The sequence below is a fragment of the Ixodes scapularis genome, unplaced genomic scaffold (genome assembly GCF_016920785.2).
Source record: "Ixodes scapularis isolate PalLabHiFi unplaced genomic scaffold, ASM1692078v2 PGA_scaffold0__279_contigs__length_252992795, whole genome shotgun sequence".
NCBI lineage: Eukaryota > Metazoa > Arthropoda > Arachnida > Ixodida > Ixodidae > Ixodes > Ixodes scapularis.
The window spans coordinates 68,791,572-68,935,750 of NW_024609835.1; the positions used below are offsets into that span (position 1 = coordinate 68,791,572).

The window sequence follows — 144,179 nt, forward strand, 5'->3', positions numbered from 1 at the left end:
AAAACAACACTGCGAGACATTGTGGACATTAGGGATTACAAAAACAAATAGTTCATATCTCTAATTAGTGAAAATAAATATATGCTTTCCATTAGGAAGTTACTGAGCATCTTAAGAAATAAAACAATAAACCAACTCATTATATGAAGATGTAGTCTAAGGCACGTACAGCATTTTACGGCGTTTCGTAAAAAAAAAAAAACAACTAAATTTAAGCTCGTTTTCAGGTTAGGGTTTTTTGTAATAAGGCACCCTTGCGCCAACAATACTGGTACCCATAATCGTCGCCGAGGCGCGTATGGGAACGCACGTACGCCGCCACACTTTCTTCCAACCTAAGTTGCAGGCAAGGCGACAGCTGCGTGCCTGGGCCAAGCGGGGGAGGGGGGGGGGGGGGGGGGCAACGATTGGCCGATAGGAGGCCGACAGCTTGAAACGCGTTAAAATTTAGAGTTTTTTTTTTCCTTTTCTTTGGAATGCGGTAAAATGCTACGCTTGTCTTATATCCTTCAAAAATGAGTTGATGTAGTGGTTTTCGATGATGCTTACTGAGTCTGGTACAGGAACCTATGTTTATTTCACTAAGTAAAAATTTAGGTACTTACTTTTTGTTAATTATATAGCTAATTAGCGTGTTTTTGCAATCCCTGACGTCCGCCATGGGTAGTAGTTCGTTCCTGTAGAAAAGTTCATTTTTTCCACAACCAATCTATTTTTAGGGATCTTTGGAAGTCTTCGCTGAAACACCCAGCGTAAGAGTGATGTTGAAATAGTACTAATGGGACCGAGTGGAAAGTAGGAAAGTATCTGTAGTATGTATACATCTCAATTCAATGCTGATGTATACATCATTTCATTATGGCTTATGATAAACATGTATTACTGAAATATTACACACCAGGTGAAATGAGGGAAAGGCCTAGGTATTTTTGTAGTTTGCAGCTCTCGAGGAATCCCTGTGATGGAAAAGAGTCTAAATGTATTAAACTTGTCTAACCCTTAGGAAGATTTTTTTTCCTAACATACTCACAAGCCGCACAGGCCTATGTACAATTTCTTTTGTATGCCAAATCTGTGACTAAATAAAATTGATTGAATAATTGATAAAAATCTATACACTACCACATATCTCTCCAAAGAAATGTAAGCTTTTGTCTGCCATCAGCTGATTCCTACTACTCGCTTTTACAATCCAAGCGATCAGCTCAAGGACCGACTCCCCGGCTAGCTGGAGACTTGCATCGACAGGCTGACGAGCACTCAATGGAACGCGCAGAGCTACGCGATTGAATGAAAGCGCATACTGCGATTGTTGATTGGGCAGTGTACATTGAGTATTAACGACCTCGGTATCAAAAAGTGGATGACATCGCTTTTTACAGCCAAAGCTGTAGTGAGCGAGTGTTGTGTTGCCAAAAAAGAACAGAGCATGCACGCTTATCGCGGTTGCTTTGGTGCCGTGAGTGGGAGGGTACAGCATTGATACCATCGCTCTTTCGCGGATGTTACCAGCTCCTTCGATGGAGCTGGTAGTATTCTTAAATAATATAATCATAATATCATTCCCCGTTGAGGCGCATCGCGTTCAGCCAATTGGCCGTTGCGCTCAGGGTCATGCGATCACGCTTCTCGCCGCCAGCTCTTTCTCGCCTTTGGTTGCCCGTTTCCTCGGCAGTCTAAGCCTTTTAACGCACGAATGGGGCGGCCGAAGCATACGCCCGAGGAAGCAGTGGCTGCTCGGTGGTGAAAACGCGCCCGTGAGAAAAATCGTCGTCGATGTGTAGGAGCCGACAGTCTCACCTTGCGTGTTTAGGCCGGTTCTCACATACAGCGAAGCGCTGATGTAGCGCTCCTTTCGTGTCGTCAGCTACTTATCCTCTGCTATGAGCAAAAGTTTTGACGGTGCGATACAAAGCTGGTGAACGCTGCCGTCAGCACGCGCTAAGCTTGTAGCGCTCCGCTGTATGTGTGAACAGGCCTTTAGTGTTAGGATGAAACGCAATTGACGGAAAGATCATGTTGCGCGTGAACGTGAAGCGGTGTGCGCGAGCCCACTCGGCCACTCGCCACTCGCCACAACCAAACATCATGGAGTGTGTGGAGGACGAGCTGGAGGGCGATATCCGCGATGTTGGACAGTGGAAGCGCGTGGTTGGGGTACTTTTCTCCGTGAGAGCCCAACGCCTTTCAGATGAGATGCAGCTCGACCTGGATTCCGACGCACAGGCAAGAATTTCAAGTGACATCGATCAGCAGCTGCAGGCCAATGCCTTCACCATAGCCGTTCTCATGACCGACAACCTACCCGTGATCAGTCGAGAACGGTGGACTTTCCAGAGGAACGAACGGTGGTTCGAAGACACCTTGCCCCATTTGGGCCAGTTTCATTTTAAGCAAGCCTTTCCAGAGCCGTTTGAGCCTTTTGCGTCTCTCCTGCCATCTTCCGATTCCTGGTGGAGTCTTGCAGGTGCCTCCTGGCCGTCGCTGGCCTTCGCGCAGGGGCCAAGGCTGGAAACTAGATTTGTCGCTTGTTTTTCTACAATACACTACTTTCCTGCCAACAGAAAACAAGTGCGCATCTAATATTATTCCTATCAAAATAATACTAACTTTACGCAGCGTTAATTTCTTCTATTATTTTTACTCCTTGAACACTGCTGTCGAGGTTACACACTCGGTCGACCGGAGCGAGCGTAGTGTGCTCCCCGAACTTACTTAGTTGGAAATGTGTTCTTCGGGCAGGGCTGGGGATTGAGCTCAGGATCACTGGGTTCTCTAGCGCGAGCTTTCTCTCCACGTACTCCGATCTGGTGGGCGCTAGCCCACTCGGCCACCGATACCCCTTACTAAAGACACGTGAAAAAAATTATACGTTTACAATTCTTTGTAATGCCGAATTGGAGCTTAGCTCTTGAGGAGGAGGGAGGAAGGGTACGAAGGGGAAAGTAAGCCAGCTGCTCCCCTCCGTACCCTCCCATCCTCCTCTCCTGTTCCCATCCCACTTAGCGTAAACATTTCGCTAAATTTCCCGCTAAATTTAGCCGACAAATTTTCCCGCTGAATTGACGTGTGATGTCACATGACACGTCATCTGAAATTTTAAGTGTGACGTCACGTGACGTCACACGGGTAAAATTTTCATCTAAATATAGCGGAAAAATTTTCTGCCAAACTTAGCAAAAACTTTTACAGCGAAGATTAGCGGCAAATTTTACCCTCGTGACGTCACACATGATGACAGAAGTGACGTCACGTGGGACGTCATTTTGGGAAACGGCCCTTAATGCAACGCGCGGTTACGCCGACGCCGCTCAACTCAGAAACGGGTGCCTAGGAGCTGTGCTCTAAAACAACATTACATTAATGAACGATTTTTACGCCAATTGGATGATTCTGATCAAACATCGCAAGCCAAGATAAAGAACGAAGCATATCCAACTTTGGCGTTCCGAAATAAAAACAGCGCCACCTCCAAACATTACCGCTTCGTTCCACGGAAGTCTACGAGGAGGCCCTGAAACTGCCTAATCAGATCATAATTATCGTGTTGTCTCGAATAGTTACATGTTGAAACAAAAGTAGGCTCTATCATTCTCTGCTTACGAAGATAGCCATGAATTACTGACTTTGTCGTCGTCTTTTATCAATTCACCGCTGCGCTAATCTTGATTCAGATCAGCCTAAACTCCAAGTCCAACCCACTATTTGTTTGCAATGCCACTCTTTTACATGTCGTCTCTTTCACGAATTTCTTTTTCTTTATAAAATAAAACTTACGCCACGCTTTTGGTTTCCGTGTTGTTATGTTTTACTGTTGAAACACTCCTATTGATGCCACGCATTCGATCGACCGAAGTGAGTTTGTGAAACTCACTCCAAGCCAAGTGTGATCCTCTGGAAGGAGCCGTGCGGCACACTACGGAAATGACACTGAGGGCGAAGTGCACTCGCTTGTAGTGACACTAAACTAGCCCGTCTGACAGGGGTACTAGTTGACTGGTATATTGCAATACGTCTCCAAAATTAAAAAAACAAATTACCGCATCTCCATGTGGTGAATGATGTTGATTGGGGTGAAGCTCGGGTGGTGCTGATGATACTGATTTTGGTCATAGGTAGACCTGATGGTGCCGTTTTCATTCATGTCAGTAGGAGAATGTGAAATTTTTTTTTTTTTTTTTTTTTTTTAAGAAGACAGATGGGATGGTAACTCAGATCCCCCTAGGGGGATCGGTGGCCGAGTGGTCTAGCGCACACCAGCTCGGAGCACGTGGAGCGAAAGCTCGCGCTGCAGAACCCAGGGATCCTGGGTTCGAGCCCCACCCCTGCCCGTTTCGATCTGGATGAGCATCGTACCGGCGTGCGGTCGTGTATCACTACTGCGTGACGCACGTTAAAGACCCCAGGCTAGCGGTTTGTACCGCACTGGCTAAATTTCTCATCTACAGCTGGGAGACTCGTCGCCCCTGTGAGGCAGACCAAGTTCTAGGCTGTATAAACACACACACAACCCAATTTTTTTTTTCAGATCCCCCTACTCTTTTTTTTCTTTTTCTTGATACTGATTTTGGTCATAGGTAGTGCTGATGGTGCCGTTTTCATTCATGTCAGTAGAAGTGAGTGAGAATACGTTTATTTCAGAAAGGGGACACCGGATGCCTTGACGAAAGTCATCTTTTCTGGTGGTTGATGTAGAGGGTAGGGGTTGGGATGTTGGGAAAAAGGGAAGTGGTTATATATACTGGGGCAGGTCCGTCTTCTTGACGAAGTCAGGAAGGGTGTCGAGGATTAGCTTCCTGTATGGAGGACCTCTGTTGGGGGTAACCCAATCTTCGTAGTTTTGTGATGCGAGTTCGGCGGCAAGTCTTGAGATCGATTCCTGACGTTTTCTTGCTGTCGCTTGACAGTCCCAGATAAGGTGTCTGCAGGTAGCCGGTACATGGCATTCTGTGCAGTTAGGGTCAGGGCCCAGGTCGTCTTCTGGTGTTGGTTTGTAAAAACGCTTTCGTAGAACTGGTGTAATGGCCGTGTTGGTAGCGAGGCGCCGGAGGCACACCCGCTCCCACCGTGAGTATTTTGATGGGAGCGGGTGTTCCTCCGTTGGCAGTAGAGCAGTCGACCTTGCTTTCCCCTCTTGTCTTGCGAGTGTCTTTATTTCATCGGGATCGGGGTCCTCGGTGGGTATTCTGGCGGAGCAGTCCAGGAGGCCTTGTGCGGAGCAGGTTGCTTGTAGCATGCTCCGCGCGGCCTCATGGGCTTCTTCGTTTCCCGGGATTCCTTGGTGTCCCGGAATCCATAAAATTTTGAGGGTGATTGCTTTAGTTCGAAGATAGCGCGCTGCGGCTTTGATGTCATTCAGTCTTGTTACGGCTACTGGCTTTCCTGCATTCTCTAACAGCCTCTTGGGAGTCAGTGTAGATGAAGATTTCTGTGGGGTGCTCATCCTCTTGGGCATTTTCTAGTGTCCAAAAGATTGCTTGGAGTTCAGCGGTTTTGGCACTGGGGGTATAAGGGAGGATTTTTGCGCTTGTTTCGCCGGAGCGGAAGGAGTACCAAGCAATGGCTGTCCTGCCGTCCTCGTTTAGCGACGCGTCTGTGTAAATGACTTTATTGGTCTTTGTCATGGTCGTTGCCGGACAGAGAGTGAAGAGAAAAAAAAGGACGGAAGGGAAGAAAAAAGAGGACGAGGGGCTCGTGAGAGAGAGCGGCACGCAGGGCTCGGGACAGTCGAAGTCGAATCGCAGACCATCCGGGACGAGCACCATCGACCTCCGTCGGGGTTCCCAGGCTCCGAGAGGCGAAACATCGGCCGAGACTCGAGCACACAGCACCGACCTCCGTCGGGGTGCCCAGACCCCGAGAGATACGATTGCGCTGCTTCCAAGCGCTCGAGGCGCCGGCCCGTACGGGGTCGACTCAGCAGCGCGGAAAGCAACCGGCGACAACAATCTGAACCTTCAAGCCCCGGACTCCGTCCGACTCGCTGACCACCCGGCTACCCAAGTGACTGACTGCTCGACCCAAACGACTGACCGACTGCTTTCCGACACTCTGACCACCCGACCACTTCGCTGACTGCCCGACTGCCCTACTGCCTGCTCCCTCAACCAATCAACGACGTGCGCGTTAAGTAAAACATTTGTGCACTAATAACTCTAACGTAATTAGCATTGTACATATTCTTTTTATTCAATCTCCTTTTGTTGCCGAGTGAAAGCTTATATAACGCATCCAAATTGTCTCCGTGTGATTACTTAACACCTCTCAATCACAACCGACATGACAGTCTTCCGAAGGAGATGTTCTCTTTTATGTGCCTTTTAGCAACATTTTTTCTTCTATTGCAGTGCTCTTTGTTCTGATTTTGGGGTATAGGCTTGATCTCTGTTATGCATTCGTCTTCCCATGGAGGAGGAGAAATGGCTATAGCTGGAATTTCAAAGTCCGTTACTCCGAGGTGCTTCAGGATGATTCTTCCCGGTTCGGTTCTTTTGAGGCGGTCTCTCGGACTGTTTAGTGCTTCTTTTGCTAGTTCTTTGATTGTGTTTATTTGAGCCGCTTTGTGTAGGTCGGGAATGCGGGTAATCTTGGGCAAACCCGTGATAACTCTCATAGCTGCCTTGTTAAGGCGAGACACTGGTTCTAAAATGGACTATTTTATTTTTGCAGCTATACTAATGAAAATCACTGTGCATATGTGTTCCTTCTTCCTCAATTCAAATATGAAATCAGTTTCAAAATATCTCAATTAGTTTTCAAGTTATAAAAAATAGTGTTGCCTAATTTGGTTAATTTCTTACGGGTCGTTAAGGCCATTTCGAACAAAAATATTTTTTTATTCATGTAGATGCATAGCTAAAGGTCTGCCATGCATTATAAAGCTATTTATATTTTCACAAAATTACATTATAATACAAAAATTCTACTAATTATGCTAATTATGACACTAATGAGGTCGCATTATTTATCATAAAATTTTCGTTGTCATTATAAACTGCAAAAAAATAGCTTTACTCCACAGTCCAGTCCTTTCTGAATAAAACGGTATAAAAAGTTTCAAAATGCTACGATAAAAACCTCATGAAAATCCCCGTAAGGCTAAGCACGTTGACAAAAAACATGAAGATGAGAAAATCAAAGTTAAAGTTTTGACATTGAACATAGAAAATTGTGTGAACAATGATAAATAATAATTGCCACCAAGGTGTAGTGTAAGTCTTCATGAACAACTTGACATAAAAGATGATGTAATCCATTTATGGGAACATTAGGAAAAAAATATGAAAGAAGTAAAGAACGAGTGAAATGTTGATAAAATCACATTTTCCTGTTTCGACGCTGACTACAATAAATTATGTGAAAACCCTTATGCAATAATAGTTATCAAGATGTAGTGTACTGCATTCTGAACAAATAATTTTAAAAATTGCAATAATTTGTTTTTGAGAAGATTGCAAAAATGGTGAAGAATTACTGATATAGGCTAAAAATTGCTTCTAAAGTGATGAGCCGACAACTTTGGACAACGGGAGAGGCGAGCAAGAGTTTCAAGCTCCAAACGTAATTTTGTTTGGCCCTGAAAAGGGCCTTTGTTCCACATGGCACTGGAAAAAGCCATTACAGCTGTCCTGGGCTGTAATCTCGTGATGCTCCTGCCTGGTGTCGCTTGGAGAACCTTTCCTTCACGCTACTGCTGCTCTGGTGCACCGCGTTTGCTTTACGTAAACGGAGACTGTCCTTTTCGATGCTTCGGCGGACAAGGCAGTCACCGGTGGCGTAGCCCAGGCCTGCAGCAATGGACTCGTTGGTCGCTCTCCTTCCCTGGTTGTAGACAGCAACAGCTTCAGCCGCAGCCCTCTTCACGCTGTCCAGGGAGGCATTCGCATTCTTTGAAGTCTGCGTCCAGATCACCGAATGCAGGCTCTCACTGGCATTCTGCGTCTTTCGCTCACTACACCGTGCCAACAGGTCTTCATTGCTGAGCCTTTCAAACACTGGCTCCAGTGCAGCCCGAACACAATCCGGAAGAGGATTCTTGTGCGGCGGCGGGGGCTCACTGTTTGCCAAGGCCCTGTTGTACTTGCACCAGGACTCCGCTCCCTTGGGGCACTTGCTGTGGTCTGGGGCGCCGTCTGTGGAGTTCATGTGCAGGAGTGTGGCTTCCACCGCCCTCTTCATCCCTGGAACGTCATGGCTGTTGCTCCTGAGAGCATAGCCGTAATAGTTAGTGATCTTCTTGATCTTTTCCTGTGTCAGCTTTCCTCTCCCACCAAGTGACTCGCCTTGTGCCTTCTTCTTCTCAACAACGTTGCGCAAGGCAGCTCCCATCCGCTTGTGGACGTGGTTCACGCAGTCCTTCTTCTCTATCTTGATGAAGCCGTAATCCTTCGCTTCAGACAAGGCATGGAATGTCCGGCTGTCCCCATCCGAAAGGACGGTGGTGTAGCGGAGACCATGCTTGGTCAGAGACCTCTGGAACATTGTGAGCGCAGCCTCCACCTCCATACGGCCAGCATTGCAGTGAATGTTCCTCTGGCAGTCGTGGGTTGCGTACCAGTCGCTGTAGCCATCGTCCTCGGGCTCCGGTCCCAAGGCACATCCAAGGCAGAAGTTGGAGTACACAACATGGTCGATGACGAGGCCAGAGTACAACTCCACAATGCAGCCTACACCAATGTGGGAGCTGCGTCCTCGGGTCATCCATAATCCGTCGAAGATGACATCGATGTTGCCAATGGGATTCATAAAGCCTGTGTAGAGCCCCTTGACGACAGCAACACTGGCGGCTTCACTGTCGGTTGCTTCATTCTCACATGCCCGCACAAGCGTTTTCAGGTGTCCCTGGTACGTCTTGTGGTGCAGGCCCCGATGAGAAATGTTCATGGAGGCACAGAAGTCTGCCAAGGCTGTCACTCCTTTGCCAATGGATTGGATCCCCTTCATGGCCCTCATGTTCACTTCAAAGGGAGTGATCTTTGCTGTTCCAGCAACCCTGGGAGAGGAGAACTGCTTCTTCTGGAAGTCGCAAGTGCTGCAGACGAGCACAAGCTTGACGGCCAAGCCGTACTCCTTGTCCGCGGCCTTGCTGAGCGTGAGAGATCCCACACCGCAGCTTCCACGCCTCGCGTGCGCGAAGAGGTCGTTGAGGACTTTCATGTTGACGATGACAAACTGGGTCCCGGCATCGCTTGTTTGGCATGATCCGTTGACTTCAAGCAGATCGAACTTCCGCTGGGTCGCCGACTTCTCCGATAAAACGCGCTTGCTTTCCTCCGATCGCTCGGCGCGCTGCGCTTGCTCGGCCGTAGAGTAGTAGGTAGAGTCGACGCGAGTGGTGCCGGCAAAACTTGAGCCATCCGGACCAGAGCTTGAGGCCGCAGCATCGTCAACGGGAAGGCTAGCCGATGGTCCCGGCAGATCCAATGCGTCCGGCAGTGGCGCAGATCGTAGCGGCGCACTTGCAGGTGATGTCTTCCGCTTGTTCCACGCACGTCGCATCTTCCTCCCGAACGTCCGCCGCGTACTCTCTTTCAATCGAGAGTCCCCCGGCATCTCGATCGCTCGAAATAAAACTCCCGCAACTTCGTAGCGAGAAACCAACGATGTCCGACGCGAACGCGCGAACGTAAACGATTTCGAAACAACGTGCACTCAGCCGCGGAACGAACAAAGCGACGGGCCAAAACGAAGCAGACGACGCTTCTCCACGCTCCCCTTGCGCTGCTGGAGCCGCGCGCGCCAAGAGGAGGAAAGGAGCAAAAGTGGAAAGGGGCGCGTCTTGGCCTATGACAGGCGCGCGCGGCACGACGTACCCGTGACGTACGCGCGCGGGCCAATGAGCAATCGTTATTCCGGTCGTGAAAACCCGCGGAATGCGGACGCGCTCCAAGGTTGTCGCGATAGTGAGTTGGATGAGGACGTAGGGAAGAGAACCAGCTCCCCAACAAGACCAAGATGGCCGCGATCCGACGATCGGTCGTGAAGCGACGCGGGCGCGCAGTTTGACTATCTTTTTGCGTTGGATTCGCGATTTGAGCGTCGCGGAGGCATCGTATTTATCGTTTTTTTTTTTTTTATACTTAGACGTCGAATAGGACATTGAAACTTCGCAGGCAGGTACTTCAGACTATATTCTATCCAAACATGTGATTTTTGAAAAACCCCAAATTTCGCGATTTTTTACCATTTTAAGACCCGCGTCTCGCCTTAAGGGTTTCAACTTGATCTTGCCGGGTCTTGGTGAGACGAAGGTAGTTATAACCGTAAATGGCTTTGGAGACGAGCAATGATCGTACCAATAGTTTTAAAGGTTTTTCTTCTGCCCCCCAAGCTTTGGTTGTTGTTCTCTTGATAAGGTTAAGGCCGCGTCTCCATTATACCTTAATCTGGTTCAGCCAGCTCCGTGCTCCTCCATTCTCGTCGATTGTGAGACCGAGGATCTTTACACTTGGTTGTCTTTAAAGTTTGGTGCCATCAACGTACAAATTAATGGTGTCTCAGATGTTTTTCTTTCTAGCCCTCTTTGAGGCGACGACTGCGTAGGTGGTCTTTTCGGCTGAGATTATCATATTTGTTTTATGCATAAAGTTCATGGTAACATCCAGGGCTTCTTGAAGTCGCGTTTCTTGAATGTTGGGTGTGCCTTTGTTGATCCATAAGGTGACGTCGTCAGCGTATATTGTGTAACGTACGTCTCGAATCGCCTCCAGGTGGAATGCTAGGTCAGCCATGGCCATGTTAAATAGTACTGGGGAGATGACCGCTCCTTGGGGAACTCCTACCGTGTTTCTTGTGAGGGGGCTCGTGGTGCCTCCAATGTGAACTTGAAATTTACGTCGATGAAGGAAGGATTTGATGAAGTTTAGTATTGTCCACGTAGGCCTCGATTTTTTGCACCTCGAATGACTGTTTCACGTGGGATGGAGTCGAAAGCTTGTTTGATGTCGATCGCCACTATTGTACGAAGCTGTACTGTAGGTTGAAATTTGGTTATGTCATTGTGAATCATGGCTAGAGTGTCTTGTGTGGACAGGTGTGGACGGAATCCAGTTTGCATGGGGTGTAGCCTGATGTGTGACGCTAGGATCCAAGTTATTCTGGCCAGGACCATACGTTCCATTACTTTACATAAGTTAGAGGTTAGCGAGATGGGTCGGAGGTTCTGGATGTCATTTTTGGGTTTGCCCGATTTCGGAATGGGAATTACGGTGGATATCTTCCAGTCATCGGGAAGTTGACCGGATTCCTATATCTCGTTGTATTTGTATAGGAGCTCACGCATTTCTTCATCCGGAAGGTTTCGGAGTGCTATGATGGTAATGTGGTCCGGGCCTGGAGCTGTGTTGCTTTTTGCTTTTGCTAGAGCGTCCAAGAGCTCACCCATGGTGAAGGGGGAGTCTTCTGGCATTAATGCGTTTATGGGTTCCGGCGCATAGCAAGTATCCGGTGGTTCCTTGGCTGGTTGAGGGAAGAAACTCTCTCCGCTGCTTTTGCTAGCTCTTCTTCTGTTATGTTTAGCCGTAATGCGAGGTTGGAACCGGTGTTTTTGCTTTTGGTTTTGCAGTTCATTCCTCGATATGTGTTCCATACCTTTTTTAGTCCAGTCTTTTCACCGAAGGAGCTGCAGTGTGCCCACCATCTGTTTCGTCTAAGTTCGAGAGTGTATCTTTTGGCCCTTGCTGTGGCTAAGTTAAGTTTGGTCCGAAGTGCTCGATTTTGTTTATTGTTTCGGTATCTCTGGAGCGCTTCGAGTCGACTAGCCGAGAGATTGAGGAGATGAAGGTCGGATATAGGTGAATCTTCTTTAATCTGGTATATTGTCTTTGCGACCTTAAGGGCCCGCTGGATACGGGTGGCAAGGTGTCCTTCCTTGCTTGCGGCTATGGCGGTGGGGAAGACATCCTATTTAATGAATTTTGCCTGATGTTTTGCGGGAGTGGTTGTTTTAAGTCGAATTACTATGGGCAGATGGTCGCTGCTCATCGGATCTGGCAACGTATGCCAGGAGGCTTTGAAGTTCTTCGTGGCCCAGGTGAGGTCCAGGGTTGTGTCGTTGTGCCTGGTGCTTGTTGCGATCCTTGTAGGGTGTCGGGCTTGGTCGGGCTCGTTAAGAAGGACCAGCCTCAGTTGTTTGCATTTGCTGGTTATATTCCGTCCTCGTTTGTTAGCTTTTTTGTACCCCCACTGTTGGTGTGGGGCGTTCATATCCCCAGCGATGAGTGTGGGTGTGGTGCCTTGCACTGTGGCATCGAACCAGTCTGCGTCGTCTCCTTCTTTCTGTCCCGGTCTAATGTAGACGTTGTAGATCTGGAATTGTTGATTGCCTATGGGTAACTTAACTCCCACAACCTCTCTGGTGTCAGTAAAAGAATGTGTGGTTTTCTTCTTTTTCTTTTTTTAAGAAGACAGATAGAATGGCATCTCAGAGCCCCCTATTTTTTCCTCTTTTCCTTTTTTTTATTTTTTTTCATCTTTTTTATTTTTTTATTTTTTGCTCTCGCTACTGAACTCACGAGCTCGTGAGCTCACGAGCAGGGGCACGCCGGACGGCGGACGGCCATACGGAGATGGCTAGCCCCTAAGGAGCTTCGCCCCTAAAGGGGTATTCACACGAGGGAGAAATCCCGGGGATTTGTCCCCGGCACGCGCATCCCACGACGAAAACGTCAGGCTTTGCTTTTGCAAAAGCCTCGCGTTTTCATCTCGTGATGCGCGCGTGCCGGGGAGAAATCCCCGGGATTTCTCCCTCGTGTGAATACCCCTTTAAAAGGGCCTTCCGCACAAACGGTCGTCCGCGCTCGGCGACCATCCCTTTCGATCGACGGATATTATCCACCTTCGCCGCCTTTCAGAGTCCGCCGGAAACTTGTGGAAACTCACTCCGCTACAATGGCTTACATTCCGGTGCAATTAACGGCTACACAGCTTCGCAGCACGCTGAAATGCTATGACGCCCATGCAAAACATGCGCCCTTCTGCCCACACCACCCGGCTTCGGCGCGATCGCAGCACCACCGCAGCTCCGTGACGTCAAGCCCGCGTGTGGGTCTGTACAGGTGGAAAGCCTGCGAGATCAGCGCCGGAACCGGCCGCCCGATCTGGGAATCGGGTTTTATTACCATGGAGGCAGGTAAAAAACTGAGCGCCGCGGCGCTGCAGGTGAACAGTGGACGACACATGCACTAAAAGTCTGACGTCGTCCTCTGCTTACCTGCTGACTTTGGGATTGTATTGTGTCTAATACTTACCAGCTCGTTTTGCGCCCTGACTTCCGGTTCACCGACAAACTCAATGCTATCGAACGGAATAAACCGATCTCACCAAGCATTCGGTGCATGCGTGGCGCGGCCATAACTTTAGTTCACAGGAGGCAAACGGCAATGCACGAGAGGGCTCGCGCTGTCTCGTGCTCCACACGCGCAGAGCTCCAGCGAGGTTGTCGCACGTGCAGAAAGGCTAAAGTTCCCTGGACGCACCGCGGCAGAAGTGGCGCAGTCAAACAGGCTGGTGAGATCGGTCTATTGTAAAATAACAGTCGAAGCTTGCCGTCAGTATGCGCTCAGCAGCTGCGGAGTAAGATGTGGCCGCCTGTCTGTGACGTCACGACCACGGTTATCGAGACAATTTCGATGGCGTCTGGAAAAGGAACGCTGGCAGCTTGAAGTCACCGCGTACTCAAACCAACACCGTCAAAACTGACAGTCTGAAATTGCTCTTGTTTCCAATAATAAATGTAGTTTTCATCATTTTCAAAATCTATGGCCATCTACGGAAGGCCACTCATAGCGACGTTTTCGGCCGCGCATGTCGCCAAGGGCTAGGTATAGCCAGAGCCGTGTATTGGGAGAGTTTGGCCAATTGGCGGAGCAGAGGCCTCCGCCAGCGCCGAATATTCCCCCCACGCTTAAGCGTTAACTAAATTTGTGGCACAGCTTCGACCAATTAGGAGACCACGACGTCACAATGTTGCAAACGAAATTTAAAGCGTGAAATAGAAGCGTTTAATCTCGGCCTCTCTACTCTCTACTCCATCTCTCAAATGTTGGAAGTGAAAACTAGAGCCACTAAATTAGCTGCACTTAGAGTATCGGCACTCCGTTCCCCGACATTGTTGTGGGCGCTGCCATTTTGGCTCGTATGCAGAGCAGACGCAACTGCCGACCGTCATGATTCAAAAGTGTGAGTTCCTCAGCGTTAGATTCGGTGTTAGGAAGGTCATGTAATATTGCTTTGCTCTGTCGCGAACTGTTTAAGCATTTGTGGAGGATGGAAAAGCGTTTCCTGTGATTTCAGATAAAGCTTCAGATAACTCGCAACCATGACTTTAAGACACAATATGGCCAAGTGTCGTTACTCTGAAGCGTAGCTTATTTAGTGGCACTAGTGAAAACAAAGGCACAGGCGCATAAGCCTAGCTCAGCAATACGCTTTTGTTTGTACGAGAACTCGTGCATAGGAGGCATTTTCCAAAGCACGCGCTCGTGCCCATGCCATTGTCGGCACTGCTGATGTTTGTTCGCTCTGGGCCGGCTTGCTAGAACAGCGTCCTGAGACTGGCTGAAAGAAAACAGTGCAAAGGGTGGGGCGAGCGGGCGTCTTGGAACGCGGAGTCCCGCTCGGCTCGTGCGCTGGCTTTGGCAGTGCTTTCTTTCCCCGTCTCAGCTGAGACGCTTTTTCTAGCAAGTCGGCCCTGGTTTGCAGCACACGTTCGTTTATTCTACACTTGAATATTGGCGCGACTAAAACCTCACATGCACGAAGTTTTCTGTCACCGAGATCTAAACGTTTTCACTCTAGCGACGGTAAAACAGCTCAAATTAGTCGTGACCCATATTTAGAGCACACGACCACCGCTTGGGGCTGTTTCGCGGCCTGTGGTTGGCCCCGAGATGCTCGTCTATTCAAACCAATGTATGGCCAAACTCTCTCTATTCTGATTCCATGGCGCGCCTTAGAGCGACCACTCCTCAGATAGCGAACGACTGGATGTCATAGAAAAACTGTACTTTTATATCCATAACAACCACCGTAAAAGACGGTGCTTCGTAGTAGCGCGTTACATGGTGATCCCAGATCGAACGAGTCCAAAACAAAAAAGGAAGAAAAACACACACGGCACAGACTGATGCCAACGCGATGCGACTAACCCTAGCAAGTCCAAACTCAACTAGATTGCAGTAACACCACACTCCCCGTCTGGTATCACGAGATACCACTATGACACCATAACGCAAAGTTTACGAACTGGACATGCACTGAAGTTTTGGATCAGTCTTCTTTTGAGATGAGAAGGACAGTCTCAGTGACTGGCCGTCGGAAAGTTTTTAGTTCTCCTCTGGTCGCCGTCTTGATCTCGACTTTCCGTACTTTTCCGTCCGCACTCGGGAAAGTGTTCACAATCACACCCATAGGCCACTCGTTGCGGTGAACCTGTTTGTCCCTTAGGAGCACAATGTCACCTTCCTTGAGGTCTCGACGGCTATCCTGCCACTTGCGACGGCTCTGAAGCGTTGTCAGGAACTCACGTCGCCAACGGTGCCAAAAGGAGTCTGCCAACCACTGCACTTGACGCCACTGACTTCTGTAGAGATCCTTGACGTTGAACTCGCCGGGTGGTAACGTGTCTCCACCAAACTTCTGAGTAAGGAGTGTAGATGGAGACAAGATGTCCCAGCATTCCGGATCCATCGAAACAGGAACAAGAGGTCTAGCATTTATGATTGCTGAAACTTCTGCCAAAAATGTCACCAGAACTTCATGGCTGAGACGGCTCGGTCCGTGTTCTAACAACATGGAGTACAAAATACGACGTGCGATTCCGATCATCCGCTCCCAAGCTCCTCCAAAGTGGGAAGAATGAGGAGGGTTGAACACCCAACTGCAATTTTGGCTTGAAAGGAATGCTTGTACTTTGTCGTTGTCGAGACCACTAGTTCTCAGGTTGAGCTCTCAACATGCTCCGACGAAATTGGTTCCACAGTCGGATCGCAGCTGTTTCGCAGGTCCTCTGAGTGCGAAAAATCTCCTGAGAGCGTTAATAAAACTTGAAGCATCCATGGACTCTATGACTTCAATGTGGACCGCCCGAATGCTCATGCACGTAAACAGCACAGCCCAGCGTTTGCTGCTGGCTTCTCCATCTCTAGTTCGACGTGCAGTCACGTTCCATGGTCCAAAAACGTCAACCCCCACATATGTGAATGCGGGTTCTGTACTGAGTCGATCAACTGGCAAGTCTGCCATCTTCTGGTCCAGCTGTCTTCCTCGCAGTCTGCAGCACATGACGCACCCGCGTATGTACGACGCTATGCAGCGTTTTGCTCCGATGATCCAGAAACCTGCGGATCTGATTGCTCCCTCAGTAATGTGTCGACCTTGGTGCTTGATCTGCTCATGGTAGTACCTTACAAGCAGCAAGGCGACGTGGTGTTTACCAGGTATGATTAGAGGTCTCCGCTCCTCTTGACTCAGCTGTGCGTTGTTGAGGCGACCACCGACTCTCAGCAAGCCCTTGTCATCAATACGAGGATCCAGTTTCCAAAGTGGACTTGATTTCTGGACTCCTTTCCCCTGTGACAAACACTCGAGCTCATTTGCATATGCTTCTAGTTGGACGGAGCGAATGACGAGATTCTTTGCAAGAGACAAATGCTCGACAGATAGCTGTCCTGATTGAAGGCAGCCACTTGGCAGGTCAGCTTCGTCGGCTCGAGAAGGGCACCGAAAGTTGCCAGCACCACGTATGAGGTATGCCACTGCACGCATCAGTCTAGGCCAGCTTGAAAAACGACTGAAACGATTAGTCCCGAGTCCATTTGTGGTCACACTGGTGGCTGAGACGCTTGCTTCGGGCCGGATTTCGGCATCAGTGTTTGGGTCCATCAGCTCAAACTCGTTCTGCAAGACGCATGAAGACTCTTCTTGACGATTTAAGAACTCTGGACCAGTCAGCCAAGCCGTCTCCTGTAGCCGGGCTGCGGGCACGAATCTTGTAGCAAGATCTGCAGGATTTGCATCGGTCCGAACGTAATGCCATTTTTCTGGTTGTGTAGATTTTCTGATGCGTTCGACCCTGTTGCCGACATACACGTAAAATCTTCTTGTTTGGTTGTGTATGTAGCCCAAAACCACCTTGCTGTCGGTGTAGAAATGCACCACATCTAGTTGTGTGTCTATTTCTTTCTGAATGAGCTCTGCCAGCTCCACAGCCAGCACCGCACCGCACAGTTCGAGCCTTGGAATGGTGTGTTGTGGACGTGGTGCTAGCTTAGCCTTGCCCATTATAAAGCCGACATGACACGCACCATCCGAGTCTGTGGCTCTTAGATACGCCACAGCTGCTACAGCCTTGGTCGAGGTGTCTGAGAAGATGTGCACTTCCTTCTGCTGAGCCGTGCTAAGTGAAACGGCCGCATAAGTGCGAGGCACTTCTAGCTGCTCGAAAGTCTGAAGGGAATCCTTCCAGTTCTCCCACTCTTTCCTCTTGTTTTCAGGAAGTGGGGAATCCCACTCGCAGGTTTCTGTGACGAGTTCTCGTAGGAGAGACTTCCCTTGTATGGTAACTGGAGCCACGAATCCAAATGGGTCGTACACGCTGTTCACCATTGACAAGACACCACGCCGGGTGAATGGTGTGTCCTGAACTGGAACGCTGAAGGTGAAGACGTCCTTCTTTACGTCCCAGCAAATTCCAAGACTGCGTTGGATCGGTGGAATGTCGTGACTCAGGTCGAGTTCCCTTAGATCTTTTGTGTGGTCCTCCTTGGGGAAAGCTTCCATCACTCTACTGCTGTTTGATACCATCTTGTGAAGCCTTAGGTTACAAACTGCCAACATTTGTTGCGTGCGTTTCAGCAGGTCGATGACACCATCTGCCGTAGGGAGAGACTTCAACCCGTCGTCTACGTAGAAGTCCTTTTCGACGAACTCCCTGGTGTCTTTGCCGAATTCTTCCTCTCCTTCCTGTGCTGTCTTCCGGAGTCCATATGTAGCCACTGCTGGTGATGGACTGTTACCAAAGACATGCACTCTCATCCGATATTCCACCACTTTGTTGTGGATGTCATTGTTGCGAAACCACAAGAACCTCAGGTAGTTTCGGTGGTCTTCTCGTACCAGGAAGCAGTAGAACATCTGCTGAATGTCCACTGTGACAGCGAAGAGGTCTTTCCTAAAACGAATCAGGACGCCCAGCAGGCTGTTGGTCAAGTCTGGTCCTGTGAGAAGAACATTGTTCAGAGAAGTTCCCCTGAACTGAGCACTTGAGTCGAACACGACCCTGGTTTCGCCTGGTTTGCGTGGGTGATACACACCAAAGATTGGAAGATACCAGCATTCCTCTTCTTCTCCTAGCGGTGGGGCTTCTTCTGCGTGGCCATTCCTGAACATCTTGTTCATGAATGTCGCAAAATGCTCCTTCATCTCTGGTCGCTTCTGCAGTGTGCGTCGCAGTCATGCAAAACGAGACTGTGCAAGCTCCTTATTATTAGGAAGCCGAGGTCTTGGCACGCGGAAAGGAAGAGGGGCTACCTAGGGTGCCTTCATGTGCGCTTTGCTTAGGGTGGAGACATCTCGCCATTTTGTCCCACACTTTTATTTTTATTTTTTGTTCAGAAGCGCGTGAAGGAGCGTGTCCCTGCACGCGCTCGTGGCGCTGACTGTGCTACGGCGACATTTTGTTTTCGTCGATTTCTTTGTATTTTATCCGTGAGCGCGTGCTGTCGGCATCGGGTAGTACAAAGGGTGGCATCACCCTTAACAGAAGGACATTGAGGCACCCTAGGGCTACCCAACTGCATGACTCATCTTTGAAGACTTCATTGTCCATGATGTTTAGGAATTTTCTGTCCTCCACCGATGGAGCTGGTTGGTCATCGTCCTTTGTCGTCTGGAACAACGTGTCTGTCGTTTCTTCGACGGAGTAGTCTTTGATGGGTACACCTTGGGTAGGTGGTACATGCTGGGTTGGATTGACGGGACCAGTGAATTTCTCCTTGACGAGAAAATGGTTGCGGCATGGTTCAAAAAGGGAGGGTCGTCCATTTTCGAGCACATTTGTCTTGAAGTTGGTGACACAGTCCGGCTTGCGTGTGCGACCTACGCAGACGTCTCCTATGATCACCCATCCTAGGTCTAGTCGTTGAGCGAAGGGCGCATCAGGAGGCCCATTGCGCTGCTGACGCACCTTGTGGACTCTCAGGATGTCTCTTCCCAGTAGAAGCAGAATCTGAGCTTCCGTATCCAATGGCGGTATGAGGCTCTCTATAGCCTTTAGATGTGGGTGATGACGTGCAGCGTCTGGTGTCGGAATCTCGTTCCTGTTGTTGATCATCTGATTGCATTCAATTAGGGTTGGGAGAGATAGTTTCACGCTGCCATCAATATTTGCAACCAGAAACCCAGAGGCTCTCCTTCCTGTCGTTTCTGCTGTTCCAGCACATGTCTTGAGGGTATATGGCGAACTCTCTCCCTGGATATCAAAGAGGTTGAAGAATTCTGTCCTTGCCAGTGACCTATTGCTTTGGTCGTCCAAGATGGCATACATTCTCACAGCCTTTTGAGGTGTGCTTGAGTGACACACACTCACCAAACAAATCTTGGAACAGGTCCTTCCACCGTAACCTTCCCCACACACCTCGGTGCACTTGGAAGATACGTCAGGTGATAGTCCGTGATGAATGGTGTCGTCTTCGGGATCCTGTCCGAGGCTCGAAGACAAAGGTTTGGAACTGTCCGGGTGAAGCACTCTGGTATGTTCAGTGCTGTCACAGTCGTCACACCTGATCACAACTTTACAGTCCCTTGCGAGGTGGTTTGTAGAGGAGCAACACCTGAAGCAGATCCCAAATTGTTTCAGCAGAGACTGGCGTTCTTGCAGTGGTTTCTCTCTGAACACACGGCACTTTCGTAGAGGGTGAGGTTTCTTGTGAAGCGGGCACTGTCTGTTAGGGTCCTCCATCCTCTCGGCTGTGGCTGGCGAATAATGGTCGACAGCTCCTGGAGTAACGTCGGTCGCATGGACTGAAACGGGCGTGTTTCTGAAGCCTTCTCTTGCCGTGACCTTCTCATTCTTTGGGAACCTCGGAAAGGTGCTTCCCGTTGTGCCAAAAGCAAAGCTCGGGTCGTTCCGCATCCTGGCCTGGTCTCGGACAAACTTCGAGAAGAACGAGAAAGGGGGAAAAGAGACGTGATAATCTTCTTTGTACCTTGAGCCTTTCGAGATCCACATCTCTTGGAGACGGTGTGGCAACTTCTCCGCGATGGGGTTCACCCCTCTTGCCGTATCCAAATAGCTGAGTCCTGTCAAGTGGGGATCAGCTTTTGCGGCTTCCAGTTCCAGAAGCAGATCTCCCAGTTCCCGTAGTTTGTGAGTGTCTTTGTCGGAGAATTTAGGAAAGCTTCCGATCCTCTTGAAGAGCGCATCTTCTATTACTTCGGGTCGCCCGTAGCAGTCCTCCAGTCTTTCCCAGACTATCTCCAACCCCGCCGCGGGGTTGTCGACATGTACTGAACGCAGCCTCTTTGCATAGACCGAAGACTCACGGCCCAGCCAGTTCACGAGAAGATCTAACTCTTCATTTGCCGTAACTTCCAGAGTTTGCACCATACTTTTGAATGTGGCTTTCCATACTCTGTAATTCTCGGGGTGATCATCAAACTTGACGAGTCCTGTGCTGACCAAATCTCGACGGACCAGGTATTTCAGCACACCACTCAATTCTGGAGCAACCTGCTGAGCAGGCAGTTCGTTTGAGCCATCGTGGACGGCAGCCTGGTTGTGCACATAGTCTACAGTGCGCTGAGCACGGACTTCTGATACATCTGAGATGGTTCGGTCAGAGCGATGCTCCCCGCCGTGCTGTTCTGCAGCCGCTTGCAGGATTTCTGCTTGAACTTCCATAGCAGCCGCTTCCCTTTCCAGCTGTAGGATCTGTAACTCAGCGTCTAGTTCTGCTTTTCTGCGCTCGTTAGCCGCAGCCGCACTCTTCTTCTTTTCTTCGAGCCTTGCTCTTTCGAGTTTCATGGCCACTTCCTTTCTGGTGAAAGAAGCACGAGTGCGCGCCGCTGCAGCCTCGGCGCGTGCCCTCGTTGCAGCCGTGCTTGTCGTGGTCGCAATCGAGTGTTCCGAACGCGTCGATCCTCCAGAACGTCTCGAGCCGTGAAGTCGTGGCCCGGCAGACTTCGACGAGTGCTCCGAGTTAGCGTGTTCCGAGTCCCGATACTTCGTGGCGCGGTCGGGCGTCTTTCCGGTGTCCATCAAGGCTTTCTGAACCGCGCGAGCTCTGTCGCGATCCGTTGTCTTCTGAAGGGCTAGCTCTAGCTGGCTTTGTTCCGCGTTGATCCCCGACAAGTAGGCCACGTAGCGTTCCGACAGCGCTTGGTAACGACCGTACTCTTTTCGGATACGGCCCGTCACCGCTTGCTGCGTTTCGGCGTTTGTAGCCTGTTCAACTTCCCGAAGATCGTTTGCGATGCGCTCCCAGACGCAGTCGAGCTTTTGACGTTGCTCGTCCCGGTTCGCTTCGTAGTTAAGCAAGGCCTTCTGCGACAACGTTTTTTTTCTTCGCGGTCTCGAGTCTTGTGGCGGTTGATCCTTTATGGCGTTCTCACTCACGTGACCAGCCGCCGAGTCCCCGTCCGAAGGGTCCATCTCGTCCAAGCTTGCGTGGCGGCGTCCCGCGTTCGAGTTCGAGCTGAACCAAGGTGGCGAGGCCTAACGTTCCGACGCGCTCACTTGGCGTTCACCGTCTTTTACTATTCTGATTCCATGGCGCGCCTTAGAGCGACCACTCCTCAGATAGCGAACGACTGGATGTCATAGAAAAACTGTACTTTTATATCCATAACAACCACCGTAAAAGACGGTGCTTCGTAGTAGCGCGTTACATGGTGATCCCAGATCGAACGAGTCCAAAACAAAAAAGGAAGAAAAACACACACGGCACAGACTGATGCCAACGCGATACGGCTAACCCTAGCAAGTCCAAACTCAACTAGATTGCAGTAACACCACATTCTCTGGGTATAGCCAGAGCCGTGTAGCCAGAGTAACTGTATATAGACCTTTTCTTTAACGGCGCCGCCATCTTGAGAATTGCGGCGCCGACGCCGCCGTCTAGCGGCTTAGAAAAAGAAATACCGGCTAGTTCTGGCAGCACAGCTATCTGGGTAGGCAACGGTGTGGGTAGTGCCACTAAATAAGCTACGCTTCAGAGTAACGACACTTGACCATATTGTGGCTTAAAATCATGGTTGCCAGTTATCTGGAGGTTTATCTGAAATCACAGGAAATGTTTTTCCGCCCTCCACAAATGTTTAAACCGTTCGCGACAGAGCAAAGCAATATTACATGAGCTCTCTAACACCGAATCTAATGATCAGGAAGTCGCACTTTTGAATCATGACGATCGGCAGTTGCGTCTGCTCTGCATACGAGCCAAAATGGCGGCGCCCACAACAATGTCAGGGAACGGAGTGCCGATACTCTAAGCGCAGCTTATTTAGTGGCTCTAGGTGTGGGTATGGGGGGAACTTGACTAGACTTGGCTATGGTGAGCTGCAATAACTTGGTTGGAGCTTGTCCGGTTGAATCCAGCTGGCTACTCACAGGCCATCACTAGCCATCACCTTGCCTCCTCGAGAGAACGAGGACGAAGACGGTGGGGTGTTTTGATTGAGTTTCCACAGCGAAGAATATATGAGCAGTTTAATGTAGTCTATGCAGGTAAGCTCTCGACATCTGATAGCTCCATCTTGAGTGGTGGCATGTAGACTTTTTCATACCTTTCACATACCATGGGGCTTGCAGTGATAACCTAATTGGACCACCTGCACAGCGAATTAAAATCGGTCCTCTTGTCGTAGACGAAGAGGTCGTGAGCTTAAACGTGACGTTGAGTCTGATACGAATCTCTCGCGATTCAAGCTCGCAATCGACAGACTTTATAAATAAGGATTCTTGGGGAAAATGCGAAGCACGATAACATTGCAGCCACACTCGCGCTGCAGCTTCTTGTGCTCAAGGCACACTTGCTGCTATTGTTCTTATGCTTTTTAAAATTATTTATCCATCGACCACGCAATGGTTTCCAGACAACCGTAGATTTTTGGAAATTGCAGCACGGTAAAAAGGAGCACTCGGAACTAACTCATGCACGACGTCCGTTTTTAAGCCTTTTCGTCCATACCCTTGGTGGTTGCACACCCTGTGTCAGCGGGTAATCCAAAAATGCACCAGATCGAGGGTACGTCAGTTACTGGCTGGCTTGAGGTTATGCGGGAAAGGTCTATACTTCACCGTGCGGAGTAGAATACCGCAATAGACCCTTTCCGAAATTCAGTCTGGCCACTTTGATCACTATCATCATCTGTGGAACGGCATCTGTGCCATACGAATGGCGGCCTTCTAGTGACTGATAAAGGAAGACGTTGAAGATGCTCCTAAGCGGATATTGCGAGGACTGTACGTTCGGGGGTCAGTACGAAGCGAAGTAGGGCTGGAACACAAGAGCTACGTAAGCGTTTATTTCTAATTGCTCAGATTCAGTCAATCTGTCGTGGCACACAATCGGCTTTAAAGCACTTTGGTGTATAGAATTTTCTCGAGGCATCTCAGTGGGTTGGAGCTTTGTTCTGAATGCACGTTCTTGGTCACCATCGACCTGAAAGTGACCGAGAAAGAACTCACACTGAACAATTCCTCGCGTGCCGTCGACTTGCGAAAGTGACGGTGCCGATACAAGCTCATTTCCGCCATTGATAGGGCAAAACCTAAACTGCTTTACGAACCACCAGATGGCACTGAATTTCTGAAAGGGTCTATAATGCTTCCAGGGCGGCCATGTTGGATCCAAGGTCGCACTACGAGAAGCAAGCGTCACTTCTGCAAGAGTCTTGGATGCGCGAGCTACGTGATCGTCCTTCGTGTCGTCTTCCCAGACTCTAAAGAACATGTTTTAAAACATCGCTCGCGCTGTAAAACGTGATTATACTTTACCCAGTGGCTACACATAATGTTGAATGGTCATGGAACCTTTCAGCTCGTTTTGGTTTAGTGGAGGATGTATACTTCGCACACGCAAAGAGAGAAACATAATCCGCCCAAAACTCGGCGCCTGCACGGTCGCTTTCCCTCACGAATTTCGGATCTAGCTCGGTGCACATGACCGCTTCTCCGCTAATACGAAGTTGGCGGCGAAAAGAAAGAGAACACCATACTCCGACTCTGCAAGCAGAGCCTATACAGTTAATCTAAGGCTGCTTAAAGCGCCGGATGGATTTTATGAACAATTAAGTACCAGCCACATTGGTGCGTTCTGGGACGCACTTAAGCCAAAAATAGCGGAGCATCGACGCCAATCTAGTTTGTCGTGGCGGCGCGGCACCGTCATGTACAGTAGACTAATAGGAGCGTTCTCGCAAACGGCGGTGCTTCACCGGCAGCTAAAGCAGACCAACAGGAGCGTGCGCGTTTGGATATGGGACGCGCCATTAGCCAAACACGACAACACGTCTCCGGCATCCAACAGGAGCGCCCCTGGCACGATAAAACGATGGCGGTGCTTGGATAAGTCAGGATATTCAGCGCTTTAAAGCTATACTCGGGCGCGCGCCAAGAGAACTATCTGGTCGATAGCGTGGCATGCAGCGTTCACCGCGCTGACCCCCCTCAACTAAAGAAATATATACATGTATATCTTACAACGGGGTTCATTTTCGGAGCTAGTGCCGAGAAAGCGCCTTGATGTGTTCGATAAACTTCTACGAATCTTTGACAAGTGAGGACGCAGTTAAATTGAGAACAAAATTACGGCGTGTTGTAATTGAAACGCTGGGCTCCTCCCCATTACCGCGACGTAAGTACCACCGAAAATGGTGGACGGTCGCCTGTACTAGTGGCAATAGCCTGTACTAATGCTGATGTTGGTAGCAACCGCAGGAAGGATTAATTGATGCTACATCACTCCGTGCTACTCCTATTGTATAAAAAAAAGGAAACCACACAACCTTCTTTGCAAAGAATGTTTCATATGTTTTATTCACGTGGGTTTATAGTGTTAACCTGGAACGTAAGTGCAATCAAAATTAAATGACACAACTTAGTATGTATTTTGAATGTAATTACATAAAACAAAAAAAAAAAAAAAAAACTCAGAGAATATTTTTGATTTTTTTCCAATATATTTTAGGAGAGGGAGAGGTCCGAGCTCCTAATTGGTCACCCTCAAAAAAACCTGCATTTATGGGTCGGGTTCATCGAGGAACCCAGCGGGCACTCAAAGGTTTCCGCGAACGGTCTAAAATGTTTCAATACCACGTTGCATCTCTCCCCAATTCCTTTCGCATCGAGAATGCACATAACGTGGCAAAATGCGAGGAAGAACATCTTCTTGTCCTCTACGCTCGGGTGGTCCTCGGACGACCTTTGAGAGCTTCGACTCGCGTCCTGAAACGCTCGGAAGGTCACCTCCAGTCCCGGAATTTCTGGAAAAATATTCGGCTGAAAATCTTCTACGCCGCATGTCGCTTTTTGCATGAACGTGGCCTTGGAGTCCTTGGACAGCCACGAGTGCAAAGTACCGTTGGGAAGGTGGTTGATGCCCTGCGGGTCGAAGGACATCACCACTTTTCGGGCGAAAACGGAGCCCAGAGCTCCGTAATTAAACGCTGCGCTACCTCGACGGTCGTAGAACGGGTCTTCAAGGGCCAGCATCGGCAGCGACACGTTGTTGAGAAGGTAGTCGTACTCGAACGTTTCGTCTCTGAAATTGTGCGCCATGCGATTCTTCTCGTAATAAATTGCTGCTCCTATCTCCGATGCGCTCAGCTCGTGATCACGAATCCAGTACCTCACGTAGGATTTCTGCTTTTGTCGCTCTGCAGAGGGAGGAAAAAATTCGGCATAGATGTCCTCTCGAGGCCAGAGATTTATGAAAATTTCTCTTAGCTTATCGACTGCAGCCTTCCTGCTTCTGTTGTCCATCCAGTCACACTCGCCTATTTTTGTGATAGCCGCCATGATCACACTTTCCAAGAGAACATTGATGGCGGTCCGATCGCTGGAATTATAGTTTGATGAGACGTGATCGACGAGTAGAGGAAGAGTGTAGGCTTCTTCCACCTCAATTTCGCAAAACAGTGGCTTCATAGCGTTCGCACTCGCTTTTCCTCCGTACTTTACGACGAAGGCGTCGTCCGAAGCTACGACGGCGTAGGCCTGGACGAACCACCAGGCGAGTTGGTTCAAGACGTGTGCCCAACCATGGGTGCGCAAAAGTCGTTTTAAAACTTCCAGAATTTCGGTGTCGCTCACTAGGATTATGTCGCGGCCGCTGAATGGTGGAGTCGGTCTGAAGTTCTTGTTGAGGAGGCCCGTCCAGTTGTTTCCCTTGCCGGCGGGGAGAAGGCCCTCCAAATCATGGAACGAAAGGATTGCAGGCCTTTTTTGCTTGCGGAACGACGTGTTGTAAATAGACCCTATTATATCAGCGGCCACTCTGAAATTTGCCTCGGAGTAGTTTGCGTTCGCTACGTTGTGGTAGAGAAAGATACGGCGGAAATCTTCCAAAAGCTTTCGGTACTTCCATTCGTCGGTAAATTCACTGTACGTTGATTTCCAAAAGGTGTCTCTGCTGGGCGAGAAATAAATTCTTCGCCGTTTGGACGACGTCTCTGTTAAGAGTTGCACATCGAACCAGAAGGGAATCTGCCAACGAATGGAAAGATCTAGCGCCACATCCAATGGACTCACTTCGTTGAGGTCGTCCGGCCTCCGAAGAACTCGCTTGTTGAGAAACGACGTAAACTCGGCTAAGGTCTCGCTTTGGTTTTCGCCCGTTCGGTCGATGCAGGACTTATAGACTTGTGCGACATACTTCATCCATTCAGTGGAAAAGGATTTGCCCGATAGATATTTGGCCTTATTTTTCATCCATTTATACTTTGGGAAATGACCGATAGTCCGGGCTATATCCTGAAGAGTCGGTTTCCAGGCTGAACAGACGTAGCCGCTGAAATCGTCACATGGATCCACGCTTTGGTTGAGATTCGATGTCAACCAGATTGGATGAAGGCATATGTCATCCTTGCATAGATTTATTCTGTTATGTTGTCCTCCGCGCTGTGGTTTCGTTAAACTGAAGATGGCAGACGCTACGACCATGACAACGACAAGAATTAGGACGGCGACACTTAAGGAATTCCTGTCGCAGTCGTTTTTGGTGCGGTGTTGGGCTTGGACTGGGGAACCTTGAGACAGCACCTGAAAATGGCACGTACAGGTTTGAATGCGCATTTCAAGCAGGTTATTGTTTAACATACTGTAAAACCGTTAATATTCGCGAGCCCTCAATTTTCGCGAATTTCACGAATTGAAGAATTCGCGAAATTCAAGGGCGCGCGAAAATTTCTGTCCTTAAGATTTTCAATGCAGGCGTCTGGAATTCGCGAAATTTGGTGGTCGCGATTATGCCGTCTGTGACCGATTCGCGAAAAATGGGGGCCGCGAAAATAAAGGGTTTTACAGTATATAAGCCGTGAAACTCAACTTGTGGGGTGCAGTGAAAAGTAAGACTATATTCAGTTTTCCCACATCGGAAAGTATAAGGAGTGCAGTGGGTACAATGAAAGTACCCGGCTAGGACTAACGTCCAGCTGGCTAAAATCTCTGTTTTTCTGTCATCAACGTCAATCAAAGGGTCCGACGTTCAAGCCCTAAAAGCATGAGACTGCGCGAAAGCTCTTGCGGAGAAAGCAGCTTGTACGGCTCAAATATTGTCACGAATGACAGGAGCAGGAGCGGCGAAAATCCAGTTTCAAACTGAAAGTTTCATGGGGCGAACATGTGCCAAACAAAATAAAGAACGAGCGTCGAGACAGCCAAAAAGCGGGCGGCTATTTGGCGGCGTAACATCGAGTGAGAGTGAGACTGTCTCGAAAAGGTCACGCGGCATCTCGATAATTCGGCCCAGAGGAGACCGGAGCATTTTTCTTGGTTCCAGACATGCCGGATATTGTGCCTGCGTGTGCACCATGATTGTATCTTTGAGCCCACTTTCAATAACCCTGTGGGGTACCGGTGAACCACAATTGAAATTTGGTCACTTTGAGCCTTGCACGTATTTTGTTTGCCAAACGTTCGCTTCAATTACTTCATTGAGCAAAAAACAAGCCGCATTCTCACACCGTATCTCGTGTCTCACAGTTGAGCCCAATGTTGGCGCGTGAAGTTTAAAAAAAAAAAAAAACGCAATAAATTCGCACTTGCTATACTGCGCAAAAGTTACTATGAAGTCCTCCTCGTGTCACCATGTATCTCTCACTCAAATTTTATCCCGATTCGAGGTAAGTTTTCGCAAACGCCGAGATCGGCTAGCAACGACAGTGTCCCTAACAAGCGTCCCCTACTCCTCGCGAAGCCTTTTTGGATGAGCCTTTACCGACGCCCACGATCTGTGTCTGAACGGTGGTTCTGAAATTATCTCGGCTTAGTCAGGAAGAAAGCAAACATATGACAAATCTTATGGCCATTAGCAACCGCCAAATACGCTTTAAATTCTTTAATTCATTTGGCGCACCGCATAGGGGTTCACGGCGTATACGTGCTGTCCGCCGAACTGTGCGACATTTTTTCACGCAAGTGCTGGACTGTTGCTTTCTTAAAAACGGCTTGTACGTGTGAATGATAACTTCATGCGATATTGAGTTAGTAAAATCCAAGCATGTAGGGACATCCAGCTTGTGCAGTACTTCGGGTAAGTAAAGCTATAAAGGGATAAGGAGTGTTCCATTTTTGCTTTTCAACGGCATCTCCAAGTTTTACCTCGCGCACTCGGGCGTATAAGAAAAAACAGTAATTGAAAAAAAGGTAGTTTCGTCAATGGACGCATAAAACAAGTTACAAACTTGCTGACCAGCAACACTAATGTAAAGTTGCGAGCTCGGTTTACGCGAACTTATTGGTTGTTACAGCGTGTTGACTCGTACACAAGCAAGGTCCCTGAGCTTTGCAGCGTCGAGATTCTCAGCACCGGCTCGTTCGCATACCTCGAAACGCCAAGATTGTCAAGACAAGATTTACGTATGGTTCGGCCTTGTGGTGAAGCTTCGAAGTCTGGCCATTTAGGTTAGTTTAGAGGCCCAAGACGATGCTCTCTGGACCAGAAAATATGAAATAACGGTTGTTTATTATCCACGCTCTGTGTAGGATCTCTTCTTCACGTATCGATCGAAACCTAAACCATGCCTCTCTCCTCCCTGGCCAACTAGTTCCCAGTGTGCAACGCGCACAGTGTTGCTCGCAGGTATTTATGGAAGTCTATTGAAATATTCGTCGACGGTTCGATTGTTGACGAGCGCATGCGTCCGAGTGGCGCCGTGCTCGTGTCCTAAGCGGGCTCCCTTGCTCGGCTGGGAGAACTTCCGTTTCTGGTGGAAAGGCAAGCTTTACTTCACGGCCACGTGATTTCACATGGCCGTGACATAAAGAAATGGTGCCACTTCTTTGTTCCTTAATATTGTAAAAGAAATTTATTGCGAATATTATGTTTTTTTTTTTTTAATCCTTGCTCTTGACTGTTGTTTTTGGCCTGCTTTGTACAGTTCCCTGCAATATTAAACACCCAATGGGAACGCGTGGCCAAGGCGGCGGCTGGAGGGGGCACTGCGAGCGCTCCGGGCAATTCCATTCTGCTTCGAAGGGAGGACGCTCACTCGGGGCTCAGCTAAAGCGTAACTTATCAGTTTGTGCTGAGCCTTGAGTAAGCGTCCTCCCGTCGAAGCAGAATGAAATTGCCCGTAGCGCTCGCAGCGCCCCCGACAGCCACCGCCTCGGCCACGTGCTGCCAGTGGGTCTTTCACATTGCAAAGGACTGTACCTGAGTGTCTGCTTCATATATATCTTCCTCAATTATTTTTTTTTTCACTGGCTGTAGATTTTTTTTTTTTTTCTTCTTTTTCGACATTGAGTTCTTTGGTGCGTTTATATTTGTTCTATCTCATTTTCTTATTTCGAGCATACATTCGTTCTATTTGTTTGTCTGCATCGAGTATGGATTCGTTGTATTTACTTGTTTACACCAAGCTCATTCGTACATCTAATTTTGTATTTTTGAGCGTAGCAAAGCAGCGTCCTGCTTTGCTAAGCTGTCTCGACAAGGTACGATGACTCCAAGCCGGCGCCGCCTGTGCATAACAAAGCAGGTCGAGCAGAAAAACGGACGCGAGTTTACTTCTTTTTTTTTTTTTTTTTTGCAAAACCAGTTTTGGGTAGTGTCGCGATACTGTAATTCATTACTTTTGTTTGGTAATTTTTAACTCTAACTCGATAATTGTTCTGCAGTAACTGTAACGAAAACCTAAATAGTTTTTTTTAAATGTAACTAAATAGTATCTGCAAAGATACAGATTATTTTTGCGAGAAAGAATTGACCTTATTTAGTGAACACTCTAGCGGGTTCGACAATGTGCAGAGGTTGGGACCCTCATTAGGCACCACAAAATAAAACAAGAACTCAAAACATTTTGTTTATCAGGGCAACGTGCCGGAGCAGAGGGCATATGTTTGTGTACATTTGTTTCTCTTTTGTAATCGCGTGGAAAAGCGCATTTAACATTTGATTTATTAAAACACTCTTGTGCCTTTTCGGACTCACCGAAAAATCCCGCCTCTCTAGCCAAGCGACACAGCCAACTCGCGGATACGCACACAATCGCAGAAGCGCATGGGAAAGCTTCAGGAGGAGTAGACCGGAGCGCCATATCTCAATTTACGCATGAACCGCCTCCGGAAGCGGGCGTGGTGAGCCCACTACGCCATTCTATACCTCTGCATCCAGTGTGTCCTGAAGGTTATGTGACCTTTCTTTTTGTGATCAAAAGGTTCAAGAAACCGAAGCACCAACGCCACCGATACCAAACGCAAGATACGCTATGCGCGCGAGCTCTTCACTTTGGAAGCCGCTTCGACCTTATATAAGCTAAGTTCCAAATTCGGCATATTTCATTGCTTTGACACTATATTATTTGCGTAGATTCCACTCCCCGCTTTGTACATTTTACTCTATACCATATAAAGTATTTTATACTTCATAGTCATCTCCTTCAAGACGGTGAATAGAATTGGAAGTTTAGTTGTCTTCTTATAAAATTCGTCGACATATATATGTGCTTACCATCATGCTTAAAGTCCCAAATCTATATTAAAAAAAAAAAAAACACTCTGAACTTTTTGTGGTACATCACATACCTTCATCACATTTATCAGTATACTTTAACAAGCTAATCGCCTTTTCGCGTTAGTTCACGCACTTACTAACCCCCAACATGTTTCAGGATTTCGCATATTACAAAACATTTGAACCCAATTTAATTCATATCCTCACTTCCATCTTGCTCCCTATTTTCCAAAACGGATGAATATACAATTCCCTTTGTCATTCTCGTTTCGTAGAGAAGACAGTTGTTTTTTTTACTTCTGTAAAACTGTAAACCTAATAAAACCATATATCCACCGTGACCACGTCTCGGCGACCCAAAACCTACAGAAACACACTTGCTATGAAATCTGTGCCAGCAAATAGCGTCTTCACTGCTTGTCTTTTCCAAGGTGAGCATTTGATTCGCTCTATTAAGTGCCGTAACGCGTGCTGTATCAAAACAAATAAAAAGTAGACGGTAAAGTGACATCAAGACAGGTATTTTTCTTATGATCGCACCGATTGGCGTTAGATGGCGTTCATTTTGGAGAAGCACGACAAACGATTGGGCGATGCACAATACATACTTTTACACGCTTGAAATTGTATATAACATTTTTAAGCTGAACGCCGTGTTAAAATGTAATCGCTGTTCATCCTAGTCATTTCCTCTAGAAATATGTTGCGACTTCCAGGTGCCGCGATCCATGCGTCCACAGATAATTTGGAAGAAACAAAAATAACTGCATACTTGCGCAAAAGCAGCAATAACTACATACCTCTGAAGATACAACAAACTTGTATTTCTACCCGGTTGATTGCTCCATCGCCTTATATGCTCGACAACTAGAGAGGTCGTCAGTCGTCAATGACAACCTCGTTGATTGATAAGGTTACAAGTAATTTGTCTTTTTTAGGTGTGTCTAAATATATATATATATATATTTTTTTTTTTTAAGTTCAAGGAATTTAGTTTGTTGTAAAATGTACTGGTACAACTAATACTTATTTGAAATATTCGCTAAAATGACCTTCACTGAAGTTGCTTCAAATTTATGCGTTTACTTCGCCGCAGTGTACCGCAGCATGCCTTCCCACACTTCGTTTTACAGCATTCAATACCGTGGGATGTTCCAAGCAACAGCACCTATAACGTACAATTATAAAGAGTGTACGAGTTGTAGTTAGAACGAGGGTGGATAAAATGTGTAGCAATAGGTTTAGGCCTCTGGAACACCGTTTTTACACGAATAAGGGTGCAAACTATTTTAGTGTGCCGTATGGTCTAGTTGTCATCACTAGAGAACGACATGACGGCATGAAGAAATGTAAGCTGAAATCGTGGGAGTTTACATGTAGCCTAATTGCACCTACGCTAAAAGTACGCGTAGGTGCAACGCGAGCACAAAAGACCCTTTCCGAAATTCGGTGCCATCTACTGACTCTAACACCGCCTACTATTTTGCGTGCTAATGGTCGCAAAACTATATTATTTGAACAGGCACCACCTATTTCGTGCGACGAACCGGGTTGGGTCATCGCTGACCACACTAATTTGCTTCGTTTCGCTTCAAATGGTGACAAAGAAACTATCGCCTTCTACAAAGCGCTATGGTACTTGGCTGACAGCACAAAGTTTTCTTCGTTTGACCTCAGACGGTGAGAAATTAATTATTTTACAAAGCGCTAACCTAAGTACAGCCCTTGATAGAACTAACCCTATCAAGGGGCTTGTTGGCAGAGTGTGAGCCTGAAATGAACGCAATTCGAGCATCGCATGGGGCTAAAGTTTAGAAATCGCATGTTTTATGTTATTCACTTCGCTGCATGTATCCAGCTTCTTCCTCTATCGGGCACCAGAGGAACGCCATTAGCATGCGGCAGGTGCCATGTACCAAAGGCTGCACACCATGAAAGAAAGATTCGCGACTACAGTGACCCATAGAGGTCAACAACTTCAACAAACCTGGCAACGGAAAACAGATCGTGCCGTGCTACGTGCCAGCTCAACGCACCACACTCAGGGTTAAGCAGGCGAGCATCGATTTCAAAATCGTTTGCCCCAATGTTAGCACACTTTCTGTTCAAGAAACTCTGAAACGGTTCAATGGCATAGCCAAGCCTTTACAGGCTTGAATTTCTTTGGGGAAGTGATGAAAGGACTACAGCTACTGTCGTACCGCGCCGATGAACGTTGATAAACGAACGTCTGCCTCACGCAGCTGCGTAGGTTGCGTTCAGAGCGACCTAAACAACACGCTGGTACGACAGTAGAGATGGAGACACAAAAGTAGAGGTCACACTGCTCTGCATACAGATTTGAATGCGAGTCACCGCGTGATCCGTGCTTCGATTGCCACATGGCAATGAGTTCAAGGAGAAAACTTATATTGCAGCGACTCGAGTTTAGAGATGGTATTTTGTAAGATGTTTGAGCAGTGTGATTCCAACTGAAGAGAACTTCTCGTCCTACACAACATAAAAAGGGAATTCAGAGAGAACCTCGTTAAGTAATTGTGAGTCGCGGTTTTCTCTGCGCCTCCTTCGTTGCTGCCGTTTTCGTTGATGCGGACACAACCAACGCAACTTTCCTCGCTTTCGTGGCCATCGCTTCAGCCGCCGACATCATGCAATCACGGAAACCATAAGAGACTAGCAAAAATCGCGAAAGGACATATTTCAGTAATTTGACTGTTTTCTCGCGAGGTGCCCTCTCTTTTGCTGGAGTCGCGAATACGGCGAAACATTAAGGAGCCTCGCCCGGCGGGACGTTCGCTTTGCGCGCGAGACAACACACACTCTTCTGGCGCCGCTTTTTCGCAGCGTATTCACCCCATGGATTTCAGCAAACTCTAATTTCAGCATTATTATGATGATAGGGATGAAAGCGACCAAAATTAATTTCCTTGAGGAATTTCGCCATGCACTAGATTGACCTTCGAACAGCAAATTAGCGATGCGTTAACTCCTTTTACTGTTGAAAGCAAGCATGAGGCGTATCGGCGTCCGGGTTTCTACAATACTGTAGTGCACGGAGAATGCGTTCACTGATACTGCGATTCCAGGCACCGTTAGCATCCGTCCATAGGGAGTATTCACTGGACGCCATATTTGTGAGTGCTGTTTAGAGCGCATGCTCAGAACGAGCTCACATCAATAGGCTGCTAAGACCGGCACTCATGATGGTGCGGAATGCACGTTGCAAAAGAACTCTGGAAGCTCGCCGTCTGCACGCGCTCAGCATTCGTGCACACAGCTATGGCCGCCAGTGAATACTTTCTATACTATGGCACTCGGCCATAAACGCAAGTAAATCGATGGGTCAAACCGCTTGCAACCGAGAACTTATGATATTGAAGATCATGGGTGTGCGTCTTCTCGACCCGAGATTGCCGGCCGCAGATATTCCTTGCATCGGTTGACATCAGGTGCTTTACTGGCTGTTGTTTTAATTTTTTCCATGATATATATCTCGAGCTAGCAGCAATAACCAGGTGTAAAGAACTATTCACAATAATCACGCAGGAGTGTTTCCTTACCCTTTTCTTACGTTACGTTATGAGTCACCGAGACATCCGTGCTTCACAGGTCGCGTGCAACACTATTTCTGGAATTAGTTGGCGAGCTTTATACGAAGCAGGATTGTACCGGTGACTTTCGATGTAAGCGGGAGTAAGCTACCGTAACATAATGAGATTTCATTAAAACGGTACTATTCTTACCAGTTCCTTGACCCTTTCAGATGATCTAATTTTCCAGCTCTCTTCAGTAAAGGAAGGGGAAGTTCTAAGATCCTGGACTGCTGAGGCGCTTCGGTCCTTGGAGACCCTTCGAGCTCTCGATCGTCTTCGGCCCCTGGAACCCTTTAAGATATTGGGATCCATTTCATCGTCAATGTTCTTTCGCACCTGAAATTTCTTTCGTGACCTAGAGTTTCCTCGATCCATTGAAATACTAACTCGCTTCTTCGAGTCTCTTCGAGCTCTTATCTGTCTACCCTGGAAGCCCTTTCTGATATTAAAACCTTTTTGTTCTTCCGAGCCTTCTTGAATCTTGGGAACTGTCTGGTCCTTGGAATTTATTCGCCTATTTGAATCTATTTCATTGTTGGAGTGACTTCGTACCTGGAAGTCTTCCGGCGCCTTAGAGTCCTTCCCCTGCCGTGAAGGAACGCTGTACTTCGAGTCCTTTCGAAGTCTGTGCCTTCGGCTGTTAGCGCTGGACCTCCTTCGAGCTGTGGGCTTCTTTAGTGCCACGGAATTCTTTCGTGCCCTGGAGTCCTTTCGGAGCCTTCGGTCTTTCTGGGCCTCGGAATCGATTGGGGCCATCAACTCCTTTCGAGTTTCAGAAGCTCTTCGTTTTCCGAGGGAAATTGAGTTATCGCTGGCTTTTTGTTTTCCGGAATCATCGTGGCTCATAGAGATATTTCGCTTTTCGAAATCACTTAGTTTGTCAGGGTCTTTGCCATCCTTGGAATCATTATTTTCGAATTTATTCAGCCTTACGGAGTCTCTGATCTGCTTCGAATCCTTCCGCTCCTTGAAGTCACTCAGTTTCTTGGAGTCTCTGTCGTTCTTGGAATCCTTACGAAGACTGGAGCCATCCAAAATCTCCGGGGTTTTTCTACCAGACTTGCTGTCATTATCTTCGGGATCATCCATTCACGATGACAACGACTAGACGGGAAATGTATGGAATTGAACAAATGATTATGGCTGAGTTAACACTGGGCTCAGCGTTCTATCTCCGCTCGTGAGCACGGGCTCCGTTAGAATTCGTTTTCATCCAAAGCCTTGCAAAGCGTATACGTATTACCTCTAAATATATGATCAAGTTGTTTCTTCGCGCTTTTACGCGGCACATGACGGCCTCATTTTCGGTTTCTTGGAACTGAGCGAAGTCAGATGGTTGGTTCACAGCTTTATAAGGCTTTTCTTTCATTTTCTTTTTTTTTATATTACGCCATTTTTTAAAGCCTGCACGCGCAATCGCAGGTACGGCGCGAGACTGTAGCTCTTTGGCATAGCCTCCTTTATTCTAGAAAACCTGTCGATTAGCGAAAGAACGTGACCACTGTAAGGGGGGAAAGGAGATCAAAGAAGAGGGCGCTCGCAGGATCTCTGTAGGGAAGCGCCAAACAAGGTCTCAGCGGTAAAATCGAAAAACACGAGCGCGCTTAATTTTTTTTTTTTTTTTTTTTTTAGTAAAGGAGAACGTTTTGCGCCGACCCTTTTCTTTCCGCACCTTTCCCGTTTCTCCACGCGCCAGTAGCCTCCTTCCTCTTTTTTTTCGTTGCAGCGCTGTTTTTTTTTTTTTTTTTTCGTTTTGTTTGCAGAGGCCGCTGCACATATTGTTGGCACCGGCTGAAGGATTACACGAAGTGGCTCTGCGCAACCATATGGGAAACCGTTCGTCGCTGTTCTCTGCGTTTCTCCAGCGGCCGCGCGCTCCATCTCCGTCCTGGAACTGACAGGCTTTCTAGAATATAGGATGCTTCGTCTGAATAGGATTTTAGTTGAGCGAGCTCTCACGGTCTCGGCTGCACAGTTTACAAGCAAAAAGAGAGCTACTGTCCGAAATCTTTCGCGCGGACAATACACCCTTTCCGAAAATCAGTCTAGCCACTTTGATCGTTATCATCATCTGATGAATGGCATCTGTGCCGTACGGGCACTTTAGAAAGCTAAGTTCGGCACAAAGGGGTCAACGCGCGAGTTCTCCGCCGAACTCACCGCCCGCCGCGATTGGTCGGCGCCGTGCGTGATGACGCGCGCCATCACTCCCTAGGTCGCGGCGTCACAAAGAAGAGCTTGAGGCGGTCGGAGAGCTGCTTTCTTGAAACTCGCAGCGAAATGCGGGGACGTCATTGTGAGGTGGCAGAAGCCAACGCTGATCGGAAAACCTTGCCGGCTCCAAGCTAGGCGAGCTGGACGCGAGATAAGAGAGAAGCGCCCAAAATGGCAGCGTTTTTGTATAAGCCACACCAACGCGTTTGACATGAACGATGTTGATTTTCAACAACACGATCGCCTCTTGAAAGACGTGGTAAAGTGGATGAGCGAGGAACTGCGTGGCGATTCGGGCTTGAGACGACGGAGCCGTACACGGACCGACGTTCCCGTTGTGAATACTATACAAACAAATGTGTTTTTTACGGCAATCTGCAGCCAGGAATACAATTTATCATTACCTTCAGGCTTTCATAATCATTGTGATGGTTTGCAGCGCTGCGTAGATGCAAGAAAAACGCACTTGATAAAATTTAAACTAAAACAGAGGATAAAGAAGCAACTTGCTGTGTGTATGTTTTTACAGCCGGAAGTTAGTCTGCCTCAGTGGGCGTCTGGTGTCTCAGCTGTAGATGAGCAATTTAGCCAGTGCGGTACCGCCACTAACCTGGGGTCTTTAACGTGCACCACGCAGTAGTGATACACGACCGCAAGCCCGAACGATGCTTACCCAGATCGAAACGGGCAGTGCCCGGGATCCCTTGGTTTTGCAGCACGAGCTTTCGCTCCATGTACTCCGAGATAGTGTGTGCTAGCTCAATCGGCCCCCGATTTCACTAATGTATAAAAGAAAAACAACATAAATGAATGGCATAGCCTAACAACTGTGTAATTCCTTTCTCATCTTCCCCCCTCGCCCCCTTTACCGTATTTTGAAACATTAGGGAGTTTTAGTAGATCGTTTTCAAAGGCCCGCTACCGCTACGAGAGCGCGCTTAAGAGCATGCATCGAAGTGGCAACGCGAGCCCCCGCTGCGATCAGCGTGACCTGAAAACACGATCTACTAAAACTCTCTATTATTGTGACTTTGTGGTGATGTGGGGGGAGGAGGATGAGGAAGAAATTACACGGTTGTTAGTCTGCGTCATTCATGTATGTTGATCTTCTTCTATCCTCTGTTTTAGCTTATAGAGGCGGTGCCACAATTTTTGTACTTTGCGCAATTCCCGCTTAAAACAGATCCCTGACGTTAATGACCTATGAAACACATGTTCGTTTTTCACCCCACGGAATAGAAGTTCCAGAAAAAAATTAAGCAAAAAAAAAAAAATGACCGCATCTCCACGTGTGAATGATGTTGATTGGGGTGACGCTCTGGTGGCGCTTGTCTCCGTAGACGTTGAGCCGCAGCAAGCCGAGCCTTTCGTTCGTTTTCATCCATGTCAGAAAGAGAATGTGTGGTATGGAACGTGTTTATATACGCATTTCAGCATTTGACCGCAGCACCCCCTCGTCTATAAACGTTGAGCCAATGCATGCAAAGTTTAACGCGATTATATAAACATTTGACCGCAGCGCCCTCTCCTTTATAGGCGTGTAGCGGCTACATGCAACGTTTCATGCATGACATCCCCAGCTCTCGAGTTACTAAAACATCTCAGAGCCTCCTACTCGCCCCGCAGTCGTGGCCGAGTGGTTAAGGCGACGGACTAGAAATCCTTTGGGGCTCCCCGCACAGGTTCGAATCTGTCGTCTTCGCGAACATGTTTTCTTTCTTTTATATATTTTTTTTCTTGCTCTACGCGAGCACGTTAGCACGTGCTCACGTGCTTGTGAGCACGTGAGCTCACGAGCACCAGCAAGATCTATGTGAGCACGGACGCCGGACGGACAAGGCTGGACCTAGAGCCACTAAATGAGCTGCGGTTAGAGTATCGGCACTCCGTTCCCCGACATTGTTGTGGGCGCCGCCATTTTGGCTCGTATGCAGGGCAGACTCAACTGCCGATCGTCATGATTCAAAAGTCCGACTTCCTCAGGATTAAATTCGGTGTCAGGAAGCTCATACAATATTGCCTTGCTCTGTCGCAAACTGTTTAAACATTTGTGGAGGGTGGAAAAGCGTTTTCTGTGATTTAAGATAAAGCTTAAGATAACTGGCAACCATGATTTAAAGCCACAATATGGTCAAGTGTCGTTACTCTGAAGCGTAGCTTATTTAGTGGTACTAGCTGGACCCTAAGGAGATTCGCCCCTAAAACGAGCACCGTTCACCCCCTCAACTCGCAGCCAGAACAAGCGGCCGCGTGATCTGGAGCCAAAGTTGAGGCTTGGGCGAGTTGGTACATACTTCGGAATTAAAAACAGCGCGGAAAGACGAGGACCAGACAAAGAAGTGACACAAACGTAGCGCTGTGGAGGTGCTACGTACGTGTCACTTTGTCTGGTCCTCGTCTTTCCGCGCTGCTTTTAATTCCGAAATCTGGAGCCGATTATATGTCGCCAATGTTGATCATTGTCACGCGCTAGGGCTGGCAAAGCACAGGACACGCGCTGAGTTCCAGACATTGTTATGGCTCGGCTATTGTCGTCGTTCCAGCGATTGGACACGGGGCACTATCCGAATGCATGTCGAGGCATCGATTGTCACGAGCCCAGATCGAATGCGTACGCAGTCTTCGTGTCCACTGTGTGAGCAGCATTTGAATATCGTCACCGCAAAGCTCGATGACGCATTCCCGGGGATCGTACTGTTGCCATTGTCCGCACAGCTCCGTCATCAAATTTCGCGAAGCAGCAAAACGCGGCTTTGGAAGGAGAGACTGAAATGAAAGATCCGCTATCATCCTTTGAATTCCGCCGCGACGAAGACGCTTCTTGGTCAGTGGTGTTGCGTTCGAGTATTCTTGGGTCCCATTAGTGCCAGGAAGCTGGCGTAAAGTAAGAAATATTCTTACCCAATGTCGTTGCACAGCCCCTTTAAATTTTATCAAGTGTGTTTTTCTTGCATCTAAGCAGCCCAGCAAGCCATCACAATGTCTAACCAACCAGCCAATATCCAAGCTTTACTATTATAATGAGCATTCGTGCTGTTAGCGATTTTCATTTGTCCTTTATGATTTAAATCAAATTAAACCCTTCACTGTCAAGCGTAGGGGCAAATCGGAGCTGCGCTGGGGAACCGGCCGCCGCCCCGGGGGGGGGGGGGGGGGGGGGGGGGGGGGGTTAATTTGCAGTTTGTTTGCTTATTTCTGAGCAAAAAGAGCCATAGGAGGTAGAACTGAGTCGATCTTAAATGTTTGTTTGCTTTATTTTTAAATTTTATTTTCAGACTATGTAGAGACCAATATGCTCATTTGTTTATAAAATTCTATGAGGAATATTATTTCGTGTAAAATAAATCGACAAACCGAAACTGACGTTTATCTTCTACATTATCTTAGGCATAATACTCGTCTTGAAAAAGAAGTCACGTCAACTACGAACCATCGCTTTCGCTAAAATTAAGTGATCTTGAGCACTGTTGACGCGGTGAACTGTTGCAGGCTCCCTAAAAGCGACAATATTTGTTGTTTCCCCGTTCGTGTTGCGAGTGGCAATAATGCATCACGACGAAAAGGAATTATGGTGTGCCGGTGTTACGTACCGAGCAACGTTACTAGATTAGCTCAGTTACGGATCTGCCCATAGTCGCTGCTTGCACGAGCAGTACCCCCCTCTTCTTCCATGGTCCGCCTACCGTCGTTCGACGCGCCACCGTTTTGCGGACGGCTGCTTTGGAATGCATATGTTTTTTAAAGCACAGCGTCTAGATTTCGTTTAATCGTACTTAGTGTTACTACACTGTTAGCAAAAATAACACGCCCAGACGTGTAAACCGTTGTCCCATAGCGGACACGTCGAAACGTGTTCGTTTTACACGAGGCCATCTGTGTTTTTCGTCTACACATGAGGTGCTGTGTAAACTTAACACGCTACACCGTGTCTCCCTTCCGCAAAACCGTTTCGAGCGTGTTCCTTATGAAGCATGGCGGCCAGCGGCCGAAAACAGGCGAGAGACGAGCCCAGCGAGCCGCGCGCCTTTCAGCCGAATTGAGAGCACACAGGGCGCGTTAGTTCTCGTTCGATGTCTTTTATACACAGTAAGGTCTCCAAGCGGCGGACGTAGCTACCTGCAAAGGTACGTACGTGCGTTGTCGGCGGTCGGCGGCGTCAGTAGCTTCAACAAGCCGCCAAAAAAAAAAAAAAATAGACGAATGTTGAATTTACATGGATAAATAACTTGAGCAAACTATTTAGAATCGGGCGGTAACTTGCGCCACCTATCGAGATTTCTAGCAGCCTGTTTTTTAAAAAAAAGACGAGTCTGTTAATAAAACATATAAAATAGCGCAACAGGAACAAGGACAAGAAGTAAACAGGACAGGCGCTATTAACAGGCGCCGTTAACACTGCGAACGACCACGACTACACAGCAACCCTACATACAACGCATGGAACACAGCACACAGCTACACAGCACCGACATGTACACAAACACAACAACCGACACTACGCCCGACACTTCCTACGCTCCTACTCGATATCCATTTCTCCCCGCGGCGCATATAAGCTTGACATGTGCGGGTGAGCTCTTTGGTCGCTGACCATTACAGATTTATAGAAGAATACACAAAACACGGCGCAATGGACAGCCGTGTGTTAGAACTATTTGCATTTAAAAAGTATGGAGGAAAAATCTATAATGTTAGTCCGTTGCAATAAATAACGATATGTTAACAATAAATCTTAAACCGGTCATGAAAAAGTTCAATTTTTTGTTATTTTCTTGCTTGACCAGTGTTATGAGCAGTCCGACTAGCTTGAATCAGATAGGAAAACAAATTATTGGGATTTTGTCATTACGTATACAATAATAAATGAAAATGATCCTTGCGCAAAGCATTTTTTATATATTTTTGTGAAGGACACCCGGACATCCGCCCAACACTTCACTTCCGCTAGTTGCAGCAGTTGCAGTACGGGAGCAGACGTACGCCTTCACTTTTGGGCGTTTTGATGCAGTTTGTTGTCGTATGTCGTGTCGGTGTCGAGAAGAGCGGTGGGGCTTGGGAGTTTGTGACCGGTGTTATTCGTGAACACTGGTGTGGGGCGTTGATGCGTCTTTTTTTATACTGCCACCACCCCGAACTTTGAAGATACACGGGCCCGTAACAGTGCATTATGCTGAATCGCGAGCTCCTTCTCTGTTGACGTCGCTTTCCTGGTACCACTCGTGAATACTGCAAGCGTTTAAACAGTGTGCACCGTCTCGCCTACATCCCCGGTGACGTACTCGACCTGTTGAAACTTATTGCTTCCGTCATTTTAGAGTACGCAAGGCAGTTATCTCATTGGTCTGGTTTCAATTATAAAAGCAAGGCAAAACGCTCGTAGTTCCCGCCCTCAGCACACGTTGGACATCTTCCACACTTTGACACCGGATAACTGAATGAACGAGGATTTACATTCAATTCCGAGGTTACTTTCGCCGCTTCCTCACCGTTGAGCAGCAGGATGAGCTGGCGACAAGCCGCGGATGAAAGGCTTGAGCATCAACAGCCCAAGCGCACTCGGTGCCGATGCGGGCGACGCGGGTTTCTGTCAACCGGGAGGCCAGCACAAACCGTGACCATTCCAGCTCTTCGTCATGACACGGTGTTGCAGAGAGCAGGGTAAAATACAGCTACACGGATCACTGAAGCAAACGACTGCTATCTTAAATCTTGGCTTGTGATTGCGCCTTTGTAGTAGATCATCTTATTCGTTTTGCTGGAGAGACGCAAACGACGGGCATAACAAAATCGCTTGCATATTCCGCATATCTCACAAAAGCATTTACCCTGTCACCTTGCGAAAAGCGCAAAACACGGAGTCCGCACCGTCCTAAGCTTCCCGTTTTTTACCTGCTTTAGAGCAGTTTGTACCTGCTATTAGATATGCCTACTGAAACTGAAACAGGGCAGTGCCAGAGAGAAAGAGACAAAGTTGAGAAAGCTTGCTCGCTCTCTAATTTCTCAACTCTCAAGTGATTGTACCATAATAAATGCACCAACGCGTCTTCCAAAATAAAGAAAGAGCACTACGTTCACAACATAAAAAATGGTCTCAGTACATGCATCAGTGGGCAGGTAGGAAACCGTGCCCTAATTTATTCACGCCGCTTGATTGGCGCAACAAACTCGTTGCAGGACCGAATCATCTACTCGAGCGGTGTGCGTCAATATGCAAACGCAGTCCAACACGATGCATAAAAAACGGCAGATTTAAGACAACAATCCGGAGTCCATTATTCAATTAAAAAAACGTAATTTTGTTGAAAACGCCCGCTGATTCTTACTCACGGTATGTGGCGGGATACTTAAACAGTTTGAAGCGGAACGAAGGAAGATTTACTTTTAAAAATGCTCGCTGCGTCCTCCTGGACCAGCTGGACCGGATCAGCTGACGACGACGGGACTGTACCCGTTGAACCTCCACCACGCAATAAACAATTTGCGCTCCGTGTTAAAAGCGTGGTTCAAACAGACCCGGAATACAAAGCACCGCACCACACACGACGAATGTTTCAGCTCTTTTTCGCATCGCCGGGTTGCACCAAACAGAACGAGATCGCCGAAGTCAACGCCGCGCTGTCGTGAACCTTGGCTTGTGGTTGCGAACTCGTGGACCCTGTGAATCCCTTCGCTTTCAAAGCACACACGACGATTACGAATGCTACTTTCCGTCTTCCAGGAACATCACAGGGGCACTTCTCCGGTCACGTCTTCACTATGTGCTCGCAAACTCCGAAGCTCTATGCGAAGCTTCTCGCGTCCCGTCAAACCAAAACAGTAGCGGCGCCATGCGTACTTGCCAGATTTTCTCCGGTCAAACAAAAACAACGAAAGCCAACCGGCGCTTGCTTCCAGCGTACATCGGCGTTGCGCTTGCGCCGTGGCGCCGTGGCCAGATCGCGTGCAGTTGAAGGTTGAAGCAAAAACGAAACCAACTGTAATGTCACGTGTTCACATCGAGGACACGCTTTTTATATCCATTTTAACTGTTTGGAACGAATAATTAGACCCATGACTTTATTTGTGGTGTCTAAGAAACTGTTATCAGGACCCCTAAACTAAATACAAACATGGACGACATGAGGGAAGCCGCATTGCCATCGACCAGAAGATGGCGGCGAGCACGGTAAGCGCGGGTTTCGCCAACGTCCTGCGACATGACGCAATTGCTTTTGGTGCATATCTGTCTCCGAGACATGTTTCTTTCCGCGGCATTTGTCTCGACGGTCCTTTCTAAGTGTGTCCCCAAGCATTCCGATGCTTCGATAGCCGGCAATGCCGCGGTCGTCGCCGGGGGCGATGCGTGTTATCGAGGTCGGCTACACGGTTATGCGTGTATGACCGAACCAAAACACGTTTTTTACAACCTCGCATGATTTCTGAACGAATTATCCGTTACTCATCGTGTAAATTTATGGTAATTTGTGTAAATAGCGTGTTTTTCACCCCAAATATTCGCCGAATACACGGGGCTTGCTAACAGTGTAAAAAGCTACGCTTCAGAATAACGACACTTGGCCACATTGTGGCTTAAAATCATGGTTGCCAGTTGTCTGAAGCTTCATCTCAAATCACAGGAAACGCTTTCCCGTTCCGGGACAAATGTTTAAACAGTTCGCGACAAAGCAAAGCAATATTACATGAGCTTCCTAACACCGAATCTAGTCCTGAGGAAGTCGCACTTTTGAATCGTGACGATCGGCAATTGCGTCTGCCCCGCACAAGCACCAAAATGGCGGCGCCCACAGCAATGTCAGGGAACGGATTGCCGATACTCTAAGCGCATCTCACTTAGTGGCACTAATCGTACTCTATAAAATACAGGGTTGAAACGAAAATCTTGAGGGCGCTTCAAGCGACGGAAGACGTAGTGAAGGGAGCGAGGGGGGTACCCCCTCTCGCGTGAGTTCCACAACGGAGGTGATGTAATAACTTTGTCTGGTGGGTGGCCTGACGACCTAAGAGCCAACGTGACTGAAACGACTACGTCGCTCCTCAAACCTTTAATGTGGTGACAGCTTGCGGCGCACGTTTGCGTCCGATTTTTCAATCGGCCGATATAACGTGATAACTGATTGACCAAAAAAAAATTAACGTTTTGGAAAATTTTTAAATTGACCTGGCCTCTAGTAGTTATTGCCGCGAATACTTCATCTGTCAAATGATAAATGTAGTCACTAATTAAAAAAGTGAATGAACACATTTGAGGTAATTAGTTAGCTCACTCTGACGATAGCCCCTTCATCTAATGTTCACCGAGTGTAATATGTACACGTAGAAGGGGGCACGTGTATAACTCTAGTTCAATTAAAAAAAATAATTTCGAACTAGAATCAAGCACACTGTATTGCTTGCCGAGTCGGGCTCTCTCTAATCATCACTGTGCTAAACAAAATACAAAGGAAAAGCAATAAAAAGATTGATGGACTAAGTTTGAGCAACGCACCCGCGAAGACGACGTATTCGCGACTCCAGCGAACTATAGAGGGCGCGCTGCTCAGGAAAAATGGCGGACGAAAGGACGTCGTTTTCGTCGTTCAGCACGCGGACCACCACAAATTCCTGCATTGCAGCATAAAATCAGTTTTACCTTTAAAAGAAAAGCGCTTTTTTGACGGTAGAAACCTTCTTATAGTCAGTGCGTAGGAATGACATGCTGGAATAATAAAAATATTTACTGGAAACGATGTTTGTTTCTATGTTGCCTACGAGAACCAAGCAGCGATGGCAGACGACAGAGTCGAAACGACCCCCTCTACTGAGCTTCTCGGCGCAGCCGCTACGAGGCGTCTATTTCGCTCACATTTTCCACATTCCAAAACCAACTAGCCCACATTTTTGCAGGAACGTATATACTGCGAGCTCCCCGAAATCCTAGTATGTCTTCTGCGATTCACTACTTTTGTTCTAGAAAAGGATGTCCGAAGATAAACCAAGATACACCGACAAAAAAGAGAGGAAAGATATGCGTAGGGGGGACTGTGGGATTTTTGAGGCAGGCAGGATAAAATTAATGAAAAATTAAACATAAAGAAAAAACTAGGATGGGTTAAAGCCGCCGTACGAAAACCGCCATCGTAAATACCCCTTCCGATAAGTGGGCGTCCAAGTAAAGCGAAAGGGCGTTTACAGTACAAGGTTATAAATTTCAGTAGAGTAGATTGTTGGGCTAGTTGGTTTTGGAACTTGAGCGCTAAAATGTATTCCAAAGTTATAATTTTGGAATTTTTAAGCCCGGCCTATGTCGATAGTAATAACGTTGTCTGCGAAGATAGAAAATTTGAGGCTCTTTATTGGACTGTAACCCGATATGCTGAAAGCTATAGTGTTCGCTTGCGCTGACTGAGAGTCAGGGCTTATAGCTATCACCGATAAAGTGGAGGATAGTGCTGCAAACAAGGTGAAACTCAGTAAACGTGCCTAAAAAGCTGGAAACGGGGACATGCATTACGTCTTTTGTCTCTACTAGCCCGTTTAAAATCATCAAGAAACCGCTAAAGTTTTAATGACCCGCTTCCTACGGAGTTCCCAAGCTCACATTAATTTTCTTTGTGGAACGTAAAGATTTTTTTTATCTACTCGTTTACCGACGAAAACGTTTTGCCAACAAAAATATTATTACAAAAAAAGAAAAGAAGATTTATCGCAGTCTTATAAGCAATAGTATCAGGATTTTACGCGAATCAGTGAAATAGTATACATGCTTTCTTATAAATATACTGCTCCATTGCTTTAAGCGTTTTTACTTCGGGCAGCCTCATTATCAATCTTATGTTTTCAGTTGTTTCGTCTCAGAGACGTGCAAAGGCTGTTGCTTTGGATAACGAGTGGGAGGATGCTGACTAAGGTTATATATAAGTCGACAGTGTATAGGTGCAAATTCGGACAATTTTTTGTAAGGTACGCTTGCTTCAAGATACTTGTTAGAGGTGTTTGGTCTAGACGTTTTGGCATTTATACAGTAGCAGCGTTTTTTTCAACAACGGGTGTCCTGCTTCCCGATGGAGTGGTTAGAACTTATATATAGCAAACTTACATAAAACAAAAGTATATAAAATTCAGTAGTAACAGTTCGCAAGTTCACACACAGGACACTCGTGAGTTTGGGAGAAATTTTGCAATGGTATTACAAAAATGAAATGCCGGGGACACCAAAGCACATCTTGTGAGTTGTGAATGCGAAAGCATTAATGTTCAATTGGAGGCCGCTGTATTCGGAGACTTGACAGTGATAGTGGATTTGGCTGCCTGTGTCTTCGTTCGTTTTGCTGCGTTCTTCCGATCCCTTAGTTCATCTGCGGTGTACTGGCATGTTTGTTTGTTTGTTTGTATGAGTTAATTTGAGGCAGACTTACAGAAAATCTCAGGGGACATGGCTAAAGGCACTTTGAAGTGCCTGACGAGGCCACGCCACCCTTTTTGGCGGCCACGTTTCGCTACTGCCGAGGTTGCGGCCACCGACGATATAGATGTTTCAGGCGCCGCCATGTTCCTCGGTGCCGATATGCTGGGAGGAGCAGAAGCGGCCGCAGCGCTGACAGGGAGTGCGGCGGTGCGCCGAGCAAACCACCCCGGCTCGCTGGTAACTGCTGGGTGTTTTCAGATAAGTTCGGCCGATCATGTCTGGTGACCATTCTTAAATTTTACGAAAAAAATATATTTTGTAGACTCAATGCCCATGAGAACAAAACCGCAACTTGTTGTGCGAAAAAAAAAAAAAGGTTGTCTTTGCGGAAAAAATTAAGAAGCCCACACTCAGTGCGAAGCGCGTCCCGCGAATTGCACGAAGTTGGCATTTCGGGGACCTCTCCCGAAAAATGTGTCATGGCTACAAGTTCAGAAATATTTACTCACAAACTATGTATAAGAAGGAGTGACTCAAAATATATATCGTTGATTATCGACGTTGCTAATTTCTTGAAAACAAATCTCAAACATGGCACATTCCGCAAAAGTGCTTACATTTTATTAATTGTTTTCTCCGTATCTATTAATACCAAAACTTTCAAACTTTTCCAGCGTGTTATCCTGAACAATTATAAATTAATGCAAATATGCACAATATTAAATTATAAAAAAATGATGTGCCGTATTTTTTTAAATGTTTTCGATTTGTGCAGACGAGCCGCCGTGGTCAATCATCCTGATGTCGAATCAAATATGTATTCCGGTGATGAACCTTGAATCGCGTATACGTGCACCAAAGAAAGTTCTATTTAGGGGAAGCGGTATAATCGCACACCTGCCTTAATAATAAATCTAAACTAGTGCGCCAGACTGCCTTTGAAAGGACGAACGCCTATTAACTTTTTTTGGGCACACGAAATGAAATAAATGTCCGTCGCATATAACATTTCGCGGAAAACAAGCAAAGAAAATGCTGGTAATGCGGATTTCCCGCTTGTCGCGACTGGTTGATTTGACAGTCTAAAGTCTAACCGTCTAACGCTCGAGCCAACGAGAACCACAATCCGCGGCTTTTTGAAGTTGTCTCGCGACGTTGGAAAGCAAACACGACAAAGTCCGAGGGTAAGCAATTAGACTATTTACATGACCGCGATGATCTTTCTTGCTCGGTCCTTCTTGTTGTTTTGCGGCACTTAAAATATAATAGGAACGCCTTGTTTTGCCGCCAGTTAACTTTCTATACCCTCCTGTCGTAACTAGGCAAAGTTTGTACGTGATTGATTATTTTGAATCCGTAGTTAAAAAAGAAAACAAAAATTGCAGTTACAATGCAGCGAGCTTTTGGCTCCCCTGAAGCCGCAGTCACACACCGACCACACAATATACAAAAACGCGGCTTTAGCATGTTCTAAGCATGTTTGATGAATACATGCGCATGTTTCGAACACGACTACTGCTAGTCCTTGTACGAACAAGGCGACGGAACCTCCGTACAGGAAGACACGCCCCTCATGTATACGTCTGCAGAGTGTTTTTCATATGATGCGTGAGGGGTGAGCGACGCGCTCCTGGCATTTCGCGAGAGTGTTTGGGATTATGTGTGATGTTTATGTGTTCTGGTTTCTAAAAAAAAGAAAAACAAAAAAACATGCAGTCTCTCTTAAGAAAAACAAAAAAACAAAACAAATAAAGATCGGATTGAGAAAGTTCCTGTCCCTTTGACAATTCATGGGAGTATTTCTTTTTAATTTCTTTTGTTTTATTTTTCGTTGATTTATTTGGGTATTTCCAGTGTTGTACACGTTCCTCAAAAAAAGTAACGAAAGCTCGTTCCTCGTTCCTTCTGATTTTTGGAACGCGTTCCCGTTACAAGTTCCATCCGTGAGAAAGGAACTCGTTCCCGTTACAGTTTAAAAAATGGAACGTATCGTTACATATACGTTACTTTTGTATTTTTGCTAATTACCATATTTAGTTAAATCAAGCAGAGTTTTCTTATTTTTTTATCTATCCCGTTAATAGCCAACATACGAGTTTGTATGTCGTGATGGAAGGGCACCCGGAGGAGAAAACACGCGGAAGCAGGGTTTCATTTCTTGATATATTCATGGTAAAAATCTCAGCTATTAACCATGTCCATGCTTGTAGTGCACAATTCAGACGAGCCAAGTGTACTTGTACCCAAGATAACACGAGCGTTTTACAACAACCTCGCACGTTTCAATTTAACAGACTCCCGTGTTAGAACTTAACAACAGTTGCTTCTTGATGTCGCTGTTCGCGAGACGAGCAAGTAAAGGAGAAGGTTGGGCTTTTGGAAAGTCACTCTTGAAAGCTACCAATACCTCGTTGTGAAGGTTGGATTTGCTGTTCAGTTCTAAGTTGGAAGACAAGAGAAGGAATAAAGGTTATTTTTTGTGTATCTTGTAAGTGCCCAAAGTTCGGAATACAAGGGTGAGTCCGATATCTGGCAATCTGTGATCTTGTGGTAAATGTAGGTCTCGCTATTGAAGTTCAGAAATGGCTGTAGTCAGAATACGATTTCTGGGTGTGTAAAGATTCGTGGAACAAAACAAGGTAACCAAGTTGAAAACAACCCTCCTTCTTTGTCTTCTCCTACTACTAAAAGTTTTGCTTTTTGTACCGCAGTTTCGGGCACTCAAAAAAGAATCAATGCCCACCAGCTCTCCGGCACCCTTAACTGTTAGCAAGCGAGGACCACACAAAATAATTCATAAGCTTAGTGACCAAAAAGTTAACGAGATCCTGCACTTCGTAAAGATATTTTTTTTGTATCTTCATACTTTCTCTGTTAGAAATAAAATAAAAATGACCCCACTGGACGAAAAAAAGGAACGCCGTTCCTTGTTCCGTTCCAGTAAAAAAGTAACGCGTTCCCGTTCCAGTTCCATCGATGCAAAATGGAACGGCGGCGTTCCTTCGTTCCTCCTATAAGGAACGCGTTCCAGGAACGCCGTTCCTTGGAACGCCGTTCCGTACAACACTGGGTATTTCAAGGCGAATAGCTCGGCGTATATAATATAAAAAAGGTGGGCAAGTTTAGAAAAATAAAATGTGCCAATAAACCCCAGCTGCAATGCAGCCAGTTGGGCAAATATGAATTCCATAGCCATGTGCCAAAGGCATTGGAGTTTTTTTTTTGCGTTATAGCGTTAATTGTTTCACACATTGTTTGCAAACATAACATGAATGTGGGTAAAAAAAATTCTTAAAGTCAAACTTAATTTTTTTATTCGTCAATATATTTTTGTTTGAATGACCTAATGTATAGTTGAAAGTTTGTCTTAAAATTAACGGGTCTCTGTTGTTTTGTTTTGTGACGCTGCACAGCCCCATTCGCCCAACTTTCACCCACCAAATAATTCCTCGGAAATTTCTAGTACGCAATGAATTGAGGTAGTTCTCCCTTTTCAGATCAATTACACCATTTACACTCAAAGATAAAGTTAAACACAGCATGTTCATTAAAAAAAAAAAAAAAAAAAGATCGAGTCGAATATTTAGGAAGAGGAAAGTTCACTCCACTTGATTATTCGTGTTAAACCGTAATAACTGCTTTTAAAGACAATTCTACAAAAAAAGCTGCTGTTCTATAAATAGTGGTGAGTTTCGTGTGCACTTTCCCCGTTTGCTGTCGGTGGAAGGAGGCATCACTGGGATGTGCTTCTAACGCATGTTAAAATTACTTTTCGAAAACTGAAATAGTCAGAAAAAAGCGTCAAACACGTACAAAAATCAGGATCGTAGAAGTGTCGAGTTACAACAAAGTAGAGTGGTAGACGATTGCTTTCTTTTTGTGCCAGACGTCTGCAAAATATCTTTAGCGTTCCTCCAAGGCCCATCGAGACAATGTGTAAGCTTGCAAAGAAAACATAGAAACACGGCGTAATCTACGAGAGATCTTGCTGGACATCAAAGAAGAAATTGGTGATACTGGAAGCCCATTTAGGGCAATTTCTCCGGGACTATAGTCTTTACAAAAGAGGAGCCATTCCATCCCGGCACATCAAGCTTCGGCGAGTATGCTATGTTGAGGGAAAGTAAAGCGTAAACAAAAAAAGAAGAAAGTAAATTTAAAAAAAGCTGAGTTTTGTGCTCATACAGACGCTTGATCAATTTCCTCATTGGACGAACGCCAACACACTGAAGAATCAACTCCACAGATACAGAATTGCACCGCATCAGCACGTATAACAAAAGAATGTCGCGCGAAGAAAGCATTCCGATTTCCCGGGCTCTTCGCTTTCACCAAGGAGAGAAAGCGAGGCAAGATACTTGGAATGAGAGACTTGATTTGGAATTGCCCGAACTGACCGTTATCGCACTTCAGAAGAACAGACCCTAAATCTGAAACCTAATATAGATGAGAAATGATCAACGTAAGCGTTTCGAATCCTGGAAAGTCAAGGGAACTTCACAAGAGATAAGGCGTAGCTTGGATAGCACGATACACCAGAAAGACGTATGGTGTCTGAAATACAAAATTTTTCTCCTGTATAATCTTCTCATCCATGAAGACACTGCCTGCTTATTTTAGGTCTTCAGCACTTTTGACGCTGCGCCAAAAAAAAACAAAAAACCTAAGTCACATCACAAAAGAGTTCGCACAAAAAAAAAATAGTAAGTACTCGGAATAAATTATATTCATCACAGAATACCTGAGATGTTTTTCGTTCGCACATAGGAGTTGTACAAAAAAAGAAAACATCTTAAAAGGCACGTGTGTGTAAAGTTTCCACTAGGAAATATGGCAAATCACATATCGTTTTCTTCTGATAAATAAATGAAAATTTGATATATTTATAAGAAATATTACAATGTTGGCAGTGGCCATGGTAATAGCATGACCGCGTATTGCATGCTAAATAAGCATATAAATAAAATTAAGTTTAGTGTGTGGTTTGTTAAGACGGAAGCTTGGGCTGTTGATGATTCATCTTGAAGTTACAGCACACAAGATAAGGACAAAACTAGTCACACAAAGAGACAAGCGCAAGCGCTGACTTTCAACTCCTTTGTATTCTTCTAGATCTGCTTCCTCTTTACGACACTAGTTTAAGTACCATTAGAAATGAAAATAAGGAAAAACAAAAATTCTACTCACAAGCCGCTGCAATTATCGGGCTAATTTTTTTACTATTCTTTCTGACAACGTTAAATATTCACACTTCCCCATCCCTAGCGCTACCACTAAAAGAGGCATAATATTTAACGTAATAATCGTAGCGGCTTGTGACAAGAATTTTTTTTCCTATTTTAATTTATAACCGATCTGGTATTTAAACTAGTGGCATGAAGAGGAAGTAAAATAATAATACACAGAAGTGTAAGTCAGCGCTTCTGTTTGTCTGTTCGCGTGTCTCTTCTTTCGTCCTCGTCTTGTGCGCTGTAGCCTCAAAAAATCTAAAATGTGCACTAAAAGTCACACTAAAACTAAACTCAAATACATTCATCCCACAAGACTACTAATAATGTGCTCACCCCTTCCTACGAACACAAAAATAAACCAACAAAACTGTAATAACATGGAGCCCACCGCAAGGTTGATAGTCAACAATACGTCCTTAACCAAGAGACAATTTTCCCTTTGGTACCTAACGCCTCCGGCATCAATATCGTGTACGGCGCACAAGCGTTTTCACCAAAGTCGCAGAGAAACGCGAGGTGTTTCATGAAAATACTTTAAAAACTACACCTGAAATAAAAAACATCGGATATTGTTGTTGACTGCGACAGGAATGAGGATACGTGTTAAATGTGATATTTAACAACCTAATTGTCCCAAATAAGCTAAATAAATCATGAAATAATATCCTTATCTCATGGATTTCTACCAGGGAAATGTTGCTATTCGCCCAAGTATGCTAGTTACAGCACTTGTTAGAAAAATAGTTTTCTCCGCTATTTGTGGACGGGGAAGCGCCATAAGCTGAGTGCCCGAGAGAGCATTAGAGCGTGAACCGTCTTTACTTCGACCACGTGACCTCTGGATAATATGGCGCTGTCAGGTCAGTTTGCGATGACACTGTCCGCGCCCGCTGCGGGGGCTGACGTCGCTTTCGGGTAAGACTTTCGTTTTGGTTCCGGTATTTTTACACCCCACGGCTTAAATGTGCCAGAATAGCATTGAGCAGAATAATATTTGCCTTAATTTAGAATAGCTATCGCAAATAAAAACAACACCCGAGGATTTTGTGTGTTTTTTCTCATCAATTTCGATTTTTTGTTAATGGAGAAATAATAATTTAAATCTAAATATTAATGATGGTCAACAACCCTTTATTATGGTGTTTATGGGTTGTGGTGTTAAGACGAGTGTTGTTAAAAGCTATTAGTCAGTTGCTGGCAAATAATATACTACTAATCCCTTCACACGTCTTATATGTCGTCAGCTGCGATAAAAGGAAAAAAAAGTGAACCGAAAGAATAATTTATTCATTTCAGGTTATCTTGGCTCAAAATTATTACCAAACTTTTATAAAACACCTTGCATGCAGATCACGCATTATAGTAAGTACCTAAAATATAAATTTGTTAAAACAGTTCTTTAAAGGCACAACATATTCGTCTTTCCAAGCTGTGCTTCGGTGATGGATCTAGTAATATTTTGTGTAATGGAAATGAAGACAAAATAAGCAAACGATGAGTTGGTTCGTTCACACAAACAAAATCGGAAACAACGGACACACACACAAAAAAAGAGGACAACACACATAACGTTTTAATTTGTTTTTCTAAAACGCAGGTAACTAAGTTTTATTTTGTGTTTTTTGAGACGACATTTTATAATGACTTTGAAACGTGATATGTATTATACTCTTTTTTGCGTCGGTCGTTTCCGGTTTCAAGTATCTAAAGCAATGGCTCGATTCGCAATTTAGTACACACTCCTATTTTAAATCAAAACTTAATGTAGCAGAATAAAGGGCAATTAATTAGATATACTCATTTTGTTTGATGCTCGTAAACTCTATAAGGACACTTTATTCCATAATATTGCCCCGCGCGCCACTGGTCAAGTAGGCAGCCTGCACATGGCCGAATGGTTATCGTGATGGGCGCCCACGCAAAGCACCGAAGTTCGCTGCCTGAGAGCGGACGCACGTTTTAGTTTTTTTTTTTTGTTTTTTTTTTTTTGTAAATATTGCGTTTTGGTGCATTCGACAATTCTGTTGCTTATTATAGGTCCGAATTTCCTGCGCGCCGAACCTTCTACACCGATTGTTCCAGAAGCCCACGCGTGTACAAAAGGGACTCCTCGGGGCGAACCGGAGTCAATCTCGTCCCATCGCTCGATCCTGCTGTTACACCGCCATCGACGCCAGCTATATTCTATTCCGTTTTGGTCACAAGTTAGTCTCATTAAGCGTTAAAATTTCTTCAGTGAATCGTCGCCTTATTAATTGTCATTCGTGGCAGTACCTATGCAAAAATACCCATGAGTCGCCAACTCGAAGACGAACTGAGTGCAGTAATGTTCAATTATTCTTGCCATATTCACAGCACAAGGTATGCAATATCTACCTTCATATATATATTCATTGTTTTGAGTAATTTTGTATCGGATATTTTGTACCAGTGCCAGATTCATGTGCTTCTAGATTATTGGGCATGTGTGGAGCCCATTTGCCTGTACATTGTGAAGCATGCCGCTATGGCCGGGGATTTAATGCACCATTATTACTTGCCCAGATCACACGACCATGGGATGCTCCTGTAAATTTAAAGACTAGAGTACTGTTTTGGTATATTCCAAGGGTACTTGAGAACTTTAACATACATTGGCCTCTTGTTGGGAAAGTATGCCTCCCGCATTATTAGAGAGAAAATGTAAAGTTATGCCGTTAAAGATGATGCTTTAAGCGAAAGCGGTAAGCAGTTGCGGGACATACGGCGAGGTTGATTTTTAATTCGACGACCATTTGCCAATATTTTGTATGAATATAAAACCTGCTCAGGCACTAAGCAATGCAGACGTAGTGTAGTCTTTCTTTTTTAGAATTACGTATATGCTTGAAAATAAAAGCAGGGAAAGCTACACTCATGCGGTTTTGGCAGGTTAGTTGTTCTTCGGCGGGCCGTAATATGGGAGGCTAATGCCAGAATAAGTGGAATAATTAACTAAAACGCGTTCACTACCTTTTTAATTAGTGAAAATGAACATTCGGAATAAAAAACTTGCTGAGCGTTGTCAGTAATTTTAGAAATACTTTGAGCGTCTGGGAAGCGCAGTAGTGCAATAAACTTGAAACTCATGCGGAAGGCACAGTGCTGGCGGCGAAAAAACATGGATGATAAGAGACGGAAACACCGCGCGGGCGCGTTGTCGATCTTGCTGTGCGAATGGTAACTTTAGCGTTCCACCGTATTTCACACATGCCCCAAGACTTTCTAGAATTTACTAATCTGGTGGTTTTTGATGACGCCTGTAAACGTTTCTAATTTAAATTACAAAAATATCTTCGCAAATTAAAAGAAAAAATGATTGACATATTTTAGTTAATTATCCGGCTTATCGTGGCTTGCGATTATCCACCTAAAACATGTATGCCTGGCCGTATAACACACCTGCACAAAGCGCAACAGTGTAACTTTTACGGCTTTTGTTTTAACACATCTGTAAAGCCTAATAAGAAAACTCTGTATTTTATCTACCATTCTAAAGCTCGGTCTTAGGAGGGCACGCTGTCAAGGTACTTATGCATGGCGGGAATTTTACAGAAACAAAGTTTAAGATAGCGCAGCTACCCAGACAAGATATGCGCCTCAAGATATGATTTTTTTTTTTCGAGTTTAACAACCGCCTGCGGAAGCGGGCGTTCAGGAAACTCTACAACTGGAATGGCGTTTCCTCTCTTTTAAGCTTCAGCTCCCAGGCCGCCCGAGTTTTAAATCCACAATTCGGTGGGCGCAAGTTTCCCACCTCTCTCCCGTTCGCGTCTTTCCCGCTGGCTGTCGTCGTCTCCCATAGAGTTGCAAATAGCCTGCTGGAATGTAAAAGCCGAAAAGCGCAGCCTCGTCCGCGAGATTTTTGCCGTTGATAACACTCCTGTTAACCCTCCCAAATCACGAGGGAAGAAAACCACTGCGGCCTGTGTGGAATTTCCTCTGCAGATTTTATGGCAACTATGATCACATGTTTTCGGACCTACCTTCAGGACTTCACGTTTTAACCGTCAGGTTATATGAATATTTAATCCTCTAGAGGAAACAGGTGAGTGAACCTGACGCGAAAGCTTTGCGTTCTAGCCGCCATATTCACCTTCATGATGAGAACGGAAGAACCTTCACTTGTCCTAGCTCCAGCGCGAGCTTGTAACCAGGGGGGAAAATGGAAATCAATATGACGTAAATTGTGATTTTAATACCAATTCAATTTGTTATTTATATTATAATTACAGTTGTGATTTAGATCACGATTTAAATGAGAGTTGTGTTTGCTATGATGATCTCGATCAAAAGTTTCCCGCAAAAATATTATCGACAATGTTTGTATTGGTCGTTTGTCTGTCATTTGATGCTTTCAATTTCTATTCCTTTCCGCACACACCGCCCACACCGGGTGGTGTGGGCGGAAGGGAGCATGTTTTGAGTGGGTGGCGCCATTGCATTTCAGAATGGCGCAAAGCTGTGTATCGGCTAAAAAGTCAAAAAGTCAAATTGGACGTTTAGTGTTTATAGAGTGTAAGGTTGGTCTGCCAGGATGAGGCGACACTGGTTTACACTGTAGATGAGCAATTTTGCCAGTGCAGTACGACTGCTAACCTGGGGTCTTTAACGTGCTCACGCAGTAGTGATACACGACCGCACGCCGGTACGATGCTCATCCAGATCGAAACGGGCAGGGGTGGGGTTCGAACCCAGGATCCCTGGGTTCTGCAGCGCGAGCTTTCGCTCCACGCGCGGCGAGCTGGGTGTGCGCTTCAGCCCACTCGGCCACCGATCCCCCCTAACTGCACCGAAAGGTATCGCAAAAGTAGCAAAGTTGGTTTCCACAAGTTCCCGGCGTACTCTGAAAGGCGTAGAAGGGGGTAATATCCGTGGATCGAAAATAATGGTCGCCTTGAGCGGACAACCGTTTGTGCGACAAGCACGTTCTTGAAGGCAAGTGTCGCTTCCATTTCAATCTCCGTCCCGAGGCTTGCTTATGTGCAGGGAAACTGTCGACTGATCGAAACCACCCAGATTTTGTTCCCATGGTGTTCGCGCAAAAAGAACCGGCCAAGCGCTCTTCGGTGGCTCGCTACGGCCATGCTACCAAGCGGAAGGAGATCGACAACAGAACAAAAAAAGCGTTACCTTTTGTCGAGCCTTGTGGTTATGAGGGTAAGAATAATATCATACCTTGACTGAAGGACTCTATGGGAATTTAATCAATCAATAAATACACTTCCGCAGACCCACAGTCTGCTTATCCCGCCGGCAGCGCGGAAACCGGCTCGAAGTAATCGTAGGCCTCGAGAGACCTGTACGCCTGCGCCGTCTCGGCCGTGAACTCACTTGGCGAAAATACTAAAGAGACGACGACCTGAACCATTGAGGTCGGTGGCAGCAACTTCACGTCGGAACTCCAGCAGGACTTTCTTACGAAGTACGGATCGTCGAAGGTAACACTAACCACGCACAGCTTGTCTCGATACCGCTGCCGTTCAGGCTCGGGCAGCGAGCCCGAATAGTCGGGCATAACATACGACATACGTTGTCAGGAAATACGACGCACATATAAAGCTAGAATCGTCTCTATAACGTCAACAGCGAGCACACGACGCAGAACACAATGGCGAAAACACGGAGAGCCTGGCCGCTTCTGCCCACATAGCTTCTGAGCATGCGCGGCTTCCCGGCCATGTTAGTAAACAAAGCCGCGCCGCGTGTCGGTCTATAAGGCTGCACATGAGTACAAAGCAGTGATCTTTTGGGGAAAATCAAAGCGTTCAGCTTGATTCTTATCTTCCACTTCGTTTGGTTGCTAAACTTTATTACTAACTTACTACTCAGCGTGTATTTTGAGAAAACCGTTTTACGTGGGGGGGATTTCTTTTTACGCATGGTATTGAATGTGAGGGTGAATTAGAAACACGCTTGTCGAATTTGTGTATAAAATTCGTTGTCTAGACGGCTCAAGCGGACTATGTATCCCGATTACCTGTCCGACAGGATTTTATACGGAAATATGCACTCTTTTTCTTGTTCCATTTCGTACGCGTGAAATGCCCAATTTTTAATGGGCTTGCTCAAGGCGTATTGTGACTGCGCCCCTTATAGGTTCCCCGAGGCAGCCCATGCGGGCTACCCAAGCGAGCCCCATTTGGGCCCGCCTTGTAAAACCGACGTGGGACCCAGCTGGACTGCACAAGTGCAAGCCAGACATGTGCAAGTTACTCGAAAAGTAATTAAGTTAAGTTACTGAGTATTGGCCTCAAAAGTAATTTGAGCAGAGTAGAAGTTACTCAAATTAAAAGTGATTGAGTAAATTACTAACTACCTAAACAAAGTAGAGAATTACTTTTGAATTTACTTTTACATATGTTATACTAAAGAGAATGTACATAAATGTTTTGATCAGTTAGCAAAATTCTGCTAGCCAAATATGAAGCGGCTTGCGTTTTCACATAAGTGCTTTAATAGCTGGTTCTGCGTCTGTGTGGTTAATTGTTTTGTACTTTTTGTTTTCTGGTCACTGATGTACTGCGTATGTATCATTTCTAGTGTAGCAGTGCCTGAGCTTGATCCTGCAGACAGTGTTTGCTTGTTTACAGTGTTGCCTAAAGTACATCGGAAAGTACATGAAGTAAAGTGCAAAGTCAATGAGAGGTTATGTATATACTTCAAGTATAGTGAGTACACCGCGTGCAATGTACATGAAGTAAAGTCCTATAAATACAACATATTATTAAAGTAAAGTAAAAATATTTTTAACACAATTTTTCATGATGCCCTTTCGTACCCTATTTTATTTACTTTGCTTTGAATGATAGGCATTTCTCCAGGGGTGATGGAGGAGCATCAGTTTTTTTTTTGGAAATGGTAACAAATACTGGGTAAAGTTAAGTCGCCACGAAGTAGTTGTTCTACTCTCGCTGACGAACTACTTAACACAATAGACTTATAAGGCACTTATTTGTCTCGGTATTATAACCTCCATTACTTCACTCGGAGGAATGACCAGATGACGTCTCGAAAGACTGTAGCGCGCTTTCACATGATGATACGCCATTTTTTTGTTTCCAACTTTTGGGGAATGTACTTTGAAGTCGAAAATTTTACTTTCTTCCGAAATTACCAGAAGTAAATACTTTAGTAAAGTACAAGTACATGCTCAGAGAATGTACTTAGAGTAAAGTAGAAGTTTTCTAATACTTTTTGAAACAGTACTTTAAGTGCCATGTTCTTTAAGTATTTCCCCAATTCAGCTTCTTTTTTTCCACAAAAACTTTGGGGAATTATTAAGCGTCTCAAACGATCTTCGAATCTTGGACGATGTGTATATGCCGAGTTTCGGGAGGAAAGTCAACGCAATGAGGTCCCCTTCGCGTTGCCCTTTAGCACGCGATCTTTCAAGTACAGCTCAAACTACGGAAGTACCAGACGGGCTTCAGAGCAGGTGCTGCATTTTGTTGCCTCCTTTGACTGAGGCTGCAGTGTGTACATGTCGTTTAGTGGGCAAAAGCGCCTACGTTGGGGGATAGGCGGAGATAAACCCTTTTTTTTAGATATGTTAAGTCTCATTGAGCTTCGGGAAACCAAGAAATGCCAGTCTTAGACGTTAATGGTGCAGTTACTCGACGTCACTTGTAACGTGTCTGTCCGCTCCCCGCGCCTCGTAGCAGGGCTGTTGCAGGGAGGAGGTGCTCGTGAAAATTTAAGAAGGTTTCGGACCTTCCAAAGCACCCCCTCCCCTTCCTACGCAACCTGCTTCCCCCTGATTGATCTTCCAATATGTCATCTATTTTTGTGCAAAAATGAATATTGACTAGCAAACCTACCACTAAAATTCGAAAGTAATTTGTAATTTGAGTAGAAGAAACTTGGAAAAAGTAATTAAAGTAAACTACTGAGTACCGAAACAAAACTGGCAATTGGAAGTTACTAAACTACTCAGAAAAGTAGTTAAACTTGTGGGCGGTTCTTTAACGCCCCTTCCCCGGGTGGACAGACACACGCTCTAGGCTAACTATTTATTAACCCAACAATGTTTACGAGGCAAGCCTCACGTCAATGTCCGGGCAGTCGGCGGGCAGCGCGCAAACGTCGCCCTGGCTTGGCTTCCCGATGGTCTGCGGACGCTCAAACGTCGTCCATGGGAACCTGTGGTTCCGGGCAAGTGGCCACGTTGGTTTCGACGGGCACTCATCCAGGGACTCCGGGAAGGTTCCCGGCTTGCGGCGGAAATCCAAGCCCCGCAGTCTAGAAGCCAGGCAGTTGTCTTCCATGGAGGGGGGGGGGGGAGGGGGGGGGCGCATCTCTGGGCAGGTCGCCGGCTAACGGTGGCAATCAAAGCCCCGCGCTCAAGAAGTCAGTCAGCCGTCCTCGTTCGTCCCGCACAGCCGAGAGCCCCAAGAGTCGTCTCTCCGTCCCTTTTCTAGCCTCGTCATCCTCAGGCAGCGCCGCTGTGGGCACGAGATTGTCCTCTTCGGCGACGCCCCTTCGATGCTATCGCCACATGGCGTCAGCAGCGCACGATGTGGTGGGAAGGAACACGATGGGTTCCCACAAACTACAGTAACTTGAGTAGAATAATTGACCTGCGTACAAGTCTGATTTGAACCTTCGTCCACCCCCCTTTCGGAGCACACTTTGTGCTACTTGGGATCGCAACAAAATAAAAAGAAAAAAAAATAAGACAAACAGAAAAGTTATGTCCTATCTGAATGGAGTCAAAAGTGAAAAAAAAAATCCATTGCATTTTTTAACTAAAAAATAGAGGTTCCTTTGTTCTATTATGCATTACAGAATTAAAGCGGTGAACTATACTTTAGATTCGTAGTAATTATTTTTCCAGAATTTTCCTCAGTTATAGGACGAATTGTATAGTCAATCTGCCATGTTAAAAATTCAGCTAGCGGCAAACAACCACTATTTTTTAGCTACACAGATGTAAATCGTACTAATCTTATTTAAAACAAACAAATCTGATATAAATCAAATAAACTTGACATAAATAAAAACATTATTTAATGCCTTTAAAACAATTTGGAACTTTATTCGCCCTGACTTTCGCTAGCTCTTCAACGCCTAGCGAGCCTCAAGCGTGCACGCACAGCCAAAGCAAGACAGAAGGCAAATGGCGCGTTCTGAAGGCCAGTCATTTGAAATAGACGTCCTGCGGTTCTCATCCTGTCATTGACTATGGGGTGGCGTCCGTTTTCCCGAAGTCGTCAACAACTATCAAGGCATGCGCGTCTTGCGCAAACGAGCAATCGCCATTTTTTTTAATTTCTTTTCTTGCTTCTTTTAATAATCGGAGGGTTGTCATCAAACGTAGTAGTTTTGTGGAAGGGATAAAATGTGGGACACTAAGCTAAGTAACAGAGTTTGATGCCCGCCACTCCTCTATCCCACTAAAATGCGAAAAAAGGACCGAAGACGTACTGGCGCGAACAGTGTCCCGCAACGGACCTCGATCAATATAGGGGGCGGAGATTGGACGCTAGTGCTGCTTTTTGGGTTCCGCTGGGACTTGTAGTCAATCAGTGGAACACTGATTGCCCCAAAGTTGTAGTCGCTTCCTGATGCTGCGCTCGCGTCCAATCTGTGGCCCGTCCGTGCCCCGCGCTCAGTCGAGATAGATGGCAGTGAAAATCCAGTACACGTAAAGTCCTTCTAAACTGGAAAGTAACGACATCCTTCGAAGAATGCCACCTGTTATCTTGATGCGATCCGGGCGGCGCTATCTGTCGACTCGCGGGTGCAGAAAAGTAGAAATTAAAGAAAAATAAGTAAGCGCTGGGGAGGAGGAGGAAAGAGGAATGCCCGTGCTGGGGGGGGGGGGGGGGGGGTCAGAGCGCAGTGGACACATCAATTGCATCAAGCCAATCAAGTAACGCCGAAAGCGCAACGAAACGGCTTTTATCACCTTTCGTTTTGCATACTCTTTGCGACTCAATCGATATATCTTTTGCGTCGCTTATCCCCCGAACGAAAAATTCCGAGTCACCTAGCTGAGGACGCGTGCGCAGGGTCTGGTATATCGCACAGCAGATGAAGAGCCCATGCTCAGAATGCGTTCCACAGCCCAGCAGATAAAGATAGCAGCGCGCAGAAGGCGATTTTTGCAAAAGTCTATTGAACGCAGAATGTACACCATGACAGTATTCTTTTAGTTTGCGTGTATGTTTTTCGTGTCTCGTGTTTTTTACTCCTTGACTGCGCTCTGACTCAAGTTGAAACCAAGGCCTCTAAACTCGTCAAACACAAAGTTGGGGCCGGAGTTGACGGAGCGCACCAATTGGCCTAGCACGACGATGACTTCGCGCTTTTTTCGCCAACGTCCAGTCGGGGCGCTCCGCGAACTTTCGGCTCCAACTTTGCGTTTGACGAGCTTAGGGCCCAAGTGTAAGGCAGCCGCCATCTTGGAGCGAAACAGGCTGTGCTACAGTCAACGCGCTAGTGTGAAAGATAAAAAAAAAAAGAAATATAGAGATAAAAGGTGAGCGTGGCAGAGGAGAAAGGAGATGTAGCCATGTCGTTACCTTTCTTACTTAGGGGCATCGAGTACACGGGTTTCGGTATTAAGAGTTAGCTGAAGGCTGCTCACTCTCTATTACTGTGTTACGTGCGCTGGCGTCCCGGTTTAGAAACACATTTTCTTATTGTTTGTTTTTTAAACAAATTGAGTTTAATCTCATAGCGCCAATTTCATCTTAGATGTATCATTACAAAAAAAGCTGGCACGTCATGGTTTTCTCTTACACCTTAAACGCTATGAACGACGCGCAGCACTATTCGAATCAAACCACTATTCGCGCAACTCAATTCGGTATTGTTGAACACCATCTGAGGCATACATTCATAACTGAGGTAAGATGATCTATACCACGCAATCTTTGATACCACTGACACACAAACACACGCGAAGATGCTCTGATTTACCTATTCTGGGGGTACGTAGTCGCAGGATGCGTCACTGTCGTTTCATTATATGAGACGAGCTACGTTAGAGGTTGTTTATTTTGTTCTTGCAACTTTGCTACATTATTCTGACCGGCATAGGTCAATTGTAATTTGCCAGAACAATTAACATATAGATAATGCGGATTTACACGCTAATGTACCAGAAAGCGAAAGCTAAAAGTGTTTAGACAACAGCGTAAAGAAAAAACGGAGCAGTTGAATTTCGCGCAATGATATAGCAATTGCTTAGCCTTCGCTAGTCCGAGTGTTCTAACTTCTCAGTGTTGGAACAGCAGGCCGAGACTTGCTCACATGTTTCAAGCAATCATAAAATGCAACATGTAATCTTGCATTAAAGATAAACCGCTAAGCTCTGAGGTCGAAAAGGGTATTGTTTTCTCATCATGGAACTCAATGCAAATTTGAGTGGGACTCTGTCGAAGTCCCCCAGTAGAAATTCCGCTAAGTAGAATAGGGTGGCATTATTCTAATGACATTTCCACGTACGTAACCCAGGTAACGTGTTCATCAAAGGTTATGCCAAGGAATCGGTAATGCTTTGCATTCGCCAGTACCAGAACTTTAATTGGGAGTTAAACCTTCATCAGGTATGTGTCGCAAAGCGCGTGTCGTATACATTCCTTTCACTCGTCCTTCGTGTAATTTTTGCGTCTTTTTTTATTTTTTATTTTCGAAAAGGCAAGGCCTAAAATTGCAAAGTACTAAAAAAGACAAGTTTATTTTTTAAAAATAGTCATGTCGTCTAAAACCTGAGACTGTGATGCTGAAAAGGAAAATCTTTTAGACGAAGGAACAGGTGTTAAACGACATGATTAGCTACCACCAACTGGCCTGCGCACTCGCACTTTACTTTAAAACTTTTTTTTATCATCTTTAGCCCATACAGAGTATTGCTTCAAAAGTTTATTTTAAAATGCTTAGTATTTTAATTTTCGATGTGCCGTAAATTAATTTGGATGTGCCGACGACCGAGCGCCCTGGACAGAGACGCGAGTCGACCAGCGCGTTTGTCATTTTCAAAACTGCTCTCTTTCGTTCGGTTAGGACTTGCACAGAGTGAAATCCCTTTTTGGAAATAGCGCCTGTTTTCTTCGTTTGCACTATATGCCGTTTTGTAGTAGGCAGCGCCAATTTGAATGGTGTGGCGCCATCTAGGGAGCTTCAGGTTCCGCAGCCATGCTGAGTGGCTAGAAACGTTGGCGAAAGTGCTCTTCAGACATGTACGGAACGCGTTACAAGTAACAAGCTACAACTGCCTAGTTACTTTTCCGCAACAAGTAACGTACTTACTCAAATAAAAGGAACGAGTAAAGTTCTTTGTTACTTCTAAAGCCAAGTGACGAGTGACTGTATCGTTAATTTTGAGGAGTAGCGTGTACAACACCGTTTCAACGGTCTCCTTTAAATTATAACCTGAGTATCCGTTTATTGGGACAAAGGCAGATGGGCAAACCGAAAAATAACTGAACAGTATACAGCACAGCGACGTTTATTGTTGAACACGAACTCTATAGCTGGGAATGTCCTTCATCCACCAAACACAATAAGGTTCGTTGGCTAAACCTTCTAGATCAGAGTACAGATCAAATGTAAACCCGGAGGTCGTCAACACGGGAAGGCCACCCATCGTCAACTTCGAACTTCAGAAGCAGATAGAAGAAAAGATAGGGGAACCCCCCATTCACCAGCTCTTGCTGAAGGACAACAGTGCCGTTCTTTCGAGCGCGTAAGTATAGACCGACGCGAGGCGCGGCTCTGTTTACCAACACCGCCCGGAAGGCCACGCATGCGCAGAAGCTATGTGGGCAGAAGCTACCAGGCTCTCCGTTTTTTCGCAATTGCGTTCAATGGCGTGAGCTCATTGTCTCGGTAGAGACCGTTGTAGACACGCTTCTAGCTTTATTTGCGCGTCGGATTTCCTGCCAACGTGTGTCGTACGTTATGCCCGACTATTTGAGCTCGCTGCCCGAGCCTGAACGGCAGGGGTATCGAGACAAACTGTGCATGGACGGCGTTGCCTTCGACAATCCGTACGCCCTAAACAAGGCCTGCTGGCATTCCGAAGTGAAGTTGCCACCACCGACGTCGACGGCTCACGTCATTGTTTATTTAGTTTTTTTGGCCAAGTCAGTTGACGGCTGACACGGTTCAGGCGTACAAGTTTCTCGAGGACTACGATTACTTCGAGCCGGTTTCCGCAGTTTTGGCGGGATCAGTAGACTAGAGGTCTCTTGAAGTGTATTTATTAGTTGATTAAATAAACACAGCGTCCTGAAGTCAAGGTGTGAAATTCTTCCTATCCTATGACCACAAGGCATGACAAACGGAAACGCTTTGTACGTTCTGCAGTGTTGGCGGTAAAGCGTTACAAGTAACGGCGTTACCGGTAACGCGTTACTGTTTTCGGTAACGTAGTAACATGCTCGTTATTTTTTTTTTCAGAAAAGTAACTAATAACGTACTCGCGTAACTGTTTCAAGTAACGTGTAACGTAGTTACGTCACTCGTTGCTGCTTCCTTCTCAAGCTTTAAAGACATTACATTTTAATTTTTTTTTGTGTTTTTAGGAGTTAAGCTATGTGAATCTTGGAGTTTTCTGAGTTTTTTTCTCTCGTGAGTATTTAGGTAAAACCGTAAAAAAAGATAACGTAATTATGTTCAGTTTCTGCATGAACATAATGTTTCTTGAAATATTAGCTTAAAGACCGACCAACGAAAACATTTTCCGCAAGATAGGAAAATGCCCCTCGCGCCCTCCTCTTTTCACCCTCTCCCAAAAATCCCGTGACGGCAGGGGCTTCTTTTGTGTCGGCTTTTTCTGTAGGGATAATCCTCAAAAACCGCGAAATGAGCGGCTAGCTGCGAGCGCCACAACGACCTTGAGACGTCCAGGTCTCTTCCCTCCTTGACGCGGGCACGCTCAGTCCGCGAGATTGAGGAAGCCAGCGCGACCGAACGCTTTTTCCCATGAGCTGCAGGTCCGAGGCCGCTTGGTCGGTGGAGATCAAGGGGTCGTGGTATGCTGGGTTCGTTCCAGCAGTCGCTTTCTGGCATCGCGCGGCTGCTGGAATCATTCCCGTGTCTGCACAAGGATTGGCTTGCGCAATAAAGGGTTCAGGTCGTTGATAATACATTTATTTCCGAAACTTATAAATCAAGTGGCTTTCCCTAATCTCTTCATTACTCTTTGAAACACATCTCCTCTAATAGGTTGTTCATCCCATTTTGGACTCTTTTGCGTAGTTATTTGTCCTTACTTCTGCTGGATGACTGTTTTATAACTTGATAAAGACCTTTAAATATTGGCGCGGGCTTGCGCGATCAACGCTGTCCCGGATTTATCAAAAATTGGAAAGATTGGCGTCAGGAGGGGTTGAAGAAGCAAACCGAAATTCTTGCTTGTAATGAAGACGGCACAATCGTAAGGTAGGTCTTTTCTTGCCTCCACAACGCCCTATCGTTTGTACTATCGCAACTTCTCAGTAACATAGCTGTATACCACATTTTGCTCATGGTTACTATAGATGTGGCCCCACAGGCTTTTCCGTTGTCAACGAGTCGACTTTTTAACGACCGTCGACTCTCCTGAGTGGGAATAAGTAGGTTGGTCCAGTGACTAAGAGCTCACTTTTTGAAAGGAACCGAAAATAAAAACGGACCAGCAGAAGCTGACCTATGCAAGACGCTCTAAGAGAGCCTGTCGTAATGAAAATGAACTGCTCTAATATGGCAAGTCGGGTCAATCGGTTCATACTTTTTCATCCCCTTTGGAAAGACTCCGGAAAAACAAGAAACCAGGAAAAGCTGAGTGACGAAAGGCGCCTCGTATTGTTCAGGTTGTCCCCATTTTTTATGACCTTTCGGCGCTCCTCAAAACGCACAGAGTTCGGTTTCTAAACGCTGTTTTTATTTTCGCACAGAAATAAAACAAAAATACGTAATAATTTTCCACACCAGTGCAATGCAATAGAGACTTCTATTTCCAGCAAGCTGCTTTCCGCCATGCTTCTATGTCATTCTCCAGGCCGCGCATGTTTGTGCACACTGATTAAACTATTTACATGTAGATTGACATGCACTAGAAATCTGGTACTTTCTTGTAGAAGCAGCATGTTACTGCACATAAATTCCCCCAGCGTCTTGCCTTCTAATCGCGTGGAAGGAAAATGGAAATATCCCGGGCATGGTTCATGCAGAAGGCTAGATTCAATGGTCGCCCATTATTTCTACAAATTCCCTGGCAGATTCACTGCCATATAGCCTGCTGTCCTTTGTCCAAGAAGCGAGGTTTAGATAAAATTTTGTTGCTCGACCGCTATTTTTTGTAGTGGCGCGAAAATGAGAGAGAGAGGGAGAGGGGGGGGGGGGGGAAGAAAGCAATAGTCCTCGACGCTGATTTTTTTTTTTTTTTTTTTTTGCAATTGCGATATTTTGTTGTGTTTAGGTATGCTTTTGTGGTGTAAACAATTTTACGCACTTCCCACAAATATTTCATCGTCAACGACAATTTTAAAGTATTACGCACTGCGTCGCGTGCGTTAACCTTACGCACTAGAGCGTCACAGGAGCGAGTATTTTCGAAAAATAAATACGAGGACCTATTTCTCCCTTTGAATCGACCACTTTTGTTGCATCACGCCGAGCACACTTTCACCATGAAGTCGTAACAAGTAATTATTGCTGATGAAATTGATTGGGCCCCAACAGTAGAGTCACATTATTTAGGTTGCACATAAACAAGGCGTCGTTCATGCGAGGTGTTGACTTCAACGTTCGAATGCGTTGAGAATGAGCAGCCGAAAAGCGCAGTCTGCAGGCTGCTTCCTGGAATGGTCCTGATATCTCCCCAACTCGGGAAAGGGGGGGGGGGGGGGGGTAGAGAGAAAGGGGTGGATGTTGTGGGAAGGTGATAATATTTATTCCCACTCAGGAGAGTCGTCGGTCGTTAAAGAGTCGACTCGCTGATAACGGGACAGCCTGTGGGGCCACATCTATAGTAACCATGAGTAAAATGTAGTATACAGCTATGTCACTGAGAAGTTGCGATAGTGCAAACGATGGGGCGTTGTGGAGGCAAGAAAAGACCTACCTCACGATTGTGCCGTCTTCATAAGAAGCAAGAATTTCGGTTTGCTTTTCCAACCCCTCCTGACGCCAATCTTTCCAATTTTGGATAAATCCGGGACAGCGTTGATCGCGCAAGCCCGCGCCAATATTTAAAGGTCTTTATCAAGTTATAAAACAGTCATCAAGCAGAGGTAAGGTTATAAGTTTCGGAAAGAAATGTATTATCGACGACCTGAACCCTTTATTGCGCAAGCCAATCCTTGCGCAGACACGGGAATGGTTCCAGCAGCCGCGCGATGCCAGGAGGCGGCTGCTGGAACGAACCCCGCATACCACGACCCCTCGATCTCCACCGACCGAGCAGCCTCGGATTTGCAGCTCATGGGAAAAAGCGTTCGGTCGCGCTGGCTTCCTCGATCTCGCGGACTGAGCGTGCCCGCGTCAAGGAGGGAAGACACCTGGACGTCTCAAGGTCGTTGTGGCGCTCGCAACTAGCCCCTCATTTCGCGCTTTTTGAGGATTATCCCTACAGAAAAAGCCGACACAAAACGAGCCCCTGCCGTCACGTGATTTTTGGGAGAGGGTGAAAAGAGGAGGGCGCGAGGGGCAATTTCCTACCTTGCGGAAAATGGTTTCGTTGGTCGGTCTTTAAGCAATACCTGTACCGTCAAAGCAGTGAAATTAGTTAAATTACAATTAAAAAGTAACGCAAAAGTAAACTGCTTTACCTTTTATCGGCAACGGTAACGCGTTCCTATTATTTTGGAGTAACGTAGGTCAGCAACACGTTTCTATTTCTTGCAAGTAGCGAGTAACGCATCTCGTTACTTTTTTTCGGTAACGCCTACAACACTGCCGTTCTGTTGCCGATCTCTTTCCGCTTGGTAGCACGTAGCGAGCCACCGACGAGCGCTTGGCCGGTGCTTTGTGCGCAAACACCGTGGGAACAAAATCCGGGTGGGCTCGATCAGACGACGGTTTCCCTGCACAAATGCCAGCCTCGGGACGGAGATTGATATGGGAGCCACGCTTGCCTTCAAGAGAGTGTTTGCCGCACAAAACGGTCGTCCGCGCAAGGCAACCAATCGCTTCGATCCACGGATATTATCCACGTTTTGCGCCTTTCAGAGTCCGCCGGGAAGTTATGGAAACTGACTCCGCTACTTTTTCTGCACCTCTCGGTGCAATTAACGGCTAAACAGCTTCGCGGCATGCTGGAATGCTATGAGGCCCATGCGAAACGTGCGGCCATCTGCACACACCACCAGGCTCCGGAGCGATTGCAGCGCGGCCGCAGCTGCGTGACGTCAAGCCCGACTGTCGGTCTATACACTTTTCCAAAAAACACTCGACCCCAGTGGCAACAAACCGTTTTCGAGCCCAGTCACTGAGTTTTGAGGCTAGACTCTCACCGGCGTCCCTCCTAACCCTAACCGAGTGGACCGTGATTTCAATAGGCGCAGCCTGCGTAGGCGCAGTTTCAAACGCTGCTGGCGGCTGAATTCTCGTCTTTCCCCGCTATATTTTGTGTTTCATGGTACATGTATTTTACCGAGGACATTGAGAAAGCATTGTGCCACAATTAAAAAAAAGCAAAAAAAAAAATTAATCTATTTTTGTTGGGTACGCGCGCGGCAGAACGAATGCGACTACAATTAACGAGAAAAGAGTCAAAGTACAGGCTAGCTGGTGGAAGTCAACCATTTCGTCGTTTACCCTGAGACTGGGTGGCTTTTTAGCTCTTCTGCTCTTCTGCTTTCTAAGCTTCTTAAAAAAAAAAAACCAGTCTCAGGGTAAACGACGAAATGGTTGACTACAATGTATAGTGTTAGTTATTTCTGTTTTTTTTTACGATAAGTTTTGACAGCGCCGTGGGATTCGCCGCATATAAAACGGCAAAGCGTTTTGATGTCAAAAATAAATTGCAACAGAAGAGGGCCAAAGGCATGCATTTTTCACGCTCAAAAATAACGTGTTTACCGATGGACAGGACACGGACATACAAGTGAGGAAGTGTTAACATCCGAACAATATATCTTACGTACCGCACGATGCAGCGTTATCCGAGAAGATATTATTTGAGAAAGATCTCGAATAACACAGTCACAGTCGGCGATAGTCACATCTTGACGATCGGACGGAGTCCGAGATTACTTCGTTTTGGGACACGTTTTGGGGAGAGCTTCTTTTTTTCACAACCGCACTAAAGCGCGAGACACATGGACGACAGAATCGTCCGATCCGACGTCCGATCCGACAGTCCGAACGCCGCTCCGAATTGCCGCACGCGACAGTTTGAGACACACGCTTCCGACCTTGCATGCGACACGACGATCCGTTCGGCTCCGCCCAGGACCCAGGAGATCCAAGCGTTCCAGCGGACTCCGGAGGTCATCTCTGGTCCCGGGTTGACGGTTCAACTCGCACGAGCGAAATTACGAGCTCGTTCTCAATAGCGCGTGCATCCTTTGCTGGGCCATCTTTCTCGAATAGGTCAGCGGGATTCACGCGTCCGGCTTCCCCTCGCCTGTCCCGTTATCGCGTTCGCTTCGTCGCGCCAGACCCAGTGCGTCATCATGACGTTCGCGCTAGCTGTGCTGTCATTGGCTGGACGCATCCGACAATCCGTCCGCCGTGCGAAAGTATCTGGCGCCGCGCGTCGGATCGCCGATCCGACGTCTGATGCGACCAAATTTTTCGGATCAGGCAGTCGCATTGCCGGATTGGACGTCGGATCGGATGGATTTTTCGCGCATGTGTCTCGCGCTTAAAGACCGACCAACGAAACCATTTTCCGGAAGGTAGGAAAATGCCCCCCGCACGCTCCTCTTTTCACCCTCTCCCAAAAATCACGTGACGGCAGGGGCTTCTTTTGTGTCGGCTTTTTCTGTAGGGATAATCCTCAAAAACCGCGAAATAAGCGGCTAGCTGCGAGCGCCACAACGACCTTGAGACGTCCAGGTGTCTTCCCTCGTTGACGCGGGTACGCTCAATCCGCGAGATTGAGGAAGCCAGCGCGACCGAACGCTTTTTCCCATGAGCTGCAGGTCCGAGGCCGCTCGGTCGGTGGAGATCGAGGGGTCGTGGTATGCGGGGTTCGTTCCAGTAGCCGCTTTCTGGCATCGCGCGGCTGCTGGAACCATTCCCGTGTCTGCGCAAGGATTGGCTTGCGCAATAAAGGGTTCAGGTCGTCGATAATACATTTATTTTCGAAACTTATAGATCAAATGGCTTTCCCTAATCTCTTCTTTACTGTTTGAAACACAACTCCTCTCATAGGTTGTTTATCTCATTTTGGACTCTTTTGCGTATTTATTCGTCCTTACCTCTGCTGGATGTTTGTTTTATTACTTGATAAAAACCTTTAAATATTGGCGCGGGCTTGCGCAATCAACGCTTTACCGGATTTATCCAAAATTGGAAAGATTGGCGTCAAGAGCGGTTGAAGAAGCAAATCGAAATCCTTGCTTCTAATGAAGACGGCACAATCGCAAGAGAGGTCTTTGCTTCACTTGCCTCCACAACGTCCTATCGTTTGCACTATCGCAACTTCTCAATAAAATAGCTGTATACCACATTTTACTCATGGTTACGATAGATGTGGCCCCACAGGCTTTCCCGTTATCAGCGAGTTGACGTTTTAACGACCGGCGACTCTCCTGAGTGAGAGTAAATATTATCACCTTCCCACAACATCCACCCCTTTCTCTCTCCCCCCCCCCCCCCCCCCCCCGCCCCCTTTCCCGAGTAGGAAAAATATCAGGCCATTCCAGGAAGCAGCCTTCAGACTGCGCTTTTTGGCTACTCATCCTCAACACATTCGAACGTGGAAGTAAACACATCGTATGAACGACGCCGTTTATTTGCAACCTAAATAACGTGGCTCTACTGTTGGGGCCCAATCAATTCCATCATCAATCATTATTTGTTACGATTTCTGATTTCATGGTGAAAGTGTGTTCGTCGTGATGCCACAAAAGTGGTCGATTCAAAGGGAGAAATAGGTCCTCGTATTTATTTTGCGGAAATACTCGCTTCTGTGACGCTCTAGCGCGTAAGGTCAACGCACCCGAGGCAGTGCGTAATACTTTACAACTGTCGTTGAGGATGAAATATTTGTGTAAAGTGCGTAAAATTGTTTACACCACAAAAGCATACCTAAACACAACAAAATATCGCAATTGCAAAAAAAAAAAAAAAGATCTGCCTGCGAAAATTATTGTTTCCCCACTCTCTCTCTCTCTCTCTCTCTCTCTCTTTTTTTTTTTTTTCGCGCCGCTACAAAAAATAGCGGCCGGGCAACGAAATTCTGTCAAAACCTCGCTTCTTGGAGCAATGACAGCAGGCTATATGGTAGTGAATCTGCCAGAGAGTTTGTAGAAATAATGGGCGACCATTGAATCTAGCCTTCTGCACGAATCATGCCCGGGATATTTCCATTTTCCTTCCACGCGATTAGAAGGCAAGACGATGGGGGAATTTATGTGCACTAACATGCTGCTTCTAAAAGAAAGTACCAGATTTCTACTGCATGTCAATCTACATGTAAATAGTTTAATCAGTGTGCACAAACATGCGCGGCCTGGAGGATGACATGGAAGCCTAACGGAAAGATTGCTGGAAATAGAAGTCTCTATTGCATTGCACTGGTGTGAAAAATTATTACGTGTTTTTGTTTTATTTCTGTGCGGAAATAAAAACAGCGTTTAGAAACCGAACACTGTGCGTTTTGAGGAGCTCCGAAAGGACATAAAAAAACCGGGACAACCTGAACAATACGAGGGGGCCTCGCGTCACTCAGCTTTTCCTGGTTGCTTGTTTTTCCGGAGCCTTTCAAAAGGGGACGAAAAATTATTAACCGATTGGCCCGACTTGCCACATTAGAGCAGTTCATTTTCATTACGACAGGCTCTCTTAGAGCGTCTTGCATAGTTCAGCTTGTACTGGTCCGTTTTTATTTTCGGTTCCTTTCAAAAAGTGAGCTCTAAGCCACTGGACCAACCTACAACATTCAAAATTTACGGAAGTGGAGAAGTGTTTGGGAGGGCCAGGCGGGCAAGGGTTGCACGCCTCCCGAACCACCGTCCGTTACCTTTGTTTAGTGGCTGGGCTTTGCGAGCAGAATGCGAGCTTGCTCAAGTAACTTGGATCCGTTCAGAAGATAAACCCCTCTAAACGACAATCTCCGCCGCCTGGGAAGATCGTAAGCGGGCGAACGAGACGCCTCTGGGTTTTGCGTCACGCCTACATTTCAAGGGTCAGAGTTACTGGTTCCCGACACCATGCACGATTGACGGCTCCGCCCGCGTCTTTGATTGTATCTTGATACGGAGAAGAAGGACAAGAGCGCGACGGCCCGCGGCCGTAGTGCGTTCTGGATCGCGCTCTGGCGGGCAATCAGATTAAAGACCTACCGCTGAAAACCACCCCGTGTACATAGTCGAAAACATGATAAGCATCGAATGGGAGTGAGCGTAGACGTATAATGATCCGATACAAAGTTTCGCTTGATTCCTAAACGAATAATGCCATAGCGAAGTACACCTTCACATCAAATTGTTAGACAGAATTGAAGAGAAGATTGTGTGTTTCTTGAAAGAGATTTCGGCCCCTTTCTATCCGGTCCGCTTTTCTATAGGTCTCAAATAACGTGGGCGAATCATTCATTTTGTTGCATTTCCACTTTTCCGCTTCCGCAGATTATGATGTGGTAGTTTGGTCCAGTGGGGCTTACAGCTCACGTTTTGAAAGGAACCGAAAATAAAAACGGACCAGTACAAGCTGAACTATGCAAGACGCTCTAAGAGAGCCTGTCGTAATGAAAATGAACTGCTCTAATGTGGCAAGTCGGGTCAATTGGTTCATAATTTTTCATCCCCTTCTGAAAGGCTCCGGAAAAATAAGCAACCAGGAAAAGCTGAGTGACGCAAGGCGCCTCGTATTGTTCAGGTTGTCCCGATTTTTTTATGTCCTTTCGGCGCTCCTTAAAACGCACAGGGTTCGGTTTCTAAACGCTGTTTTTATTTTGGCACGGAAATAAGACAAAATACGTAATAATTCTTCACACCAGTGCAATGCAATAGAGACTTCTATTTTCAGCAAGCTGCTTTTCGCCATGCTTCCATGTCATCCTCCAGGCCGCGAATGTTTGTGCACAGTGATTAAACTATTTACATCTAAATTGACATGCACTATAAATCTGGTACTTTCTTTTAGAAGCAGCATATTAATGCACATGAATTCTCCCAGCGTCTTTCCTTCTAATCGCGTGGAAGGAAAATGGAAATATCCCGGGCATGATTGGTGTAAAAGGCTATGTTCAATGGTCGCCTATAATTTCTACAAGCTCCATGGCAAATTCACTACCACATAGCCTGCTGTCCTTTCTCCAAGAAGCGAGGTTTTGATAGAATTTCGTTACTCGGCCGCTATTTTTTGTAGTGGCGCGAAAAGAGAGAGAGAGAGAGATAAAAACAACGAGTTTCGCAAGCTGATTTTTTTTTTTTTTTGCCATTGCGATATTTTGTTGTGTTTAGGTACGCTTTTGTGGTGTAAACAATTTTATGCACTTCCCACGAATATTTTATTGTCAACGACAGTTGTAAAGTATTACGCACTGCCTCGGGTGCTTTGACCTTACGCACTAGAGCGTCACAGGAGCGAGTATTTCAGCATAATTTGAATCGACCACTTTTGTGGCATCACGACGAACACACTTTTACCATGAAATCGTAACAAATAATGATTGATGATGAAATTGATTGGGTCCCAACAGTAGAGCCACATTATTTAGGTTGCAAATAATTTGGGCGTCGCTCATGCGATATGTTTATTTCCACTTTCGAATGTGTTGAGGATGAGTAGCTGAAAAGCGCAGTCTGCAGGCTGCTTCCTGGAGTGGCCTGATACTTCCCCAACTCGGGAAAGAGGGGGGGGGGGGGGGAGTGGAGGCAGAGAAAGGAGTGAATGTTGATGGAAGGTGATAATATTTATTCTCACTCAGGAGAGTCGCCGGTCGTTAAAACGTCGACTCGCTGATAACGGGAAAGCCTGTGGGGCCACATCTATAGTAACCATGAGTAAAATGTGGTATACAGCTATTTTATTGAGAAGTTGCGATAGTGCAAACGATAGGACGTTGTGGAGGCAAGTGAAGCAAAGACCTATCTTGCGATTGTGCCGTCTTCATTAGAAGCAAGGATTTCGGTTTGCTTCTTCAACCGCTCTTGACGCCAATCTTTCCAATTTTGGATAAATCCGGTAAAGCGTTGATCGCGCAAGCCCGCACCAATATTTAAAGGTCTTTATCAAGTAATAAAACAAACATCCAGCAGAGGTAAGGACGAATAAATACGCAAAAGAGTCCAAAATGAGATAAACAACCTATGAGAGGAGTTGTGTTTCAAACAGTAAAGAAGAGATTAGGGAAAGCCATTTGATCTATAAGTTTCGAAAAGAAATGTATTATCGACGACCTGAACCCTTTATTGCGCAAGCCAATCCTTGCGCAGACACGGGAATGGTTCCAGCAGCCGCGCGATGCCAGAAAGCGGCTACTGGAACGAACCCCGCATACCACGACCCCTCGATCTCCACCGACCGAGCGGCCTCGGACCTGCAGCTCATGGGAAAAAGCGTTCGGTCGCGCTGGCTTCCTCAATCTCGCGGATTGAGCGTACCCGCGTCAACGAGGGAAGACACCTGGACGTCTCAAGGTCGTTGTGGCGCTCGCAGCTAGCCGCTCATTTCGCGGTTTTTGAGGATTATCCCTACAGAAAAAGCCGACACAGAAGAAGCCCCTGCCGTCACGTGATTTTTGGGAGAGGGTGAAAATAGGAGCGTGCGGGGGGCGTTTTCCTACCTTGCGGAAAATGGTTTCGTTGGTCGGTCTTTAAGGCAACGGAACGAACGCGACTGACCCGTCTCTCACCCTAGCCCGGGCAACTATTTTTGGAGATGACTGAGGATTCTACGGGGATTATCTCTGGGAGGGGGGAGTACAATGTTCACAAAATCGCGTCGAGGGTCGTTCGACGTCCTTCACCTGCTTCGTTTCTCGTGAATGTCGAGCAGAAAAGCTTGAATGGCAGGCACTTACCAGCCTTATTTCTCACAATGGAAGATAATGCAAAAAGGGTACGCAGAGCGCATAAAAAATATAAGTGGAAATTTTGAAGTGGGGCGAAAAAACGTCGAATGGAAAACCGCAAAAACGTAGGTAGAGAACCGCGCTGAGCGGGTCTTCACAGTCCGAGAGAGTGACAGAAAATTTCTAGCTGATAGAGGGCGCGAGAGTCGCACCAGCCGCATCAGCATCAGCAACATGGCGGCGGCCTAGGACAGTTTTTTGGAAAGGTGACCTTTCCAAAAAACGCTCCTAGGCCGCCGCCATGTTGCTGATGCTGATGCGGCTGAGGCGACTCTCCCGCCATTTATCAGATAGAAATTTTCTGCCCCTCTTTTGGACTGTGTAAACCCGCTCAGCGCAATTCTTTACCTATGTTTTGCCGTTTTACACTCTACGTTTTCTGACCCCTCTTGAACGCTTACACTAATTTTTTTTTTTTTTATGCGTGCTTCGTACCCTTTTTGCGTTATCTTCCTCTGCGAGAAATAGGGCTGGTAAGTGCCTGACATTCAAGCTTTTCTGCTCATCATTCACGGAAAATGAAGGAGAGGAAGGACGTCGAACGCCCCTCGACGCGATTTTGCGAACAATGAAAATTGTTCTCCCCCCTCTTAGAAATTATGCACGCAGAGTCGTCTCCGAAAATTGTTGTCCGGGTTGGAATGGGAAACGGGTCAGTCGCGTTTGTTCCTTTGCCTTGGTGCTGTTGTGAAAAAAAGGAAGCTCTCACCACAAAGTGCTCCAAAACGAAGTCAGCTTGGATTCCGTCCGATCGTCAAGATGTGACTGTCGTCGACTGTGACTGTGTTATTTGAGATATTTCTCAAATAAATTCTTTTTAGATGACGTTGTGCCCGTGTAGTACGTACAATATATTGTTCGAATGTTAAAACTTTCTAAATTGTATGTCCGTGTCCTGGCCATCGGTAAACACGTTATTTGTGAGCGTTAAAAAAGTGCATAACTTTCGACTATCTGTTGTAATTTATTTTCGACAGCTAAGAGCTTTGTCATCTGACACGCGGGTAATCGGGTGCCGCCGTCAAAACTTGTTGTAGAAAAAAAAAAAAAAAACGACAACTAAAGGCCTGTTTAAACAGGATACTACAAAACTCACGACTCCGGCAAATCGTACCGCGCTGCGCTTCCGGCCGTTGGGGGAAAATTTCCCTCCGTCAAAGCTGCCGGGGGGAAACTTCCCCCCGTCAAATCTCCCCCTCGCTTCCTCCACGGCGGCCTTGCTCTGCTCATCACGTGGTCGGTCAATCGTTCAAGGCCTCCGCCGTTTTTCAAGTCCCGAAAACGGGAAAGGGCGCCTGGTGTCCAAGGTCGTGTCATCTTCCAGTAGTTCTGTGGATTGGATTGGATTCCCGCGGCTCTTGTTCCTAACGTACCTCGGCTAGGCAAACGAACCTGGTTGGTTCGGAGTTTAATAAAATAAATGACATATTCTTAAGTTCTCAGTGTTTCTACATACAACTAAAAGTCTCACTGTTGCGCACTGCACTTTATTTATTTATTCTTTTTTCGAGCTACGAACGTGGATTTTGACAAAGAAAGCTGAGCCAGGGCGGCCGAAACGCACCCTTCGACGCAGGAATAGGAAGCGAGCAAGCCGGCCGTGTCGCGGCGGTCGCCTATTGTTCGCCGCGACCTAGCGGTAGCCGCCGCAGGAGCATCGGGGAGCAATGGCGACGAACAGCACGGCGGACGGTGTCCCCGTCGTTATTACGAAGGAATTTAAGGTAGTTACGAATTCGGAAGGTACTTTCTATAGCCGGTGCCGTCGGTGCAGAATCATCGGGAAGTAATAGCAACGAACACCACAGAGCACAGTGGGCGATTACGAATCCGGAAAGCTTCTTTGGTAGCCGGTGGAGAATCATCGGGGGGAAGCAATGGCGATGAGCAGCACAGCGGGCAGTGTTCCCGGAGTGATTACGACGGGGTCTAAGGCGGTTACGAATCCAGAAAGCTTCTACCGTGGTGCCAATATTACGAAGGGAAAACTCCTTCCTGAATCTGGCCGCGTGTACGACGTGAAGGAGGTCCGTTTCGACGGACAAGTGGATGTCACGGAGCGCCGTACTCCGATAACAAAATTAAGCGCGCCCGCAAAAAATTGCAGTTGGCGTTGAGTGGACTGTGGTAATTATGTAAGTTTATTTCTGAATCAGCTTGACAATAACGGCGAGTTTTTTCGCGCCGTTCCGTGATTCCCACAACTATCTTTCTGTGGGCTGAGGGAAACATCCAAGGGTAGGCTTAGGTGGGCGACCGCATTCCGCTTCTTGATTCTGGTGAAGTATTTCCTGCATAGATTAGAGTTTCCGTCGGTGTCGATGCTGTTCCATCGTCGCTAGAATAGAAAAAAAGTTAATTGTATTATTCGTCAGCAGCTTAAACAATACGCGAACTGGAAGGTAAAAAACGCCACTAACCTGTATGGACGCACAAGTCCCACCCAGGTCGCGTAGTACCCCGCCTCGTACGGCTTCAAAGGGACGATGTAGTACAACGTGCCGTGCGCGATCTTCGACGTACTGTTGCAGCCGACCACGCAGCAATTGTTGCAGCTTTCTTGGTGCGGAATAGCCATCTCAGAAATTACAGCGCTAACCCACTACAACGCACAACCAACGCAGCGACTGGCAGAAGCTCCCCGATACAACGGACCCGTTTCCCGCTAGGGGCGCCCTGGTCGGGGCTTGAATTAGATCCGCACGGTTCCTATGTCCCAAATCCACCCGAAGCCGGACCTCCTTGGCCTTCGAGCCGAGGCGACGGCGGTACGCGAGGGCGTTGGCGAGGTGAGACAGACGCAAGTGGCGTGTGACGTCAAATCTGACGAGCACCGACGTCAGAGAAAAGTGGAGGAGGCGAGGAGAGCAGTCGTGATCGTAAAAATTTTCACGACTCCTGCAAACATTTTCACGACTCCGACAAATCGTAAATATAGAAGCGTCCACTTCAATTTTCACGATTTGTCGGAGTCGTACGTTTTGTAGTGTCCTGTTTGGACACCCCTCAACATTCCATTTACATTCGTTTGGTCGAGGGCGTACCCAACCAAAATAGATTACAGTTTTTTTTTTTTGCTTTTTTTTAAATTGAAATGTGGCAAAATGCTTCCTCAATGTTCTCGGGAAAATACGCGCACCACGAAACACAAAAGATTTAGCCGTCAGCAGCATTGGGAACTGCGCCTACGCAGGCTGCGCCTACTGAAATCACAGTCCATTCGTTTAGGGTTAGGAGGGACGCCGGTGAGAGTCTAACCTCAAACCCAGTGACTTGGCTCGAAAACAGTTTGTTGCCCCTGGGGTCGAGTGTTTTTTGGAAAGGTGTATGGAACGGCTCTTCCGCGTCGTCTGAGATGTGCTCTCAAGAAAACGGGAGACACAACTGATGAAAACTTGGAGAGGCTGATACTGCGTAGGTGCAATGAGTACTAAAAAGAAAACAAAGCATGAAACAAAATCAGTTGTATATTTGGTCGTTAAAGTGTAACTTGTTACATTTGAGGTAAAGTAACGCGCTTCTTTTGAAAATCAGTAACGAGTAACTTGCTTGTTTGTTTTTTTAGCGAGTAACGAGTAGTGTTATTTAGCTACTTTTTTGGTGTAACGTGTCCATGTCTGGTGCTCTTTGGGGCGCCGCTCCCGAATTGGATGCGCTAGTTTGGTGCTCCAAAGTGCTGGGTACACTACTTAGGGCGCGTCATATGTTCTTGTGTGCCGCGGATAGTGTTTTAAACTGATTGGGAACGTTTCTTGCCATACATTGTGGCATCCGCCAGTGCGGCGATGCTGAGAAGAGCGGCACTGAACGCGCTACCGATAGAAATCGGAGGTAGGTACTCACAATATTGTATCAGTTTACAGTAGACTTGTACGTAGTTCAACTACTCTACTCAAGTTACTGTAGTTTAACTACTTTTCTGAGTGGTTTAGTAACCTTCAATTAAATTTTTATTTTGGTACTTAGTAGTTTACTCTAATTACTTTTTCTGACTTCTACTCAAGTTACAAATCACTTTCTAATTTTAGTGGTTGTTTCGCCTATTGAAAAACGTTCCTGCACAAAAGAAAAAAGATGTTTGAAGATCAGCTGATATTTGCAATGTGGGGGAAGCATTTGCCATAGGAAGGCGGGGGGGGGGGGGAGAAAATGGTTTGAAAAGTCCAACCCTACCCCCCCCCCCCCCAATTTTTTTTCCACACAACCCCTGTTTTACACATTGCAAAAACACTGCTACGAGGCGCGGGGAACGAACAGACATGACGCAAGAGCGGCCGAGTAACTGCGGGATTAACGCCGAAGACTGGCGTTTCTCTGTCCGAAGCCTAAGGAGCCATGACACATTTGAAGAAAGGGCTGGTCCCTGCTTCTCGCCAACACAGAAACTCTTGCCCACTACAGGAGGTGCACACTCTGCATCCTCACTCAAAGGAGGCAACAAAATCTAGCACCTGCTCTGAAGCTCATCTGGTGCTCCCGCAGTTTGTGATGTACTCGAAGAATCGCGTGCTAAAGGGCAACGCAAAGGGGACCTTTTTGCGTTGCCTTTCCTTCCAAAACACAGAATCTGGAGATCTTCAAAGATTTTGAAGATCGTTCGAAAATGTTAGTAATTCCCCCAACGTTTTTATATAAAAAATAATAAACAAGCAGTGTTGGGAAGTACTCTAAATACATGGTGCTTAAAGTACTACTGTTTAGAAAACTTTTACTTTACTTGAAGTACATTCTCTGGGTATGTACTTGTACTTTCCGAAGAAAGTAAAGCTCCCGACTTAAATGCACATTCCCCGAAATTGAAAAAAAAAAAAGAAATGGCATATCATCGCGTGAAACGCACCCTTTCAAGACGTCATCTTGTCATTTCTATAAGTGAAGTCATGGCGGCTATAAGACCGACACAAATAGGTGGTTTATAAGTTGATTGTGTCAAATAGCTCGTCAGCGAGAGTAAAATAACTACCCTGTGGCGACTTGCCTTTATACAATATTTGCTGCCATTTCCGTAAAATACTGATTCCCCTCCGGTTACCTCTGGAGCAATGCGCACCAGTTAAACAAACACTGTATAGGGAACGAAAGGGCATCATGAAGGATTCTGCTGAAAGTACTGGCACTTTACCTTGAAATATATTGTATTTATAGTACATTACTTCAAGTACATTGCACGCGGTGTATTTACTACTTTACTTTAAGTACATAGCCTCTCATTTACTTTGTACTTTACCTCAAGTACTTTTGGATGTACTTTACGCAACATTGTAAACAAGCGAACACTGTCTAGAAATCAAGCTCAGGCAGTGCTAAACATCAAAGCAGAAGTGACACATATGCAGTACATCATTGACAAAACAAAAAAGAAAGTACAAAACAATTAAGCACGCTGAAGCAGAACCAGCTATCAAAGCATTTCTTAAAAAAAAAAAAAAAAAAACAATCCGATCCATATTTGCCTAGCCCAATTTCGGTAACGAATCAAAACCCATGTACTTTATTTTTACCATAGAAAAACGTATAAAAGTAACTTCAAGGTAACTTCAAAAGTAATTAGCTACTTTTTACGGTAATTAGTAATTTTCTCTATCACTTTGCATTTCAGTAATTTCTACTCTACTCAAACTACTTTTGAGGTCAATACTCAGTAACTTAACTGAATTAATTTTTTTAGTAACCTGTACATGTCTGGTTTACAGCGATTTAATTTTCCTTGAGGCTTTTGTTGTTTTAGACGCAGTACAATGAGAATATTTTCGGCGTTTTGTGTCGCCCACAACAATGCAATTTAATGTGAACAAGGACGCGCGACATATAAACATTCTAGGGAAAAATCAATGGCAGCTCCCTAAGGCTTGCAGATGTTAATTAAGTTTTAATTTGGGATCTCGTGTCGACGAGCGCGTGTCCTTTGTCTAGAACTGTAAATAGCGAAGTCCAGATGGGCCCATTGCCTGAGCGAGTCGATCGATGATTCAATGATTTGAAATTGATGCATCAGCATATTTCAGGAATAAAAATTCCAGCTGTGGTTTTTCTGTCTACGTTATGTACTAATTTGCAAAATAAAAAGAACCCAGTCGAGTTGACGCGGTAAACGTAAGTTCACGGCTCTCTGCTGTAGCGCATGCGATTGCGATTGAGGAAAACCGATTGAGCTAACTTTATGAAAATTTCCAGCCACACCGGGCAGTGGAAATGAGCGTTGGACTAAACGTTGTGCATGGATAATAAAATCGAGTCAATGTTACCACTGCAAGATATCAGCACTAAGATAAATTAAGTTACGAAAGGTTAGAAGCTGAAACAGCGATTCTCACAAGAAAACTTGCACTCACCTTGCAAGCGTTGCCTGTTCATCGCCGGTACAGGGGTAAGTTCGGTGCGCGCTCTATTCACGAAATGTTTCGAACATACTGGAGAGGATGGCGTCGGGGAAAAAGGCTCTGTTTACGGACGCGACCCACTGCCGCCGGAGTTTTCGGTCATTTGAAAAGCGATGGAATTTGAAGACATCGCAGCCGCAGTTGCCCTGTCGTATCCCGTGCGTGATATAGATGTCCTTCGATAATATTCCCCGCATTTGGTTGTTATTCTTGAAGCCTGTTACCAAACAATGATGTCTCGATGACGAGGGGATTGCCGTCATTGATTCGGCTAGCTCTAACTACATCTGAAAGTAAAAAGAAATAAAATACAGGAAACTGCGAAGAAAACAACTGAACTTGAAGAGACCCACGTGTCCAAGGCGTTCCCCCGGGTCTTTTGCTCGTCCCTAACCACTCAGTCTGGAGAAAAGCGCGAGAGCTTTTTCCCTTTTTCTCTCTTGCACTTTTTCAGTAAAACGGTCTATAGCAGATGTTTCTGCGCCCTGTGTTCAAAAGCGAAACCCCGCTAAAAACAACATTTCTAAAGCACTTTCAAGCGCTGTACATGGCAGCACGGCGAAGCAGCAGCTCGTATCCACTATTGAAACCACGCGTGAAAAAAAGAAAGAAAACACGTCGCGAGCGTTAATTAGTCTTTTTGTCCTCAACTGTTTCACGTGCCCTTGCTCAATTTATGTTCTTTCACGTTATCGCTACTCTGCCGATGGTTATATGTAGCGAGTAGTTAACGTTTGGTGGCTCGGAAGACCAAGCTTGGAAAACCAAGAGCCACCAGAGGAGTAGCCGATATCGATAAGCTGCCGCTCCGCCGTCCCGGAGCTCCTTCGTCACTCGGCGTACACATCGCGCCAGGGTTCTGAGATACGGACCTCATGGAATCACCTAAGATTGTGTCATGAGTGAAAGATAGCGATGTTGAGGTGAGATGAATGACCCGAAAAATGGACGCCGTTTTGTTTTTCGGTAGCATCGACATGGGCGGTCGTACTACGGGATATTCTTTTCCACGATTGTGTCGTTTCTGCGGATTCAGCGCCTCGCGCGTAGGTGCGGGTCTTCTGTGTATCCCTGGGCCTAATGAGAACCCGTCCGATTAAGCCGAACCTTTTATCACGCTCGCTTCTTCTTCTTCTACTTTCATGTCCTTTTCAGCGGCGAGCCCTGCCCGCTTTTATCGTCGTGTTCTCTCTCCGCGTTGTCATCACTATCATGGCATCACCGTCACGAAATAACCAAATAACCGCAACCATCACATCAGTAACTTCTTAGGCAACGATAGACAAGGACGCGGTGCCTTCATTCTGGGGATCATTAAATATGCTTTTTCTGCCTTCGCTGAATACTCCTGGGGAATGGGTTCTTCGCTTTAATTACCAACTAGAACCTTTTTTTTTTGCCCATAACGCAATCGAGTAAAAAAAGACTTTTATTTACATCCTTACCTAGAAGCCATAAAAAGCAGCCGCGTGATCTAGGAGATATCGTTTGCCACGATTATTTGTACGTTTGTCATAATTACCAGCTGAGCATGGTAATAAACAGGGCCGACCACGCTGAAGACATTTCTAGTGTGGTTATTAAAGTCAGAGCAGTGAGAAGACACAAGCACGGCATCTGAAGCCGCGCAGTCATACTATACTATAACAGAACATACAAAAAGACCGTCTGTAGACACTGTATGAGGCGGGTTTCTGCCTTGTATTACAATTCTGTCACATCAATCATAAAAAGAAAAAAAATCTTTAGACACGTTCATAGCGTACACATGTATAAAAGCAAACATGCCTGTTACACTTGCTTAATGATCGTCCACCAATAATTTTGTCATCATGTGTGGAGAGAACACCGGCGGTGTCTTTTGTAAGATGTACGAGCAGTGAGACTGCAGCTTAAGTAGATTCCCGCGACTACACCCACATCGCAAGCTCAAGAACTACAGAATACTTTGCGAAGGTGAGACTGAAATGAATGGTCCGATTGTAGTATTTTAAAATTTCATCGCGACAACGAAGATATTTTACTTTGCGACTTTGAGGTTGAATATACTTGTATATCAAACTTGTGTCAGCGCACTTGAGTGAGATTCGTATCGTTCAAACTGAATATTATTGTATTTGCTTCGTAAGTACAATGAGCAGCAATTTTGGAGCTTACCATTCACTTCCAAACTTAGTTCGCGACTATCCGTCCTGATATTCTCATAATATCAGCTGGGACACGAGAAGTGTATTCTTCCGTATCTTGGTGACTTAGGAGATTTTACAAAATTTGACGGGTTTGCAAAGTTTGCTGCAGCTGTCTTTTTTGTGCTTGCTGCGCTTATTTTTAAACAAACTCTGCTATATATCTTTCTTTTCATGTGACTCTTCGGTATACCTTAATTTGGGCGCGCTGTGTATTCGAGCAGTATTTGAATTTCAGCATGTTTAAAAAAAGCAAACAATATTTTTGAAGGAAAAAGAAAAAAAACGTCTGGCTACCATCGTCCACATTGGTGTCGAAATTTAGACAAGTACGTTTAATTTGGTACGTGTGGAATATTTTTCGAATAGTTGGTATCACGTGTTGAAGGAGTTTTAATGAAACTGCAGCATCGGCTCACGTCGCCAGTGTACCGATACCGAATTAATTCCACACTCATTGGAAGTTTGCGCTGAATATCGCCCTCTGTTTACTCTGGGTGAGTGGTCGATGGAATTTGTGTAATTGAAAGACATTGCGCAAACTCGCCGGTGTCACAAACTCCCACGACGTCAAAGAGTGCGGAGACAAGGAGCGAGTGGCAAGTGACCGACCCCATGCATACCTGACTGTATCGAGGAGCTGGTCAATAACCCAGATGTCGAAACTTCTCGTCCAACAGACGCGTATAGTTTGTGAGCGCAATCCACCCTTTTCAAAATAGCAGGCGCCGCCTGGCGGAAAATGGGGTTTGAGGATTCCGAAGATGAAACAATGAGAGCGTAAGGAAGGTGAAGGAAGAAGCGTCTTAGCATAAAGAGGAACAAGAAAAGAAAAGCCACAGTACACACAAAAGCTGTTTTGCTGAAGCCCTTTTAATCAAGGTCACTGCTGCTCGGTGGAGCCAGCAGGATCCAGCTTCCTTGGTCGAGGGAGCGGCCCCGCTTGTTTAGGTGCTTGCTTACGTATTTTTGTTCCAGAATTTCCTGAATCGGCTATTGCCGAAAATGATATATTATGTTTACATTGCAAGCAAAATCTTAAGTAACTACCCGGGGTGTTGTGCACGCGAAATTACATTCATCTTTTAGAGTGATGGTGGATACGGCATTATAGGAATGCAGCATGGTTATGAGCTTCGCAGCCGTTGTGAATTTGTGTTAACAACTCACATCTTTTCAGCGAAATACTAACTTTATAGTGAACATTGGATAACAATAATAAAAGGAGCCGTAGACGTCCAAAATAAACTCGATTATCTACATCGCTTTGCGTTGTCAGTGCTCTGCCCTGCTCTGCTTTGGCCAGCGTTCGCTTTAGCAGATGTATCGTTATTGCCAAAATTATTAAAAAAAAAGAAATAGAGGAATGGGAACGTTATGGTCACTCTTATGATGGGACGCTTCGTGCATTTTGTTTCCCCTTAGGATGAATCGCAAAGGAAGCTACGAGCCACGGATGCCATTCCAGTGCCGTGAAAGTGTTGCATACCGTTTGGGAGTGGTGCAATGACTGACAAAGTGCGGAGTCACGTGACACAATCACAGCGCTCTATCGGCTGGATGGCTCGTATCGTCCACTATGGTCCATCGTAAGGAGAAACGGAGTATGGTTCCGCCTGAAAGACCGGGACGGGGACAAAGAGAAGGGCCACAAAGGATAGAAAGATGCTGACGTCGCCCGGGAAATGGCATCAACGCTTGTCTATTTAGACTCTGTGGAGGACGTGCATGAGTCTACTCAGTGAATGCTTTCTTTTCATGGTACTACTTGAGCTTTTGTCATGCTAGTCTGTGGAAAATAAACAACAAAAAAAGTTGCAGCTCAGGTATATTATTTTCTCTAGTACCCTATACGTTGACGAGCCTCGCGCGAAAAAAAAAAAATGTTATAACGGAGTGCCGAACGTTTTCTTTCAGCGCCAATAAACATGATCCTGAACTGCTGTTGTGTTGAAATTTCGTCTGTTTCGAATAAGTGCTAACATGTAAATGATGATGGCAACAAGGGACCTATTTCACAATTTGGCCACGATCGTGATGCGCCCTCGCGGGAATCGCTCGAAACACTTTTGGGAGTGTTTCGAGCGAACCAACGCCCCGTGCCTCCCGGTCCGTGTGTTTACGTGTGTTTTCTGGTGGCGCTCTTCCGTCTTTCGCCATTCTGAACGTGTCGTACTGTTATCGCTCGGCGTGCAGATTTTCTTAGAAATGGCTGAGGTCGATCCTGGAGGATAACGGAAAGCCGCTGTCTACGATACAGACGACCTCGTTCATCTTTATACCTTCAGAAATGGTCAGACAGCCGACGCCGCATCGGTTTCTACCGTCGACTCGGAGTCGCTCAATTTTTAGTTCGGTGTCGCGTCGTGCAAGCAACTGAAAAAGGGGTTGGTTTTCAAGGCAGAGTGTTACGTAAGGAAAGTCATGGTGACCAGTTCCGATCCCGACCCAACTATCCACGTTGTGCGGAACTTGTGAGCTCCGTTTATGTGGCCCGGCCATTACAAACAGCCGATCTCGCTGTCTTCAGCGTCTAAGTTATTCAAGCTTGCGCGGAGCACACGTTCATCTGCTTCTTTCAGAGGGGTTGCGATTAGGGATGCCGCGAACTTTTTTCGAATCGAAGTTTCGATGATCGAATCAAGCGGTTCGAAAGGTTCGAAAGATTTCGATTTTTCGAATTGTCTATTTCGTAAAAATCGACGGAGGTCGAATTTTCGAACTTGTTAAGCTAAGAAGTTCGACGCTTTTCGAACCGTTGAACTTATTACGCTAAAAAATTCGATCTTTTTCGAACTTTCGAACTTATTGCGCTGCAAGGTTCGATGCTTGTCGAACTTTCGACCTTGACTGACCAAAAAATTCGATGAATTTCGAACTTTCGAACTTATTTATCAAGAGAATTCGAAAAGTTTCGAACTTTCGAATTCTGAAAAGTCAGAAGGTCGACGAACTTCGAACTTTTAGGGTAAAAGTTCGACGTTCGTCGAACTTCGAAAGACCGGCGGACGGTTTCATTTGATTTCGAGTAGTGGGGTACATTCGTAATTTTTTTTTTCTCGAACTTTTACACGCGGTGCTGCGTTCCTTACGAAAGAAAATGTCGTTTATTTCAATGTTCTGGCACGCTTAGGTTTAAAGAAATAAATCCCCGAAGGGGCGAGGAAGGACGACGGGTTTTTGACGATTATCGTTTGTGCCAGATTTAAAGCACGCTGCAGCCGGAGCTATATATGGTAGATATGTTATACTTCTTTTAAGAATGATCTATGTATAGCCTAGGTAAGTGCCGTCTTAAGATGTGATTATTGTTATTCAACGTGAGTTTCGAAGAAATGTCCAGACATGTATCTGCATGCAATTATGACCTAAACTTGATATTTATTTTCGTCTAAGTTGTTTGAGGTATCGCGTTTAAATTAGCACCACAGACACTACACATCGTTGCCATCTGCAGAATACAAAATAATATATTTATTGTTTTTCACGTTAAGGAATAAATTAACTCATGGGAGAAGATTTCTAATAGCGTTCAAGTTCAGCACCTCATTAAAAGAAAACTTTTTTTTTTTTTTTTTTCGCTTCACGTCTCTGGGACGTGTTTCTTTTAGCCTGTACACATTTTGGTAAAAGAAACTTGTTTCGAAGTTCTGAACCTCTGAATATGCAAGAATAGAACACTTCCGACGAATTCTTGATAGTTTTTTTTTCTCCTGCTTTTTATTCCCGCATTTATTTATTTTATTTATTTATTTATTTTTTTTTTTTTTTTGCTATCGGCACAGGTGTTTAGGTCGAAAAGACAGCTTTGAACTTCCGAACCACTAAGCATGTGACGAGCGGTGCCTTCTGACAACGAGTTTCTAACAATAACCATCTACGCAACCTTTTATGCAGTGAAGAGCGACAGAAGCTACACATATGCATAAATAATTTCAGAATAAAATAAGCTCGACGACGCCCTCTTTCCCCGTATTGTTTTCTTTAACAGTCCGAAATACCTGCAAGGGGGAGAAGGAGGCTGAAGCCCCCCCCCCCCCCCCGCTACCCTCTTACCCCCCGTTTTTCCTCCTCCGACGCCACTTGTATGGTAAAACGCTCCTCGACCTCGAGTTGTGTCGGCTTTTGTGCTTTTTGCGAGGCGATTCCTCCGTCCCAGAAAATAAACCTCCAGGACAATTACAAACTTCACCGGATCGGATTACTACCAGCGTGCAAGGAGTGGCGAGCTAGTTTGCCAGGTCGCTTCAAGGTTTTTCTGAGCCTCAACCTCCTGCTCGCCCCTGGCCGTTTCGAACTGGATGAGTCTCGTAAAACAGTGTGTTCGTGCAATCACTACTGCGTGATGCAGGTTAAAGGGCTACTCCACCGATTTTTTCATTGTCTCCGATTTGCTTGAAATTTTGCTAAACTAACCAACAAACATCGCGAAAATAGTATCCTAAATATTAGGTCAAAATATTGTTTTTTCGCGAAGTTATTGAATTTACAGTTTTGGTCCTCACCGTGTTTTTCAAGATCGAAGTCTCTACTGGCAACAATGAAAAAGTGACGTCAGTGGAAGGCAGGGGTTCACTCTTTGGGCTGTAGATTTTGTTTTAAACTGATTCGAAGCAGTTTCATGGTGTCAAAAGAATGCTTGGGAAGCTCGCTGCAGTACCCGCGCTCCAGCACGGAACAAATGATTGGCATATTCTATTTTTTGGCTGCTTGCTGGACTGACAAGCCTGCCTGCCACTGACGTCACGGCCCTGAAAAGCGCGCGTATATTTGAATGTTGGTTTTTGCATCATTTTCATTTGCCGATTTCGCAATAACTATTATGAATTTCGCGATTCTAAATAGCATACCGGAGAGAGTAAAGGCCGGGGAGTCAGAAAATATAGTTAGTTGAGGTAGCTCAAAAAATCGGTGGAGTACCCCCTTTAAAGACCCCCCCCCCCTGGGGCTGGCGGTCACAATTCTGCACTGGCAAATATTCTAGCACGTCCGGGACACTCGTCGTCTCATTTAATTGCCTGACCAACTTCGCAGAATCTAGATACCACACCCTAACTTTTCTAAACTTGATTTTGTGAAAACAAGCGAGTCGTGAAAACGTTATTTGAAACTGAAACTGTGGAAAAACTTGAAAATCGGACTTCGAACTTTGAAAACTTGGATTAGAAAGAAATTCAAAATCTTCGAAGTTTTTCTTTTTTTTTTTTTTTAATTTAGCGTTAAAAGAGAATCGAAACCTTCGAACTTTTTGAACTTTATGCAAAAAGAAATTCGAAATCTTCGAATTGTTCGAACTTCATGTCTATAAAAATTCGAAGCGTTCGAAGTTTTCGATTTTTTTTTACAAAGAATTTCGAAATCTTCGAATTTATCGAACCTGAAGTAAAAAAAAATATTCGAAATATTCGAATTCGAAATTTTAGAAACCGTGAAAGCTTCGAAATTTTCGAATTCGAAACTCCGCTGTGGTCAAAAGTTGCGAATTTTTCGAAATCGAACCTCGGTCGGTACGAAAATATCGAAATTTTTGGAAATCGAACCTCAGTTCGCTTCGCAAATATCGAAACCTTTCGAAATCGAACCTAGGGTGGTTCGCGACATCCCTAGTTGCGATATTGTCTAAACGCCGAGCTCTTATTCGCTGATTAAAAAAAAAAGAAAGAAATAGTGGGTAGTCTTTAAAGCATTGAAGTCTACCCACAATCGTTTCAATCAAAGCCCATCGGAGCTCGGTGTCGTTCTGACGTCACCGGAACTCTTGCGCAAGAAGCAGACGACTTGCACTCCGCATTGCGTTTCGTCACTTCGCCGTCAGGAGTACCGCGCAAGCGCACGGGGCATCGTCGTACCCTGGCCGTGTAAACAAACTCGGACGGGTGAAATACGGGCGGTCTTGATATCGCGAATGCTCGACTGCACCGTCAAAAAGTAAGGAACAGTATTTAAAAAATAATCTCTTTTTAAAGTCAGCACGTTTACGAACCTCCGACAAAGTGGGTCCTGCAAACAAGGTTGTTCGCGGTTGGTTGTTTAGGCGTTCGTTCAGGGTTCTGTCGTCGTAAGGCTTGAATCCATTTCGCTCGCTTCAAATGTTTTGCCAATGACATTCTTTTTTTAACTTTTAACGTGGCAAGACGTGAATGTGTATAGTGCACGCCTGAAGAACGGAAAGTTTTATCTAGTTATTCTTAACTTGAGTGCGGATATGGCACGATTATGATACACAACGTTAATGCACACTTACTGTCTTTTAGTTAAGAGAATAATGTCCCGCCGCCACGTTAAAGACCCGGCCAACTGACACGGGGGATTCGTGTCATAGGCTTTTGAAACGGGGGCTTTAGGAAACAGGGAAAAAATGGCGGGATGTTTGACATGGGGTGCTGTCGTGCACCACACGGGAAAGGCTAAGAAAAATAATATATTTCCATTTAAATAATTTTTGCTGCTTTTTGTGCAACCTACACTGGACAGTGGTGAGGCGTGGTGACTATGAAGCCAAGGCGCAAGAATAGCCGAGGGAGACAAGCCGAACCAGCACTCTCTGAGCGCCTGAGTGGACGAGAGAGCCCCCGAAATGGCGCCTTTTCCCTTTTCCTCCCCTCTTTCAAAGTTGGCGGATGCGCCCAGTGATCTCTCAAAAATGTCAATTACATTTTATGTAAAATGAACTAGAAACGACGACGCCTTCACATAGCGAGTTCATATTTTCCTCTAAAGTGTATGTTTTGCGGTCAACGCCTGGGCTTTCTAAGGACATCTGAGCTTCTGACCTATTTATCATGTGACCTCATTAGTGGTTTGGGCCAATCGGCAACAAGTAGTAACCACGAAATGTTAGCGCCTCATATTTTAATTCGATTAGGCAATATCAGCTCATTGTCCGGTGGCGGCACAATGTGTTGAGAACGCGTGACCAGTGGCATCACCAGTAACAATTTTTTCGATTGGCAGTCGTCAAGAGCCGTCAGAATTGTACTTTTTTAGGCTAAATAACGTTTATCGCTCCGCAAACCATCGGTATTCTTTCAAGAAAGCGTTTTTATTGAGCGAGAAAGAAGGAAAAAACAGAAAAATATCCTTCAAATATGCAGAAATAAGGGAGAAAAAACATGAAGAAGTATAAGAAAAAAAAAAAAAAAAAAGACGGACCGCCTCCCAGCGGCGGAAACAGCAGGCGCGCATGCGCACTAGCGCTATTTGCGCATTGAGCTGATTCAACGCTGCCCAGTCGCCCATGGTGAGCTCTCGCGCGGGTGCCCATTGCCCCATCGGGAGTCGGCGTGTTCGGTCTAGTCTTTTATTTCAGCAATCTAAATCTGCCGTGTGTCGTGTGTAGTTCTCGCCATTCAGCGTGGTGCCTCCGTGTTCTTGTGCTGGTGTGCACAACGTCCGTGCGCTCGATTGGGCGAGTCTGTATAAATGGACGGTTCTACGCGCTACACTGAGGGAGAAGCTTCGTAGGCCTACGCGAGTCGGACGCGATTTCACGGGGTGCCACCCATGGCTAGAATATCAATGGCGAAAGAGATTCGAGTTATTTAAAGTTCAGAACGACCTCGCGTTTGAGACACGTATGATCATGGGATAGTCGTATCTCGCCGGCAGCCGTTCCTGCTCGAAACAACAAATGGCAAATCTAGAAGCGGTGTGCATGCAATGAAAACAAAGTTGAAGCCCGGAATGTTTATTCGGAGTACGCTACGATTTCAAACGTGTAAACGGGGTAATTTACGATCATCCGTTCCCTTCGATGTTATTCGTAAATCAGCGTGGAAGCTTGCTTCGAAATGCGAGTGCATCAATTCCGTCGAAGCCGGCCGGCGGATGCTTTGACAGACGCAACATTGTGATCTCTTACGTTTTCTTCGGATATTTGTTTGACATTTCGATGGAAATGAATGCTTATTGGGCCTTGTTATACCCAGCATTTTTTTTTTTTAAACCTGACACGCTGCATTTCTTTTCCCCGTATCGTTGCTTTGATCCCAGCGCGCATTATTGACGGGGTTCGGTGAAGTGGACGGACGAACATCGTTCTACGCCGACGCGCGTTGGGTTCACCAACGCCGAAGAATAAACAGGCCAGGGCCATTGGTAACGTTGATCGTTTTCGGGGCCTGACCTCATGACGATGCAACGGGCTTTGGCGACGATGGGCAGCCGCTTTGCTCCAACCCTCCAGTTCTTTAATTTTACGACTCTGTCACGGAGTAACAATGGTTAGCTTTTTTTTTTTTCTTTGTAATTTTAATTTGCGTATAAATTTGAAAATAATTGGAATTTTAGGAAAACAAGTGTTCTCCATGTTCCTACTTTCGATGAGCGCTCTTTCCGCACAAGTTTCAAACTACTTAAAAAGTCAATGGAGGGCCCCTTTAAAAATAAACTGCAATTTAATTATCTTTTTTACGAGCATATATAGGGCGGTCCAAGTCACCAGGCTCTATCTAAAATGGACCGTAAAAATGACGCCTGCACGTAGCAATCTAACCTTTTCGTCAAAGGTGTATTTCACAGGTCGATTTCTTTTTTCTTTTTTTGTAAAATTACAAGGCGTGCTTCTTTTTCTATAAAAATAAGGCCGAAAAACTTGCCAGGGTCTACGGCGGGCAGCGACGCAGACGACAAGGATTCAGTAGCGGGGTTCGTATTCATAGATGGCGCTACTAGCGGAAAACAAACAGCGCAAGGACAAGGACCGAGTAGAAGGCGGTAGACCGCGACGGCTCGCGACTACCGCGGTTTATTAAAATGAACATAATCTTTTTGACGTGTACCTTCGGTTAAACAATAAATGCGGACAATAAAAGCAAAACTTTAAGTAGAAAAAAAAAACGCGTCTGCATAATGACGGCGCTTTTGCTGCCAACGGATTTCGTGTGCGAGTCGTCTGCTTTCTTTTGCTGGTCGGCTGCACCTTCGGACGCTGCTCCTGACGCCATCTATCATTGCGAACGCCGGACACACACTGCTACTGAACCCCTGTCGCCTGCGTCGCTGCCCGCCAGAGACCCTGGCAAGTTTCTTGGCCTTATTTTTTCTAGAAAGAGAGCTACGCTTTGTAATTTTACAAGAAAAAACCGACCTGTGAAATACACCTTTAGCGAAAGGTTTAGATTGCTACGTGCAGGCGTCGAATTTTACGGTCGACTTTAGATCGAGCCTGGTGACTTGGACCACCCTATACATGAAGCATATTTCTGTTATTACTCCACAGAGAAAAAATGGCTCAATATTTACGCCGTTAGACAGAATTTAGCTGGAGGTCATGGCCCGCTTTAAGCAGTGCCCTCAGATAATTTTCCCGCCCATTACTACTGTATTGACTTGGCTGCTCGGCCGAACATGCTTAGAAGCCTAGTGTCTCCCTTTCGCGACATCCTGTGCGTCTAGTCTGGAAAACGACCCCTTGCACGATAGAATGCTAGAACGTCGCTTTCATGGTTGCGTCTTTTAAGCTTCGCCGAAGTTTTCAGGCGGGGGTGGAATAGCAGACGGACGAAAGCGAAAACGGACGCCGACGCGCAGCTTTCGTGTCCGCATCTCACGGGCATTGAGACGAAGATAGACGGCGGTGAAATAACAGGCGATGCCGGAGGTTGCCGCTCGTCTGCTCGCACCTAGAGCAGGCAGTGTCAGACGCCAGTCTAGACACACCGGATGCCACGAAAAGGAGACACTAGGCTTGTTAGCGTGTTCTGTCAAGCAGCCAAGCCAGTCTAGTAGCGAAGGGCGTTGACTCTGATTTTAGGCGGGGCTCAGAGCAGGCCATGACCTCCATGTCTAACAGTCTAAATATTGCGCGAAATCTGTTTTCCGTGGTAATATTATATTAAAAATAAGTGTCCCAAGTGAGGTTTAAACATTTCTTTTTATTGCAGTGTCATCTTAAGTTGGGGTCACACGGTTCATACATCATACAAAGGACAGTCTGCCAACACAAGTCACTGCCATATCCTTGGTTCGAAGTTTTCGCGAGATTCGTGCTACGAAACCGTATGCAAACTGTCTTTTGTACCATGTGCAGACCCTTTTACTGTTTACAAACATCAACCGCTGATTGCATCCCAAGCGACTTCCGGTTGCCCCTTCTATCTTGTTTATGTCACGAGCAAAATGCTACACGGAAACTAAGTTGGAGATTTAGAGAGAGCTTTCGTCTGTACGATTTAACGGGATACAAGTTGGTTTACAAGAATATTCGAACATTCTGAGCATATCTCCCGCTTCTTGGCTCTTTTTGGCGTTCACTTGGTGAATTGGTGGTTAAATATTTCAGTGCTGTTTTAAGCAGCGGTCTTAAGGGGGCTTGGTTAATTCATTTTATAAACCTCAAGTTCGGTGGGATGTCAAACACTGCAGCACCGTCTGGTGCTTCAGTGTTTACTGCTACTGTTACTGTTTAATTAGTGTTTACTTTTTAGAGGAACATTCTAGGTGACGCACGAAACGTATCTTGGGTTAGAATTACCGGCGATATATGGTATCGTTAAATCGTGTTATGTTGATCATGCGGGTTAAACCAGACTGTTGGCTTGATTGAACTGACCCGGCAGTCCAGATCCACGTCCAGCATCACGATATTCAACGAGTTTTTCCTTGTTCTCTCTAGTAGCGTTAAAGCTGACCACTAGAGTAGAGTGTTAATCACAAGAATATTTCGCCAATCGTAGGCTCCATCTGCTCGGCCTCGTTTACCTCCTATTCGATAATTATTTTGATGCCATTGTACATGCGAAGGCTACTGGTGTGGACCTTTGATTGGGCTAAAAACAATTTACAAGAAAAAACGCGGTACCGAGTAGAATATGCACCATTTATTAAAGTTTTTGAGCTAGAAAAATTTTAGTGCGTGAAATGTGTTATTTCTCTATAAGAATGAAGATTTCTAAATTGACATCTGCAAAAGTTGCATTTTTATAATTGTGCCTATTTCAGACAGGTAACCCTAGGACTAGTCTATTGATTTAATATATAAAAAAATTGTATGTAACTGACTAAGGTTCTCTAAGCTTTTTGAATTATAAACTGGAAGCAACCATTTTAGAAACAATGTACATATCGTCATATCAGGCGCAATTAATCACGGAGGCTGTTAAATTTAAGCCAAGTAAAACATAGTGTAATTAAAGCAATTCTTAATGTGTTTTTATAATGGTCTTCTGTAAATAGGTTGCTCTAACTTTCCATTGTCTTTAAGGCTACTGGAACATCTACAGCGCGTGTATCCTCTATTCTGTGTTATTGGTACATCAAAGAAAAGGGAAAAAAAGTGCTGCGTTATGGACTTCAGATAAGATAGTGGGTTCTTAGCAGTCGTAACTACTGATTGCAGGTCAGCAGTCGCTAGTTAGTGGAGTCTTCGTTTATTTTTTTATGCGTATTTCGTCAAATTTTAACTGTCCATATTTACTAGTAATAAAAGCTAGCTTAGAAGTACGACGTGGGGTGTGACTAAAAATATATCTGTTTGAAATGAAAAGTTCACACAGATATATTTTGTAGTTACACGTCACGTCGCACTTCTATGCTAGCTCTTGTTAATGTGGACAGTTGAAATTTGACGAAATACGCATATAAAAATAAACGCAGACACCACTACCTAGCAACTGCTGACCTGCAATCGGTAGTTTTTGCTTTGTGCTTGTTTAAAAGCATCAAAGAGTAACGGAATTATCGGAAGAATAATATATATGAAAAAACCGATGCGTGGAAGGAAAAAGCAAAATTAGTGTAGAGGGCCTTGTTTCCGGCTTTCCAGACTAGTGTATGAGTAGCGAAGAGCCGACGCTCTAATGAAAACAGACCCGTCGGAAATATCATCCGATTCGAGAGGGGGTTCGGGATTTCTGGCTGACAGGCAGAGGCAGGCTGACATGGCGCAAGGTTTCGGCAGCCAACCTTCCGTCCACTTATCGACCCAAGCTAGCCGGGCATGTGACAAGCGGCGGTCAGCCGAACGGCAAAGCCAAGTCACGCTGGCTTGACCCGGTACAGAGGGAACGAGGACAAAGTCGGGATTATCGGGCTCCAGTTGTCACAAAAATTCCAAAGAGACGTCTCTTTTTTTATGGTTGGCAGCAAGTAAAAATACTGCACTAAATGTCGATGACCGAAGTCGAAGAAGCTGATTTTTTTTTAAACTTTTTGCAGAGCAAGTGTCACTGTGTGTCATGTGTGCGTGTGTATTTTCAATACAAAAAAAAGAATACCGAAGAAGTCCTGCAGGCTGACTATGGAGACATATCAGGCAAAGCGCTGGACATTAAATCATCCGATGAAACAGAGCGAATAAACAGTCACACTCACAGGCACAACAAGAAGGAAACAGGCTAGCAGCGCTGTTTCCTTCTTGTGTGCATGTGAGTGTGACCGTTTATCCACACTGTTTCATCCAAGCATGAATTACCAACAAGCCCAAGCTTCCATATTACATCACACTGCCAGCGTTTGATCATACAGCGAACATTTCAGCTGCTCTGCCGCGTCTACCGGGAACACACCACTGTTTGCGTGCGCGAACTTCTACTAGTATGTCTCAACTGCTCGTGACGCTCCACCACTGGCGGTTCCGCCCCATTTAAATAGATAAACGGCACTACCACGACGCTGCTACCCCCCCCCCCCCCCCTTTCCAAAAAAATAAAAAAAAAAACTTCTTTTTTGCAGTTTGTTTTGTTCGGTAATTTGATCTTCCGTTTCAAATAGTTCCTTAATTGCGGCAATGCGCCAAGAAAGTGAGGGAGAGGAGAATACGAGATCGCACTGGGACGTCAGAACGCCGGGCCGTTGTCTGCACAGCACTCATTGAACGCATTCGAATGCGAGAACCAAACGCCCGATACTGACGTTCCTCGTTCTAAATTCCTTCGACGAGCGCAGTGGAGACAAAATCTTTAGGTCCGCCCAGCGATCATAACAGTTAGAGGTCGGCGTTCGGAATGTCTTTGCGCGCTCTCGTTTCCTTCTCACCCTCTGTTTCTCGGCGCATACCCCTATTTCATGGGCACTTAAAGGGCCTCCAGAACGAACTACTTTAAACAACCGGCGTACCAACGCGTGCCGACGGAAAAACGCATAGTCGAGATCGCGAGTTGACTCGTGGATCTTTTGATGACCTCGTTCCGATCGAGTCATTACCACCCTTTCTATCCTCTCTGAGGATTAAAACAGGGCAAAGGATGAGGGACCAGACGAAGAAAGATACAGACACAGCGCTGACTCACACCGAAAGTTTATTTGACCCTGGGTTCAATGCCCATCCCTCGTCGTTTCGATATGGATAAGCACTGTACCGGCTTGCGGTCGTGTATCACTACTGCGTGATGCACGTTAAAGGGATACTTAAAGGGATACTGAACCAAGGAATTTAGTGTTCATAATAAGTGGCGCACGTTCTCTCCACGATCCAGCAGCCGCCGGTGTGCGCGAGCACACGCAACGAAAATGACGTCACCTACCTCCACTCGCGCTTAAGAGGGCAGTGAAATGCATGGGCTTCGGGCCAAAGGAAAATAAAACAAGTTTTTCATATACACAGAGGTGTTTGGTGTAAAAGGTAAGCGATTAATTGGTCTAACAAGCACGTAGCTTTAACTTGTAGAAATGCAAAGCCTGTCTTTATTTTCCTTTGGCCCGAAGCCCATGCATTTCACTGTCCTCTTAAGCGCGAACGGAGGTCTGTGACGTCAATTTCGTTGCGTGTGCTCGCGCACACCGGCGGCTGCTGGCTCGTGGAAAGAACGTGCGCCACTTATTATGGACACTAAATTCCTTGGTTCAGTATCCCTTTAAACAAAGAATTTAGAGCCCATAATAAGTGGCGCACGTTCTTTCCACGAGCCAGCAGCCGCCGGTGTGCGCGAGCACACGCAACGAAAATGACGTCAAAGACCTCCATTCGCGCTTAACAGGACAGTGAAATTCATGGGCTTCAGGCAAAAGGAGAATAAAGACAGACTTTTCATCTCTACAAGTAAAAGGTACGTGCTTGTTAGACCAATTAATCGCTTACCTTTTACACCAGACACCACTGTGTAGATGAAAAACTTGTCTTTATTCTCCTTTGGCACGAAGCCCATACTTTGACGTCATTTTTGTTGCATGTGCTCGCGCACACCGGCGTCTGCTGGCTTGTGGAAAGAACGTGCGCCACTTATTATGGACACTAAATTCCTTGGTTCAGTATCCCTTTAAAGACTCAAGGGTAGCGGTTGTTCCGCGCTGGCTAAATTGCTATCTACAGCTTAGAGACAAGTCGCCAGTTGATGCATACTAAGTTCCTGCTGTATAAACATACAGAAACTCCATTGCTTATACTAAATTTTATTTATCCAAACAGTGCTATATATGTCAGCGCAGTCAAGACCAAAACAAAACGACAATAAAAGGACAAGAGGATCAGCTTACAGACCAACACACTGTTTACAAAAAAAAGCCAGCATTTGCCCACACTTGGTGTGGGTAGCACGCGCGCGCAGAAACCAGAATTCCTTAAGGCAAAGCATTTGCGCATGCGCAGTGGCGACAGCAGCACCACCACAGCGGCGTTATGCCAGACAGTTGAGTTGGTCCATTAAAACACATACCTTAAAAGAAAACGCCAAAAAATCCTTAAAAACGATAAAGCGCACAACACAAGCAAGTCATGGTACAAGGCAAGCAATATCTTTTCTTGAGAGTGCAATTGAAGGACGGTTGACGCAGGCATCACCTAATCTTGCTATTTCCAAGGCCTCAAGAATTTCACGCGTCAGCTGGTCACGGTGATGTTCTATATCTATAACCTCCCATCTTTTAAAGTCGGGCAAACAACGAGAGTCACGGCAATGAATTCCAAGGTGACCTGATATCACCGAAGACATATTGTAAGCGTGTTATCTTAGCTTGTCATTAAAGGGGTGGTGCAACGATATTCACCTGAATATTATTCACATCAATTAAGTTTAATGCACTAGTGGGACCCAAGTATACACGCGAGCAGCGCCATTGACTAATAAACTTTTTTTGTTGCGGTGTAATTTTAAGCAATAAAGCGAGCGTTTTCTACCGGTCTCTCCTTCGCGAAACGTGAAGATGTAGGGTAGGGGTAGTCGCAGAGCCGGCAGCAGTGTCGGCATAGTCCCTCAGTCACGATATTTGAATGCGGCTCATAGGTTGAACCCGAGCATTGCGTGAGCACTCGATTTGGGCTCATCATTATAAATGGCTCGACAATCATTCGGGTAGTGGCTCATGTCCGATCGCGTCAATGACGGTAATATGAGGTATTCACTGGACGCCATATTTGAGGGCGATGTTTAGAGCGCATGCTCAGAATAAGCTCACATTACTAGCCTGCTAAGACCGGCAACCTTGATGGTGCTAAATGAACGCTCCAAAAGGACTGCGGAAGCTCGCCGTCAGCACGCGCTCAGCAGCAGCGCACACGGATATGGCCGTCAGTGAATACTCCCTATAGGGAGTCTTCAATGGCGGCCATAGATGTGTGCGCGAATGCTGATGCCGTGCTGATGGCGAGCTTCCACAGTTCTTTTGCAACGTGCACTCCACACCATCAAGATTGCCGGTCTTAGCAGCCTATTTATGTGAGCTCGTTCTGAGCATGCGCTCTAAACAGCACCCACAAATATGGCGTCCAGTGAATACTCCCTATAGCCAAACCCTAACAATGTCTGGAACTCAGCGCGTGTCCTGTGCTCTGCCAACTCCAGCGCGTGGCTATAATGAATGTTGGTGACATATAATCGGCTCCAGATGACGTGGCCGCTTGTTCTGGCTGCGAGTTGAGCGGGTAGACGCTGCTCGTTTTACTTTAATCTTTTCTGCGACGTTCAGCGCGTGGGAGAAAAACGAACACGTGTTTCATTGGCCATTATCGTCAGGGATTCCTTCTAAGCGGTATTCGCGCAAAGTACGAAAACGTTTACACGGCCCCTTTGAGACAGCGGTCGGTTTGGCTTGCAAAAAGCTTGCCGCATCACAGAGAGAGCGAATAAACGGCCATTTCACTACAAGTGACGCAATGGTAATGATGCTTCGTCTTGCAAGTGCTAGCAATCCTAACGGAATAATTGACGACTCTGCAAACTTTGACAGTTTGTCCGGAGCGGAGAACAACACGTCCGCATCACATCTGTCTGCTATTCTTAGTCCAGCTGACTTGTTCTGATAAGCGATGGGTAGTCAATATCAGGGCCTTAAACGCCGTAGTCCCGTTTTGCACACTATTATCTCCGCATCTCTTTGACTCAAGGGCAACCTATGATGAACTGTTAGCAGCCTATTGTAATTCGTTTCATATTTCATTTCATTTCATTTATTTGCTCTCAAGGCCGAAGCATTACAGAGAAAAGTGGTGAAGCAAAAAAAAAAAAAAAAGACATGAACATAAACACAGCAGGGGGATTACAAAAAATGATTGCAAACGGCACTTTTGAAACGGTCGGTGTCAGTGATTGAAGCCATGGAGGCGGCGAGGTGGTTCCAGTCTGTGCAGGTTTTGGGAATGAAGGAGTGGAAGTGCAAATTGGTGCGGCTGCTTGGGACGCCAACCTTGGACTGATGGTCGCTGCGGGAAGAAATCTACGGTGGTGGCAGAAAGAGGGAGTCACTGAGTAGAGAAGTGAAATGATAAACCTTATGGAAGAGACAAAGACGAGATAGTTTACGACGCAATGAAAGATCGGGTAAGGTAAGATTAGATTTCATAGAAGTGACACTGGCAGTTCGAAAGTATTTTGAGAAGATGAAACGCGCGGAACGGTTTTGAATGGCTTCTATTTGAAGAATAATGGAGTTAATATGAGAGTCCCAGATTGATGATGCATATTAAAGCTTTGACCTCACTAAAGTTTTATAAAGTATGAGTTTCAAGTTAGTTGGGGCTAAAGAAAAATTACGCCGTAGATAACCGAGTGCGCGATTAGCATTACTAGTGATGTAGTCGACGTGATTTTGCCATGAAAGGTTAGCAGAAATGATAATGCCAAGATATTTGTAGGACGAAACTTGCGTTAGGCGAACACCGTTAAGTAAGTAGTCACACGGTAAAATGTGATTTGAATGACATGCAATTCTCATTGACTTACATTTGGCAGGGTTAAGTTTCATTATCCAGGTGTCACACCAAAATGAAATGTTATCGAGGTCAGACTGAAGAGCATGATGATCAGCAGGTTCCAGAATTTCGCAATAAACAACACAGTCGTCAGCAAAAAAGTTTTACAGGTGAAGAAATGCAGCTAGGTAAGTCGTTAATATAAATAAGAAAAAGCAAGGGCCCTAGCACTGACCCCTGCGGGACACCGGACGTTACAGGACAGTGAGGGGAGTTATGGTCATTCGCGGTTACATATTGCGTGCGATTAGACAAGAAGCATTCTATCCATTTAAAAATATTAGGGTCCATGTTAAGTTTACTTAATTTAAAGAGGAGCAGACTATGACAGACACTATCGAATGCTTTAGAAAAGCCGATGAAAATGCAGCCAACAGTGATTAAGTGATCTGCAGCAGAGAATAAGTAGTTAGTAAAGGCGAGTAGTTGAGTTTCACATGAGTAATTTTTTCTGAAGCCCTGTTGATGCATACTAGAAAAAGAATTAGTTTCGAAGAAGGACACCATATGACAGTATATGACATGTTCCATGAGTTTGCGCGGTATACCGGTTTAATGAAATGGGTCTATAATTATTGGGACAATGAGTGTTACCTGATTTGTGCAGAGGAACCACCTTTCCCACCTTCCAGTCGTTCGGGAGCGTACAGGATTCTAATGATTGTGCAAAAATCTTCGACAAAATTATACATGAATATACTTCGGTGTTCTTCAAACATTTGGGGTTAATGCCATGATCACCTGGAGAAGAGGAAAGCTTCATATTTTGAATTAATTTTATTACGCCTGCCCAGTCAATAATTATTGGATCCATCGGAATAAAATCATAAACCGGAACATCGGGAAACATACACGGCGTGCTGCTAACAAACGACGATGAGAATGCAGAGTTCAAAACAACGCAGCAGTTTTCCCTAGGAACGACCGATTCGCTATCCGTAGCAAGTTCAATTGGTTTCCTTTCACTTCCGCTCACAACGTGCCCAAACTTACGCAGATTAGTTTCCAGTAGCGATGGAAGGGTTTGATTAAAAAAAGTATGTTTGGCGAGAGACAGTGCACGTGCGTACTCATCCTCTGCACAATGATAAGCTGCCCATCTCTCTGGGATCATTGATATCTTGGCTCGTCGAAAAAGGCACTTTTTTTTGTTTGATAACCGTTTTAATGTTGGTGTATACCAAGGTGGGACTGTGTATTTCTAATTTTACGAAGGGGTATGTAACGGCTAGTAAGCTGAGTTACTTTCGATTTAAACATACACCAATTATCTTCCAACGACTGCTCAGAACATTTTTGAAGAAAATCTGATAAAAATATCTCGAGTTCATTATTAATCCCGGTGTACTCAGCCCTACTATACTCTCTAAATACCTTTGAAGCTGCACATTTGCGAGGCGAACTGTTCGGAATATTAAAGTGAATGACAGAATGATCGCTTACACCTGGAAAAACTGAAAGTGATTGTACAAGATCTGGATGGGTAGTGAATACTAGGTCAAGGACAGTGGCACTTGTCGGGGTTGTACGGGTTGGACATTTCACGAGCTGAGTCAAGTTAAAATCCGAGCATGTAGTAAGAAAAGAATTGCCGTCAAGAGAGCCGAGGCTTGCTACGGGAATAGGTTCGTCCCAGGAAACGCCGGGGAAATTAAAATCACCAAGAACAAAAATGGGCAACGACGGATACCTTACGTGTAATGTATTCAAAGCATCGTATAGATCAGAAGAAAATCCAGAAGGTGAATTAAGGGGGCGATAACAAGCGCAAAAAATTACGTCCTTGTGGTTCAGACGAATGCGCACAGAAGTTAATTTTAGAGGCGAGGCGAGCGACACACCAAAAGAAACCAACTCGTCGCAAACCGCTATCAAAACGCCACCCCCAGACCGAGTTCCCCTGTCACATCTGTAGAACCGATACTTCTTTTGGCAATTTAAAACCTCACTATTATCTACTTTTGGGGATAGACAAGTTTCTGTCAAGACCACTTCATCAGCAAGACATGAGTCAATTAAAGAAGACAAGGCGTCGCGCTTGTTGATAACGCTCCCGACGTTACAAAGCAAAAAAGAAAAATCACGTACTAAGGTGGCACTGGACATAGTAGGCGAGGGAAGATTACGATCACCACCCCTCGCCGACCGCTAAAGTGATGTGGGTGCACTGGGCGCACCCTCAGACCTTTGTGATTGTTGCACAAAATTACGGGAGGGTCGTGGTCGAGAGAGCTCCGAGATCTGGGTCTAGCTCTTGGTCATAAAAATAACACTTATCATTTACATACAACTTGTTATAAGTAAGTTTAAAGGTAGAACTCGGAGTCTTTCCGAATTTGATTAGGTTCCTTCGAGCCAAGCGTGTCGCAGGACAAAACTCTTCGCTAACGCTGATGCGGTTTAACTTTAGCTTGGCTCTGAGCTGCATCACCTGGTCCTTCATTTTAAAAGACGAAAGTTTGACAATCACTGGTCTACATTTGTTTGCAAAAAACTGTCCCAATCTATGAGCACGCTCGACGTCAAATGACAGCGTGTTTTCAGTCAACTCAGCTCAACCCCTGTCGAAGCAGAGCGCTAACGCGTTTTTAACCTTTTCTTCCGCCTGTGTCCACGTTTCAGACACTCTGTCAGGAATTCCATAGAAAAGTAGATTGTTTCGCCTGGACTGATCCTCCATTTTATTCAGTCGTGAGTGCAAGGCGGCATTAACATTCCTCTGATCTCTGTTTTCCCGTCGCAGTGCATCCAGTTCACTCTCCATTGTTCCCGCTTTATTCTCAACAGACGTAAGTCTTTCCCCGATATTTGTAATTTTGTCGTCGATTGTTTTTTGGCCCTGTTTTACTTCATCAATGGAACGTTTTAACTCTGTTTGACCCGTCTGAAACCTTTGCGACCGAGAATTCAGTTCGTTCAACAGGTGAAGCATCTGGTTGAACTGGGCCAACTGCTCTACACTCAATGGGCCAGGATTTGGTTCAACGTCGCCACAACAAAGAAGTGACCGAAAAAAAAGAAGCGGAAGTCGCAACACAAGACTGCAAGTGGCGTGGGCAGGTCAGCAGCAATGAAAAACGATCGTCCGAAAGGAAAGAATAGCAATTGTTAATTTTAAAACGTACCTGAACAAAAAGAAGGAGCAACTTATTAGGCATCTCGGCCGCGCCGCTACCAACCTGCCTACTGAAGTAGTTGTCGAGATGGCACGCCTTTAAATACTCGGACAGCAACGCTGATGTCCCACGTACTCGCTAGGCCTCCCACGACACCTGGTAGTCGAAGGTGTCACTGGCCGTCGTCGAGTCACGGTAGGGTGAAATGCACTGACTTGTCACCGCGCAACTTCCACGCGTGCAACCGATGGTACCCTCGAAGCAAAGATTAGTTGCTGTCGTATAAGTGGATTTTCCATGAGGCAGCAGCGTGATCTGAACAAAAAAAAGGAACAACTTATTAGGCATCTCGGCCGCGGCGCTGCCAACCTGCCCACTGAAGTAGTTGTCGAGATGGCACGCCTTTATACACTCGGACAGCAACGCTGATGTCCCACGTAGCCGCTCGGTGTCCCACGACACCTGGTAGTCGAAGATGTCACTGGCTGTCGTCGAGTCACGGTAGGGTGAGGTGTACTGATTTGTCACCGCGCAACTTCCACGCGTGCAACCGATGGTACCCTCGAAGCAAAGATTAGTTGCTGTCGTATAAGTGGATTTTCCATGAGGCAGCAGCGTGATCTGAACAAAAAGAAGGAACAACTTATTAGGCGTCTCGGCCGCGCCGCTGCCAACCTGCCCACTAAGTCAAGACGCAGCCAACGCTACGAGCTGATGGGAATAATCATAGATTGTGAAAATTATAGCATCATGGTATTCGTCTTGTTTCGATGCGCGTACAACCATCGCTGAACCAATCATCGATTGACAAGAGAAGCGCCTCGTGACATGCGCTTTTGACGTTTTCTGATTGGCTTATTAACTCGTAGCGTCGGCTGGGTCTGGGCTTAAGCTGAAATGAGGTATAGCACTGCCCATCCGCCCCATAAGTGTTGCGTAGGAGAAGGGGACCGTCGTGTTTTGGGTGCGTTTAAAATCACTGTGACGTAGACCGTCGTTCTGTCCTGATGCTTTCCCTTGTTCCCCGCATTCTTGTAACAGCATTACCATGGTGGTCCCCGAATACAAAAAAAAAAAAAAAAATATCAATTCACTGAGCGCTTTAGTAAGAAGGGAGCGAGAACACTACATGGTAACGGTAAACACCAGTGTAAGCTGGGCGTATTTCGAACTATTGGTTTTATTGGCTTGTAACAGTATTGTAGGCATTACAAGAAAACACATAAGTAATAAAATGCGTTCTTCGTTACTTGCACCTAAGAAGAACGAGTTGCAGGCTTATATCACCTAAAAATGAAAGGAACGCGTTACCGTTACCGATAAACGTTCTACACTTTTGGCGCTATGGCTATCCACATCCAACATGCTTGCCATTGACGCCAACAGCGTTTTTCGGCACCAAAACAAAATAACGTGGGCTTTTTTTTCAATTTTGAACTGGGAGTGTTTGCGTAAGAAAAATAAAAGCAAAATTTTGAAAGACGTGGGATGAGCGCAAGAATATATATAACTTGGTGACTAAACACAGAGAAAAAAATTATGTGCAAATTTGTTGAAGTCTTGGGAAAAAGTTCTTACGAGTAACGCTACGCTACCTGTTACTTGATATAAGTAACCTAAGTATAGCGATCGATGTAGCGATGCAGGCGAGTTGGTTCACAATTACAAATGGGTAGCGGGGCGCAAAACATACACTGACAAAAAGAGAAATGGACATGACAGGCTCCGAACTTTCCGTAACATTTTTGCATTACGGAAAAATGTAACGCGTTACAGGTAACGCGGCCACTTGTAGCGCTTATTGTCGTCACTAGTTTGTGGTGAAGCTTATCCACTACCTTTTTTTTTCTAACCTTTAGAACGACTATTTTTTATGTATACTGTACTACTTTGTATACTTTGATACTCGCATGCGCTCATGACCGCAGGGACGGATGCGCTGAAAAAAAATCATTAATCCAGCGAATGGTCTCGGCTGTGAAGCGCCTTCGACCAAGCTGCAGCGAAATATACGATCGCAGAAGCTGGGCTAACAAAGTGCAAGGCATAGCCGCATTCGACTAAGCGCTATGGCACGGGCATAAACCACCAAACACCAACGAGATCGACCAAGGCGCGCGGCTGGGGTGGTATGCCAATTCCGCCTAACGTATTACCAGTTTTTTTTTGTATGTCATGCATTTTTAGGTGGAACATTTCCAGTAATAAATACGAACATGCGCCCGCCGTCCCTAGAAGACGCCACCGGCGCCGCGCATGCGCGATAAAGTGTGGGCAGGATGCGCCCTCTGTCTGATCAACACACCGTTTGAATGCGATGTTATCGGCGTCAGTGTACGTCCCCGTGCTCATTTTCATGTTAGAATTGTTGATTCTACGTTTTTGTAGATATGGCTGACTATTTAGTTCCCTCAGAAAAATTAACGAGGTGGTTTACACCCCGAAACTTCGCGTGAATAATGTGACGCATTATTTCGCGTGGGTGCCGCATCATGGACGCTAAAGCTTGGTTCACATGATGAGATTCTGCTCGCTATTTTCGCTCGGGCTGCAAGTAAAGCGCGGACGGTATCAGAGGTTCTTGATTTCGATGCTGAAAATCGCAAGTTGAATCGAATCATGTGAATCTGGCGTACACCATGGCCACCGTTAACAATGATCAACATCCACTTGTATCTGTTGTTTACGCCGGGAGTACTTACCCCCCCAAAAACCTTCAAATTGAAACTTATTAAGGACTGAACATACTTCTTATTCTAATTACCGCATTAACGTGTGGTCTATGAGCCGTGGTTGATTGATCGAGCGGACGACGGTCTGAACAAACGGAAGAGTTTGGATGTGCAGACGACAGGTTCAAGCATGAGTGGGTCGCTTGAGCGTCGTACGCGGGTGGTCCGGACAACTTGGCAGTTTTCCCGCGTTCATGTTGGAACAAAAGAAATAAATCTTACGATGACAAATCTGGGTCAATTTAACTCGGTGTTTTCTTTACAAGCAAGCAATCGTCCATTGACGGTATCTGCATTTGGCTTTTCACGGCACCCTTCCTCGTTCTCAGATGAACCGAGCAGGCATAAAACATGAAAGAACTACCTTAATACATTTCCCTACACTTTCGATGCGGCTCCAGTCGCGGCGTTTTTACGAGAAAGCATGTTTTAGAGTGGTTTCTTCCAAAACGCCACAGCAATGCCCGCCCGCATCACGACTTCCGCCCACAGCCCATACACCGAAAATTCGTCTGAAGCCCCTTCCACCGCGCTGTAATGTAACAGAGTAAATTAATTTGGTGTATAAGCGAGTAGGAAATGGCTGCATATCTTATGTTCGCAACAGGAACGAATAACTTTACCGATTCACAAGTTTATTGCGACTCTGCTATTTTCTCCTATTTCCAGTTTTTAATAAGTGCGCTCTGAATTGTAGCTGTATGTACTCGAAAAACGTCTTCAGCTAGGGCCTAAATATCCTGCCAAAAAGTACCTTCAAAACGTTATGAAACGATTGTATTACTTCCACTAACTATGTATGATACAGAAAGAATACTGCGTGACCTACACAGCGCACACTAATTTTTTTCTTTTTAGACACAAGCAGTTTCAAACAAAAGTGGAGGAAACCAAAAAGATGTCACAACCCCCCCTCGCCCCCCCTCATTTGCACGACATGACAACCATAAGGACGTCGGTCCCGATATTAACAAATACGCCCCCCCCCCCCCCCCCCCTGTCTCCCACCTCACCTGCCGAACTAATGTGAATGAGCGCTTTACTTTGGTGAACTAAACAGTGCGAATTAGGGTTTTTCTATATACGCTTTAGCTTGAAGCAGCTGAAAAAATGTTAAAATATCATCGACGTCGCGTGCGAGGGCACATTCGTGACATCCGTGTCAGTACGCTCGTTTAAAATGCTTGACATTCAAACCCACCTTGTCCTTTTTAAATGGTCATCAACGACGTATTCAAGATGTTCGTACTTGGCGAATTTCGTAATTTCGAAAAGTATTACAAATTGACGTTGTAAACAAACCCCCCCCCCCCCCAAAAAAAAAAAAAAAAAAAAAAACTGATGTGTTTATTTGACGAGAAAATGTTTTTTTTTTTTTTTTGCAAAGTTTTTTGTCGCTAGTCGAGTTACTTTGCGAAAATCGCGCACCTGTGACGACGCAGTCTCAGAAGCGACGATAAAAGTTATCTGAAGGCAGTCTGTGCAAGCCAACACGTGTTTCACCTAGCTGCAAGCGTAGCATTTCTGGGCTCAATATATAGCGGGGTGCTATATTTTTTTTTTCATATTTTATTTTGACGACTGTACCGCAACAAAAATTTTTGCAAACGCTTTTTTTTTTTTTGGGGGGGGGGGGGGCGTTTTAACCGGTGCTGTCCTCATTAGGCCTGATTTATTGCGTTCTGATGCTGTGAAATCAATAACTATATAAGCCCGAACGAAGTGCTCATGCAGAGCCATTGTTCATGAGCCGCATTCAACCATATATATAGTCACTCTAGTGTGACTTCAGCGACTCTGCCAACATGTTGATTTACACGATAGGTCGCGAAGCGAAGTGACTACAAAAAATAAGTGGTTAGCTTTTACTCTAAAAATTATACATCTAAGAAGAAGTTTTTGGCTGAGTGGAGTGGCGTGCATTAAGAATTGTGCCAGTATGCTTGTGTAACGTTCCTAACGCAGATACCCAATATTGTTTCGTGGCCTCTTTAAAGATCTTCGACAAAAATCTACGAAATCAAAGAACTCCCCGACACATTTTAATACAACAAATATCCCCTAAAATACAAGTAAAAATATTACTCTTATTAATGTGGAAGTGTTCCCGATTTCAGTCACGGCGCAAACATTATCGGCTCTTGAGGATATTGCAAGTTTCCTTTTACACCTTCCACTCCTCAAAGAAGGATAGCGTGCCCTCGAACCATGCCGTAATTCACGAGACACGACGAGAAGCGAATGTTGTCAGCTTTATTGGCCGGTGTTCTCAACGGCTTACGCAGCAACAACAGCAGCAGCGGCAGCATAACTGCGCCGTTCAAAAATAATTAACGCAGTAACGTTTATTTTTTGTGTGTGTTTGTGTGTTGCCGGATTTTCTGTGGGGCTGAGTTAGTAGTGTTCAATCAAAAAAGCTAGCAAGTTTTTCGAGGAAGCTGTTGTTCTCGCATCATTGATTAGAATGCTGATCTTTAAAAGCCCGGCATTATACTAGCCATCAAGATTCTAGTCAGAGCAGATTCAGGCTCAGCTTCTAACGTCGCGTGATGCATTTGCGTTAACGGCTGACGCGTTAGTGGCGATGACCTTGAGTTTGCTGTTTGCACGCTCTGAGGGAATAGTTTCTTTAGTTTCAGCGCGTAAGGTAATTTAATCGGGGGAACTGTGCCCCGGGAAGAGAGAGGTGGAGTGGATGGAGAGGAACCGCTTTTGTTTTATCGACATATAACTCTAGGGTTTTTCAAAAGGGTATAAAAAAAGCTTATTTTTGCGAGAGTTAAGTATATACATATATATAATCTTCAGTAATTAGCGAACAGTGTCAAATTGTTCGCTGCAATATTGAACGCTTCTACACTTCGTACCGTGCCTTGGAAAATGAATCATTGTATAATGTAGCAGTGAGAAACGAAGCTTATTTATTTTATTTTCACTAAATTCTACCAAAGCAAGCTGAAAATAGCAGGTAAGAGGTAATACAAAAAAAAAGAAACAGAAGGATTTTAACAAGGAATAATGGAATATCAGGAGAGGGGATGACGTCAACCCCGCAGCTTCCCCAAGTAATCTTCTCTTGTCGTTTGTATCCTATTTGTTGTCGTCCCAAAGGAGCTCTTATCCAATAAGGACTTCCTGTCGCACGTTGCGTGATTGATGGTTGCGTGTAAGAAAAAAAGAGCGTCCTCTGTGTCGTCTACTGTTCTACCCATCAGAAGCGTAGACCGCGGAAGCAGTTCGGCAGACGACTGTTCATGTGCTTTGTTCCTTTGTTGAGTATCGCTAACTACAAAGGCAATTAACCTTGTTTAGGAAAGTTCGTTGCCAGAGTCTAAGTTATAGTGCCTAACGTGGTGTGCCAGCGAGGCAGTATGGTGACTAAGAGTTGAAAAGTCTTGACAATCGTGTTTACATCGATTGAAACTTAGGAAATATTGATTCTTTTTTTTTCGCGACCATTTAAATAGCGGAAATACGTCTATCCAGCATGTTTGACGAAATGCTTATGAATGTTTATGGCCATCATTCCGCGCAAAACCGGTCTGGCAAAGTGGTTAGACCAAAAATCGCGATACGTGTAGCTTTTTCTTTTTTATTGTTGAAACTACGCATCTAGGACATAGTAATGCGTATTAACACGTACGTATTAATAAAACACGTAATATTAAGATAATAGAGCGTCATCATAAAACACTAAACAGTTTTATAAATACGTTTCATGAACTAATCTGAACCAATTCATCGAGACTTTAAGTTCCAGTGAAATTTAAAAAAAAAAATAAAAAACGCACTCTGGTCAATGTTATTATGTTCAAAGCTCATGAAGTAAATATATTTCATTCCAATTCAATAGCATCCAGTGCCTGCCGCGAACAAGGGCTGGAATTCATCATTTGTGCAGCTCGGTGGCTTTCAGAAATTTTACAGAACAATTGAATAATTTCGTCAATGCGAAGCTCAGAAAGTAGCTCACAAAGGGCATGGCGGTGAAACAGAATTCTCTTGGAAGAATAAGAAAAACGATTTATGTTGCCGCTCATAATGCAACCCCCATTCCTGCTCTTGGCAACGTGCGACGCAATACACTTCCGTTTTCTCAGACAGCTGATCTCTTCAGTATCTCAGCTTCTTCGCTCTTCATATAGTCCTTGTTCGCCCTCTGCCGCCCAACCAGATTTGACCATCTCGCCAACCTCGCCAATTTCTCTTCGCTTCGCTCTCAATAAAATCTGCCCTGCGGAGTAGGCACAACACGTCAAAAAACTCACAGAAACAACCACTCAACTTGCACGGGAAGTGGTCATGTGATGTTTATCTTCCTTTTTAATTTTTGTTTTCTGACTAGGCTTCAAAACATGGATGTATGCCGTCTTTCAACCTTTATAACCTGATAAAAAATGGATATATGAAGAAAAGCTTAACCTAAAGTTTGTAGCAGGTCAGAAACGCGGACCAAGTCACTCCCGCAAAGGTGCCTGGTCACCACGATTACTGCTGTGCTCCTTTCCACTCGCCTTCTTTCCAGCCTTCGCACAGTTAAAGTAGAAAAAGTGGAGGGTGTTGTAGGAGGAGCCTGTTCTGAGTTCCATATGTAAAAACAAACTGTAGCGATAAACTCTCCTGACATTTTTGGAACTTTGAGAGACTTTGAAGGGCTCTTTGGACCCTATAGGGTGCACTAGAGCCAGCTTACGTGAAGACTGCCGGGACCCTTATCCGGAATCGTGCCACTAGAAGTCTGCATGAAATGTCATGATAAAAGTGAAATAGCTTTAGTTACAGGAAAACTTATAACCTATTTTACTTATGCATTCTTAGTTAGTGCTCTGACCTAGACAAACTAATACGCTTTATATTTATTATTTCATTTATTTATTCAGTACACCATCAAATACTGCTAATATATCTATCTGAATCACTCTGCTACAACCTCTGCCAATCTACCTACAGTGAATCCACCCATGTTGAAAACCACCCTAACTATGACATCTCCTGAATTAGGATAAGCTTAATGATTACAGACATGGCCGATGCCCTGTGACCTGAACTCAAACACCACTCTAATTTATACAGTTCGGGTGCATGCCATAATTTGCACTAGTTTGAGCGTTCTGCTTTTTGCTGCAAGCTGGAATGAGCTCACACATCAGCGTCATTTTGTTTTGGATATAATTTTTTGGCATGAAATCCTCCTTTTTTGGGCGATTTGATCAATATTTTATGGTAAAGTTTCCAATGATGTGATTGAATTGAAACATTTTGAAACACCTTTTACAGCTCCCAAGATCTCCTTATTAGCAAAAAAACAAACTACAAAAAACACATGAAGGAGAAGTTTATATTTCATTTGAATTCGTTGCACTGCATATGTTAGAATAAGATAAGCTATTACCCTATTGGAGTAAAACAATTTGCCTCTCTCGCGTTTGTAGTCTTCTCAAACCACTCATTAGCTTTCACGGCAAGGCAGAGCGTTTAATTATACCAAACTGTTAACTCGCTTTGAATTCATGCTTCGAAGCACTAGACACGAGAACAAGAAGGTTTTGACAAACACTTTTACTCTCAACGTTTTTTTTCTTTATTTCTTCTTGTTTTGTTTTAGAGCGCGCGAAAGAGTGTCTTTATGGCCACGAGCTCTTGGTATTGACAGTGGTACAGCATTTTGTTTCTAGGTTTTCCCGCTTACAATATTCGAAGTGACTTTTTATCCGAGCGTCCCTGAATTTAATCCAGCTGTAGTCCAATTTAATTTAAGTGCAAATTAATTTAATCCAGCTGTACTCCAATTTAATCTCAGTGCAAATTAATTTAATCCAACTTATTACCCCTCTAATTCTAACGCCATCCATTTTAACCGAAGAGTCACTAAGTTCAATCAGTCACATATGTGAATTAATGACTGCTTCTTATCTGTCAGAACTGTTTTAGAAGTCAGATCTGCTTTAAAGTTATAAAAAAAAAACTTTAAGGTACACGTTTTATGATTGTTTACTCACATTCCAAAAACGTCCCGTTGCCGTATGCTTGCGCCGTGACGCGGTTTCATAAAACTGACGTTGATTTCTCCCTTAAAAGAACGAAGCGTAGATTTTTTTTTGGTTTTAATTTGCAGAAATACTGTTTACAACAGATCTCTGACGTAATGACCTATCAAACAAGCGCTCGTTTTCCACGACAAACAAAAAAAGTTGCAAAAAAAAAAAAAAAAAAGAGCTGCGTTCACTTTTTTAGCTTGCAGCCAGAACAAGCGGCAGCGTGATCTGGAGCCGTTTATATGCCGCCTATGTTGATTCTAGCCACGCGCTGGAGTTGGGAAAGTACAGGAAAAGCGCCGAGTTCCAGACATTGTTATGGTTCGGCTATTGTCGTCATTGCAGCGACTGGACACCGGTCACTTCCCGAATGCTGGTCGAGCTATTGATTATCACGAGCCCAAATCATGTTCTCACGGAATGCTTGAGTGCGCTGCGTGCCTTCCACAATTAGGTTGGTGGGGGGTTACTTGGTGAAACCATCATAAACCAAGAACCGCCCGGTCTTGCGGACTTATTCTTGCGGACCCGCTCATAGCCAAATAGCAAAACATTCTTAAAAAGAAGTGGACGGCAGCTACACTTAGTGGCGTGCCACTCCACTTGTGGTTGGCAAGGGGTTATTTGGCGAGCCATCCTAGGACAAAAACCGCTCAGTAGAGCGGATTTGATCTTGCAAACTCGCACAAACAGCCCCGAAAAATTAAAATATCTACCTTATTTAGGATAAAATTTGCTGCATGGAAACACCTAAAACAACTAAACCCTGAAAATTAAAAAGGTCGTTATGAAAAAGGCCAACGAAACTGCACCTCAACTTCAAGAACCATCATATCCAAACATAAATGTAGAAATGAAAATATTATGACCAAATATACAGTAAAAAAAACAAATATAATTTACAAAACGACAAGTAAATAATAGTATTTGACTAACTAAAAAAAATTAATAAAACAATGGAAGTCCACGATGTGAATAAAATATACATTAGCATAAAAAAGAAGTAAGGGAAACCTTCTGCCAGCTGATGAAACATCTGCAAAGCGTAAAAACCGAAAGCATTACCAATGTAAAGAATGTAAAATGTGTACATGTAAATAAATGAAATAGTAAAACCAATGTACCTAATAAAAATAACATCGAATAGTTTAAAATACTGTTTATTCCATTGTAATAAGAGAAGGCTTATTGTAAGCCTTTTCTTGTTGTAATAAGAAAAGGCTATTTAAAATACACCTTGTATGTTCCTTTATGAGTAATAAAACCATTATTTTTGATAGAGCGTCTTAATATGTTGAAACCAGTTAGAAGATCGCATTAAAAACTAAGGCTCAAATTATGTAAATAAATAATTAAAATATTCAGAGATATTAGTATATCAGTTTTTCGATTTTGCAATCGAAAAATTAAAATGAAAGCCGGGTAGCTATTGGCGACGTGAGCGATCGAAAGCGTCGCTGTGGTCGGCCCACCACAATTGGCCGAATGCTGACTATGACGCCAGCAAAGGATGTCATATCGACGGAAATAAGAGGAATGTAGGAACTTCAATTTTCACGGTATTGGCAATGTTGCTTTGAAAGCGCTATGATTTCAGGCTTCCACCATGCCCACTAGAAACACCATCGAACTTGTTGTTCACACGGTAATGACGTCACGAAAGGGAACCAAACGAGGGCGCCACCGAAACATCTCGCCGCTAATTTTGCTCCAAAATTCAGCTTACTAACTCTTTATCGCATATTATTCAACACACCATTAAAATCATTCTTTACGAGAACACGCAAAACCATCACACCGATGTAATTGCAATATTTCATGATAGAATTACAATTTCTCTGGCCACGCCATCAAAATTGTTTTTCATACGAAAGTTTTGCATTCAACACCCTGATAATTACATTTGCTAGCTACAAATCAATTCAAACCTATTAAACACCTCCAATATTGTAACACTAAGCATTAGTATAGTCAGATTTCTTTGGAACTTTCAATAAAAAATAGATCATAAATACATACACACAAGTCATTCTTGGTTGTCGTCAATAAATGTTTTTTCTTGACATTACAAACTACTAATTAGGTGAAAAAAGGACTATACTCTGTTTCATACTTAGTGTGCAACGCTGTCACAGCTACTGGCGCGAGCGCGTGGCTTCATCTATGGTTTTGTTTGCACGATAACGCGTGCAGATGATCAATGAGATTAAGCCCCACGCTCGCGCCAATAGCTTTGACAGCGTTGCACGCAAAGTATGAAACAAAGTATAGCTTGTTAGATATAAGAATAAAAACCATTCTACATACAATATCAACGAGCTTGTCAATATTTGATTCAAACGTTATAACCGACACTTGTAAATCTTTATACACGAAAATGGCTACTCACAAATACATGAAAATAAATGGCATAAGTTTGCGGGAATCTTCCTTACTTACTCATGGAAACCTTTTGGAAATCACCTATAACTTTTGAATATGGTGGCAAGTTTTGAAAGACTAGAGAGTTTTAGAATAGGGGGCCCCAACGCTTTGGGGAACCCAACGCTTTGGGGTACCCAACGCAACGACACCTCACGCAGCGTGCTTATAGAATAGGGTTTGTCACGACGCAACGCGGCACGCTCGCCGTTTTCGCATGCAGCGCCATTGTGGACAACGAACGAACTTCTTAACAGTGAAAAATTATGAAAGCGCAAAACATTTGCGCTGAAACGACACTTTATTGTGGCTTGCGGTTCAAATAATAGGGAGGGTAACACCAGTCGGAACGGCACAGCAAGACCCATCTGCCGACCGTCTCTGAATCAGAAGATTTACTTCTCTGGTCACAAGTAGGGTGCCTAGTCACAAGAGAGTGCATGCACTCAAATACCAGGCTATCATATGCCCCAATGGAATTATCTGCGAACTCGACGGGGCCATTCCCCGGTCACAGGCACGACGGCGGTAGGTGTAGCTTGCTTTTAGCCCATCCTGTACTTGAAGCAGCACGACAGTTATAGAAAGTTTTATGATAGGGTGTCCCAAAGCTTTAGACCCCAAAGAAATAGGGCCTCAGCACTGCGCATGCGTAGAACCCAAACTCCTTTTGGGGTTTTGGGTTTGCTCGCGCCCCCCACGTGAAATTCGAGAAATAGCGTGGGGCCCCCCAAGTGCTTGGGGCCGGGTTGTGTCGGCAAACATGGCGGCGCCCTTTCCGCTCGCTTCGGTGCAAATTCGTCATGGTCGCTGCAGTATTAGCCAATTTCATTGCCAATGAATAGTGCAACCGGCTTTCGCTTTGCTTAATCTCGCTCAAGTCACAAAGAATGAGCGGTGGGCTCGCCCCATTTTAAAGATCGTACCCGATTCTGGCCGTTCCTAAGCCTAAACATACGTCGTAATTGTTGACAAGGTGACGTATTGCTACGCCGTGGCAAAAGGCTCGTTCACACAGACCCGTTTTTTTTTTTACGTTAGGAAAAGTCTCCGGGAAATTTGTGCTTCGTATTAAACTGTGCCAGCAGCAGGTCGACCCGGTCGCGGATGGCCCGCGTGGAGAAATTTCTTCCGATTGCTTGGGAGACCCTTTCGGCAAATGATGTATAATGAAGCTTATACAAGCACTGGTTATTAGCAGAGTAGTGTACAGTCTACCGTATCACTACCTCGACATGAAAGAACAAGAGCAGGTTGAAGTCCTCATCAGAAAAGTATACAAGATAGCGCTCGGGCTTCCGCAGAACGCCCCTACTGCAAAACTAGAACAAATGGGGGTGCCCAACACCTTCCGGGAACACAAAGAAGCCCTACTGATGGCACAACGAAGCAGACTAAAGAAGAGCGGGACTGGCAGACAGCTTATACAAAAGCTCGGGTACGGCGACTGTACAGAAGTTATCCAAAATTCCAGGGAACTGGGTGCCGGAGTCAGGGGAACCTACATAGTTAGGCCCATACCGAAGCACATGAACCCCATCATGCACCGGGGAAGAAGAAGAGCAAGAGCGCAATACTATGAGCGTGAAGGCAAAGACAACGAGACATTCGTATACGTGGACGCAGGGGACTACCGCCGGGATGCCAAGGTAGCTGTGGCATTGGACCACGCATACGACGAGATATCCAGCTGCTCCATCAAGAACGCCAGCATGGAGGGGGCGGAAGAACACGCCATCGCCCTCGCCATGATCCACGGCTACAGGACAAAGAAATCCTACACGATCCTAACCGACTCACCAAATGCCTGCAGGAACTACCTGTGGGGTTTTATCAATAAGACATCAGCAGCAGCCTTAGAACGCGCCTGGAAGGAAGGCGTGATCCACAAAATCATTTGGATCCCAGGGCATGAGGGATTGACCGGTAACCTGATCGCAGACGCCGTCGCTCGAGCATACACCAACCGAGCGGCGGAAGAAGCGAGCGGGCCAACGGAACCAGTACCTCAAACCTACAGCAGCGTACTCAACTACTACAAAGCGGGGAGAATGAGTCTCCCACCCCCGCACCCCAAGCTTTTTTTTTTTTTTTTATAACCCAATAAACGTTTTCTGATTTGATCTGATCGGCAAATGAAGTCCATCTCCTGGAATCCTGAAATGGGTTAGTGGCATACACTTCGCGTAGCACATAAATGCCATCGTCGATCAAGAAGCGAACGCGCGCGGGAGCCTTCTCTTCCGCCATTTTCTTCTTGCCTTGGATCGGCCTCGACTCGTTCGGCCATCCCGCTTTGGGTGTAGCCGAAACAATCCAATCCGTAGCGCTCTAATCTGGCGCTTGTTCTCGCAGTAACATAGAGAGTTGAGCTAGCTGGTACTTAGAAGACATACCTAAAACAGCGCACAAGCACAGGAGGAAGATAAGAAAACACAGGAAGGGGCGCTGGCTCCCAACTTATGCATTGTGAAAGAAAGAGAAAGAGGAAGCTTTAGATATGAAGCCCACGTTAGGTTTTTTCTTTCTTCTTTTTTCGCATCTTTTTTTTCGTCGTGACCTTATAATGTCAGTTTTCTCCTTTTCTACTGCAGCTTAGTAATTTATATGTTTTTATTCTTTCTTCTTTATACCTTGTGGGTGCGCGCGGGCTTCATGTCTGAAGCTTCCTCTTTCTCTTTCTTTCACAATACATAAGTTGGGAGTCAGCGCTCTTTCCTGTGTTCTATTTTCCTTCTCCTTTGCTTGCGCGCTGTTTTAGGTATGGCTCGTACTGGAATTTTTTGGGCATTCGTGTGCGCTTTGAACATATACAGCCGAAGATTTTGGCCTTCAACTATGCCGAGACTGAGACGAACGCGAGCGCGCATTCTCTGCGAGCAGCTGCACTATTTAAATCTGAGCTGGAGCGACTTTGAAGCCTTGAAATACTTGTTTTCAAGATGCAGGTATCGTGCCACGAACGAAATCTACTCGGAGCCCCGGAGTAGCAATACGTTGCCATGTCAACGGTTACCGCGTATGTTTAGGCTTAGAAACGGCCAGAATCGGGGACGGTCTTTAAAAGGGGGCTAGCCCACCGCTCATTCTTTGCGAATTGAGCCAGATAAAGCAAAGCGAAAGCGGTTGCATAATTCATTGGCATTGAAATGGGCTAATACTGCAGCGACCATGACGAATTTGCTCCGAAGCGAGCAGAAAGGGCGCCGCCATGTTTGCCGACGCAACCCGGCCCCAAGCGCCAACCCAAAGCCCCAAACGGATTTTGGGTTCTGCGCATGCGCAGTCGTGAGCCCCTATTTCTTTGGGGCCCCCAAGCTTTGGGGACCCCTATTCTAAAACTCTCTACTGTCACTGGTCCAGACTGCTTGCGCTAAATTTGAGTGAAGACTGGGCGTTTGGCAATTTATAGTATATTTTTGCGGTGATAAAACACTTTAAATATTTTAGGGGACACGCTGTATCACTGGACAATATTTTGAAGTCCAGTTTTGCAACATCCATAACCTCGTGAAATTATTTGTATGATCCTGCTGTGTCAAAGATACATGTACATATCCCTGTTTAAGCCGATGTTCCTCATGTTGTGGTTACGGCATTTTTTGTGCAAGGAACTCCGGTGGTGGCCTGCAATATGAGCATGTACCAAGGAGAAAATATACATCTAAATTTCTAAAGATTCGAAGAAAGGTAAAATATACGTTCTTGGAAACACATTGGGAAGGAAAGAGGACTGTTTATTGCTTTAAAAGGCGTAACATTTATTTCGAGAACCTGTAGTACCCGTTGACTACATAAAATTATCTGTTATCACCTTACAACATTCCCTGGAAAATAAATTGTGAAAATATATGTCATAATTAATTAACAAACAAAGCCTCTCGGCTCAATCTCTGTAATCTCAATATGGGGGTACGTAGTGCTGATAAAAAATGGATATATGAAGAAAATCCTGACCTAAAGTTTGTCGCAGGTCAGAAACACGGCCCAAGTCACCCCCCCCCTCCCCCGCCCCCCCCCCCCCCCCCCCAAAGGTGTCTGGTCACCACGATTAGTGCTGTGCTCCTTTCCACTCGCCTCCTCTCCAGCGTCTGCACCGTTAAAGTAGAAAAAGTGGAGGGTGTTGAAGGAGGAGCCTGTTCTGGGAGTTCCCTATGTAAGAACAAACTGTAGCGATAAACTCTCCTGACACTTCTTGAACTTTGAAAGACTTTGAAGGGCTCTTTGGACCCTATAGGGTGCACTAGAGCCACTTTCCGTGAAGACTGCCGGGACCCTTATCGGGATCGTGCCACTAGTTGTCTGCATGAAATGTTATGATAAAAGTGAAATGGCTTTAGTTACAGGAAAACTTATAACCTCTTTTACTTATGCATTCTTAGTTAGTGCTCTGACCTAGACAAACTCATACGCTTTATATTTATTATTTCATTTATTTATTCAGTACACCATCAAATACTGCAAATATATCCATCTGAATCACTCTGCTACAACCTCTGCCAATCTAGCTACAGTGAATCCACCCATGTTGAAAACCACCATAGCTCAGACATCTCCTGAATTATGATAGGCTCAATGATTACCGACATGGCCAATGCCCTGTGACCTGAACTCAAACACCGCTTTAATTTATACAGTTCGGATGCATGCCATAATTTGCACTAGTTTGAGCGTTCTGTTTTTTGCTGCAAGCTGGAATGAGCTCACACATCAGCGTCATTTTGTTTTGGATATGCTTTTTGGCATGAAATCCTCCTTTTTTGGCCGATTTGATCAATATTTTATGGTAAAGTTTCCGATGATGCGGTTGAATTGAATCGTTTTGAAACACCTTTTACAGCCCCCAAAAACTCCTTTTTAGAAAAAAACTAACTACTAAAAGCACTTGTAGGACAAGTTTATATTTCACTTTAGTTCGTTGCACTGCATATGTTAGAATAAGAAAAGCTATAACCCTATTGGAGTAAAACAATTTGCCTCTCTCGCTTTTCTAGTCTTCTCAAAGCACTCATTAGCTTTCATGGCAAGGCAGAGCGCTTAATTACCCCAAACTGTTAACTAGCTCTTAATTCAAGCTTGGAAGCATTAGACACGAGAACAAGAAGGTTTTGACAAACACTTTTACTCTCAACGTTTTTTTTTTATTTCTTCCTGTTTTGTTTTAGAGCGCGCGAAAGAGTGTCTTTATGGCCACGAGCTCTTGGTATTGACAGTGGTACAGCATTTTGTTTCTAGGTTTTTCCCGCTTACAATATTCGAAGTGACAACTTTTTAATCCGAGCGTCCCTGAATTTAATCCAGCTGTACTCCAATTTAATATCAGTGCAAATTAATTTAATCCAACTTATTACCCCTCTAATCCTAACGCCATCCGTTTTAGCCAAAGAGTCACTAAGTTCAATCAGTCAAATATGTGAATTAATGACTGCTTCTTATCTGTCAGAACTGTTTTAGAAGTCTGATGTGCTTGAAGGTTATAAAAAAAACTTTAAGGTGCACGTCTCATGATTGTTTACTCACATTCCAAAATACTGCCGTCGCCGTATGCTGGCGCCATGACGCGGTTTCATAAAACTGACGTTGATTTCTCTCTTAAAACAACAAAGTGGCAATTGTTTTTATTTAATTTGCGCAAATACTGTTTACAAAATATCCCTGACGCTAATAACCTATCAAACAAGCGCTCGTTTTCCACAACACGCAAGAAAAGTTGCAGAAAGAAAAAAAAAGAGCTGCGTTCACTTTTTTTAGCTTGCAGCCAGAACAACCGTCAGCGTGATCTGGAGCCAATGTTGATTCTTGCCACGCACTGGGGTTGGGAAAGTACAGGAAAAGCGCCGAGTTCCAGACATTGTTATGGTTCGGCTATTGTCGTCATTACAGCGACTGGACACCGGTCACTTCCCGAAGGCTGGTCGAGCTATTGATTATCAAGAGCCCAAATGATGTTATCACGGAATGCTCGAGTTGAAATTTTGAGTCGTATTCAAAATATGTAACTGGGGTATACTATGCCGACACTGCGATTCAAAACTGTACATTGAATGTAATTCCGAAAGAGGGGACATGTTCTATTTGACTTTTTTTCCGTAGACTGATGGTACAGTGCTTGGTTGTGAACGAAAGAGTACATTGGATGTGATGCTGAAAGATGGGACATGTTCTTTGCGTGTTTTTTTTTGTAAAAAGTTTTTGTTTTGTTTTGTTTTTAACAGTGTATGTTTCCTGCAGTGTTAGGTAATATGACCTTTGATTGCGGAGTACTTGCACAAAGGTCAGTTGGCTGCTTTCCAAGGCTGGTGAGTTCTCTAAGCGAAGGCGGCTGGAGTGAATACAGTTGTTGCAATTAGGTAGCCTGCGGAGAGGGCACCCTATGCTCTGTTCACCCAGAGCCGTGTATTGTGTCCACCCTTAAGTTGAGACTGCAGCCAAAGCTACCAGCACGAGCTAGCCCCCGCTCCTGGCTTTGAGGCGTGCATTTCTAGCGCGAGTGCTCGGTCTGCGGGAAAACGCTTCAAAGCAGCGACCTCGTGCTCTCGTGCTTGCGGTATTGGCTGCAGTCTCAACTTAAAGGAGCTGTGCAACGATTTTTGTACTTTGCGCAAATACCGCTTAGAACAGATCCCTGACGTTAATCACCTATGAAACACGCGTTCGTTTTTCACTTCACGCAATAGAAGTTCCAGAAAAAAAATTAAAGAAAAACGAGCAGCGTTCACCCCCTCAACTCGCAGCCAGAACAAGCGGCCACGCGACCTGGAGCCGATTATATGCCGCCAATGTTGATCATAGCCACGCGCTGGGCTTGGCAAAGCACAGGACACGCGCTGAGTTCCAGACATTGTTATGGCTCGGCTATTGTCGTCGTTGCAGCGATTGGACGCGGGCGACTACCCGAATGCTTCTCGAGCTAGTAATTATCACGAGCCCAAATCGAGTGCTCACGCAGGGCTCGGGTCCAATCTACGAACGGCATTCAAATATCGTCACTTGGGTGTTCTGCGATCCCCACGTTACGTCATCGAATTTCGCAATGGAGAGATTGAACGAAAATAATTGCTTTTGTTCTTGAAATTTCACCGCAACAAAGGAGTTTCTTGGCCAGTGGCGTTGCGTGCGAGTATCCTTGAGTCCTACTAGTGCCAGTAAGCTCGTGTATAGTGAAAAACATTCCAACTGAATATCGTTGCACAGCTCCTTTAAAGCGGTGCCATATGGGGGTGCGGAAACAAAATGTTGGTGGTTATTTCTTCGTTTAGGTTTGGTCTATGTTGTGCAGGTAGCCCAGAAACACTAGCCTAAACTATTGTTTCTTGTCTGCAGGCAAAGAAGTCAAGAAAGCTAAGTTTAAAACGAATTAACAAATCTCAGTATTTTGTCTGTGAGGCTGCGCTGGAATGCAGCCACGCCATAAGTTCCTAATAGACGCGTCCCGCTAGAGCGACACACAGCAGTAAATGACAACGACACAAGACAACGAGCGACGAACGACACCGACAGACAACCTGTTTGTCGGAGTCCACGGTCCCACCTGGCGGACAAGACGCAGAACACGGGGAGAAGGAAATTTGATTTCTTGTGAGACTGAGGTTCTCAACAAAACACTTCAAAATACACAGACAAGCAGAGTCTGGCAATGCGTCTTTTTTGCTTTGCTCCGTGGGCGTAAAACGCGTTGACAAACACGGTAAAAGTGTAGACGATTACGTTTTTTTAACTAAAGCTTCCGGTAGTCTTAATCTGCTGTTGGCGACTTTCCGTCAACTGTCATGACAATTGACACCAGAATTTTTCCAAACTAGAATTCCCGAATTGTTCCTTTTTTGGGCCGTTAGAGGCGTTTAGGTGAGCGCCATGAAAATTCCAGCTGATTTAGAGTATGTCTATGACTTTATATCGAAATGATCGAGGGAGGGCGTTTGTTGGGGATCATACGGCATCCCGATTACCACAGAACGTGATGTCTAGTCTCTCCTCTGCCGGAATGACTTACCGAAACTTCGTGTCCTTCTTCGTGGTGAGGGGTCTTACTTTGGTCAGTCGTCGAACGTCGGTGTACTCATCCTTATGCAGGGGCGTAGACCTCGACGTCTTAAAACACCACCTCGCGCACCAGGTTTTCGGAAGCATAACCTCCAACAGCAAATTCCCTTTCGCAACACGACCGCCAGCAAGTAAGCCGCGACCACTACGAGCGATCAAAGGACGGGAACTGCGGGAACGCTATGCCTTCTCTGAAGTTCGAGCGGCGGATTCAGCCACGGGGGAAAGAGGAAGGGTAGAAGGGTGGGAGCAGAGGCAACAGAGGGTACAAGCTGACGAGGAGGTTGAGTTTGTCTCCGAGATATGTTCCTCAGTGGGACTGCTTGCGGCTCTTCGAGTTCAAGGACAAACAAGAACCTGTCGGTCGTCGTTCGTTTGTCCGTTTGTCGGCTCTTGTCGGTATTTGTTGGGCCTGTTGGTTGTTTCAGTGGGACAGCATCAGCGACGCGGAACTTTGTGGTGTCGCCGGACAAAAATCGGTGTTTGACGCTCTTATGGGACGCGGCTATTTGCAATACGACCACCAGCAAGCAAGTCACGACAACTACGAGCAATCGAGGGGCGGGAACTGCGGAAACAATCAGTGGTCTCTAAGGCCTTCTCTGAAGATCGAGTGGAGGAGCGAGTCATGGAAGGAACGGAGGAACGGGATGATAGGGTACAAGGGCGGGAAGAGAGGCAACAGAGGGTACAAGCGGGCGAGGAGGATAAGTTCGCCTCGGAGAGATATTCCTCGGTGGGATTGCTTGCGGCGCTTCACATCCAATCACAAACAAGAACTTCTCCGTAGTCGATCGTTTGTCGGCGCTTGTCGGCGTTTGTCGGGGGTGGTGGTCGTCACAGTGAGACGTCATCAGCAACACGGAACTTTGTTGTGTCACCAGACAAAAATCAGTGTTTGTCGCTATATTGAAACGAGGCTATAAAAAGCAGCGCCAGTTCGCGGCAGTATGGCTCGCTCATGGAGTTACTTAATCATGAATGTTACTTGGCGGGAAACGCTACCGCGTTTGGTATACTCCGTTGACCCATAAGCTGAGACTGCAGACAAAGCTACAAACAGAAGCTAGCCCGCGCTCCTGCTAGCGGGAGCGCTCGTTCTGCTGAAGAACGCTTCAAAGCAGCGACTTCGAGCTCTCATGGTTGTGCCATTGGTTGCAGTTTCAGCTCCACAGTGCTTCTACAACGTGCACTCCAGACCATCGAAATTGCCGTTCTTCGTAGACGTTAGATAGGACCTCTACCTGAAGCACACCGTGGTCAGCAGCCAACGCTGTGATAGTATTCAACTTGCGATTTAGAGGCTCCAATGCTTTATGAATGAGTTTGGAAAATAAATTGTACCAGTACGGGGGTCTGAAACGTACCTCCACCACGCTGTGAGGCAGAATTTGGTTAGTCCGTAGATGATTTATTGATGGTGTCGAATCTCTAACATGAGTAAAACAGCACCATCGCAAGTAAGGTGATGATGATAAGAGGGTCGCGTATCAGCTACCGACAACGACGAAGTCAACTGGTAGCGGCACACATGATCTCTCTCAAAATACTTAGGTGCGTGTTTCTTGAATTTCGGCATGCTTGGCACCTTGGTATTATCAATTTACGCAATACGCAAAAAAAAATGGTTGTAACCTCACGCAAGGTTCTTTTATTGGCTAACTACAAAGATTTATTGCCGATGATTCATTCTTCATCTCGCAAATGTCTGCAGGGCTGACGAATACACGTGAATGAGCCTAACTTAGAAAAATGTTTTCCTTGTACAAAGACACTTTCCAAAGCCTGGTGCTTATGTCCATGCCTTTGGCAATACTGCAGATGTTTCTGAGATGGAGGAAGCAGAGACTCTCTTCAATGTCGGCTTCTTAGCTGGTGTCTCCGAATGAAGCTATCTCGTCCCAACACCAGCTTCTTATTTGGGATTCTCTTTTATCGCCCTTGGTGCGTGCTCGTCAATGCTATCGCTGGCTCTCTTCTACTCTCCTTTGACCGGCCTCTACCATCCTTTCTGCTCCGATAAACGGCCTTATACTAAGCTGTAGGATCCTTCTGGTGTATCTGGACGTGAAAATACTCCGTTTCCGTACCTCGCGAGCAACAGCTCGTTGATTTAAAACAAAAGAAACACACAAGAGGACGAAATAAACGACACAGCTTTCGACACAGCTATCTACACAGTCGAAAGCTGTATCGTTTGTTTCATCTTCTTTTGTGTTTCTTTCGTTTTAAGTCATTTTAGATCACCAACACGCTCAAGTCTTTAATTAACAGCTCTTCTTTTTTTCTTTTTTTATCCTTTTTTTTAATGATTTGCGCTCAACTGTTCGATTCCTGTGCAGGTGGTATATTTTTAAAGATTGCCATATCTGAACGTTTGTAATAAATTAAATTCAATACTGTTGTGTCTGTTTATCATCAGGAAATGAAAAAAGAAAAAAACCCTTTCTGAGTACCACTAAAATCGGTTACTTAGGAGTGTTATTTTTTTTTCTTGTTTTTTTCAGAGCTTGATAATTCAGATTAAAAGTGTATTTTTAAGTCCTCGACTTCTTCCGAGCTTATGGGCTGTCAACAGCGCAATTCAACACAATCAACCAACCAATGTTTCCGACTACTGATAAACATTTCTTGACCGAATGCTGCGCACTACATCTTAAACTAATGTCTGATGCTCTACTGTAAGGAGCTTCAAAGCCAATGGCACACAATCAAAACGACACGCCCCGTCGTGTAGTGACGGTTGCACTCCCTCAATATATATTATAGCCATGTGCTTGGATAGCTATTTTAAGTATTAGAACCAATCACTGCGATATCTCAGTTAACACGGAGATTGGGAACGAGCGTTAACATGACTGTCCGCCGAGTTATTGACTAGAGCTGACCTCACGACTGACGCTGACGCAGTTCTCGTGTCCAAATTATGAACAGCGTTCAAAGTCGTGAAACTCGGGGTAATCCCATGAAACGTCAGCATGCTAGGCGAAGCAGACACATAAAGGGATGGATCGGTTCTATTCTCCAGATTATAATGGGACGTAGACTCTACCCTTTAATTAGTGTTAGGGGTTCATTCACCTGTGTTATGCATGTGCCTGTAGGCTTGTGTAAACCGCGTAAAAATGCAATAAATTACAATTTCACGGGACCGGAGAAGTGAAACACTAAAAGTAATAAGATGCGTGGAGATAGTCAAGGGTGCTGATGCAAAAAAATGAAAATACCACAATCTGAACCCTGAGATAAGACAGTTTCAAGGTCCAAGTAATAGCATTTTCTAACAAGCTCGCCTGTGTACTTTCTCGTTTTGCGAAAAAAATAAAAATATTTATGATAAAAGATGGCAAAGGAAAAATATATGTATTTCTCCTTAACATTTTGCTCCTGCGCGGCGGCAGCAGGGTGATGAAGCAGAAAGAACAAACCACATTCCGGAAAATAAACAACGTCACAGGAAAGCCAATATCGCTGCTACCGTGATGAAGGGAACCAAGTCAGATGTTTATGACAGATTCTCATCAGACTCTACGCACACACTGTGCACACGAGAATAGGAGAGGCGCGTGTTTACGTCGTAGCAGCAGCGCCTAAAGGTGCAAATTCCCGAGCGAGGCAGAGCTGGGAACAGCTTCCGCGACTAGAGCCTCTCGGCGACAAACTAAAGCAGCAAACTGCTAAAACAATTGTTATACTAAAGCATAAAAAGGGAAGTGAAGACGATGCTGCGACGGCACCCTAGCTACCGTTAATGGACGTAAAATTTAAACAGTGGCGTGGCCTCTGTTAATCGACGAGATGATGGAACACTGAAGAGATGAGATCTTATATATGGGTACGTGAAGTCTAATGCATAAACGAAGTGTGCGCGATTTTGCGTTTTTATGCGTACAACCTCTATTGTTTACGCCAATAACATTAACGAGAGAGAAAGGTAGAGAGAGAGAGATAAAGAGGGAGAGGGAGTAGCCAGAAACGTGAACAAATCGAAAAGGGAGAGGAAACATTTTTGTAAAATCAATTGATCTACTGTTTTTTAAATATATCTTGCGAAACCGTAAAAGTACGATGCCAATAAGATGACATACGATAATGTATAGAATAATATCGGTATGTACATACGTTTGGTTTTCGTAGTGTGATGTAGGCCTCATCGATGGACGTTTGCAGCAAAAATGGCGTCACAGGCTGAGAAATAATCGGTTCAATATACCCTCGTTTCGAACTTAATATAAATAAGATGGTGTGGCAGTATAAATATGCGAAATTGATGCTAGGATATGAGAGTAGAAATCAGGTAGCAGTTGCACAGCATTGAATGAATTTACCTTCTTTACAGAGAAACATCTCCAAACGTGATTTCTACCTCCTCTGCATAGCGACAACAAACTTGGTGTTTTCAAAATATTGTTGCAATAAATTTTACGGATAGTTATAAAAAAGGACCCATAGTAAAACCAATAGCCCTTTCGTCAGATTACCCAGGCAACCAGTAGAACACTTAAGGGCCCTACGCACAGGGACGTTTGAGTGACTTTGAGTGCCTTTGACTGTGTTGCGGCTGCGAGAGACCAGGACATCCTTGCTTCTTATGTCGCATGCCAAGCTATTCCTTGAATTTGATTCCAGGCTTTATACGAAGAACAGATGTGCCGGTGATTCACTTTCGTTTGTAGACGCAACGCAATCAAACACGTTCAAACGCTCACAAACAGAACTATTCGTATCGGCCATTAAAGGATAGATAGGCGTGCTGCACACGCTCGCATTGCGTGTGAAATATCTGAATTATAATATATATATATATCTATATATATATATATATATATATATATATATATATATATATATTGTAACGGACAAGGGAAAGGAAGAAAAGGAGAAGAAGAAGACGAGGTCGTGTGGAGAACGGGGGACTGAATTCTGGGTTGCCCGTTTAGCCCATGAACTGAGACGCCCGCAACATTTGGTGGCAGCGGTGGGATTACGAAATGGCAACCCAATCGGAGGCAAGTGGCGTCATCTCAACTTCCACGGCGATGCAAATCACGGAGCGGTTAGCTAATCTGCTCGCCGAAAGGAGTGCTACGGACATTGTGAACCCGCTTGGAACCCTCGACGATTGCCTCGCAACCCGTCTGTCTCTGCTGGAATCTGCAGTCGAACGTCAGGTTGCCGATGTAGGGCAACGCCTCAATGACGGCCTTTCGTCCGTGGAATCTCGAATTCGACTGCCTGTGCACCACGGACCGCCACTCAAGCTGCCGACATTCGATGGGCAGTCGTCATGGCAAGCCTTCATCATCCAATTCGAAACGGTTGCGGACTTTTACGGGTTCGACTCAACGTCCAGAGCTCGTGCGATGGTGGCCCAGTTAAGGGGGAACGCTGCTGAATGTTTGGAGAGCATGACTGCCACAAGTCGTTCCTCATATCAACTACTCATAGAAGCTCTAAAGTCCCGCTTTGGTGATGAACATCTCCAGCAATTTCACCTGACTGCTTTAAAGCACCACCGCCAAGGCACGGACACACTCCAGGAGCTAGCTGATGTAATCCAGAGGATGGCGAGAAGAGCGCTCGTTGGATGTACGGAAGTCGACTTGGAGCAGATAGCAACCACTGCTTCCATCGACGCAATCGAAGACACCGACATCCAGCTTCTTCTGCGACTCGCCCACCCAACCACGACTCGTGCAGCACTGGCTCGCGCACTCGAAGTTCAAGCAGCCAACAAAGCAATGGACATGGTGTCGACATCTGGAATCAAGCTTTCGCGGGTGGCTCACCGATCTTCTCCGGTACGTTCAAGTAAACGTCGTTGCTTCACGTGTGGTGACATTGGGCACTTAGCTCGATCCTGCCCAAATCACTTGGCCCCGTGCCAAATGCAACCTATACCAACGCCAAACGTTTCAAGTGACAGTGAGCCTGGCAAGGTTGAGTCTCATGTAGTGCATCATGTTCCTCTGGTGACAACGCCACTGCGCACCTCGCCAACGCCATGTCTTTCAGTTCATCTTCATGAGTTGGGACAACATGTGAATGCTATCGTGGACACCGGAGCTGCAGTAAGTCTAATCGATTATGCATTACTGCAATCAGCAAAGTGTACCACGCCCAAAACACTTCCTGGTACCGTCTGTCTTATATCAGCCGACGGTTCTGCAATCGAACAAGAAGGACAGATCTCGTTGACTGTAGAAACTTTAGGAACAACAGTCAACCTCCCCTTTGTAATTGTGCGCAAGTTACAATGGTCAATGATACTCGGCCGTGACTGGTGTTCAAACGTCCAACTCTCCCTATCGTTTCGAGGAGGTGAACATTGTTTGTCAGCCGTACCAACTTTCAGCACTGGCGATCAGTCCAGTTGTTCTGCGACAGAGTTGCCCCAAGGAGATAGCGGGGGAAGCAAAGAAGCAATTTCCTGGAATTTTGAGAGCTTATTCGATGGATTTATCCTAGCGTGGTCCAGCTTGAAAAACCTGACGAAGACCGCTGCAGCCCGAGTGTGTTCTACCGTCGCAACTGCTACGACATTTGTGTCTACACTAATGGCACCGATGGTCAATCGAAAACCACAGAAGGTCTTCCGTATGGTCGCCGCATCAGACATTGTTGTACCTAAGTTATCTGCAGTTTGGGCTACAGCAATAATTCCAGGTTCAATGACGTCAAGAGATATCCTAGTTGAATCACTGCTACAATCTCGTCCTGGGATGGAGTTTGCTATACCTCGCTGCCTTGTTTCCTGCGAGAAGGGAAGTTTGATGCTTCCAGTTTTAAACCTGACGAATGGTGACCTGCTCCTGAAATCCGGTGAAGACTTCGGACCTGTGACATTTGCCCTGTCACATGCCACTGTCGCAACAATTAGTGCGGCACCAACAATGTCTGTCCCGCAAGATTGCCTTGAAAAAGCTAGTGACCTTCCATGGTCGGAATTTAATTTCGGCCACAACTTAACAGAACAACAAAAGGCACAGATACAAGAACTGCTCTTGGACTTTCGGCAGTGCATTGCTATTACACCAGAAGAGCTAGGGTACACACCACTTGTGCGCCACACCATCAATACTGGTGATCACGCTTCAGTACATCACAATCCAAGACGTGTTTCGATGAGAGAACGGGAGGAGATAAACCACCAGGTAGACGACATGCTTCAAAGGGACATTATAACTAGCTCCAACAGTCCTTGGTCGTCACCAGTTGTCCTGGTTAGGAAAAAAGACGGTTCTACAAGATTCTGCGTGGACTACCGGAAACTTAACAGCATAACAAAACCAGACGTGTATCCTTTGCCACGACTTGATGATGCCCTTGATCGGCTTCATGGTGCCAGCTACTTTACTACTCTGGATCTCATGTCCGGATATTGGCAAGTGGAGCTGGAGCCGAAAGATTCCGAAAAAAACTGCCTTTGTGACTCCTGACGGATTGTTCCAGTTTAACCGTCTTCCATTCGGACTCTGCAATGCACCTGCGACCTTCCAACGCCTCATGGATAGGGTGCTTGGACACCTGAAGTGGACGATGGCGTTAGTTTATCTTTATGATGTCATCGTATACGCTGACACTTTTGAAGAACACCAGCACCGTCTGCGTCTAGTGCTGAATGCCCTCACCAATGCGCATCTCCGTCTGAAACCATCGAAATGCTTCTTCGGATGCGACACAGTCATTTACTTAGGGCATGTTGTCAACAAAGAGGGTATTCGCCCGGATCCAACCAAGCTGGCAGCGCTAGCCAATATTCCTGAGCCTACTACCACAAAGCAGTTGAAAAGCTTTTTAGGTTTTGCGTCCTATTTTTGTCGATTTGTAAGAAACTTCTCTCTAAGAGCTGCTCCACTGACTGAGCTTCTTAAAAAAGACACCAAGTGGCGTTGGTCCGCAAAAGAACAAGCTTCTTTTGCTGATATCAAAAGAGCACTTGTTGAACCACCAACCCTGGCTCATTTTTCAGAAGAAGCACCGACGTTCATTCACACTGATGCCAGTGGCGAAGGGCTTGGCGCTGTTCTTCTCCAGAGAGACAATGCAGGAGTAGAACATCCCGTATTATACGCAAGCCGCAAACTTAGCGAACCAGAAAGTCGATGCCATTCTTCAGAACTCGAGTGCCTCGCTGTTGTTTGGGCAGTGGAAAAGTTCCGTCCATACATCTACGGAAAGCATTTTACAGTCGTGACAGATAACTCTGCTCTCCGTTGGCTTCAGTCAAAAAAAAGTGAAAGCCGTTTACAAATCCCTGTAACGCCGAATTGGAGCGCAGCTCTTGAGGAGGAGGAGTGAAAAGTACTGAGGGGAGGGTAGACCCCTCCTCCTTCTCCTCCTCCTCCCCTCATTCTTTAATATGCTCCGGGGGGGGGGTCACGTGACCTCGGGAGAGGGGGGGGGGGTGTCACGTGACTTCGGGGAGGGGGGTCACGTGACCTCGGGGAGGCGTGACCTGGGGGTCACGTGACCTTGGGTGTCACATGGGGGTCACCTCAAGGTCACGTGACCCCCAAGGTGACCCCCACGTGACCTCAGGGGGTCACGTGACCTCAGAGGGGTCACGTGACCTGGGGGGTCACGTGGGGGTCACCTTGAGATGACCTTGGGAGGGGTCACGTGACCTTGGGGATGAGACCACGTGACCTCGGGGGTCGCGTGACCTCAGAGGGGTCACGTGACGGGGGTCACGTGACCTTCAAAGGGTCACGTGGGGTCTTGGGGTCACGTGACCTTGAGATGACCTTGTGAGGGGTCACGTGACCTCGAGGGGTCACGTGACCTTGGGGGTCACGTGATCCCAAGATGACCCCACGTGACCCCCAAGGTCACGTGACCTTGGGGATCACGTGTCACGTGGGGTCACGTGACCTTGAGATGACCTTGGGAGGGGTCACGTGACCTGGAGGGGTCACGTGACCTTGGGATGACTTTGGTTACGCCGACGCCGACGGCGACGGCGACGCCGACGCCGCTCAAGCCGGGAACGGGCCCCTAAGAGCTGCGCTCTAAAACGATCAAACTCCGAAATTGACTCGGTGGGCAATGAAACTGCAAGAGTTGGACTTCTCGATCGTTCATAGAAGTGGGAAACAGCACCAAGACGCCGACTTCCTCTCACGGCACCCCATCGAAGACGCCAGAGTTGCTCCTGTACTCGCACTCCTAGATTTGCAGTCAGCGCAAGCAGAAGAATGTGACACATACAACATAATCCAGTTGCTTTCTGACGAAGTGAACGGGAGACCGCGACTTTCAGAACGTCGCTTACGGCGTCTACGAGCGTACTACCAGCTTCGGGACGGTCTGCTGTGTCATCGAGCACATCCCTCAGGAACGTGGCTCCCCGTACTTCCCCCCAAAATGCGTCGGAACGTTCTTGAGATGTGCCACGATGCTCCAACTGCGGGTCACCTCGGGCAACTCCGGACGCTCGACAAAGTCGCCAAGAGATTTTGTTGGCCGCACCTCAGGACGGATGTCCGACAGTACGTCGCGTCTTGCGCAACATGCCAACTGCGGAAAACACCACCGCACCCGGCGAAGATCGAACTACAGCAAATACCACCTCCAGGCAGCCCGTTTGAGGTAGTTGGAATCGATCACCTGGGGCCCTTTCCAAAATCTGATGATGGAAACAAGTACGTCATTGTCGCAACAGACTACCTGACGAAGTGGGTCGAAGTGGAGGCGGTCCCCGACACTTCAGCTGTGCATCTCGTCGCCTTCGTCAACAAACACCTTGTATTGAGGCATGGCACACCCTGCCGGATAATATCTGACAGGGGAACGTCATTTATGTCCCGTACTTTCAGTTGTGCTTTGCGAGATTACGGAATTGAACATGCGGCCGCTTCACCCTACCATCCTCAAACGAATGGCCTTGTAGAGCGCACCAACCGCAGCATTGTAGATATATTAGCTGCGTTCGTCAATAAATCTCAAAAGAACTGGGACACATTCATTGGTACAGCGGCGTTCGCTTTGAACACTTCACAACAGGAAGTGACCGCCAAATCTCCATTTGAGCTTGTTTACGGAAGACTCCCGACGCTTCCGCAGGAATCATCGATGGGCGCTGCATGGACCCGTCGGGCGCGAGAGTATGAAGAGAACTTCGCTGAACGACTAAGTGAAGCCAGAAAACTGGCTCGGCTGGCTATTCTAAATAAGCAATCAAAGTTGGCCGAACGTCACAACAGAGAAACCTCATTGCCGTCGTTTTCACCAGGTGATGTGGTGCTTCTTCGAAGGAACCTAAGATGTCCACAGCACTCGGAAAAGCTTTTGCCCAGGTACTGTGGACCTTTCAAGATTAGCAGGCAACTTGGACCCGTAACATACCGTCTCGAACACCTTGACAGCCTGCCTCAGCGTGGGCGACGCCGCACTTTGACAGCCCATTCAAGCCATCTGAAACTTTATGTCACACGTGGTGACTATCTTAGCGTCGTCCGGGACGGACTTCCAAACGGGGAGGGGAGACTGTAACGGACAAGGAAAAGGAAGAAAAGGAGAAGAAGAAGACGAGGTCGTGTGGAGAACGGGGGACTGAATTCTGGGTTGCCCGTTTAGCCCATGAACTGAGACGCCCGCAACAATATATATATATATATATATATATATATATATATATATATATATATATATATATATATATATATATATATATATATATATCGCAAACTGCCCTGCAATTGTGTTGCTACGTGAAACGTTTTTGGTTTAGCGCTAGTGGCGCTAAACCACTAGCACTAAACCCAGTCTTTAGTGGACTTAGTTTTCAGTTAGTGTTAGTTAGAGTTAGATTTAGAGTTAGAGTTACCGCCGAATTCACAAACCTCGCTTCAATTAAGTCACCCCTCCATTTCCTCGAGGAAGGCGCGAGGGCCGGCGCTGGCCAATCGCGGCTGCCTATCCGTCGTCGCGATTGACCAACGCCGCCCCTTACGCATTTCTCGAGGAAGTGGAGGTGCGCCTCCATTGGAGTAAGGTTAGTGAATTCGGCGGTAAGAGTTAGTTAGAGTTAAAGTTAGGGTTAGTTAAAGTTAGTTAGAGTCAGATAGGGTTAGAGTCATAGTTAGTTGGAGTTAGAATTAGTTAAAGTCAGAGTTAGAGTTTTTTTCCCTTAAGTTAGAGTTAGTGGAGCTAGTGGTGCTAACTCCACTAAGTCGTGGATACGTATTTTGCGGGTTCACTAAATCTGAAAACCTAAATTAAAAACGTTCCACTTTAAAACGATATAGTAGCTACTGAAAATTGAACCTGAAAATGGCATTTGTTTAAAATAATTGGCTTGGGTTAACGTGACTGTATCCTGAGAACGCAGCGCCATAGCATTCCTTGCCTTTTAGCGAGACGCAAGTAAGGTTGTTGTATGTATGTATAGACCGCCGGAAGTTAAGGCTGAACTCCGTGGAGCAAACTATGCGACGAATAACTGACGAACTCTTCACGACTGCGTGCCCGCTTTGCACGCGATGTAGCAGCCACTGTACTGATGCCACGTGCGGGGTAAACTTCGCCAGGCAAAGTTCGTCGATCTGTTTTGCAGCACGTTCGCCACATAAAGTTCAGCTTTTAGTCTGCCTCGTGGGCTACTTGTTCCTCAGCTGTAGAGGACAAATTTATCGAGTGCCGTATAACCACTAGCCTGGGGCCTTTAACGTTCAGCACGCAGTAGTGATACAAAACCGCACGTGTGCACGAGGCGCATCCAGATAAAAACGGGCAGGGGGGACATTGAATTAAAAATCTCTTGGTTTGGCTGCGCGAGCTTTCGCCCCATGCGATCCGAGCTGCGGTGAGTTAACATACTCGGCCACCGACCCCGTTTTAGCCAGACACAAACATATACTACCATACAGACGACCCAAACCTCACTAGGCGATAACCGGTCTCCGTTACCATTTCAGAATCGCCATTTCTGTCGTTTCAACTTTTCGAAGCTTCGAAATGGTCGTTCTAAACGAGTCGCGCCAAGATATCTGGAGCGCCATCTTACTCAAACCGTTCCTCGCCATTATATCCGTCTTTTGTAGTGTGTATGCTATCAACTTATCAATCCTGCTTTTCTGGATAGATCTTTTATAATACTGGTGTTATTCTTGCGTATTTCGAGGTACCGAAATTATTTTCCAATGCTGCCATGCAACGACGCCATAAGTGGTTATTGTGCGAAGATGTGCAACTTGTTTCGCCCGACGTGTGAATAATAAAATCTCCGCAAAAAAAAGAAAAAGGTTTTTAAAAATCAGCTTGTCATTGGGAAAGCCGATCGGGTCACCAAGAATGGAAAAGTAAAAAAGAACCTGCTCATTCCATGGACCAAAATGGCGACCATACTGGGAACTGGCGCTACTTTCGGCGGATCCAGTGACTTTAGTGCAGCCCAGCCGACATGCCGGCATCTGCAACGGTAACAAATCTAAGCTAAAGTCACTGGGTAGTGGGGAAGCATCACATTGCCTTCCCTGCCTGCTAGTCGGACACATAGATATACGAACAGACAGACCACCAAAAACATCGAAAGGCGATTGGCTGATCGGTATCTGTTGCTATGGCATTCACCATTTAGGTCCTTTCAGAATGTTGAAGCTTCGATAGCGTCGTTCTGAACTAGCCACGCCAAGAGGGCTACTGGACGCCATCGTATTGAAAGCCTTCCTCGACACAATAAGAGGCTTTCGCTCCCTGTATGCAATATTACTAATGCTTATCCTGATAGCTATCTAGGCAATTATATAATTTTCATGCCTATTTCGAGCCAGAAGTTTTTTTAATGTCTTCAACCATCGACGTCACATGTGGTGGCACTACAAAGCTGCCCACTTGTTACGCTGGTGTGTGAATAACAACATTTATTTATACACAAAATGTCTTTATGAAGCAATCTGTCACCTCGAGTTTAGATTGGCTCATGAAAATTACAGTCATGAAGGAGAACCTGGTCATTTTATGGACCAAAATGGCGACCATACGGGGACCTTGGCGCTACTCTCTTAGAATCCAGTGACTTAAGAATGTAAATGCCGGCATCTCAAAACAGTACGCTCTTTCGTTTTACCTGCCCCTCCTGCGCCGGGGCAGAAAAAGTGTAGAAAGGTGCACCTCCGGTACCAACTTAATACACAAGGTGGAAGTACACCACCCCACAGTTTTCTGCACCTTTCCAGGAGGTGCAGATAAATCAAACGAGCCTGGTAACTAAATTAACCGAACAGCTTAAAACAAATGATATTTTCACGTGCATTCGTCAGCGTCTTATTTGTTTGGAAATTCACTTTGGACATTTCAAACAGTTCATATACTGCCCAGTGCACAACAACAGGGTTGTACACTGGGCTGCCTGGATATTGAAAAATTTAACAGGAGGTATTTTGAATTCGGTGGACACTAAAAGGGCTCCTCATTTTCAGATGCATGTATGTCAAACCAATTTTATCCTCTAAGTAACACGTGAAACTTCTGTTTGCTGTCAGCTTGCACACTTTTGGACAACGGGAACGCGTGCTGCGACCGATTATTTTAGGGATATAAAGTCACTACGCCTTTTCAGCAGGCAGACACGTTCCACTTCGGAAATAGTCTTTAAACGTCAAAAATAATGCTAAGTGCGGTCCCCAAACGTGTGATTCAAACGGATGATCAATGAGCGATGAACGATGATGGGATTATTGTATTTCTTGGAACGAAGTTCTCTGATCGCGACGGTCGGGTGAACCTTCAACGGGAAGCAGATGCTGCAAGCGAGGTTTTCTGAGAGTAGCATTAGGGTGGAGCGGACGTATGCTTACTTGCTATCTCTTCTTCGCTCTCTTGTGTGCATGTTTGCAAGCACGGCGTTCCGACTTGTGCATGTTTGCAAGCACGTGCTGCATGCGCGTGAAGGCGATTCTCGCAGGCTTGCAATTGCACGTGCATCCTTACACGAGGAGGGAGACGGCGGCGGCCAGACGCCTTCTTTGAAATTGTCGTTAGGGTTCTTGCATGAGACCCACTGATCTCTATTGTAGTAGGCTGGATCGCGGACCGCGGCTTCGGCAGCTGGGGCCGAGTGTCGCCACCGGCGGCCATTGATTGACACCAGCCAATGCATGCGACTCTGTGGGAAGAACGAGAAAAAGTGCCGTTTCCCCCGTTTCTGAGTTGTTGTCGGCCCTGAAACTTTTTGGATGCTTTTCGATAAGCCCGTCAAATAGCTTGCGTACAAAGATTAAAAGTGGCAGCCCTCGCAGTTCTTATAAATAAATATTTTGTGGTCGAGAGTGACTCCGCTGTAGTGCAGCTCAATGAAGCGAGAGTTACCCAGAGTTATTGTGGAGTCGGTGGCGGCTTCGTTGAGTTGGGTTTAGCAGACGACAAGCTCGAAGGCTTTGCTACGCGGAATTCGCTCACTCCCGGAAAGCCGCTGTCGAGGTGGAACTTCTTTGTCATTCATCAACTTATGGGCTTCCCCGAGGACGGTCTCATCGACGGCAAGTTCCCTTGTTTACTCCAATACGAGAGCAAGCTTGCCAGCTCAGCCGTAGGTGCTCCGGTACGTTTGATTTTTTTCATCGGCGTTCGAATGTTTGACAATTACCGATTCGATCTCCAAACACCCGACATAAGGATCGCAGAACACCATAAAATACTCGCTTTTGAGCACAGCGTACATGCTTCAATATTCTTACTTTTCTGCGTTTCTCCCATAGACTTGCGTGTATTGCCTGGTGTCAAGCAATGGCCGCCGGTGGCGCCACCGGCGGGCTCCCGATGCGCGATCCAGCCCACTACAATAGAGATCAGTGATGAGACCATGATGCAATAAGTGCCAAAAGTGGCAAAGAAAGCCGAGAGGCCCGCCCAAGTTTCGAATATCTCTGGCGTGTCACAGAATTTCTCTTTCACGCGGCACCGAAGAGAATTAAATTAAATAAGTTTTAGAAACACGATCGTAAGATGTCATCACCTCCGTTCCCAAGCAGCACGGCAAAACTTTGCAGTATCGTGTTAGTACCTGCCGAAAGTCGGTTCCAATATCGCCCAAATGTCCAGTTTTGCATAACCGTTTGATATCCGGCAGGTATTGAGGTACATCTGTTTTGCGCCGGCCTAGCGTTCGCGCAATATTTTGCGCATACTCTACGATGCATCTGCTTCACATTGGCCGAATTTCGTGCAAGTATGTGTACGTTGCATATCATTTGTTGCTTGTCCAATCACAAATACGGACAAACAAATTGTTTTTGATCGCTCCCACAAGTTTATTAAACCACTATCATTGCACACAGTGTATTCTCGGCATATTGACAAAGGTCACACTTCTCTGTAGAATTAAAAGCAAATTATAAAATAGAGTTAACACTGTCCACAAGCCGAGAAAAACTCATCTCACAGAAAACCGCGGAGATTGAGAGGAAAGCAGGATTACTGTCAGAAACATGCTTGCAGTGTACTTACTAATAAAAAAGCGATATCCTGTAATCCTTGATAGATGCATAATTCAAATCAGGCACCCCACAAACACACTCGAGAAAGAAGGTTGCGCACATTTAACTGACATCTCGTCGTCGGCGAAGAGCAGTTTTTGTCGAAGCGTGTCCAACAAACACATCACAAGAATTCCACGAACTCCGGTGAAAATAATGGCTGTTACCGAAAAATTAGCATGGACGTATTTCGGCCGTTTACGACGAAAAAACACGGCCGCGTCTGCAACGCACGAAAGCAACAGAACACTGAAGAGCGCAGTTCGAAAACAGGACCTACGTGGCCCGCCTATTTTTATAACTAGGCAAACGGCGAAAACAACAGCCCCAGAAATCCCATCAGCGTGACAGAGAAAGTCACGTGAGAAATTTTCGTCCAAACGTTTTTGTCCTACGCGTCCTACGTAGAGAGGTCACGCGTTTCGCTCCACCGTTTTGATTCGCTTAAAGCGGCTGTCCCGCTCGCTGAGAGCCACACGAAGACACAAAAGCAGGTGGGGAGGATTTGCAAAAGGCGAGGTCGAAGGGGCATCAACAACGCATAAGAGGAAAGGCCGCTTCTGCCAGTGACCTTGTCGCCTTGCCTAGTTTGTCAGCGTTCGGCTTCCATTGTTGGCCTCAGAAAGATAATCTCCTTTCTTGAGAGCGAAATGGAAGAGGTGCTTTTGTTTTGCAGGATTGTCGCCATCCGATCGGCCTCAATTATTTCTCTCCCGAGTCGCTCGCAGTGGCCTCCCATGGCTGTCGTGCCGGTGAAATTAGGAGCGCAGCCGGGACATTTTCTCCGTGAATGACGATCGGGTGCTTAGAATCCGAAGCAGCTCTTTCGGCGTCCATTTGATGTTCTCGGAGTCGGTCTTTGAGACATCGCCCCGTTTGCCCGATGTACCTGGCCCCGCAGGACAGGGGGATCGCGTACACTTCCTCCGCTTCGGTCTCCTTCCCCCAAGATTTCCCTTTCCGGTACTTCCACGGAGCGGGCGGGCTTTGAGCTTGAAGCCGAAAATAAATGTTGTTGAAGTTGAAAGATAGTCCTGTCTGTATCGTCCCTTTTCTGTCTCCACTTTCTAAATGTTTAAAAAGTACCAACACGCTAAAATAGTAGAAGTTCCGGGATTTCATTCTCTACTTTGGCTTCTTCGGGCTTTCAATGTCCTAAACTCCCAGACGCAAGCCAAGTTTTGGCCCAGAACTCGGTGCTAGCTGGGTACTTGCGTATTTTCTATATTTATTCACTCAATTTTAACCGCAAACTCTGCAAAATTAAACTCTGAATTTCACAGAATTAGGAATCAAACAAAAATAAATCCGACAAAACACCGAATTCCAAACAAAATAAACTTCGGAAAACATCTTCCGAATCTGACGAAAAATAAGCTACAAAAACACGGAACCCTACTTATAACTAATCGGTGTGTCATAAATGCAAATACAACCAAAAAATGTCACCTTAAATATCGGTTCAGCATTCCTTTATAATAATAATAATAATAATAATAATAATAATAATAATAATAATAATAATAATAATAAAAATAATAAATCTTTATTTTGTTTCAGCACTAAAACGGGGGACCAAGACAAAAAGCTGCTGCAGCAGCTTGACGGAGGTCCTGGCCTTCTTTACAGGAGGCGATTCCTAAGCAATTTCAAGAACGAACAAAATAGCTACATTGAGAGAAAGAACACTATTTTAAATTTACAGACCATAGATCAAACAAAAACGAGAGAAAAAATGAAATTAATACATTCATTGTTGTATAGAATGGCACAGTGATCCGTACGCCTTAGCCGTACCTAAGAAAACAACCCTAAAATAGTGCTCGTACATCTGCCAGCGTCATTGCATGAATATGAACACCTTTTAAAAATAATTCATTTAATAAAGTAGTTAATTGGTAATTTAGCGTGTGGTTGTAATATAATGTATGTGATATTGAAACAAACCATTTTTCTTTAGGGCGGAGTTGATATGAGGAAGTGAAAAGGACTAGGTTACATAATTCCTCATAAACTTTATTTCTAAACTGCGTAGACTTCTTGTCTTTAAATCATAAGGGCAAATATTACGCACTCACAAGCTCTTACCGGGACCGGTGCTGTCACTCGTGCAAGCTAAACGCACTCCAATGTGAATTACTTTGAGATAAAACAAAAGTCGCAAAATAAATACTATTTTTATTTTTTTGAGTTTTCAGCTTTTGCAAACACAAATTCATCTTACTTTATGCGACCCATCTTGAGCGCTTCTGAAAACAAAAAGCTCGTATTTTATTGTTTAAAAAAGTCCATTTAAAAGTGAACGAATACTTTGGCGCCAATCAAGTATATTATGTTGGGAGAAGCTTACAATGCACGTGTTCATGAGAGGCAACAGGTCGCGGGGGTTTACAAGTGCTCTTTCCAGAGTCACTCGAGCCTGGAAAGACGGTTGCCAGGGGCAACTAGCAGCACGCTGTTGCTTCTGCGAGCCCGCTGCCAAAGCGTGTGAAAAATGAGCTGCATGCAAATTCCCTGCCAAACATCCTCTTCCCGCAAGTGTTTTTTTTTTTTTTTTTTTCAATTCGCGATGCAAGAATACAAAACGGGATTGTCGGTATGTGCTGCAGATGTTTATACGATCCGCGGAGTGCTCTGGAAATCAATGAAGATAGTTTTTTTCCTCTCGGGAAGGTGGCGCCCTCCTCTAGATGAAACGCAAACTAGATTTTGCGTTCCGGGCCGGTGCTTTATTTTTCCACGTTATCCGAAAGCCATTTGTTAATATGATCCCTGTCCTCACTGTTTAATGTCCGAGCCAAGCCTCTTTTTGGTGGGGAAAGTGTTTGCTGGTATCTTACTATACATGGCTTGCTCTGCGTGACTAGGGCGGCCATGTTGGCGGCCTTGCTGCTGTGCGCGTACCTTATGGAGCCTACGTTTCGCAGCATCAAATACATTCTTCTCGGCAAGAACAAGTAGGAATGACCACCGAAATGATGCGACAACGTCACGCGCAAGCCACGTGTTGATTTAATTGTTGTCAGTTTTTTTTTTTTGTTGACAACATTTTAGAAGAGGCGATGAGCCTCTTCTGAATTGTTGTCAACAAACAAAACTGCCTACATTACACAGAGATTTAACCGACGGTAACTTTCTATATTCTCAAGAAGTCCACGCCCTCATGGATTATTTACACGAGCGCTTCAGCTAGTGCTTTTATACTATCACTCGAATTGAGTGAAGAGCTGGTGGTACTCAATGAGAAAAAAATGTTTACCCTGAGACAGACATCGTAGCACCTTTACTAACATTCATTTATTTAGGTTGATGAAATCAGGAATGGTACTAATTTTTTCTACATTGATGCCCACCAAAAGAAGGAGGTTCTTTCCCCTCTTAAAGCCGCTGCGCAACCTTTGGTTTGGTCCGTTATATGTATTTTTGCTGTCGCAATGTTTTGTATCACACTAAAAGAGCGTTGATGTATTCAAACCTTAATTATAGTGCAGTTTCCAACTACTTACTGAGTTCCTGAACCTGCTAAGGTGAGGGCTCAGCCAGGTTTGATTTCTTGTCACTTTCAGCTTCAACAACAAAAGTTATACTAAAGTTCAATTATATTCATTGGCGGAAATTGAGAATGAGTTGACGCCACCTGACGGAAGAGTGTTACATACTAATGAAATCATTAATAAATTTCATTCTTTATTCTTCCATCAAATTTGATACTCACTTTGCAAAATTTAAGATAGACATTCGCAAAAATGATTATTTTTCTGAAATTTTAACATTTCTTGGAGAGGACAAGAACCAGTTCAAAGCTGAACTTCCTCGAATTTTGACCAAGTTCGAATGTTAATTCTCGACGCATAGGTTCGGAGATATTCGCG

General features: G+C 45.6%; 1 protein-coding gene across 1 annotated transcript; it reads right to left on the bottom strand.

Annotated features, from left to right (window-relative positions):
- Nucleotides 1-25,222: 25,222 nt before the first annotated feature.
- On the bottom strand, nt 25,223-27,316 carry LOC8034496 (endothelin-converting enzyme 1-like). The gene has a single exon (XM_029977107.2). It carries the CDS (start codon nt 27,314-27,316, stop codon nt 25,223-25,225), a length of 2,094 nt encoding a protein of 697 aa, XP_029832967.2.
- Nucleotides 27,317-144,179: the final 116,863 nt, after the last annotated feature.

Excerpts from the sequence above, each read along its gene's own strand:
- LOC8034496 (XM_029977107.2), bottom strand. The coding sequence starts at position 27,316 with ATGTTAAACAATAACCTGCTTGAAATGCGCATTCAAACCTGTACGTGC.